The following is a 140,519-nucleotide window of genomic DNA, read 5'->3' as shown; positions in this document are numbered from 1 at the left end:
AATTCCCAAAAGACATGAGGCCTTTTCATTGCCACCATCCAAACCCTTCAGGCAGACCCCATCTCTCTATGCAGACCCTCGGTGCTCACCTGCATCTTGAATTGTTCTGGAGACTGGCTAGGACTTCCCAGAGGATGGGAGTGACCTCCCAGCGGTGACAGGTGAAGAAAAAGCAACAGTAGAATCATCTGTGACAGCATCTTCTGGAGATCCATGCTGCAGAAGCGATGGGCCAGGCTGCTGCAATGGTGCCCTGTTCCCTCTTGTCTCTCTTCCTCAAGCAGCTTGTGCACTGGCGTCTTCAGCAACGGTGCCTCTGCCTTTTATCCCAATCTGGGTGTCCGGCCAGCCCTTCTCATGAAGTAGGGGTGGGATTATCTCTGATTTATCAGTTGCATTCCTGCCTGCTGAGCTCAGGACCTGAGAATTCACCCCTCTGTGCCTGTGTGGAGTATTCATTGTGGGTGGAGGCTGTGGAAAGCAGGCCTTGTATAGAAATGGGCTGGGCTAGGGTGGGAGTGTGTGTGTGTGTGTGTGAGTGTGTGTGACACTAACATCTCCTTGTTTCCTGCTCCCTTCTTTCATGCAAACCTGCCCCACCCCTATTGGAAATGGCAGGGAGAACCCCAGCTTTTCCAGCCTGCAGCAAGTGTGGGGCTTATGGGGTGACTCATCAAAAACACTCCCAGACAACGCCCACCATCAGCAGCCTCCCTGGGAGACCGTCCTCCGGACCTGTAATCCAGGCACTGCCTGGATTCCAAGCACCTAGCTGGAGGCCTGAACTGCACCACTTCCGGGCATTCTGGTAGCTGTCCGTGGTTCTGATTGCCACGAGTGAACTTCACACAAACTTTCACATTCTCTCCTCAACTAGTCTCCAGGCCAGAAGGAGCTACGTGGCTCACACAACCACTCTGATACCCTGCCCCACCTTCCAACAACCCCTTGTGAAGATTTCGGCTCGAGGATGCTCACTCTCCAATGTCAACTGGATTAAAAGCGGGGATATGACAACGAACTTCTGGAATTCCAGCCCTCCTTTCTGCCCTTTAACAAGACGATTAGGATGGCATTCTGAGCCTGGCCCAAAGATGAGGTCACACAGCAATGCCTTCTGGGGCATCTCCAGGTGCCAAAATCTCCTCCCCCACCATGAATGGAAGAAAAGGGGTGCCTAGACACTAGACATGTGGGGAGGGTCTCTCCCAGCTCCCTTAGCTGATCAGTCATGAGTGACCTCTCCCTCACACACCCAGCCTCCCACTCAGATGAGAAACGAGACTCCGAGAGAGTAAACCTGTGGTATACACACCCAGGTGTGTGGTCAATGTCACTGTCCCTTCTGCAGAATCTGTACTAACAAGTGTCACGTTGGTCAAGGACAATGACCAGGAGTGGCAGTGGGCTAAGGCAGAGATGGAGAAAGAGGATAGTTAGAAGATCTTGAGTCCAAAACCAGTCACATTTGGAGAAAACTGTCAGATTCTTCTGCAAGTTTCTGGGCCTCTTGGACCCATGTTTGCACGAGTTTCTGTGTCCTGACCGAAGGGAAACACACTCTCTCCTAAGCAACTGTTTTCAGGGGGCAGAGAACCTCTCCAGCTCAATTCTTAGCTCAAGCCTCCTCCTTGAATTTGGAGCCTTTAACCTCAAGGCATCCCTCCTACTCTCCCGGTTGGAAGCACACAGCCCTTAATCCTTCTCACACACAATTTCCCTCTAAGAAACAAATTAGCCTACCACCCCCACATCAAGTTTTAGTAAACTCTCAAGGACACAGGCATAGTAGAGCCAGATTCTTGGCCAACACGTCATACAAAATGGCTCCCAGCCAAATTCTTGATAGAGCCTATCTCTCCTCTGAGATAGGTCCCCACTGTCCACATTTCCAGCAGCGTCCCTGTTACCCAGCTTGCATGTGGCAGGAGTTTGAAGTCATTGGTCACGCAACACCCACACCCAGGAAGCAGAGAACAATGAATTCATCTTCCTCTCCCTCTCTCTCTCTCTCTCTTCCTCCATGTATGTGGTCCAGGACCCCATCCATAGAACGGGGCCACCCACAATGAGTCTTCTCACCTCGACTAATATAATAAAAATTATCCCCAGTGCTGGAGAGGTAGCTGAGGTGCTTTAGAGCACTGGCTGCTTTTCTACAGGCCCCAGGCTTGAATCTTGGGCCCACACGGTAGCTCACAACTACTTATAACTCCAGTTCCAGGGGGTCCGACACCCTCTCTCAGCATCTACTTATTCTGTTGTTGCTTGTTAGAGACGGGGGTTTTATTGTGTAGTCCTTAGCTGACCTGGAACTCACAGAGATCTGCCTGTCCCTGCCTCCTGAATGCTGTGTTTAGCAGACATATTTTGAAACACGATCTCCTAGCCCAGGCTAGCCAGAACAGACACAGGCTGTTAGGTCCGTTGTCTGTGGTGGTTAAGTGAGTATGGACGTTCAGTTTCTAACACCGACATGACAGCTCACAGCTGCAGGTAATTCCCTGTATGGTCTGAGCCTAGCACCAATGTGAGGTCTGCTCCACCCACCCTTCTCCATTGTTTCAAACTGGAAGTACATCCCAGCTCTGTGCAGCAATGGTGGCTGACCAGAAAGGAGTCTTCAGTGTCTTTGTCTAGACATTAGATCTTCAGACAAAGCCATTTATGGACACAGCTTCTGACCTCCTCACTTTTAACCTTCAAGCCTATCCTACAGCTGGTGTTGTGGAATCACAGACTGTGTTTAAAAACCCAGTCTGACAGGGACACACTAGTTAGGTCATCTTTTTAAGCAAAAAGCCGTTAGAGCATGCAGTGGAGGTGGGGGGAGGGTGTCTGAAAGCAGAGCATTTCATTCTTCCTAGACCAAGAAAGGCGTCCAGACTTAAAGGATGGGCCAGTCCGAGACCTCTAGAAGCAAGCTAGGTTAACACATGGCCTGCTTTGTAGCAGTCAGAGGAAGGGGACTTTGGACTACATGAGGCAGGAGAGTGAGTGGGGCTTGGTTGACCAGCGGATGTGGACCCTGGGCAGCAGCGGCTGGTTATGTTCCCAACCTGCTCACAACAGAGTCTGGAGAGTCTGGGTTCCCACTTTGTCTCTGCCTTGTCTATGAACTCTGTCCCCTTTGTTCTCTTTGCCTGTAAAGATGTATCTAGTGTTTTTTTTTTTTAAGTCCATGGGTGTTTTACCAACATACATGTATATGGACTGTGTGTATGCCATATGGTGAAATTTCTTTCTTTCTTTTTAAAGATTTATTTATTTATTTATTACAAATAATATATTTATTATATATTGCAGCTGTCTTTAGACACACCAGAAGAGGGCATCAGATCTCATTACAGGTGGTTGTGAGCCACCATGTGGTTGCTGGGATTTGAACTCAGGACCTCTGGAAGAGTAGTCGGTGCTCTTAACTGCTGAGCCATCTCTCCAGCCTCAAGTCTTTTTTTTTTTAATGTGTGTGACTGTTTTGCCTTTGTGTGTGTCTGTGCACCACATGTGTGCTGTATACCCTCAGAAGTCAGAGAGGGTACCATCTCTCCTGGAACTGGAGTTACAGGAAGTTGTAAGCCATGATATGATGCTGGGAATTGAACCTGGGTCCTTAAGAAGAACAACCAGTATTCTTAACTGCTGAGCCACCTCTTCTGCCTTCCACTGAGTCTTACACCTGCCCTCCTTGGCTGTCTCTTATTCATATACCTACAGTGGAAGCAGAGAGTCTCCAGACAGTGCTCTCTGTTGTGTCTTCTGCCTCCTAGCATGGTATCCTGTTTTCTGTGCTTTGCTATAACAAAAGGTCAGAGGCAGGATACTTCTCACAAAAAAAAAAAAAAAAAAAAAAAAAAAGAATTTTTTAGCTCACAGTTATGGAGGCTGGGAATTGAAGACCATGGTGTTTGTATCTGAGGAGGGGCTTCTCTCTGTACTGTGGAGTGTAGAGGATAAAGAACATTGCTTTCTTCTTTCTTTTCTGTTTTAATATTTTAAATGTATTTTTATGTGCATTGGTGTTTTACCTGCGTGTATGTCAGTGAGATTCCAGAACAGGAGTTACAGGCAGCTCTCAGCTGCCTTGTGGGTGCTGGGAATTGAACCAGGGTCCTTTGGAAGAGCAGCCAGCGTTCCTAACTGCTGAACCATCTTTCTAGCCCTACCTCCTACAATGTTTGTTCTGTTTTTTGTTCTTTTTTCCAAGACAGGATTTCTCTGTTCTTTGTGTAGCCCTGGCTGTTCTGGAACTAGCTCTTCAAACCAGGCTGGACTCACAGAGAGATTCATTTGTCTCTGCCTCCCAAGTGCTGAGATTAAGAATATGCACCAAAAATAAATAAATAAACTAATTAATTAATTAATTAATTAATTAAAAAGAATATGCACCACATGTTCTACTGAAAGCTTAGTTCTACGACCAAACTTCTGCAGAAATAAGGCACTCACCAATGAATCCATGAATGGATTAACCTCCCTAGGTCCTCCCTGTATTCACGTGCATTTAGGAGTAAGCCTCTAATATATGGGAACACATTCAAACAGGATTCCTTTGTCCTATAAGTTAGTAAAAGCTTCATTTAACACCCCCCCCACATACTTCCTTCTTTCCCATAGGGAAGTCCCCAGGCTGGCCTTGAATTCCCTATGTAGTCAAAGATGACCTTGACTGTACCTTCCCAGTGCTGGGATCACAAACATATACCAGGTACTCCTGGTTTATTCAGTGCTGAGGATCTGATGCAACTGTCTGCCTTTCAAGTTCTAGGGGATCTGATACTGGTGTGAGGCACTGACTGCTCTTCCAAAAGTCTTGAGTTCAAATTCCAGGAACCACATGGTGGCTCACAACCATCCGTAGTTGGATCTTGCACCTTCTTCTGGTGTGTTGAAAACAGACCACTCATATATATTAAATAAATAAATTTAAAAAAAAAGAAAAAAAGAAATTCAATGTTTCTCTTGTTACAGCTGCCATGCCTGCCCCCTAAGACAGTTCTCTCACTGACCCCAGGATGGAGTGGCTGAGATGGCCCTCTACTTGCGGACTATGAGTATTTTAGGGCACAGAAATGGGGCATGAGGGAGCCAAGGGAATCACATAATCCAGCTAGGGATTTATGTTAGGGCATCACACACTCTTGGCTACACTTTCTGTGCAGGGTGACCTTACTCTGTGATGAACTATTTCTTTGTGTCTGCGAGAACCTTTCTTTCTAATACAGTACCATGTTCAAGTCCCATCAGTTAAAACACGGCTGTGTCTCCTTGGAGACTACCACTTAATGCAAGTGTGAGCCCCATGATTGCAAGCCAACCGTGGGTGTTGGAGGAAAGGAGAAAAACAGAGAGAGAGTATGGCAGACAAGGAGAGTGTGAACCACACCGGGAGAGCCACATTCATGAATCGCTAGAGGCACACATGAGAATAGAGATGCTGAGTGGGTTACACATGAGGTTTTTTGATAGAGTCCTTGGAGGGAGAACATACTGTTCTAGAGACAGACGACATTGGAATAGGACTGGTGTACCAAAAGGAACCCCGTGACAGATCCATCACAGGAAGGGGGGGTGATGGCAGGGCTCCAAACACCTTTTAGCTGGCTCTTTCCCACAACCTATTTCCCTGCGAAGGCAGGACTCATGGCTCACACCCAGAGCACCGAGCTGGCTGCATCTGCCTAGGCAGTTGATAACTGGGGGTGGCCCTGCCCACTTGTCATTTAAAGGGCCATGTGGGACAATGTAAGGGGCTGGGAAAGCAAGATGGGACATAAGAGCAGAAAGGGGTAGAGCTGGTGAGATGGATAAGTGGGTAAAAGAGCTGGCTGCCAAGCCTAATAATGAGGGTTTGACCCCCAAGGCTCACGAGGAGAATGAAGAGAACTGATTGACACAAGTTGTCCTCTGTGTCCCACATGGACACCTGCACACAGTCAAGATAAATGAAGGAATGCCATTAGAAGAACAATGGGTATCATACTGAGAAAACTAGTGTCTCTCACCAGTTCATGTCCACCCAGAATCTCAGAAATCAGATCCCTACCATTAGTAAAGACGTGAGTGGCACTCAGCCCTGTCTGTCACATGACCTTGAGTGACCCTCAGTCCTATCAGATGAATGTGAGTGATCCCTAAGGCCAGTCAGACCGGTATCTTTGTAAGAAGACAGATTGAAAAGAAAAGGTGGATGGGGAATGGGATGTCATAAACATCATGGTGACAATGCTTAGAGGTACTGAGGACCTACAGTTGATATTGCTGGCTTCCTACAAAAGAGCTTGTACCAGAACCCGCTTTGTCCCAAACTCCTGAGTTATTTACCAAGAAGGTAGAGGAAGGATCAAAATCTACATGAGGAGTGTGCACAGGCAGACTTCATGGGATACCTAATGTCCTCTTGAGATCAGCTAAACTAAACAAAAACAAAAAAACACAGCAACAGTACCTCCAGGGTTCTAAGGGGGTTAAACGAGTCTTTGTGTTAGGATCCGGAATGCTCTCCTTACCGAAGAGCAAAAATCACTGTGAACAACCATCTGTAATGGGATCTGATGCCCTCTTCTGATGTGTCTGAAAACAGCTACAGTATACTTATATCCAATAAATAAGTAAATCTTTAAAAAAGAAATAAATAAATAAAAGAAGGCTTCCAGCACCATCCCTTTCGCATTGTGAGTGCCAAAGTATCTTAGTTAAATCTCTACTGCTGCAATTAAACACCGAGACCCAAATAAACTTGGGGAGAGAAAGTATTTTACTTACACTTTTCTTGTCACAGTATCTCATGTAAGGAAACCAGGACTGGGCCTTGGAGGCAGGTACTAAAGAAGAGGTTATGGAGGGGTGCTGCTTACTGGCTTGCTCTCCACCAATTACCCAGCCTGCTTTCTTGTAGTATCCAGGACGACCCACAGTGGCACCACCCACAGTGAGCTGTGCCCTCCCTCGTCAATTACTAATTGGGGAAATGCCCCACAGGCTTGCCTTTCTCTAGCCTAATGTCCTGGAGTTTCTCGGCTGCCTCCTCTCAGATTTTGTATCAAGCTGAGATAAGAGTTAGTGCACACAGGGGTCTGTTCCTTTCTGAGTCTCCCCGAAGAGATGTCTATTCTATTAAAGCAGGATGTATACAACCTTCAATGAAGGCTTAAGCCACCATCATGGCTAGTGTTAAAAGATGTTATTCTAAGTGCTGGAAAGATGGCTCAGGACCCAAGTTCAGTTCCCAGCACCTACAGCTCACAACCACTTACAACTCTAGCTCCAAGAGACTGGATGTTCTCATATAGCCTCCTCGGATACCTGCACAGTATTCGCGCGTGCACACACACACACACACACACACACACACACCTGAGTAGTAAATCTTTAAAATATTAGGATTAGTTCCTTGAGAACTTTGTGCAGTATGTTTTGAGCATATTTGTTCCTACCCCACTCTCTCCAGACCCACCTTTTTACCCATCTCACCTTGTGTTTTGTTTGTTTGTTTGTTTGTTTCTTTCTTTCTTTCTTTCTTTTCCTTTTCTTTTTTTAAATGCCCGTCAAGTCCAGTTTATGCTTTGCCTATATATTCTCGGATATACAATTTCCCGATAGGGAACGGCCAACCAATCGAAGAAAGCTGACTTCCCCTTTCCCAGCAGCCATCAGTTGGCAGCACTTCCTCAGCGGGGGTGGGACTTTATGCCTGCTTGTCCCCACCAGCCTGGGATGTCATCTGGCTCAAGCTTGTACAGGCCTTTTTACATGCGCCATAGCCACTGTGAGTCTGTCTGTGCAGCTGTCCTGTTGTGTCTGGAAAACACTTGCCTTGAACTTTACCCTCTGGCTCGTCCACTCTTTCCAGTCTCCCTTTGTGCAATCATCCGAGCCTTGGAAGGAGGAAATATAAAGCAGATGTCCGTTTAGGACTGAGTGTTTAGCAGTGTCCTATTTGTGTTGCCTTGACTGGCTGTGGGTCTGTGTATCAGTCATCCTCTGCCTCAGTGGAGAAGCATCTTTGGTGAGGATTGAAAGACTTATTGATATGTGGCTGTGATAATCAACCATCACACAGATTATGGAAGCCATTCAAATCCTTATGCAATACAACACACACACACACACACACACACACACACACACACACACACACACCATAACAGGAGTTGAAATTAGAAAAACAATTGGCTCTATATCTGTTTTTATGACTCATGTCCTTTTGCCCATGCTCCACTCTCTCCCATCACCTGAAGATATTCTTACTTGGTCTCCCTTCTGACCATGTACAGTACCCACACAACTCCTTTATGTTAATGTCTGCATGTATAGATGTGGACCATGTGGGTGTCTGGTGCCCATAGAGGCTGGAGAGAGCACCTGACCCCTGGGATGGGAGTTACACAGTTGTGAGATACGGCTAGGAGGATGCTGGGAATTGAATTCTGGTTCTCTGGAAGAGCAGCCAGTGCTCTTGGCTGCTAAGCCATTTCTTTATTCCCCCACTTACACATTTTTATATGAAATGAAAAATAAAAGATAAAAAGCAAACAAACAAAAAAGTGAAGGAAAATTTTAAACTCATTCGGGAAAAGAGGCTTTTAAAGTCCAGGGAGGTGAACATCTCTCCCACACTGTGCAGCCTCTCTCTCTGCACTTCCTTCTCACCTTTCCCTGGTGCAGATCCACTGCAAGCATCATTGGAAAGCTCCAGAACCTAGCTATCTCCATGACAGCTGTTGAGAACTCAATTTCTATAAGGACTGAAAGATCAGTACCCAGAAATCATTCTTAATTTTTATTATATTGAGACAGAGTAAAGCGGTTCCTTTCCCCAAGGCCTCTAGCAGGTGGCTTGGCACTCTGGCCCAATCTCTATCCTCAGGGTTGCTGGGACATGTCAGGTAGATGGCCCTGAGCCTGTAGGCTCTGCTGGCAGGAGCATTTGGTGATGTCTCCTATTCAGGCATTCACTGAAGCCTAGACAGATAGTTTGAATGATAATTGTCCCCATAAGCTGTTATATTTGAATGCTTCAGCCAAAGTTTGCAGAGCTATTTGGGAAGAATTAGGAGGTATGGCCCTCTTGGAGGAGGTTTCAAAAGTCACAGCGTCTCTTCACAGCAATATAAAGATAGCTAAGAAATTGGTACCAGAAGTGGGGTTTTGTTGTGACAAAATCTGACCGTGCTGGGTTTTTTTTTTTTTTTTTTTTTTTTTTTTTTTTTTTTTTTTTTTTTTTTAAAGAAATGTGAAAGGGGCTGGAGAGACAGCTCAGTGGTTAAGAGCACTGACTGCTCTTCCAAAGGTTATGAGTTCAATTCCCAGCAACCACATGGTGGCTCACAACTATCTGTAATGGGATCTGATGCCCTCTTCTGGTGTATATGAAGACAGCTACAGTGTACTCACATACATAAAATAAATAAATGAATCTTAAAAAAAAAAATAAAAGAAATGTGAAAGACATTGAGAAGGACTAGGAAAGCTGTTGAATGGTTGAATGGTGTGAGGATTAATGAGATATCTTAGTTTAATCTTGGAAGACAACAGTTCTGAAAGCAATGTGGACTATAGAGGCCCAACTTAAGATGTTTCAGAGGAAAAAAAAAACATTAGCAACTGCACTAGAGACCATTCTTGTGACATTTTGGGGGGGAAAATGTGGCTGGGTTTTGTTCTTGTCCTAAGAGTCTGCCTGAAGCTATTGAAGAGTTTTGCACTAAATTTGTGGAAAGAGATGATTTCAAAATCAGCCCAGTGTTGACTCTGTCTCATGACTATTGGTCATCTGCCTTATGCTGGTCTACAATGAAACTGAGCACATGGAGCAAAAAGAAATAGAAAATGTACAGGTTGAGGAGAAAAGAAAAGCACCATGAAATGAATGTTGGAGCAAAGTCTCATGCTTAAAGAGATTAGAAATTTAATGAAAGGCCTTGTGAAATGGAATAAGGGAGTGGAGCCCTCAGTGCAAGTTCCTAGGCTTCTAACTTTTAAAGAGGAATCTTTTGCTCCTAAAGCAAAAGAAAACTTAGTCAAAAAAAAAAAAAGTGTCAGTAAGGCAAAGCTTATGTAGAATCAAAAAGCAAGTTACATACTTCTAACATACAGTGGCACAGTATACACATTACCATCCTAAAGCAGGGGAGAAGGGGCGTGTGAGGAAGTCAAGGGCAGGACCAGTTTCCATCTCAACAGGCGGAGACCTTGGCAGCATCATCCGTGTGGTTCTGATTGAGACTCATGAAGGATACGAGAGGGAAGGGGCTGTGCTTAAAGATGCTGCCACCAGGTGTGTGGTGTGTGGCAGGGAAGGCCTTGCATCAAGGCCCCAAAAGGCTATTGCGTGAAGGTGAAGCCTGGATTGCACAGACCAGCCCAGGGTGTTGGAGGTGTCGACACCAGCCAAGGAGAGCTGCAGCGGGGCCATCCCAAGAGAGAGAAGTGTATTGCCGTCAGCAAAGCTGGAAGGGGAGAGCCATCAGGCTACAGGATTTGGAGTTTGTCCTGCTGTACTTCTGTCTTGCTTTTGGTCCACTGTTTCCTCACACGCCCCTTCTCCCAGAATTTAGGATGGTAATGTATATTCTGTGTCACTGTATAAGTATGCCATTTACTTTTTCTTTTCACAGGGGTCGCAATTAAAAGATTGCCTTGAGCCGAATGCAATGGCTCACGCCTTTAATTCCCCTACTCAGGAGGCAAAGGCAGGCAAATCTATGTACATAGCTCCTGAAAAGCCAGAGCTATGTAGAAAGACCCTGTCTCAAAAACAAACAAACAAACAAAACAAAACAAAAAGCTCAGAAGAGACTTTGGAAACTTATAAACAATTTCGAAAGAGCATGAGGACATTTTGCATTATGATATAGCTACAAACCTATGGGATCTGGGAGTGGGTGTGCTTAAATGCTTGGTTTAAAACTGGTGAGACTGTTTCAAGGGAAGAATTAGGAAGCGTGGACCTGTTAAGAGAAGGTATGTCAGCGCGAGTGGGCTGTGGGCTTTGAGTTTTCAAAAGTCCAAAGTATTCCCAAATAGTCAGTCCCCACCCCACCCCACCCCCACCTCAATGCTGTTTTAATTTCCCCACAAGAAGGTCATAAACAAACACTCTGAAACTCTGAATCTAACTCTGTATCTCTGGAAGAGCAGTCAGGGTTCTCAACCTCTGAGGTATCCTCCAGCCCAATTGTTACATTATTTTAAAGGCAGTTTAAACAAACAGACTAAGTACACCACAGGTGATCGGTCTTGAATCTTTTTTTTTTTTTTATGTATATTAGTACACTATAGCTGTCCTCAGACACAGCAGAAGAGGGCATCAGATCTCATTACAGATAGTTGTGAGCCACCATGTGGTTGCTGGGGATTGAACTCATGACCTCTGGAAGAGCAGCCAGTGCTCTTAACCTCTGAGCCATCTCTCCAGCCCGGTCTTGAATCTTAAGGGGCCTCCAGTTGTGTTATTGACTTGGCTGTGAGGTCCTTCTACCAAGTAAAAGATATTTTCTTAGTAACGGTAGTCATGTTGAGACAGAATGAAAAGAAAGAAGATTAAAAGACATGGCAAGGAAAAGAAGTCCTTCTCTCTGGGTGACTGCGGCCAAAAAGTATCCTATGATCTCAGCACTCTGGATGCTGAAATAAGAGGATCACTGTACGTTCGAGGCCAGCCAGGATATACATTGAAACACTGTCTCTAAAAAAATAGATGAGCACTTAAAAAAATATTTGTGCTATTTCAAGCCACCACATTTTGGTCAATTTACCATAGCAGCTACAAGAAACTAATCCAGAGGGTGGAGGAGACAGTGAAGGAAAGGGGTATGGAGAAGTTAGTAAGGGGTGTGTGTGTGTGTGCATATGCAACACTTGGGGTTAGAGGAAGAAAGAGTTTTATGTCTTTACCTGTCTAGCCACACCTCCTTTCTCTGCTCCCCAGCTGCTGGCAAGCATTCCTCACCCCTCTGTGGCTTGTTTGTTAGTTTCTTTGCTTGTATGAAAGGGTCTCATGTAGCCCAGGTTGGCCTAGAACTCGCTAGGTAATCCAAGATAACCCCCTACTTCCGGCTCGTGAGTGCTGGGATGCCAGGAAGGTGCTACCATGTCTGGTTTTAAATGTTGTAGCTTTGTGAGACTGTGAACATATTATAAGATCTTTGAAAAGGAAGAGAGAGAGAGAGAGGGAGAGAGAGAGAGAGGGAAACCAGCCCCTCAGTTCATGATCACAGCGTCTGTCCCCAACCCCCAGTTAGTGAACATTAGCTCTCCTCCAGGGTCCCTGGGGGTATACACCTCCTGCCTGGGCCTGGCTCGCCTTGCCTCTCTGGTGGCCTGGGAACTGGTGGTGTGGAGAAGCTGCCTTCCCGGAGCTACCGGCTGTCAGCACCTGCAGAAGCCACAGCATTGCTGTGAACTCTGTCACTTTAGCAGCTGATAAAGCCCCACAGCCTGCAGGTCTGGAGCCTGGGCCTCCCACCCTGATAAGTCTGAGTTGTCAGCGAGTGTCAGCAAATGCCCATACTGCTGTGTTCTTGCAGCCTCCCTTGGCATCCATTCTGGGCTCCAGGCGACCTGTTTATGGTTACTGCTGGACACCTTGAGGTGACCCAGGGGAGCCAGCCACAAGAGCAGGAAGAAGGAGGGGGACTTGGCACTTCTTGCAAGGGGCCCACAATGGTGGAGACCCCACGATTGAGAGGCTCCCCCCACCCATTCCCTCTGTTGTCAACAGGTACTTTTTTTTGACTGTTGGGGAAGGCTCAGCAGCCTCAGGGAAGAATGCCCAGGCACGATTTCTCTCGCTATGAAAGAGGGGGTGCCACCTACAACTAGGTAGAGGCCAAAGAAATTACTAAATAACCTACTGTGTACAGGGTAACCCTCTATTACACAATGACTAATCAGCCCAAATCTCCAGTCTGCTCAGATAGAAAATGCCCACGCTGAGTTACAGAGGCTAGAGATACCAGTCCACACAAGGGAGCCTGGCGTAGACCAGGGCCAGTCCCTTTCCCCATCTTTAGTGGCAAGTGCCGAGCTTTCTACCTTGCTGCCTCTAGACCATGACCACTGTAGGAAGGATTCTAATCCCTTCCTGAGTGCAAGTCCTTGAGATACTCCTACTTAGTGTTCTGGGAAGACATGTGGGGTCTTCACCAATTCCATCCTACAGGAAAGAAAAGTGAGCCTCGGGGCTGTTGCCTGGCTCCTGTCACCCCTGCTCCAGGCTGAACCATGTCCCTTAGAAACTAAGCTTGTTGAAGTCCCAAGCTCCAGGACCATAGGAGATGACCTCATCCGGAGACAGGGTCTCTAGAGAAACATCAAAGTGAAATTATTAGAGGTCACCCTAATCCAATGTGGCTGGCATTCTATGAGAGGGGCATTTGGGTTCTGCGTGTGCTGACACACACCTGTACTCCAAAGCTGTCCCCCAGCCTTCCAGGGATCACAAAAGGCTGACCAGCCCCTGGGAGACTTCAAGGTAGCAAGAATTGTGCCAAGCAATTTGCAGTTTTTGGCTCATTTAACTTTCATTTAGAAAACAAAACACCAACCAACCAAACAAACAAACAAAAATGACTTCAGGGCTAGGGAAATATCTCACCATGTAACACGCTCACTGAGTGAGGACCCGAGTTTGGGTGCCCAGAATGAATAGAAAAGGTCAGGCATAGCAGTGTGCCCTTGTAACCCTGGAGCTGAAGAAGCTGCGGCAGGAGGATCCCCAAGGTTGCTGGCCTGACAGTTCTGAGCTCCTGCTTCAGTGAAAAATCCTGTAGGTGGAGAATGACAGAGAAAGTCACCCTGTGTCAAGTTACCGTGTCCATGTGCACACTCATGGGCTCAGGCAGGCCGGCAGGCACACAGACATTTGCACACATACATGTGCATGCACGGTAACTTGCCACTCTGAATAGTTCTGCATACCTGACATATCAACACTCGGGAGGGAGAGTGGAAGGATTAGGAGTTCAAGGCCAGCCTCTACTACCATAGGCGGTTTGGGGCAAGCTTAGACTACATGAGATACTGACCAACAAGGGGCTGGAGAGGTGGCTCACTGGGTAGAAGCACTGGCTGCCCTTCCAGAAGTCCCAGGTACAATTCCTAGCACCCACATGGCAGCTCACAGCTGTCTGTACCTCCAGTCTCCGGGGAATCTGGTGTTCTCGTCTGGACTCTATTCACACGTGTACAGAACTGCCTCCCCATATACATCTAATAAAATTGAGATAAATATTTAAAACAACAAGGATATAAAAGACAAACATAAAGCAATTTAAAAGAGACAAGAGCCATTTGGACACAAAGACATGCAAGTAAACAGGGGACCAGCCTGTGACAGTGACAATAGAGGTCAGGGGGAGATATCAGAGCATTTGACACTCCCTCAGTGGGGCAAATAAACTTCAGCGAGGCCCTGGGACTTCTTCATAGTACTCCGGCTCCCCAGCAAGGTTATGGCTTCCTGCTAAGGTTGCGGTGCATTGCTGGAACCTCCCTCCTGCATACACGCAAATCTGCTCAGCTATAAGCCAAGCCAGTGAAGCCAGCACCTGTCAGGGACGGGGAAAGGAGACTTGTGTGACCCTGCAGCCCATGGATGCTGACAGGGGTGTTGGAGCCAGGATTCAGACTGAATAAGCCTGGATTCAGATCCTGCCTCTCGTGCGCTTTGGGGTAGATCCCTTGGGGGCTTCTTGTTTCAAGCATCCCAGTCAGTAAGATGTAAATAAAAGCTACGGATTTCGGGGGGGGGGAGAGTTCTGTTTCTGAGATGAGAGTTCATGTAGCCCAGGCTAGTCTCAAACTCATATGTAGCTGAGGATGACCTTGAACTTAGGATCCCACTGCTTCCACCTTCCAAGTACCAGGGTGACAGGCTTGTATTGTCATCGTGTCCAGTCTTACACTGAAATGCTGAGGCAAGAACACAGAGCTTTGTGCGTGCTAGGTGAGTACTCTACCCACTGAGCCACACTCCCAGCTCCCAGTCGTCGTTAAACAAGATGAAACGTGAACTTTTTGGAACACAAGCCGGTCCCAGGGGACATTGCTATGTGGATGTCTTTGCTACTGGCCACTGGAAGCCTAAGGGGCTTGGTTACTAATAGCCAGCTGTGACCACTGGCTTTCATCTGTGGGGTCACCCCAGCCCCTTATCGAGTTGCTTCTCAGGAGCATAGCTGGAGGCTTTAGATATTTCGTCAGGGTGCTGCTGTCCATCCTCAGCGCTCCTCTTCACATAGCTCTGGAGGAAGTCACACGGACAGGGCACAGGCAGAGACTGAAGTGTTGTCAGCAGCTGAAACACGTTCCTGGAATTCTTCAGCCCACCCACCACCCATGTGGAACCCGGAAGAGCCTGCAAGTGCTTGGGGTCAAAAACCAGAGCTGCAGCCACAGCCAGGCAGGAAGGAAAGAGCAAACTGATCCATGCAGGTGACAGGTACGTGCACACATCAGTATTACCATGCGGTCCCATGTCCTGCTTAAGCAGACATTATTCATCGATCCTGGAGTGGTCCTCTATCTGGAGTCACTGCGTTTGCCAGCCCTGTGTGGAAAAAGGGTCCCAGCGTGGGGGGAAATGATGAGGGTCCCTGGGAGACGCTAGGGAAGGGCTTGTCCCTGCTCCAAAGGCTGAGCTCAGCAAAAACTACTGACACCCGCAGGAGTTCTGTACCCTACTGGAAGAAGGGGACCCAAAAGGCCCCTGTTCTCCAAGAGTCTCTAAGTGTTGATCCCTGCACACCCAAGAGTGTAAAGAGAAGTGGCTTGTCAGCTTGGGCTACAGAGTGAGTTCAAGCATGAATTATTACACACACAGCCCCACGCACACACACACAAGACCAACAATTTTTGTTTGTGGTGTTTTGTTACTATGATGATGAAGGTTGGCTCTCACACCTGACCACCCCACCCAGAAACCAGTGGTAGAGAATATAACAAAAATAAAAACAAAACAACAATAAACCAGTAAAGTAAAAAGCCCCAAGACATGTAACAAAAAATATTGGGCCGTTATCTCTAGAAGAAGTAGGCCATTAGCCGGCTGCAGAAAGCTGGCCTCTATAAATTGTAAAAATGGGGGGGAAAAGGAAGTTAAGCTTTAAAAATATACATTTACTTATTTTATGTGTATGAGTGTTTTGCCTGCATGTATGTATGGGTACCACATACATTCAATGCCCATAGAGGCCAAGAGAGTATACCAGATCCCTGGAACTGCACAAAATTTAAGTTAAAGACAACTGTGAGCTGCGGCGTGGGTTCTAGGAATCAAATCCAGATCCTCTACAAGAACAGCTTTAACCACCGGAACCACCCCACCAGGCACCAAGGATACGGTATATTTTAGTTGAGTGAGACAGCGTAAAAGAGGAGGGGGAGAGCAACAGGCATTCCCTGGTCAAAGGTGGACTGGTAATCAGAACTGTCTATGGTTCTGGGCCTGGGTAAGCCGAGTCAAGAGCTGTTTGTGTCTCATCCTGGAAGGCAGCTTCATAAGGACTTCTGCACCGCCCTCTGCAGTCAGATATCTGGGACGTGTCTGTGCCATGAACCTGAACGGAGAAGACTCTTAAGTGACAGAGGTGAAGTCCTAGGCCAGGCAGGCTAGGGATCCTAGACCCTTCCTGGTTTATCGCCCAGGCCACAACACCAGGCCCCAAGATGGCTGCCTCTTCCAAGCATCTGCCTCGCCTACTCTTAAGCCGGGAATGGAACAGAAAGCACAAAGGACGGTCAAAAAAGGAAAGGCACTGCCCAGAAGGTCAGTCCTACACCGACAACAGCTCTGCCCTCTCGCCTTTCCTGGCTTTGTGCACAAGGGAAGTGGTTGGAAACAGCCCTGGAGCTGGCCAGGGAAGAGGTCCCGTGACCACCACATGACCATAAGGGAGGTGGAAGGTCCCATTGGTCTTGCGGGCTGACCTCATTGTCCAGGATTGCCGGAGCGCTTCCTGGGGTCACATTCCGCGTTGAAGAGCCCCTCTCTCAGACCTTGGTTGGCGCCAATGTCTTTTTAGGAACCAAGGCTCTAATTTTAGTGTTCCGGCCTTTGACACCTTCTCGAAATAGCTCCCTGGTTTTGCTCCTGTCCCTGCGTCCTCCTTGGAGGAGGCGAACCCCCTGCGTCCCCGTGATCCGAGTCGGTGTGCAGTCTCCAGGCCTTGTATGGGTTTCAGGGTAGCAGGTTCTGTCCCTGCCCTGTTTATGAGGCTGGATGAAGAGGACCTGTCTTTGGCCAAGGGCAGCAACTGGCACCTCAGAAGACCTGCTCCAGCCATCTTGACCGGGCCTCAATGAGTGGTGCCTCCCCCACTTCCTCCTTGCCAATCAATCTCTGTGGTCAGACAAGACACAAATTCAAGTCCCCAGACTCTAGACGTCAGGGCTGCCTAAACAAAGTCATGTCAGCCTGTAGGAGTTGGGGGTGAGTGGACCACCTGAAGTAGGGGAAAGGTACCTCCATCTTTTCTGTGCTTTTTTTTCTATCTCCCACACAGTGGCTCACCTTTCCCGAGTCTTTGCTTAGGTGCCAACTGCTTCCTGTACATGATTTAGTTCAACTCTCTCAAGCACTTAAAATTGCCCCCAAGGTCACACAGCAGCCAAGGGATGAATCTAAATTCAGGAAAAATATGGCTCCCAGCCATTTGCGGGCCACGCGGGACTGATTTTTTTTTTTTTTAATTCTTTCAATTTTCTCACAGCCGTCCTTCCCCAAAACACTCTATAGCACAAAGCAGCCCAGAAGGGTGGCCTGAGGTCATAGCCCGGACGCTCAGCTGTACAGCATAAGCTAGATTGGCATTCTCAGAAGAAGGCTGTGGCTTGGCCAGGAAGTGACAGATCTGATAGTCACAGGCAAAGGCCAGCCACATCCAGGAAAAGGATGTGCTTGGAAGCAGCTCTGATCCCTAGGTAATCAACATCAAGAACCCCCACCTCCCCGTCCCCGCTTTTGCAATCCCGGGAATAGAAACAGACATCTTGAGTAGGCTGGGCAAGTGCTCCACCACCGAGCCACATGCCCAGGAGAAGCTCCCTAACTGGAGCGATTGGTTGCTGGAAACGCGATTCTGCAGCTCCCTGAGACCACAGCTCACTGGGATTCGAGTTCTGCTGGGCAATGGATACATCACAAAGGAGAAAAGCTAGACTAGTTCAGGTTCTTCTTCTCTTCTGCAAGCCCCACTTGGAAGAGCTTCCCAGTGGACAGTGGGTAGGGGAGCACACTCCTGGGACCCCCTCCAGGAGGGCTCCTGCCTTGCTTCCCAAGAGTCTGACCACAGAGTCATGATAGACAGAGCAGGGAGAGACGGAGTGTAAGGGGAGAGCGGAGAGGGCTAGGAAAGCCGGTAGGCCGTCCCTGCTAGCCAACTTTACTTCCCTGGACAAAAGCATGACTCTGGGCTCGAGGAAGCTCCTTCATTTCAAACCACTGGCTTTTAGCTCCCAGAGAGGATAATGGCTCCTCTGCCAGAAGTGGGGCCCAGCAGATCCGCCCTGAGCTGGCTCTCAGCACCAGGAGGGTCGGAGAAAGCAGGCAAACACCAGAGCACCGAGGGAACAGAGGGGAATGTCCTGGGAACCTCGGAAAGGCAAGAGCCTAGTTCTGTGGGGTCTGCAGCTGGAACATACCTGTAGGGATCCTTCAGTGAGTGATGTCAGCCAGTGACAAACAGCACCTGTCAGGCAGCTGAGGCCATTTCAGGCCTAACAGGACACTGGAGCTCAGAGGGCTCGGAGGGCAGGAGTGTCTCTCAGGGGAATGGGGCCGTTTTGCCAGATACAGAAGTAGAACAAAGACATTATGGAACACTTACAGTGGTTTTCTGGGAAAATCTGATTTTAAGATGATACTAAAAGGTTCAGGTCTGGGTGCGGCTCCACGGGAGAGCACTTAACCTAGCATACAAGGCCCGAGGTTCTCTCTCCATTGCCAGAAAGATGAAAACAACAGAAATGGAAACGTCACATTTTCCAAATAAACACGTCTGCGACTGTGCCCAGCTGTGGCGAGAGATGGGAGGTAGCCCAAATGAAAGTCATGCTTTTCTTGATTAAAAAGTATATTGTCCGGCTGGAGAGATGGCTCAGTGGTTAGAGCACTGGCTGCTCTTCCAGAGGTCCTGAGTTCAAATCCCAGCCACCATATGGTGGCTCACAACCATCTGTAATGGGATCTGATGCCCTCTTCTGGTGGGTCTGAAGAAAGACAGCGACTCTGTGTGTGTGTGTGTGTGTGTGTGTAATCTTCCTTTTTCTTTCTTTCTTTTTTTTTTTTTTTTTAAGTACATTATCTTGGGCTTGGGATAGAGTTCTCACCTACCATACATGACTACACAGGTTTAGTTCTCAACTCTATATAAACCAAACATGGTGGTGCAAACTTGTAACCCACGACTTAATAGGTGGGAACAGGAGGACCAGAAGCTCAAGGTTATTCTCAACTACACAGGAAGTTTGAGAGCAGCCTAGTTACCAGGAGACGGCTCCCTTATCCCTCCAAGAAATCGTATTGCCTTATCTGTCACTCTGACCGTGTGGGCCAGCCTCAGCCATCTGACTAGACGGAATCCGTCTAAGCAGACTAGAAAACCCGAGGCCCCGCTAACTGAAGCACTTGTAAAGTGTCATGCAGTATCAGTGGAGTTGAGACTCAAGCTAGGATGCCTTTTATTCCCAAGTGGGTGTTCTTTCCTGTCTACCATGCCAAAGCTCTGCGGTGGGGAGAGGAGCAGGTCCACCAAGAGCACCAAGACCAACTTTTCCCAGGAGTGCTGACCTACGCCCATCATCCCTGTTCCCGCTCGCAGCATCCTCACAAAAGCTCAGAGTGGAGATTAAGTTTCTGAGATGTTGATGGGGATCCTGACAAACATCTCTGTAGCTCTGCAGATGGTCCCCACCCTTCAGGGTCACTGTGGAATGCAGAAAGGAATGGCCAGCAGGTGACAATGACGGGCGGATTCCAATGTCCAAGCTGAGACTGCCTGCCTCTGAGATCATTCCTCATTCACAAGCTTCCCGTGGCCCCTCACCCCATCCATGAGCATCCTAACCCTCTAAACCACAGTCTCACCACTACGCCTAGGGTCCTGATACATGGGACTTCCCACAGAGGAAGGACAGCCCAGAGGCATCCAATCAGATCCCTCCATTCCTGGACAGCAAGCTGGCTTTGCTGCAGACTCTAGGAGACAAATGGACCCCTTAATGTAACTCCCAAAAGAAGCTCAGTGGAACCAAACACACAGCCTTTGCCCACTTGGCCATGGGCTGGGGCAGGATCTCACTTCCACATACCCAGGAAGCTGCGGGCCATCTGTTCAGTGTCATCCCCCAGGGAACTGGTCATGTCATCAAGGTAAGAAAAGGCCTTTGGCGCCACCTGCTGGAGATAGGGTAGCAACATTCTATAGGGGACATCCCAAGGATGTCTTGTGAGACTGGAGATTTGAGTAAGGATAAGGCAGGGATTAGGGGCATCTCTAGAGGTCTATATTGGACTATAAGTAGGCATAAGCATCCTTCTTTTAGTAACCTTGGGAATGTGAAGCTGGAAAGCTCAAAGCCTGAGCCTGACCTTACAAGGATGGGTGGGTGGATGAAGGCATGGTTGGAGACCTGAGTGAGTGGGTGGGTGGGTGGATGGACGGAAGGATGAACAGATGGATGGATGGATGGGTGGGTGGATGGATGGATGGATGGATGGATGGATGGATGGATGGGTGGGTGGATCAATGGATGGATAGGTGGATGGATGGATGGATGGATGGATGGATGGATGGATGGGTGGGTGGGTGGGTGGGTGGATGGATGGGTGGATGGGTGGGTGGGTGGATGGATGGGTGCATGGATGGGTGGGTGGATGGATGGATGGATGGATGGATGGGTGGGTGAGTGGATCAATGGATGGATAGGTGGATGGATGGATAGATGGATGGATGGATGGATGGATGGATGGATGGGTGGATGGATGGATGGATGGATGGGTGGGTGGGTGGGTGGATGGATGGGTGCATGGATAGATGGGTGGATGGAGTTCCTAGAACCGGAGCTATGGACAGTTGTAAACCGCCATGTGGTAGTTAAGAGCACTGGCTGTTCTTCCAGAGGTCCTGAGTTCAATTCCCAGCACCCACATGGTGGCTCATCACTGTCTCTAACTCCAGCCCCAAGGGATTTGACATGTTCTTCTGGCCTCTGAGGACACCAGGTACAGACATACATGAAGGCAAGACATACATACATATAAAATAAATAAATGCAAAAAATTAAATCATTGGTGGAAGTCTATACAACTTAGATCACATGACTTGTTTTAAGTATGTCAGTAAATTTACTGGGCTAAGTCTGTACAGGGATCATGACAGGCCATGTGCTACAATCATCTGCATCCGTAGACTTTTTAAAAATGTGTGTGTATATATGTACACTTCAGACACACCAGAAGAGGGCATCAGATCCCATTACACATGGCTGTGAGCCACCATGTGGTTGCTGGGAATTGAACTCAGGACCTCTGAAAGAGGAGTCAGTGTTTTTAACTTCTGAGCCATCTCTCCAGCCCCACATACATTTTATTATAAAAAAATATCAGAGGCCGAGGATACAGTTCAGTTGGTAGAGAGTTTAGCTGGCACGTGGGAAGCCTGTGTCCTAGCTTCATTTTTGTTACAGTGAAAAACAACAACAAACTGACAAAAAGCACGTTGGTAGAAAAAGGGCTAGTCTTAGCTGATGACAGTTCCAGCTTGCAGCCCAATGTTAGAAATGTCAAGAAAGGTGAACCAGCTTGTCCCATCACACCCATAGACAAGAGCAGAGAGAAATGAAGGCCTGTATCCTCAGCTCCCTTCAGGTCCTTTCCTCTCTACATACAACCCAGGGCCTCAACCCATGGAATCTGCCACCATTTCCAAGCTCTGTGTTCCTGCACCGGTTCAGGCAGTGAAGACTGTCCCCTGCAGACACACCCACAGGTCAACCTGATCTAGACAGTCACTCACCGAGAATCTTTCCCCAAGCGACTCTAGGTTGTGGCAAGTTAGTTCAGTGAGCAACTAACAAACATACCCTGGAACTGGAGACCACCAAGTACAACTTCCTTGTTTCACGTGACATGAGGACTTCTGCTTCCTACAGAAGATCCGGGTTCAATTCCCTGCACCCCCATTATGGCTTACAACCATCCATAACCCCAGTTCTGAGATCTGACACCCTCTTCTGGACTCTGCAGATATCAGGCCTCAGATATCAGTGTACTGGCTGGTTTTGTGTCAACTTGACACAAGCTGGAGTTATCACAGAGAAAGGAGCCTCCCTTGAGGAAATGCCTCCATGAGATCCAGCTGTAAGGAGTTTTCTTAACTAGTGATCAAGGGGGGAGGGCCCAGCCCATTGTGGGTGGTGCCATTCCTGATCCAGCCCATTGTGGGTGGTGCCATCCCTGAGCTGGTAGATCTGGGTTCTATAAGAAAGCAGGCTGAGCAAGCCAGAAGAAGCAAGTCAGTAAGTAACATCCCTCCATGGCCTCTGCATCAGCTCCTGCTTCCTGACCTGCTTGGGTTCCAGTCCTGACTTCCTTTGGTGATGAACAGCAATGTGGAAGTGTGAGCTGAATAAACCCTTTCCTCCCCAACTTGCTTCTTGGTCATGATGTTTGTGCAGGAATAGAAACCTTGACTAAGACAATCAGACATGTATGTGATGCATAGATATATATGCCGGCAAGACATACATGCCTGGTGGCAGCGGCACATACCTTTACTACCATCATGGGGAGGCAGAGACAGGTGGATCTCTGAAGTGGAAATTTCTGCTTTCTTTGGAAACTCAGTTGTATCATGTGACTTTTTTAAAAACTGTCTTAAGAGTGAATGTTTTGCTGAGAACAGGCACATGGCGCTTTGTAGGTTGATGTCAAGGCGATACATGATTGGACAGTAGCGAGTGGGTGGGAACAAAGTTTTGGTAAAGCGGAAGAGGAGGAGAAACGGAGATTCTGGAAGAGGCAACATGGAAGCCGACTTCGATGTTTCTCTCGGTGCATCTCTATATGAATAAGGTTGTTATGAATATTTTATAAGGAATGGGATTGTATAGGATCGTTTGATTTATTTAGGTAGGCAAATTATATTGTACCAATTGTATCAGAGTATTTTGGTGTGTTCTAATGTGGCAACTTAATTGAGTTCAAAGTGGTGGGACGCACAAAGCCTGCCACAAAGTTGTGATGTGTGTGTGCAAGGTTTGGCAACAACACACCAAGGGAATGTGTGTGAAGACAACACGCTGTACGACCCAGGACAGAAGCAGCCGGGGCAGGTAGTGTGGATTGCGCCTGGGTCAAAAGAAGCTGGTGACTGAGTTCTTAGAGGTGGTGTGGAGCCGCCAAGATAAAGATGCCCTGCAGTGCCATGTGGCTCTACAGGAGCCGGCACTAGCGTGAGGTAAAAGCTTATCTCTACTTAATATTTACCACTATAGTGATTTTTCTAGAAGCTTCCTGAGAAAAGAGGGCCTGCGATGTTTTGCTAGAGCAGATGCTCGAGAGAAGACTTGATATTGGAAAAGGTAGAAATATAACCCAGCAGAGGGTGGATGGCACTGTGTGTCGGTTCACCTTGAAATCTTTACTGATCATCATTTGAAAAATATTAGCCTAGAGATCTCTGTGAGTTCAAGGCCAGCCTGGTCTATTAAGTGAGTTACAGGACAACCAGGGCTACACAGAAAAGCCCCATCTCAAAACACACACATTCATGCACACATCACTAATATCGATAAAATAAAAATAAATCATTAAAAAAGAAAACTATACTTTTCCTCCAAGGAAACCACCCCTCCATTCCAGCTCCTGTCTCTGTGGTTTAAATACGTGGCTCCTATCTATACCATAGCAATATATGTTTCCTTACTTCTGTATATGTGGGATCAAAGGCTCTCTCGAAGCCATTTTCTTCTGTTGTGGAGGAACCTGTAAAATGGAAGCGTATCTCTAAGGTGGAGATAAATGGACTCCCAACGGTAGCATGTGAAACCTTGGATCCAGCTATGTCTGGAATTGCATAGCATTTTTCAGGAGCAGGGGCTGAAATAGCCTCTTTGTGCTTAAGCCACACTTAACTGTGATTCTTACTAGAAATGGTACCACCCCTTCCTGACCACAACCCAGGATTGGGATGTGTCTTACAGTAATGTGACTATGCTTACTTCTCTTCCTCAATGTCAAAGGCAGCTTCTATACCTCTTCACCTTTAGTTTGTTTCATAGTGGCAGCTCCTAGCCCTCCCTCCTGGGCTTCCCTGGCCACCTATCCCGACTTGCTGACCAATCACTGGGTGCCCTGGAAGGGACAGAGTGTAGACTTGGACTGGTCACCTGCAGCACACCAGGCTGTCCTTTAGACACTGGAGTGCTTGCTCTCAAGGATCCAGAATGTTTTTCTAGTTTCATTTCCACTGGAAAAGAGGAAGTCCATAAAAGTGGAGATTCTGTGGTGCTCCAGGAGTCACAGTGGAGTCAATGTTAGGGATTTACTTCTGGAATCAGTAAGTGACCCTTATTGGGTACCTAGTAATCCCCATCCTGAATAGAAACAGAAGTCAGACTGACCCAGGGTTACTGAGAACCCATGAGCCTTTGAGACGCTCCTCTCTGGGAGCTGCATCATTGCATGTGCAGCCACGGACTCGCCTTGGCAGTTCCCCAGTGTGGCTTATGAGCCTGGTGTAGCTCATGTATAGTGGCTGAGGCTTAGTGTGACTTGCATGCTCCAGATGAGGACAATTTGGGGGATGCTCTGGATGGGAGACCAGCCCTGTCCATGGTTCTGAAAATCACAATGATGCTCAGCTCCCAGCTCTGGGAGAACCACACCCTACCCTCTTGGAAGGATTTGTTTCAGTGGCTCAGTGGGCACAGCATCTCTGCCCTTGGCTTCTGTACTTGCATATTTACATACTGCCTTCTACCCCATAAAACTGTCTCTAATGCATTCTGGACATGTCTTTGAGGTCACATCAAAGGCTGTTTTGTTTGGGTTTTGTCTTTTGTTTTACTGGGCTGACGTCTAATTCACAGATCTCCCTGCTACTACCTCCCAAGCACTAGATTCAAGGTAGATGCCACTCCTCTGGTCCTACAGGATGGCCCATTTGATCACTGTGCACCCCCAGGTCTTATGCTCAGACTCTGAATTCCACTGTATTATTTTTAAAGAGATTGATCTATTCCCACCCTCACAACATTTCAGAATTCCTGACTTTTATTCCCAACTGCTTCTGGAAAATTGTCCCTTTTCTCTCCCACCCCTTGCCTCTCCCGTTGAGGTTAACAAGTGTCAGTCACTGCAGTGGCCCACATCTGGCAGGATCTCATGAGGGAACAGAGTAAAGTAACGCCTATGGAAGAGAAGAGAACTGTGAGGTATGGTGTTAGGTATCTCCTTCCTCCCCAATAATTACAACAACATAGTATCTGAGGACCTGGGAGTGTCACACTCTCTAGTTGGTCCTCTTCTCCTCTAAGCTCTCAGCTCTTTCAACTCTGACGTGGGCTCTCTGGTCTCCATATCTTCCTATCTCCCCGTTTCTTTCCACTGTCAGTATAATTGTTCTCCTATAAAATAACTGTTCAGAGCCTGGAGAGATGGCTCAGTGGTTAAGAACACTGGCTGCTCTTCCAGAGGTCCTGAGCAACCACATGGTGGCTCACAACCATCTATACAGGGATCTGATGCCCTCTTCTGGTATGTCTGAAAACAGCTACAGTGTACTTATAATAAATAAATAAATAAATAAATAAATAAATAAATCTTTTTTAAAAGTTTTGCTCAGTTATTGTGATTAACGCTTATTGAAAACATCAATGAGTCTCTGTGTCAATTACTTGGGAGCTAGTTAGGTTAGAAAAATTGACACTTTTAAATTTAATCCTATAAAAAGTTTTTGGTTTTGCAACTCACAGTGACACTGTGGTATGTGGTATGTGGTACTTTCATTGCACAGCCCAAGCAGCCAGTTCTTGGAACCTCAGTGAGTGCAATGTTCATTCATACTGCAGGTGTGGGGGTTGTCATGGTAAAGTGAGAGAGATGTTACCATACATCTAATAATGGTGCAATTAAGTTTTCAGACATGTCTTTTTAGTAGCTATTAGTTTGCATTTTGTGACCTGAGGAATTACTGTGACCAAAAATCTGAATTAATATAAGTTTATTTTCTTGCCTTCACTCTGAGTAAGGAAGGGCCTAGAGTATTACAGGACACCATTATACTTCTGCCCAAATCTCTAAAGTGCTGGGTCCTTTTTTTTTTTTTTTTTTTTTGCCTACACAGAGGTTGTTTTGTTTTTTCTTCCTCCTACTGTGGGATGCTATCCATTCCTTTTTGACAGGCTTTTAGGGTACAAAGCTGGACACTGGACAATGGCTTATCCCCATATGTTGGACATGCTTCCTATGAGACAATGTTGGAATAGTTTGTCTTTAAATCTCTTTACAGCCTTTTAAAGTTTCCAGTTTCATTTCTAACAAGAGAAATTGGTTATACACTGGAATAATAATAAGTCCTTAAAACTCTAAGGGCCTTTATCATTTGTAGTAAACTTACATTTAAAACTTTTCAGTTTTTTGTGTTTTAGGGATTGATGGGAGGAGACACTACAGGATGAAATATGGCCTTGCAGGGAGCAGGGAGGTTCAGGCTCCTTCGACTGAACATGGAACAGGCACACAAGAGCAAATTGACTGATTGCTGTTACAAAAGTTCTTTTGTCTTTGGTGAAACAAGTTCCTCATACCAAAGCCCATAATCTATGTTTCCTGAAGGAAAACCCCACATCCCTGAAACTGGTGGGCTGTTCCAGGTGTGCCAGGAGTGTCCTGTTACCCAAGTCATGCAAAGGCTGTAAAGGTCCCCCAGAAAGACAACTTGACAGGTAACAGAAAATGACCACTGTTTTCTACAATGATTTCTGTAAGGTCAAAGTACTCTGGAAAACAACTCTTCATTCTGATGCCTATTCTAGATAGAGTGAAAAGCATCCACTTCATTCTAATGATTGCTTTAGATATAAGAATTCCTAGTATAAATAAAATAAAATTTAAATCTATGAGTTTGGAGGCAGCCTGGTCTATAAAGCCAGGATAGGATAGTTAGGGTTACACAGAGAACCCTGTCTCAGAACAAGCACTCCCCCGCCCCCCAAAAAATTCTGTCATGTCAGGGAATCATGACAGCAAGCAGTGGACTTGGCTGCTGGAGCAATAGCTGGGGGCTCGCATCTCAAACTACATGCAGAAAGTGAGGACTGGGGTGAGGCCTTAAGTTCTCAAAGACTGCCTCCCTATCACACCCTTATTCCTAAACCTAACCAAATAACATCACCAACCAGACAGTTTCCAAACATCTGAGCCCCTGGGGGCATTCTCATTCAAAACACCACAGAAGGGAGGAGAGAAAAAGAACAAGAAAAAAGTATTTCCATTTATGGCTGGGGTTACATAGCTCAGTCGGCAGAGTGCTTGCCTGACATTCAAGAAACCTGTTGGACTTCTCGGGTTCCTTTGGACAGAGCCCTGGGCTGGCTATAACTGCTGGCTATAACTCTGGGGTATCTAATGTCCTCTTCTGGCCTTAGCATACATGTGTTGCTCAACTATATATTCAGCTCCATGTACATATGCATTAAATAAAAAATGTAAGATAATTGTTTACATCAAGCTCACCTTTTGCTCGTGTGTTCAAAGCTAGTATACACAGGATCCTGTAATATCAAAAAATTAAAGCGATAATAAAATATAAAGAATAGGGCTGGAGAGATGGCTCGGCGGTTAAGAGCACTGACTGCTCTTCCAGAGGTCCTGAGTTCAAATCCCAGCAACCACATGGTGGTTCACAACCATCTGTAATGGGATCCGATGCCCTCTTCTGGTGTGTCTGAAGACAGCTACAATATACTTATATATAATAAATAAGTATATATAATTTATATATATGAAATTTATTATATTTATAATATAAGTATATATTATAAATGTATTCATTATAATATATATATTAGGAGGAAATGTTAGTTTCAGTTTGAAATTAATTAATACAAAAAAGATGGGTTTCAGACCGAGTTCACAGAACTCCTGAGTTTGTGCTTGGACTTGGAGTAAGGAAGTGCTGATCTACCCCCATGGTATGTAACCACGATCACCCCAGTGGGTGCACATTCATCAGAGCACACCCATTCTTCCAGTCACTTATTCAGCAACACTTTCTTGCCAATCTTATATGTGGGAAGATGCTATTAGGCCCATTTTATGGGGGCTGGGGCAGGGATAGACTGTAAAAGCTAAACTCACACTTGGTCACGTATATGAGGTCATCTAATGACAGGGCTGGAAGGGGGATCCATGCCCGACTCCACCAGCACACTGCCCTCCCACACACAGCTCCCTGGGAATGCAGCCTAGTGACCTCAGGCTTTATTCCAAAAGCCTCCTTTCCCAGCCACTTGCCCGCCCCGTTTGCTATCCCCTCTCCCCAGTGGTCAAGTTGATCCCCATGGCTCCTAAGGCACCCAGGAGTCAGGGTTTATAGAGCTCCTCATGAAGAGCAAGACAGTCATTAATGTGAGCCTGCAGGGGAGAGGGCCAGTCTTCCAGCCCAGGCCATGCTTTCTTGCTGACCTCTCTGCGACCTTTGGCAAGTCACTCTCTTTTTCCTTTGGTCTCAGTATTTCCCAGGTGGCTTTGGGGCATGGGGGGAGGGGGCAGCGTTGTCCTCCTTTGGTTTTGCAGGGAACTGTGACGATTGGCTAAAACTGTGACAGTGATTGAGATGGGGGTGGGGTGATTTCCATCTCTCCTGTCCTATCCTGGGATCAGAAACAACCAGCAAGAGTAGGAGGCAAGCCTGTGCTACACAGAAACATCATCTCAAAAAAAAGTCTCATTGGCTGGGAAGATGGCTCAGCAGTTGAAAGCATATGCTTCGAAAGACCCAGGTTTCATTCTCAGCACCTATGTGAATCGGGTTATAATTGTAGAAACTTCAGTTCCAAGGTCTCAGGAGCCTTTGGTCTCCAAATATTGGGATTCTGTAAACCCTACCCCTCAATTACCTGGCAGTAGCCAGGTATGCTCCACCCCAGTGACCTGACACTATAAAAGGGGCTGCTTGCCCCCTCCTATCTCTCTTGGCCTCTCTTGCCTCCTGGCTCTCTTGCTCCCACCCCTACCCCTCCTCTTCCCTTCCCTCCTCTCCCTCTACGTGCTCATGGCCAGCCTCTACTCTATTCCTCTCTCTCTCTCTCTCTCTCTCTCTCTCTCTCTCTCTCTCTCTGCCTCTACCACCCTCTTAACTCTCCCATGACCTGAATAAATTCTATTCTGTACTATACCGTCGTGTGGCTGGTCCCTCAGGTGGAAGGGATTCCCAACATGGGCTCCACAGAGGCATCTCCCTTGCCTCCCACTCTCTTCATCCTTCCCCCAACATTGGTGCTGAAACCCGGGACATCATCTTTTCCTTACACCAAGAACACTTGCTCTTACATGCATACATCCACACACTGGTATGTATATACAGGTATAACTTAAAAGAATAAAAATATTTAAAATCACATGCAGTCTAGAATCCCAGCACTCCTTCGGCAAGATGGGGAGGCATATGGGCTGGAGAGAAGGCTCGGTGGTTAAACACTTGCTTTGTAGCCAGTGAGGATTGGATTTCAGATCCCAGCAAACTGCATGTCCATGGAAGCAGCAGATTACCCCAGCTCTGAGGGTGGTGGAGACAGGGGCTCACTGGCTTCTAGCTTTAATGTGATGCAAGTTCCAAGGTTGGGAAGAGACACTGCCTGAGACAACAGGTAAAGAGTGACGGAGGGGACAGCCAATGCCTCTTCTGGTTTCTGCATGTACCTACACATATAAACACCCACCCACCCCACCTACCCCCAATACACTAATAAACCCAATCCCAGAGACCCCTCAGAGGGGTGGCTCCCTTGGTGGCAGTTTAAGGGTACACTGCAGATACTATGTCAGTCATCCCACCAAAGCCATTGAGGGTGCTCTGGGGAGGAGGGATAGAGAGTGAGCCCAACCAGTTTGTTTTCAGCCAGACACTAGAAAGATGAATTTTTATTGTCTGAGACTCAATTCCTTATCTAGACAATTGTGGGTTCGGTTCCCCCAGCCCACAAGGTTTCTCTGTATAGTCCCGACTGTCCTACAACTCAGTCTGTAGACCAGGTTGGCTTCTAACTGAAAGGTCGGCTCACCTCTGCCTCCCAAGTGCCGGGATCAAAGGCGTTCTCCACTCCCTGCCCTGCCATCCACAGCTAATTGAGACTTTTCTGTTGTCTGAAAACAGGTCTTTCTGTGTAGCCCTGGCTGTCCTGGAACTCAATATGTAGACCAGGTTGCAACTGAGTTTCAAGACTATCTTGCTATGTAACCCAAGCTGGTCTTGAACACTGTCCACACTCCTCACCACTGAGTACCAGGATTGTAGCTGTGCATTGCCGAACCTGGCTTGCACTTGAGATCTTAACCTCCCAGCAACCTCTTCCCACCTTGATATAAAATACCTAATACAGTTAGTAAAGGACTTTGCGTGTGGGGCCATTGATACAGTGTCTTTGCTCTGTAGCCCTGACTGGCCTGATGCTTCCTGGCTCTTGTTATGTAGCAGAGAATGGCTTCAACTTTGCTTCAATCTCCTGCATCTGCATCCTCAGAGTGCTGCAGTTCCAGGCATATGTCTCCTTACCTGTAATTTAGAGGCACTAGTTTAATCTGAGGCCAATATAAGATTTGTAGTGGGCTGGAGAGATGGTTCAGTGGTTAAGAGCACTGACTGCTCTTCCTGAGGCCCTGAGTTCAATTCCCAGCAACCTCATGGTGGCTCACAACCATCTGTAATGAGATCCGATGCCCTCTTCTGGTGTGTCTGAAGACAGCTACAGTGAATTTATATATAAAATAAATAAATACATCTTTTAAAAAAAATTGTAGTGTGTATTACATGTGTATGATGGTTTGAATGGGCCACAGTATATACTTGGGGGTTAGAAGGTAACTTTTGGGAGTTGATTCTCTCCTTCCATTGTGGGGCTGAATGCAGGTCACAAAGTTTACAGGCCTCAGACTCACTGTATCATCAGGAATACTTGGAGCTCCTGCGTTTTCTGCCACTGATTCCCGAAGGCTGGGATTACAGGCCTCCATGCTGTTCCTAGCTACTAGAAACTTCCAGTTCAACAGAACAGCAGGGCTTGTCACAGTATGACACCATTACTGAGCATCCCCTATCTTCTGAAGAAGCAAGCTGGCCTCTCTCTTCTCTCTCTCTCTCTCTCTCTCTCTCTCTCTCTCTCTCTCTCACACACACACACACACACACACACACACACACTGACCTGGAAATGGGTTGAAACATGACACGGTGTCAGACACAGGCCCAAAGACTGATGATCTCTGGCTTTTTAATTACTATTCTGTGATAAAAACTCAACTCTTTATTGCTGTTTTGTGCTTCCTTAAGTGCTAGAAAACTTAAATTCTTATTTACTTTAGAAACTAACTATATAATTCTCAGGCAATTAACACTGCTGTATATCTGTGGGGGATTCAGTAGAGGGTTTATTGCCAGGGTTCCTTCCTCTACCCTCTAGAGAGAGGCTCTGCACAAGGAACTTTTATCGAACTAGGAAGAGTCAGGCTGCAGAATGAAGCATTCTCACACAAGCAGATGTGCACAGAACCACTCCTACACTCATTCACTTTCGGCTTTTTGTTGTGCCCAACAACCTGTCTCATCAACTTACACACTGACACAGACACCTATCTCTATGACGCGTGCATAGGTATTTGGTGGATGGGGCAAAGGCCCACTGACAGCACAGAAAGAACTCAGTCCTGGATGAAAAACAGGCTCCAGCCTTTACAGCACAGAAAGAAAAGGCTTCTTCCTTTCTATCGCTGAGTGGAGAAACCCAAGACTGCAGGGAGTAGGCCTCGTCCTTCCTCAGTAAGCCGGCCTGCTGTGTTCTGCTCTGCGGCTTCTCTGCTGTGCTCTCTCCTGGCTTGCCTTTCTCCTCAGCTGTTCTATTTTGTCTCTTTTCTTTCTCCTCAGCTCCACCATATTCTGCCGTCTCTTCTGCTGCGATTTCGCTTCTACTGTTTCTCTTCTATTCTCCTGCTTGTTTAATGTCATCATTACATTTCTCTACTTTAAGAGAGGTCACATGGCATTCCAAGTCTCTTTTTACACAAGTTCAAACATAAACTCAAATCGTAAATTGAAATGAGAAGCAGCAACAGAGATGTTTATCTGTGTTTCCATTAAGACAAGTTATGTAACTAAACCTTCATTAAGAAGTAACAAAAGGGGGGCTGGAGAGATGGCCTATCTGTAATGGGATCTGATGCTATCTGAAGACAGCTACAGTATATTCATATACATAAAATAAATAAATAAATCTTTAAAAAAAAAAAACAAAGAAGTAACAAAAGAGGGCTGGAGAGGTGGTTCAGTGGTTAGAGCACTGACTGCTCTTTGAGAGGTCCTGAGTTCAATTCCCAGCAACCACATGGTGGCTCACAACCATCTGCAATGGGATCTGGTGTCCTCTTCTGGCCGATAGGCATACATGCAGACAGAATGGTGTATACATATTAAATAAGGCTTAAAAAAAAAAGGTAGCAACAGAGATGTTTCCATGTGTTTCCACTAAGACTAGTTATCTAACTAAACATTATCTGCCACTAGATTCAGTAGTACTGAAGTTTTATATGGGTAAGTCCCAGTCGATATTTTATCTTCTGACCTTGCACCTACAATAATTTATTCCCCTTTACTACCTTTAGTTATCAAATAATGGTTTTACAACTAGCCCAGAAAGGAATTTTGATTGTAAATCCATAACATGACTGCTTTTTATCTTAATGCTACTAGCCTGTGACTTGAAAAGGCTTGCAGAACCTTACTTGCAGCCCTTTCTTTTCTTTTTTTCTTATATTTACTTATTAATTATATATAAACACACTGCAGCTATCTTCAGACACACCAGAAGAGGGCATCGGATCCCATTACAGATGGTTGTGAGTCACCATGTGGTTGCTGGGGTTTGAACTCAGGACCTCTGGAAGAGCAGTCGGTGCTCTTATCCACTGAACCATCTCTCCATCCCCTTTTCTTTTTCTTTTAAAGATTTATTCTATGTATATAAGTAGCTGTCTTCAGACACACCAGAAGAGGCCATCGGATCCCATTATAGATGGTTGAGAGACTCCATGTGGTTGCTGGGAAGAGCAGTTGGTGCTCTAACCACTGAGCAACCCCTCCAGCAATTGCAGCCCTTTCTATAAAAAGTTCAATGATTACCAGTGTAAACTTAGGGATTCTATAAAACCCATATTAGGAATTAAGATATTGTTTATCTATATAGCATTACTACAAGACAGTACATCTCTGCTGATCTGCAGGAAATCTGTCTATTAGGGTGGGCTAATGCCCAGGAATTGTTATATTAATTTAATGACAGGAAAGGCATAAGAAGCAATCCTGGGCTGTAGGCTCTTGAGGCCTTGCCTCCCAGAGCTCACCCATCTTAGTCCATGAAAAAGATGGGTCACCTTCAGGAAGACCACCTGCTAGCCTAAGCCTTCCCTAGATGGCTCCTGACATCACACACAGCCAGTGCTGTGGACTAAAGCAGTAAGAACCAGGGCTGCCCATAACACAGCCCTATCCCCTTGTTTACTCTTGAACACACAAATCCTTGGAAATCAGGCCAGGCTTCCTGGTGAGTCACCAAACTCCAAAGGTGACAGACCCCAGCAGGGGGCTGCTATTCCCCTTTCAGTTCCTTTTGATCCCTGGAGTAGACAGTTCCCAACTGCCCGGTTGCCTCTACCCTCTAGCTAGAAAAATCCAGGACCGGAGGGTCCAGAACCCTTAGGACAGACAGGTAAGGGAGATGCCTGCAGCAGAGCAGAAGAGATAGATGTTCCAGGCCCTGAAGCAGCACAGCCGACAGTCACAAGAGAAAGCAGCATGCTGAGGTAGAGTGTACCGCTGGAGACCACCCCAAAAATCCTGTGATGGAGGAATGTGATAAATGTGCCCAAGGGTTTAAACCACAAACAAACCAGTCATGGAAGTTTGAAAGATATTTATTTTAAAAAGAACAAAAAAGCTTTGGTATTTCAAAACCCAACAACCAGCATCACTAAAAAGTTAAACACCTCTCCCAGAGACCCAAAGTTCAAAAGCACAGACCCCCCTGGCTCAAAGTAAGAAAGAGGCAATGTGCAAACCAGCCTAGGGCAGGGAACTATGCCTTCCCCAGGCAGGGTGGCCACCTGGGGCTCAGGCCCAGCCTTCAGACTGTGTGGGACCTCTGGGTGCCAAGGAGGTGGCAGGGATTGGTTGCTGTCACCAACAGTTCTGATTAAGGTGGAAGAAAAGCCACCCAGCAAAACTTCAACAAAAATAAATTAGAAATCCATTCAAGAAAGAACACATTAAATTAGGAAAAGAACGCAATTTCTCCTAAACAAGTCTTTAAAGAGGATATTTACTTCTATTTCCTGGGATAGAAGAAATGGGGGAAGTGGAGGGGGTGCGCTCAACTTCAAGTATTCTCCCTATGGGTTTGTTTTATTGACTGGAAAACTTACAAGTCCTCGGCCCTCCTTCCCCTCCAGTGCAAACTCTTGTACCCACAAGCGCTCCTGAGTCACTGTCCCCCACAAGGCACAAAGGGTTGGTGCTTCCAAAGGCTCCCTGTTCATGCGGCAGCAGGATGCTCAGTGCTGGGTGTCTTGTGCAAACGGTGGCCGAGAGCAGGACTCGAGGTTCACTCAGACACTGGGATCTTCCTGATCAATGAAACAAGAGAGCACTGTTTACCACCAACCCACAGGCAAGCTGCAGAAACTGCTAGGGGGAGGGAGGGGAAGCCACGCATAGTGGTGAACATCCCCCATGATCCCAGCACTTGGGAAGTAGAGGCAAGAGGACAGAGTCATAGCAGCCTCTACTACATAGCAAATTCATGGCCAGCCTAGGCTACTACGTGAGGCCACCTCAAAATGGACAAATATACACACTGGCAGGGAACCAGACCGCAGGGATAATGTCTTAGATCTGGCCAGACAGCTCCTGGCCCCGGGCCTTGGGTTGATAAAGCATGTTGGCTGGGGCTCTCTGGCACTGCAGTGAGGGGCATGGGCAGTTCCTCAGGGAGGCAGTTTGAGCTGTCCTCTCAAATGTATGTTGGACATGTAAGAGCATACATGCCAAGCAAGAGCAAGGGAAGGAGGTCAGTGGCCAGTAGGGGAAGAGCCTCCTGGCTCCAGAGGCTGCAGGACCCACCTTTTCTATATAGCTGGCCAAAAGCTGGCTACTTGGAAGGCCTTCTCCACACTGCTTTCCGACCCAAGTCTCCACTGGTTCCCCCATCGTAAGGAACTCAGACCTGCCTCCATCTGCTGCCTGTTCCTGAGGATCAAGGACTGCTTTCCCTGAAAGCCTGGCCTTGAACCAGAAACCAAATGCCACAGAGCTTCTTGGTGGAAAAGACGGGCCTATCTCCTGCATGGGATCAGGGCTCCTGAAGTGCTGTCTACCTCTCTGCAGCACCATAGCATGGAAAGAGGGGAGGGCCAGGGAGGACTTGGCTGTCCTGCTGCTACAGGCTGACAAGATTAACTGTATTACCCAAACACACTGATGGCCTGCCTCTAAGAGCAATGGGTTTTGATTTTTTAGTATGTTTTTGATATGTGGCCCATAGCCTTCCTGCTTTAGCATCTTCAATGCTGGGATAACAAGAGTATACTACCACAACCAGCTTGCTGTCAAATGGCCATTCGACACTGGTATAAAGGAAATTATATTGAGAGCTATAGGCACTGGCTTGAAAGGGTTTCTCATTACTGTCTTGGCTGTCCCCTGGCCAGGCTACCCTTTCAGGACAAATGGCTTGGGGCTTTAGTTGAGGTAACCTACCTTGCTCCTGAAGAGAGGCTTGGCTCCAGGCCCACAATACTCATTATAGATGAGTTTAAAGAGGAAGAGGTGGAAGAGGGTGATGAGGGAGGCCACACTGAACCAGAAGAGGAAGGGCAGGCCAGGATCCTGCTGGGCCATGTGCTCATCGTGGGCCAGGATGGCCTTAAGGTGCAGCGTGTGCCGCAGGTCCTGTAGGTGTGTGAGGTCGGTGGAGATATACAACAGTGGTGTGATGGGCTGTGTCACCATGACAGAGAAGGTGTGGCCCCCAGGCTCTGACGTCAGCTCCACGGGGTCATGGAGGCAGCCTGCCTCACAGGCATAGATCTTGACAGGTTGGCCTCGGGACTCCAAAGACACGTGCAGGTAGGGCTTGCCCTCGGCGTCCAGCAGCACGGCCAGGTTGATGTGGTCGTTCTTGTAGCGGATGCCATGGAGCGCATAGCTGTTATGGAGCACCTCAGGGTCGGCCTGGAACTGCAGGTGGTTTTCTGTGAACTGTAGCCCACCAAAACTGAGCACCATGCCTTGCAGGATGCCGGGAGCTCCAACCTTCACCAGCCCTTTGCAGCCCCGCTTCTGGAGGGTCAACTTCCAGAGGTCAGCCAGCTGCAGGATCTGCTGCACTGAGGAGAGCTGGTCCGGCCACAGGTTCTCAGCGTGCATGGTGGCATGACCACTGAAGCAGTGGTCTTCATAGTTGAGTGTGGCCTCCATCTGGTCTCGTTCCCTGTGGCTCAGAGAGGGGCTAAGCAGTGGGGCTGGTGAGCAGGAGAGCATGTAGTACAGGGTCAGGTTCACAGTCAGGCCAGACGGCGTGTGAGCGTCCGTGATCCTCTTCATCTCCACACCTGGAACACCACAAAGGCTGCATTAGGGAGGCCTGGCTGGAGGCAGGAGGACAGAGGTGAGGGCTACAGAAGGTGGAGCTTTAGGTCAGTAATAAAGACAGTGGTTTATTGGTGGTTCGGTGCCCTGGGTATGGTAGAGCAATCTGTACTTCCTGAGAAGGCCAATCTTGATTCAATGTGGTAGGACTTAAATCACCAGAGAAACACACTCTGGGCATAAGATTTCCTACATTAGACTGAGGTGGGAAGATCCACCTGATGTTGGGGGTCCTATACCATGGACTGGGTTCCAAGACTGTAGCTGGGTCCCAGCATCCATCTCTCCCTACTTCCTGACTTGCAGATGACCTCCTACTTCTGCTACCATGTCATTCCCACCATGATGAGTTGCACCTTTGAGCCAAAATAAATTTTCTTCAGCAAATTGCTTTTGTCACAGGAATGAAGAGTTAATAGGACATCTAATAGGGATGTATGTGACCTCCTGCCAGAGCCAAGAGCACCATACACTTATCAGGACTTGGTGTGAATCCTATGGTCTGGAACTCCCAATCAGATGTCGTTTGTGTCGTAGCCAATACTGGCTGGTTCTTCTATTGCTCTAACACTGTAAAATTATCTTATGCATGTATATACACATGTGTGTCTATGCATCATTTACATGCAAGTCTTTGGACTTTGACCTCTTGTAACTGGAGTCAGAGTACATTGTGAGGCACCACGTGGGTGTTGGGAATCCTATGGAAGAGCAGCAAGTGCTCTTGTCCAATGGGCTGTTTCTCCTGTTCCTTCTACAGCTATCTTAATATTTGGTTGTATTCACTTCTTTTCTTCTTCTTGGAGGCAGGCTCTCTATGTAGCAGAGGCTGGCCTTGAACTCAGTCATCCTTCTGCCTCACTCTCCTGGAATGCTAGATTATAGCCCAAAAGCAGTACTGTACCTAACCTGGTCCAGCACTGTGCTTTAAACGACACAGCCTCCTATTAAAATGATTCTAGACACAAGCGTCTCCACCTGGTTATCTGGCAGGGACAAATGACCTAGTGCAAACTGTTTACAACCCCAAATCAGGGAGCTGCCCTCCAGGTCTCACTTCCCACAGCCAAACCATGGCCCAACAGTTCTCCCTCCAAAAATACCAAGACCCACCACTTCTATGTCTGTATCAGGACTGGAATGTCTCCTCCTTCCCTGGGCTCCCCAGGAACCCCTTACCCTGTCTATTACCATTTGCCCCTTAGTCTATGCTCTGCTCGCTCCCAGTTTCCCGGCTCAGAATAAACTCCTTGTCCTTCCTCAGGGCTTCAAGTTCACACCACCCAGTTCCTGCACATTCATCACCAGGCTTAACCAGCTTAGGGCAGTCTCCAGGCCTGATTGCCCTCTTCCTGGTCACATGACTGGCTGCTTCTTGCCACTCAGGACTAAGTGGCTCTACATCCAGGGAGCAGAGGAGTGCCTTCCCCTGGTTCGCCCACACACACCTCACCAGTGCTCCACAATTCAGTGTTCACAGCACTTTCCAGTTGTCTCACTTTAACTGTTCATGTCCCTGTCTCCCCCAAACCAGGCTAAAGCAAGCACTGCCTGGACAAGAACTCGTTTGCCTAAACCAGACAATAAAACTGAACCTTTACACTCAAATCTTCATTAAAACCCTATAAAGCTTACTCTAAGACCACAGAGCCAAGACCATATAGCTTCAAAGTGGTTAAGAAGAGTCAACCCTCGAACATCAAGGCCACGTTGCAACCCTCTGTGTGACCACAGCTGAGTATGGGGGACAACTGTAAAGTGGACCGTATGCACACTGGTGCCAAGTGGTGACTATGTACCAAGCCCACACCAAGGCCTCACCCGGACTGAAAAGCTGGGCCCAGAGGTACTGGTGATCCTGAAGCAGCTCCGAGGCCGGCATCTCCAACAGCTCCAGCATTTCCTTCTTTGCTAAGTCCTGCAGCGCCTTGAGCTCCTTGGTTCCTTTGCTTTTGAGCACCTGGGGGTGGATGGGACCAGAGACATGCACCACCCACAGCACCGTCTCGTCCAGTTGTGTCTTGGGAGCCACCTGGAGCCTGTTCACTAACTTCTTAGAGGCCACCACTACCAAGTGCACCAGCCCCGACTGAAGGGGTGTGGACCGGCCCGAGTAGAGGAGAAACTGGTGATCTCCGACCTTCTCCAGAGTGCTGGTGAAGGACTTGGGGGCTGGGCCCGCGGTGGGCCCCACAGTCTGGAACGCGGCCACGCGCTCCGTGGGATTGTTGAGCTGGATGCGCTGCAGATAGACGTGGGGTCGGCCTCGGTGTGCCAGGAAGTCCTCCTGCAGTAGCACGCAGTCTCGGCCTGACCCAGCGGAAAGCCCCGAGGCTGAGGCGGGCCCCGGAACACCAGCGGCAGGGCCGGGGCCCGGGGTCCCCAGTTGCAGGCAGCGCACTCGGCGCAGCAGGCCCTCCCGCAGCAGCAGCACCGCCTCTCCAGCCTCAGCCACCACATTCAGCGGGCGTAGCTGCACGAAGGGCACCAAGTCCGGCGTCACGGCAGGCTCCCGTTCTCCGGGCGTCACCCACAGCCGGTTGTGGGCGGCGTCCAGAGCCAGAAAGCCGTTGGCCACCAGAGCTGGCACCCCAGGGCCCAGCGGCACCGCCTCGCCGCGATCCCGCAGGCCGCGCCACGAGCGGGTGGCCGCCTCCAGGCAGGCGGACGGCTCGGCGGCGCCCGGCTCGCTGCGGGCCCAGGACGGCAGGTGCAGGCCGCCCGCCGCCCGCCGCGCCCCGGAGCTCGCGAACCACAGGAGCAGCAGCAGGAGGCCGAGCAGGCAGAGGAGGCGGCGGGCCCAGCTGCTCGACAGCAGCCCCGGCAGCCCCTTCAGGCGCTGCTGCAGCCACATCGGGCCCGCCGCCCAGCCCTCCTGCCCGGCCGCCGCCGCTCACTCCCGGGGCCGCGTCGCCGCGCCCACCTCGACGCCCGCTGCAGCAGCCCCAGCAGCCACCTTCAGTGCTTCCTCCTTCTTCTCGGTTGCCTCCTAGACGTCAAACGCCTCCGGTCGTAAAGCTTCGCTGAGTCTTTTACGACGTGGTGGAAAAGCGTCCAGGGGCGGGATTTGAGGGAAGGAGGCGGAGTCTCTTCGGGGGCGTGGCTGGGACGCGCTAGGAGGGGCGAGGCGAAGAAAAGTGTGGGCAAGAGTCCAAATGGCTTGTTAGAAAAAAAGAGAAGAGAAAAAAAAAAAAAAATCAGAGAGCAAGCCAAACCCAACATGTGTTGCGCCTCGTTTGCTGCTGATGGTTTCAACAGCCCTGAAGTTAAAAAATAAAAACGTACTGTTTCTGTAAACTATTTTGAACGGAATGAAGAAAAGATATAGGGGTAAATGAAAAGAAGGAAAGAAGAAAAAGAGACAGGGAGGAATGGAGTGGAGGGAGGAGGAAAGGGAGAGGAGGAGGAAGGGTAGCTACTGAAAGACGATTTCCTAGAAAATATTTTGTTGACAACGTTTTAAACCTGCTTGGCTGCAAGTACACCAGAGGGAGACGTAAATCCAGCACGGGACTGCTTGTATCTTGGGACCCACCAAGTAGTTTTCTTAATGTCAACCTTGAGTTTTAACTCATTGAATAACACGAAATATTAAGATCTCATACTTTGACAAGACCTGCCGCATCCATAAGGGGGGCGGGGCAAGCCGCGAGGGAATTAGCTGGAGTCCTGGAACAGACAGTAGGGGATTGTTTCCACTCTGGATTCTGAGCAATCCAGAGCCAGACCAGCCAGTTGCAAATTCATAGTTGACAATTATTAAACGGTCACTTGAGGTGGCATCTAGTGGTCTGTAAGCAGACAGAAAACTGTTTGCAAAGGTTGTGAGCCAGCGTCGCATTGGAAGAATGTTCATCCTGTGTTTTTATTTTATTTTAGTTTTGTTTATTTATCTGTGAGACAGGATCTCTCTCGTGTTGTCCAGACTGGACTTCAAACAACTCTTAGGCCCAAAAGATTCTTTCTCAGCATTCCCAGTCTCTAGAATTAAAGGCACGAGTCCAGCTTTTACCCATTTTTATTTTCACACAGAAATCCGTGCGAAGAGTCCAGCACATGCCTCTGGTCCCAGCACTTAAGAGGCAGGGGCAGGTGGATCTCAGAGTTGGAGGCCAGCTTGGTCTACAGAGTTCCAGCACTGCCAGGGATGTACAGAGAAACCCTGTCCTGAAAAACTAAACTAAACAAACAAAACACCCCAAAGCTCAACAGCACATTTTTAGCCAGGTATTGTTACATGTCTTTAATCTGACTCTTTTAAGAGGCAGAGGCAGGTGGGTTTTAGTGAGTTCAAGGTTGGCCTGTCTACACAGTGAGACCTTATCTCAAAACGAATGAAAATACTGACTCCCTTTTTTGGGGGGCAGAGTTTTAACTCTGAACAGAGAACTTCTTTAGCATTAGCGATTTCCTAGAACTTCAAAATTAAAATAAAAATCGAATGGGAAGACAGCTCAGGAGGTAAAGGAATTCGCCAGCAACTGATGACTTGAGTTCTGCACCTAGGACCCACATGATGGAAGGAGAGCCCTGACTCCTCTGTGCGCACATGGTATGTCCAAGTCAGAAGATGGTGTGGGATCCCTGCAGGTGGAGTTACAGGAGTATGTGAGCTGTCAGTCTCTTAACTGCAGAACCATCTCTCTAACATCCTTTTAATGAATAACAAGAGGAAACCGCGAGTGCGCATACACACACACACACACACACACACACACTCCACCTTTCCCCATCCTGCAGTTGTCCAGCGGTTTTCTATTAAAGTGGAGTCCTGTGCCTTTAACAGTCCATAGCACGTGGAGCACGTACTAGAAATACTAGAAGCAACATCTGGGCAGCAGCCACCACCCCTGCTTAAAGGAACAGGCCACCCTACACGAAGCTTGGACTGGGTTCAAGGTCTAGCAATTTGATGAAACAAACAGGAAACAGATACCAAAAGAGTGTAAGGTCAGGCTTTACAAGAGTGAATTCTTCCTCTTTAAGGGTCAGGCAGTTTCTAAAACCGAAATTCTCCCTTAATTTAGACTCTGATGATTGCCTAGGAATGTTTTCTATCTGGGGTATATCACTGGTGAGTGATGTTTTTATAGAAAAGAGGATGTTAGGAAAAAGCTGATGTCCCCGGTTTCAGCACCAATGTTAGGAAAAAGATGAAGAGAGTTGGGGGAACATGCTCCATGGAGGTGCGGGGAGGCATGGGGGAAAGGGGAATGCCTCTGGCGGACCTGTGCTGGGAATCCCTTCACCCCGAAGGACAGAGTTTATTCAGGGCATGGGGAGAACAGAGAGAGAAGGGAAGAAGAGGAATAGAGACACAGAGGCCAGCCATGAGCACATGGGGGTGGGGGGTGAGAAAGCAGAGGGAGAACACTAGAGGCCAAGACAGAGAGGAGGGGGCAAGCAGCCTTCTTTTATAGTGCCAGGTAACTGTGGGGCGGAGCGTACTTGGAGGTTGCCAGGTAACTGTGGAGTTGGGTTTACAGAATCCCAACAGTGAGAGCCTCGTTGGACTCTGGCAAACAGGCAGTTCTAGCTGGGAGCTGTCTGGTGCTTCCGTACTGTGGCCCACATCAAGTGTATGATGCCAAGCAGATAATGCTTCTCCCAGCCTTAGGCTCTCGACTTGCAAACAGAAGTGAAATGCCCGACTAGAAGGGCAGTTCTGAGCATGGAAGACGAGCTTTGAAAACCTAGCCAGCCAACATGGGCTGGCTGGTTCTTTCCCCTTTACATTCACATTTCCTCCTCCAAGGGTTTGGAAAGCTCGGTCCTCAGCCTGAGTCTAAAACACTCAGCAGATGCTGGTGGCTGCTTGGCTCCAAGTCCTGTCTCCAGCTGCAGCCGCTCCTGGCCCTAAGTCCCCAGCTAGGAAGCGAATGTTCTAGATTCTGCTGAGGTCTCCTCCTCTGGTTCGTCTTGTGACTTTGAGATTGCTGCTGGATGGCCCTGGGCCTCTCTTCTACAATCTGTGAGAGAGTGAGTGAACCTCTGCACAATGAGGTGGACTCCCGTTTTCTAGCCTGTTCTTATTTTCCAGAATGGACACGTAGTTCTTCAATTGTACAGGTATTGATGTCCAATGTCCAACTGTAGTAAGTATTCTTAAGAAAGAGAGAAACAAGAAAAGAAGAACTGTGCAGAAATAATGTGACCTAGAAATGCTGCAGAAATTAGGTTCACGTCTATACCACAACCTGGAAATAATCATTACAAACATTTGTCTGTAATTTGCTTCCTTTTGTTGGGGGTTGGGTGGGTGGTGTTAGGGTCTCGTGCAGTCCACTCTGGCCGCAAGCTATATGGTCACTAGCTCTAGGACTGCGCGTGTCTCGAACTCCTGGTCCTCCTATACCTCCTGCAGCTTGGCTTTGACAACTGCCCCTCCCCCTCCTTCTCTCTCTTCTGGCTGGGTCTGGGAACTCAGGCTGGTTTTGGACAATGGAGCTCTTCCATCTCCAGAGTGCTAGGATTTAGACACACCCCACCCTACTCCACCCGGCATTGTTTTTACCTATCTTCGAGGCTGAGACTCTGTCTTTAACCTTAAGTAGTACAGAAGAGACAGCCTTTCCCACTCAGCATCCTGTAGATCTGTTTCCCTCTTGAAAGACCACTTCTCCTCAGCATCCAGATTCCTTCAAGCTCCTTTTCCCCCATCCCTGACCTAGAGTGGGAAAGAGGTTCCAGGGTCTCTGAGCTCTTTCCCTTGGCTTGGCAGATTTTGTCCAGATGTGGATGTGCTTGGCTGACATCTGGACCAGGAGCCCTTGCTCCAGAAACCTTTGATCCGCTTTTACTTTAAATGTCTTCGTGCGGTATTGAAATTTTTCACTCCATCCATTTAATCCTGATTCATCTACCCCCACCCATCCTCCCATCCATCCATTTACCAATCCAGCCATCTACACCCCCATCCATCCACCTATCCACTCACCTACCCACTTACATCCCCCCGCCCAACACCCCCCCATCCATCTCAACCGCTGCAGCAAGAATTTACTTGATGACTCTCAGAATTCCTTGGGGGGGGGGGGTTGAATTACGTGATTCCCTTTTGGGAGCCGGGGCTAGACTTTGTTTTTTATAGTTCCAGAGTCCTCAGAGGTGTCAACAACTGTATCCACCCTAGGCTTAACCGCTCACCTCTGGAATTTGGGGAAGGCATAAAGAAAATGAAATCTCTAAGAGACACTGAGATGCCCTACAGATCCCCGTCATCGCTGTGCACATGATATCAAGCCCCCTTGGAGGGAAAGGGGGAGGAAGAGCATGGACAGTCCCGGCAACAGGACCCAGGAGCCACAGTGTCCTGCCCCAAGTCTGGAGGACCCGCAAGCCTGAGCAGGAAAACCCTTCCCCGAGGCGGGCGGAGGAGTGCGCGGCACCGCCCCCGGGGCGGGCCCAGTGCGTGGCAGCGCCCGCCCGCCCCGTAGCGAAGTTTCCAGTTCAGCTTGTGTTTCATGCCGGCGGATTGTCCCCGAGACTCGGCTATGCGGTCCCTGCTGTTCCTGGCCCCGCTGGCCTGGCTTCTTCTGGCCCAGGCGAAGGACGACGCCAAGCTGGAGGGTGAGGGTGCGGCGGCAGAGCTGTGCCAGGCCGTCTCGCCGAGGACCGAGTGTCCAGGCGACCTGGGCTGGAAGGGCGGGGGAACTGGGTTGCGGTCATCTGTCCACTTGCCCGCGGGTGACTCCGATAGATCACTTCCTCTCGTGGGGTCGGGATTCCTAAGTTTGTGCTGCCGTCAGAGGAGCGGACAGCCGAAGCACACCCCGCCCCCGGTACGCGCCCCCTACCCTCTTTCTGCGCTCAGAGGAGCCCATGATCACAATTCCCGTAATAAATAGCAAGGCCCCTGCTGCAGTCTGGCCTCACCAGTTAGAGCACGTTTGCTGGAAGTGTTTCTTTATGTTAACCCTATTTTCCAGCTTCACAAACTGAGGCACCAGTGTGGATTGGTTTCCCGAAGGACCCACAGATAGCAATGAGTTCTTGTTAGGGTAAGGGGATGTGGCATGTTGGAACTGAATGCCTCAGGCAGCTGGGAGTGGCTGGTCCCATGTCGCTTGGCCTCCCAGCCAATTCTCATTCTACTTCCAACTGTGTCCCACTATTCCGCGTGCCCCACTATCCTGTCCTCCTAGCCCTTGCTGGACTAGACCACCCCCAGTACTGCTGTCTGAGACCCCCCCCCCCCCCCCGCCCCAGGAGGACAGACTGTGGACCACCCAGACAGGCAAAACTAAACCAGCCACATTCTCTAGGGCATCCTGTTTCCCTCCACCCATCCTGCTCGAGACCTGGGAGCTGGCCTGGCCACGGTGGGTGGTAGGACAGTGGAGGACTTTGGTGGGTGAGCCCTGTTGGTAAGAGAACTTGCCTAGCTTGAATGCAGAGCAGCCCAGGGTTTGGTCCTCCTCGGCACTGCATAAACTCAGGGAGGTTGAAGCAGGATTATCAGAAGTTCAAGGTTATCCTCAACTACCAAAAGGGTTGAGGTCAGTCTAAGCGACATGAGACCCCGACAAAGAAAAAAAGAAAAGAGAGGAAAGTGACTTTGAGATCCGTGTGCTGGGAACCACGGGTTTTTGCATGCCTCCTGCATCCGTGCACAGGGTCACACACCTTCCACTGGTAATGTCAGCGATGCTCCGTCTTTGAGAAGCTTGGTATTCTAGACTGGAACACAGGGTGGCAATGCCTCATTCCTAGAGATCACAAGATGAGGCCAGTCCCTGAGTCCCTTTAAAGTCAAGAGTCTGGACGTTTTTCTCTCCCGGCTCGGAGCAGCTAGTTTTTCTATAGGGTTTAATCTAGCATCGAAGGAGGACAGATAAGTCTGACCTATCTGATAAGTCCGACCACAGGGTTGGTAATGTGTGCAAAGGCCTGGTCCACCCAGTGACAGGAGCCTGGAGCTCTGTGGTCTCCATCTACCTCTTCTCCATCTTCTGCTGATGCATGCTGGGATACTCCAGACCATCCCAGTCACAGGAGCCTCAGCTGCCCTCTAGGAAGCCCAGAGTGGTGGGGTCAGAGACGTTCCCCACTACTGAGGACATGGTCCTTCATCCTGAAGGCCGTGCCTGAGGACACTTAGCTCCCCCTCATGGAAGGGCACCCCTCTGTGCCCAGAATGGAGGCATCGCCTGACAGACACTGAGTTCGGTACCTGAGATATTCTTTGGGTCTTCACATTAGTCTCTGAGAGAGGGCTCCTTTACCCATGATTCCTATGGGCAGTTGAGGACACTGAGGCACAGGGAGGATACATCCCTTGCTGAGCCGCCTGTTCTTACCGCTTTGCTCTACCATCTCTCGTTCACCTCTGCTGACTGGGGTCACAGTTTGTCCATCTGGGGAAATCTTTTCTGGACTTTGGGCAGCAGGTGGCGGGGAGGAAGAGCTGAGCTTTCTGGGTGTCTGGCCCATTTGGCCTTAGACAAAACAGGCTGCAGGTGGGTGGGGCCGGAGTGGGGTGGGGTGGGGATGGTGGTATCCTGGTGCAACCCATACCTCCTGTTGCCACTCTGTGGGTGGCCCAGAGCTCTGATGGGCTTGATGGTGGACTAGAGAGGGTACATGTACTGGTGGAGCCTGGAGAAGCCCCGGTTCTGGATTCTGTCTTCAGTCAGCTGTTTTTCCATGCTAGGTGCTGTAGTAGGTCAGGGTGCTGTGAACGTGGCTGGGTGTGGTGGTGTGCGCCTTTGACAGGCGGATCTCTGAGTTTGATGCCAGCATGGTCTACAGAGTGAGTTCCCGGACAGCCGAGGCACATGCTGGCCTATCTTCCTGCCCCCAGGGCCTCAGAGCTGGTGACCGCATTGGTTCTCCTCACCTTCAGGGAGACTTAACTTTTCAGGCAAGCTTTGGCACCCCTTTCTCTCATGTGAGCCACAGCTTGACCCCAGGATCAAGCGGGACAGCTTCCTGCCTAAGGGCTTAGGAGACCTGGTCTCCTTTGTTCTCTCAGCTCAAGCTCCTGATGTCCAGAGGTAGGGGAAGGGGAAGGCCTTACCTGCCTGCTGTTGGCCTGACTGGTTTGTTGTTGTTGCTGTTGTTTGTTTTGCTTTGTTTTTGAGTGTGTGTGTGTTGGGGGTGGGTGTTCTATTCATTTAAATAAATAAGAATCCAGGATTCAGAGGAGTCTTACCAGCCACTGAATTGTGGGCCTCTCCCCTAGCCTCCAAGGGCAAACATCTGAGTGGGAATCACGGTTGATAGCGAGGAAGGAAAGGGGGGCGCTATTATGCCTGGCCCTGGGATTTTTTTTTGGCAAGAAGAACAGAAGCCATCAGCAATATTCAGGCTGAAGAAAAATCATAAACAAACCATAAACTGAGTCTACCCTCTGGTCACATAGAGCCATGAATCCTGGGCAAGGCATCCCCTCACCAGTCAGCCCCACTGATTTCTCTTACTGAGTGCCTCGTGCCAAGCCTCTAGCAGCCCTGAAAGGCGGGCACTTTATTGTCCTTACTGAATAAGGGAAAAACTGAGTTCCAGGGGCTTGCCCTGGGTCACACAGCTTGTCAGAGGCAGTGCTAGGAGCTAAGCTGGCAGACCAGCCCTCACGCTCCCTTCTTGGGCGAGCTTCACAGCCTCACAGTCTTCAGGAGATGCTGGGGACTCCCACAGACACTGTCTTGGCAGTTTCCTCTAGCACATTCTGTTGCAGAGGTGAAATCACCCTGCAGCCTGGGAGAGGTCCCCTGTTAAGAAGGTGGTGACAAAGCCAGACATGTTGGGTGCAGTAGTTCATACCTAAAAATCTCAACATTTAGGAGTGGAGGTAGGAAGGCCAAGAAACTGATTCAAGGGCAGCTTTGTTACCTGTTGAGCTGGATACGGGCCTGGGTCACCTGAGAACCCTATTCAAAACGAGAGGGAGGGAGACGGAAGAAAGATGGTATCAGCTGCTCTGGCCACAGACCTTGACGGATGAGGGGGCTTTCGAGTTGGTTTCCACCCCAGGCAGCCTGAACTAGAAACATGGCATTGGGAGGAGAGTCAGCCATGCAGGTTTGGGGAGGACTGGAGTATGTCCAGCCTCGATGCCCGCATAGAGAGCAGGCAGCCTCTGAATCCTGTCTGCGGCATCTCCAGACTATCGCCCCGCACTGGCCAGAGAGATCTTCCCATAGTACAGCGCTCAGTGCGTCCTCCCTTCAACCCCCCACGTGATGCCTGTACCCTCTAAAGGCAGAGACTTCGTTCTACAAGGCAGGGTGCATCCCTTCCTGCCCCCTCTATTACTGCCTAACATGTTTGCCAGTTTCTACATTCAAGGACCCCAAGGGCAGGGAATCGGAAGACGAGGATTCCGCCCTGTTTTATCCTTAATCCACTCGATGGTCTGCGGCACAGCCTGAGCCCTTGGCTGTGGTGGCATGATGAAGGCCACCGTTTAAGGTTCATGTCCCCTCACTGTGCCCTTCTGTGTCCACAGATAACCTTTTGGTCCTCACTGTGGCCACAAAAGAGACTGAGGGCTTCCGCCGTTTCAAGCGTTCAGCCCAGTTCTTCAACTACAAGATCCAGGTGAGGACTTCTTGGGAAAGGCAGGGACAGTGTGTGGGGTGTGTGTGGGGAGTCCAGGGGCTGTGGAGTTAACGCGTTTGGGATAGATGTAGGTGCCACAAGGAGGCTTCTCAGAGGCTGAAGAGTGAGCTTGAGTTGGGATGAAGGGTGGAGTGTGAGCAGATTGCAGGAGGCGAAGGAGACGGAGAGCGGAGGCTAGAGAGATGCGGAGTGGTACCTGGATAGTGGCGTGCACCGGCCTCACTGGAAAGGCTAGTGTAGATGGCAGAACCTAGGGACCAGCACTCCCACAACCCCACATCTTACAATGGATGTGGTCTAAATACGTTCTCTGGAGTGTATACACTGCTGGTCTGCTGGGCATGGATTTCATGTCATCACTGGGCAGTTCATGGGGCCTGCCTGCAGGAGGTCAGCCCTCACCCCAGTGGACTGTTGTGAGTGTGGGCCACTGGGGACAGACAGTACCCAGCCTAGTCATGGCCTATGAGGAGCTGGGTATAAACCCAGGAAGAGAGTGTATTAGCTGCCATGGTTTGTGACAAAACAGGGTGCTATTTCAGGGATAGCTAGACCCAGGGTCCCAAGCATCAAAGGGCTTTATTTCCCATCTCCAGAAACAGGTTCTTTCCATTGAGGTAAGGTGACTCTAGCCCCAGACCCCTACACTACAGCCTTTCAACCTCAGCCAATCATGGCCTTAATTCCTAGGAAAGATTGTTAGGCCACGTTTGGGTTATATGGCCAAAGCTCTAGCTGTGGGAGGGGCTGAAGGAGTATGGGATGTAGCGATTGGTTGTGCGTGGTCACATGACCCAACCACTGCCATCTCTTGGTATGGTTTCCCTGCATTGAGCTGAAAGGAAGCGAAGATGTCCACTGCCTAAACTGGGTGGAAGAATATTTCTCTACCAAAGGCTGGGGGTCTCTCTCTCTGCAGTCACTGGGCCTGGGGGAGGACTGGAACGTGGACGGGGGACCATCAGCAGGTGGAGGACAGAAGGTTCGGCTGCTGAAGAAAGCGTTGGAAAAGCATGCAGACAAGAAAGACCTGGTTATTCTCTTCGTTGACAGGTGGGTATGCAGGGAATCTCATCCCGGGAGTGTGGAGTGGTGTTGGGGGTGGCGCCCGAAATAAAACATCTCCTGGACGTGTAAGGAAGCTCCCTCGCTAAGCTTATCTAAGGTCAGGAGACCCCAGGGTATGTCTCTGTGATGTAGGCCAATACTCCTGCTGGTGAAAAGATGGGCCGTGTGATGAAGATGATGGCCGAGCCAGTTTTAGTAGGACATGGTAACGGGGCAGGATGCGGTGTGCAGATCTGTCTCTCAGATGGTGGCTGGTGTAGGATGTGTGTGTGGGAGGGGGTCCTGATCCCCGCATCCTCCTGTGGGTGCTCTCTCTGAAGCGGCTTCATCTTCTTGCTTTGGCCACAGTTATGACGTGGTGTTTGCCTCGGGACCCCGGGAACTCTTAAAGAAGTTCCAGCAGGCCAAGAGCCAGGTGATCTTCTCAGCAGAGGGGCTTATCTACCCGGACCGGAGGCTGGAGGCCAAGTATCCCACAGTTTCTGATGGCAAGCGGTTCCTGGGCTCTGGAGGTAAGTGGTCATGTGTGGGGTATGGGTCCGGTGCCTGACTTTGCTTTGGGTCATGGGTTTCAAATGGATACTGTGTCAAAGAGAGCCTCTGAGGGGGTCCTCCTCGCTTTGTTGAAGGGCCATCTACCTGTGCTGGAGAAACTGAGTCACTCCTGACATCTTCACCTTCCACATCACTTCTATTTCCCAAAGATCTTTAGAGCCCAGTGACTCAGTGGGCTATGTGAGACCTTGTTTCAAAAGACTGGACTAGTGAAACTGCTCAGTGGGCATAGCCTCTTGCCATTCAGCCTTACAATTTGGGTTTGATCCTCAGAACCCACATGGTGGGGGGAGAGAAGCAATTCCCTGCAAGTTGTCCTCTGACCTACACATCACCATACACACACACACATACACTCATAAACACACACTCACCCCCATTTACCTATACATACAGATGTACACTCATTCTCCTACACACACTCACATACACAAACATACCCCCAACTCATACACACACTCATTCCCACTCCCACTCACACACATACCCCACACTTACCCACACACACTCACAACACATTCATACACGAATGTGTGAAAAAAAATTAAAAGCAAAAAAACAGAGTGGGGCAGGTGACTGAGTTGGTAGAATGCTTGTCCACATGTGCCAAGCCCTGGGTTCCATGGCCAGTACTACATAGGTGGTGTGGGGCCACACCTGCCATCCCAGAATTGGAGACACAGTGGCAGGAGTTCATAAGGTCATTCTTGGCTAACTGGAAAGGGTGAAGCTAGCCAGAGCTATGTGAGACACTTTCTCACAGAGGCAATGAAAAACCTCTGTATCTTCCTTTTCACACCTACAACACACTAGCTCCTGTCCTTCATTCTCTCCTGTGCTGAGCCTGGCCTACAGCCCTTTTCAGTCCTTTTAGAGAGTAGAACCCACAGGCCTCACCCTGCCTCAGCAGGGAGAGCTGTTCTCACTGGCCCAGAGAGCTAATACAGTTGCCATGGCCTAGTGGGGGCTATGGGAGAGGGAGTGAGGTGGAGCTAGCTAGCCCTGGGCCCAAGTGCCCTGCCCCCCCCTGCCCGTCTCCCCATCCCCATGCATCCCTCACTTCTTCCAGGAGCACCTTGGGGCTTTCTCAACCTGCCAGGGCTCAGACCCTGGAGTGCTGTGTTTTTCAGCCTCTCTCCTTCTCTGATACAAGTTGCTCAGATGATTATATAAAGGGGGATCCAAGGATCCTTCCAGATCCACTTTCTAGGGACCTAGCACTAAGTGGGTGTGGCTTAGTGGGTTCTGTTGGTCTTGGGAGTGCTCATCCGGTGGCCTCAGCTTTCATTCCACTTCCCCTCAGTCAGAAGAGGAGAGGCTAGGCTTATGAGGGTAGGGAGAATGGAGGAAGCCAGCCCAGAGGCTGGAAGCTAAGCATCTGTCTCTGTCCCCACTACCTCTTCAGGCTTCATTGGTTATGCCTCCAGCCTCAGCAAACTGGTGGCCGAATGGGACGGCCAGGACAATGACAGCGACCAGCTCTTTTATACCAAGATCTTCTTGAATCCGGAGAAGAGGGTGAGAGGTGGTGTGTGGGCTTTGGAGAGGGGTATGGGGAATCCTGACCCTGGATCCCACTGGCCAGACTGCACTGGGGACAGCCCTTTGGGATCTCAGTCCATTTGGGCTTCTGTAACAAACTGCCATAGGCTTGGGCCTTTTAAATAGCCTGGCCATAATGAGTGTGCCGTGTTTGGTTAAAGCAGAGCCTGTGGCATGGCTTGGTGGGTAAAGGTGCTTGCTGCTAAGCATAGTGACTCAGTCCCATCTCCACGACCCACACAGTCTGGAAGTTGTTCCCTGACCTCCATACATGCACCGTGGCACATACACACACAAACATAAGCACATACAAAAGAAAAAAAATGTGCCAGACTAAAGAATTAGCGTTGTGACTAAGAGCATCTGCTGCTGTGGCACAGGACCTAGGTTCTATTCCTTGCATCCATGTGATGGCTCACACTTGTCTGTGATTCTAGTTCCAGGGGATCCGATGCCTTCTTCCGATATCTCGGGGTACGTGCACATAACATACTTACATATGTGCAGGCAAAACACTCATACATATAAAAATAAGTAAAAATTAAAAAGCCAGGCCTAATGATGTATCTGTAATCCTAGCATATAGGAGACTGAGGCTGGAGGATCATAAACTTGAGGCCTGCCCAAACCGTTCTTCGGATTCTAAGAGCCTGTCTCCGAAATCAAAAGTTAATGTATAAGGAATGAAAAGCAATACTGTTAGCACTTCTCACAGGCATGTTGTGAAGATCAGATTCGGATATGTACATAGGAACCCGGGACTGGAGACTGCCTCGGCACGAGCTGTCATGTGGCTAGCATCTTTATGGTTGAGCCAGCTGCTTCCTTAGGTTCCTGCCTGTCTAGAGACTTCCCGGTTCTCTATGAATAGAGCCCAGGATGTGGCAGGCTGAGCTAGAGGGCAGGCTCCCCATGCTAGGTGTGCTGGGGACCTAGTGTTGGCTGGGGCTTGTCCCTGCTGCAGTCCGTCCTGCCTGCAGCCCATGACATCCTTCCTGCAGGAGCAAATCAATATCAGCCTGGACCATCGTTGCCGAATCTTCCAGAACCTGGATGGAGCCTTGGGTGAGCAGTAGCACTGTGAATGGGTGGGGCCGGAGAGGAAAAGAGGAGGTGGAGTCCTAAAGGGGAGGAGTGGGGCTAGAGAGGAGAAGAGGAGGTGGGGCCAGAGAGGAGAAGGTGGGGTGTCAGAGGGGAGAGGGGGTGGGGCCAAAGAGGAGGCGGGGTCTCAGAGGGGAGGAGGGGTGGAGCCTAAAGACGAAAGGGCGCTGAGGTGGGAGGCTTGAGCAGAAGCTGGAAAGAGTTGAGGATTCCTGTCAGAAGGAAAACCAAGTGGCTCCCTTGGTCATTGTTCTGGGCTATTGTCAGCCTCTTGCCCGGGTCCTCAGAGACGCTCCAGATGGTGGGAGGACACCTGTTCACTTAGGAGGACGCAATGATATCCATGACAGGCACCTGGCCCTCGGCCCCATCTTGCATGTTATATCAATACAAGTGACAACTTCTCTTTGGGCCCGAAATTGGTGATGACGTTTTGCTACAGGTCTTCCTGATTGGCCATGTCACACACACCTCGCTCAGTGCTGCCCCTTGTGTCTGCAGCTGGGATGTTCTAGTCTTTGCTGCCCCTCCCCCTTCCGGCTCTAATAAGTCATCACACTAAGGAATGGGGTCACTGTGGCCTTTGTGCTCCTTCTGTTCTGTTGTGTCAAGTACTTGTTGGCCACACGTTTACCCCCTAAAGAAGGGATTTCAGGGCTGGGAAGCTGACTCCGTGGGTAAAGACGCTTGTTACCAAGCCTTGAAGACCCGAGTTCGAGCCCCAGGAGACTCATGGCTAGGTGTTCTCTTACCTCCAAATATACACCCACAGACACTAAATAAATAAATGTACTTTCAGTTTTAATTTTTGCGAGGGGGGTTCTCTATGTAGCCCTTGTGTTGGAATTCATTCTGTAGTCCAAACAGGCCTTGAACTCTTAACTGTCTGCCTCATGCCTGGCTAAATATCATTTTTCGAGAGGCATGGCTGGAGGGACAGCTCAGGTGGTTAGGAACTCTTCCAGAAGAAGGGAGTTTGGTTCCTAGCACCCATGTCAGGCAGCTCATGGCCACCTGTGACTCCACGGGAGATGATGCCTCTGGGCTCCTTGGGCACCTGCATTTATGTGCACATGGGGAGACACACAGAAACACACTCTAAAAAAAAAGAGCAAAACTAAACCTTTCAAAACAAAAAGAAGTGGGGCTGGAGAGATGGCTCAGTGGTTAGAGCACTGACTGCTCTTCCAGAGGTTCTGAGTTCAATTCCCAGCAACCACATGGTGGCTCACAACCATCTGTAATGGGATCTGATGCTCTCTGCTGGTGTGTCTGAAGGCAGCTACAGTGTACTTATATATAATAAACAAATCTTTAAAAAATAAGTAAATAAAGGTAGAGCTGTAGCTAAGTGGTAGAGAACTTGCCAGAACAACAACAAGAACAACAAAAAAAAAGTTTGTATTTCTTAAAAAAAAAAAAAAAAAAAAAAGGCATGGACTGCTCTTCCAGAAGTTCTGAGTTCAAATCCCGGCAACCACACACATGGTGGCTCACAACCATCTCTAATGGGATCAGATGGCCTCTTCTGGTGTGTCTGAAGACAGCCACAGTGTCCTTATATATAATGAATAGTTCATTAAAAAAAAAAGAAGAAGGAATTTACAGATGGGGAAACTGAGGCTTAGAGGGTGAAGCAACTTTTGTAGAGCCAAAGTCCGTGAGCTCCCAGCCTTGGCCTGTCTGCCACTGTGCATTCTGATCCCCAGATGAAGTGGTACTCAAGTTTGAAATGGGCCACGTGAGAGCACGGAATCTGGCCTATGACACCCTCCCAGTGATTATCCACGGCAACGGGCCCACCAAGGTATGGAGGGTCCCAGCCTTGTGGGGCGTGTGGGAGGAAGCCCAGTTCTACTGTGACTGCATCCTGGGGGGAGTGACACCGGGGTCCTCTGATACAAGTTTGACCTGGGGTCCTGTTTCTCTATTGTGGTGGGCAGGTTCATCCCTCATGGACCACAGAACCTACAGAGCAGTTCACTGTCCCACCTAGGCTTTGAGGAGGACTCCGGTCATGTATTTATCGAGTAAACATGTATCGGAGGCCTGCACCAGGGACCAATCTGTCACACATAGGAGAGTTCCTTGTTCATGGTGTCGTGGAGGGGCTGGAGGCTGGTCACCAGCTTTAGAATCCTGTGGGTAGGAGAGGAAGAGAGCTGGGGGCAGGAACGCAGACCTGGGGCTGGGGGTGTGACTCAGTGGTAGACTGCACACCCAGCATGCCGAAGACTCTGGGTTTGATCCCCAGGGACCTCATACACCAGGCATGGTAGTGAACTCAGGATTAGGAATTTAAAGTCATCCTTGGCTACATGGTGAGTTCAAGGCCAGCCTGGACTAACTGAGATTCTATCCCCTCTCCCTCCCCCAAATAAAACAGAAATAAAAATGCAGATCTTGGTTTTACCTGGCTCTGCCATCTCCTGTGAGGGCGGGTATCTAGGAATCTGGGTTTTTATAAGCTCCCAGCTCCCTCTTTACAGCCAGGATGCTCTTCTGCATGGTGCAGCATTCCTCCAGAGACAGGGAAAGATAGCAAGCAGGGAGATGAAACCTGCTGTTTTGGCAGCGGGGTACATGGCCCTCTTGGCTCCTCTGAAACCTTGCCTCTGACTCCCAACAGCTGCAGCTGAACTACCTGGGCAACTACATTCCTCGGTTCTGGACCTTCGAGACGGGCTGCACCGTGTGTGACGAGGGCCTACGAAGCCTCAAGGGCGTTGGGGTGAGGCCTGGCAAGAGCTGAGGGGGGACAGTTGAGGGCAGTCCTGTGAGATGGGGGAGAGGAGAACGGTGTTTCCGTGAGAGCTGACGAGGTTATTGTCTGTCTGTGGGGTCACCCAAGTTCAGCTTTCCTCCTGATGCCCAGGTTCACTTTCTTTTCCCTAGCCCTTCATGTCCCTATAGCCTCTTCCTATGATGCGAATCCTTGCCATTATTTACGGCCCAGCTTAAACACCACATCAGCCAGGATCTGGCTATCCACTGGCCTTGGTAGGAGCCTGGGAGCCTCACCGTGTGTCCTACCAGCCCCATGCCTGCATGGCCTGCTTCAGTGTGACGGGGACATCTAGACTCCCAAGGCCATGTGCCTCCACCTCAGGTGTCCTGGGGCTGAGGTAGGGGCTCGGTGGCAGGCAGTGACTAGGTCCTGCTTGACTGTTGCTTTGTCCTTCCTTCTGCAGGATGAAGCTCTCCCCACTGTCCTGGTTGGTGTGTTTATTGAGCAGCCCACACCATTTCTATCCTTGTTTTTCCTGCGGCTGCTGCGCCTAAGATACCCTCGGAAACAAATGCGTCTCTTCATTCACAACCAAGTGAGTGGAAGCTGCCCTGTGGGGCTCTGCTCAAGGGCCCAGCCTTGTGAGCTGGCCTAAGACCTCTGGGCCGAGTGGAAGCGGGCTGTGCTCCTGAGTCTCTAGGCTGACTAGGCCAGGCAGGCTGGGCTTGGAACCCAGCAGTATGGCTTTTCTTAGTTGTGTGACCTGGGGCATCAACTTAAACTCTCTGCTTTTGTCTTCTCACTAGTTAAATTGAGGCCAGAATTGTGGTAATGTGCGAGCATTAAAAACAAGTTAACTGGGTTGGAGAGATGGCTCTGTGCTTAAGAGCACTGACTGCTCTTCACAAGGTCCTGAGTTCAATTCCCAGCAACCACATGGTGGCTCATAGACATCTGTAATGGGATCTGGTGCCCTCTTCTGGTGTGTCTGAAGACAGCTACAGTGTACTCATAAATAAAATAAGTAAATCTTTATAACAACAACAACAAACAAACAAACAAACAAAAGCCCCAAGTTAACCCATGAAGTGCACAGAAGAGTAAGGGCATCAGGAGTCCTGGTTAACTACTGAGAAGGCGGGTATGTGAGGTTTGTAAGTTCAAAACCAGCCCTGGGCTTCGTAGTGAAATTAGCCCTCTCACATTAAAAAAAAAAAAAGTTTTATAAAGGGGTAGGTAGTTTAGCTGTAGTATTCTTGCCTAGTATGTGTGGGCTTTGGGTTCTCTAAGTATTTTGATTTTTTAAAATTATGTGTTTGTGCGTGTGCATGTACACGTGAGAGCAGGTGCCCGTGGAGGCCGGATGTGGGTGTTGGACTCCCTGAAGCTGGAGTTGCATGGTTGGGAACCATCTGACATAGGTGCTGGGAACCAAGCGCAGGTCTTCTGGGAGAGCAGCCAGTGTTTATTTGTTTATTTATAGTTTTTGTTCGTTTTTTGAGACAGGGTTGTTCAGTACAGCCCTGGCTGTTCAGGAACTTGCTCTGTAGACCAGGCTGACTCAGAGATCCACCTGCCTCTGCTGCCTCCTGCTGGGGCTAAAGTTGTGCACCACCATTCCCAACTCAGCAAGTGCTCTTAACGGATAGTCAAGTCTCTCCAGGCCCAAGTCCTTAGGTTTTACCCATAATAGTAACGGGGGAGGAAAGGCTGCCATTCACAGGGAGTGTGTAGTGGGTAGCCTTGGCTCTTTTTTTTTTTTTTTAAGATTTATTTATTTCATGTATGAGTACACTGTAACTGTCTTCAGACACACCAGAAGAAGACATCAGATCTCATTACAGATGGTTGTGAGCCACCATGTGGTTGCTGGGAATTGAACTCAGGACCTCTGGAAGAGCAGTCAGAGCTCTTAACCACTGAGCCATCTCTCCAGCCCAACCTTGGGTCTTAGTTACCTATTTGTTGCTGTGACAAAACACCATGACCAAGGCAACTAATGAAATAAATCACAAATTGATTGTGCTTATGAGTCCAGAAGGTTGGAGTCCATGATAGTGGAACAAGGGCACGGAAGAGCCGTGAGCAGCAGGCAGAGTGAGAGAATAGTAGCGATGGCAGAAAGCTTTTGAACTCAAAGCCTGCTCCCGCCCCTGTGACACACCTTCTCCAACAGGGCCATGCCTCCTAATCCTTCCCAAACAGTCCCACCACCTAGGGACCAGCTGTTCAAACATATGAGCCTATAGGGGCTGTTCTCATTCATGTCACCACACCTTGACTGTTGTCATTTTTGTTTCCTGTCTCCTTAGTGCTTCTTGGTTTGATTTGATGACAGTCAAGTTGGGTTACCATTGCTTTAGCAGCTTCAGGGGACATGGGTGCAAGCCCTGAGCTCTGTGGGGAGAAGGTCTGGTGGCTTAGCGCTCTTCTGGCTAGGTAAAGCCTGGCCTCTCCTCTGCTTTGATGTGTCTTTGACTGGCCAAGTATTATTTAGTCTACGGGGCTCTTTGTCCTTTCTGAGCTCTGCTCAGATGCCTTGTCTGTGTCTCCCCTGTATATCTTTATATCAGCTATAACAAGAGACCCCATAGCAGGGACCCACAGTCTTCTACTCAGCTTGGCTCCATGCCTGAGTTACCCACATTCATTTCCAATGTACATAATGCCCCTATGGACAGAGAGGCGATGGGACATGCGTCCCAGGATATCATGTGTAGATGATGATGTAATACCACAGTGTCTTAGATTGGACATCCCTGCTTAGGTTTGGGACTAAAAATCCTGTTCTCTCCATTTCCCCGGGATAGGGGCCCCAGGTACAGATGGCCATATATGCATCCAGATCCCCTGGTGGTTAACACAACACCCCAAAGATCATCAGGGTTTCTGGATGTGTGGTCTTGGTGAGGAGGGGTTGTCCTGATGACAGACCTGTGCAGAGGCTAACGGGGCAGAGCCTGGCCGGGGATGTTGAGCAAGAGAGGATGGCCAGAGAAGAATACCCTGACAGAAATGCTGATGTGTCAGAGATAGCATTCTCTGGCAAGTGACAGGGGTGCTGCGTCTCCATGTGTCCCTTGCCTCCTCACCACCCCAGGAACAGCACCACAAGCTTCAGGTGGAGCAGTTCCTGGCAGAACACGGAAGTGAGTACCAGTCTGTGAAGCTAGTGGGTCCTGAGGTGCGCATGGCCAACGCGGACGCCAGGAACATGGGCGCGTGAGTCAGCCGTGGGTTCTCTGCATTTGCGGTGGTGGGCAGATGGGCCATGGCACTGGGAATTCAGAAGGCTCTGTGGTCTCTCACCTAGGCCTGACCCTGTCTGCGTTTCAGGGCTCTCCTCTCTGAAAGGAGGCAGTAGTCTCTGTCAGGACAACTTGGGGGCTTCCAGACAGTGTCATGCGGGTTTAGGAAGCAAACTGGAGAAAGAGGAAAGGCTGGAGGGCTAGAAGTAGATTGAGGCTGACGGAGAAACAGTCTCGCACTGTTTGTCTTATTATTAGGCAGATGGTTACTCGGTGAATGGGTTTACCTCCCAAGCCCGACCTCCTGGTTGTGGGAGGGTAGGTCTGACTTCACAAAGTTGTCCTCTGGCCTTGGCTCGCCTGAAATCTCAGGCAGGAGGGTCCGCTCAAGGTCATCCTCAATTCTGTAGCTGGCTTAAGGCCAGCTGGGGCTCCAAACAATGAAACTCCCCTGTCGCAGTCTGGGGCCGGCAGACTTCCTTCAGACTTCCTGTAAAGTATTGGATAGTCATCAGCTCTTGGCGGGCTCCAGCACCCTTGCTGAGATGTCTGCCGTGCAGCGTTCAAGATGGCCACCGATGTATAATGAATGAGTGAGATCGTGTTCCAGAAAGATTTTATTTAGGGACACTGGCACTCAACTTCCTCAAAGGAAGGTGTAATTTTCTTTTGACATTTTTTTCCCCCTCTCCTAGTCATTTAGAAACAGAAAATCATTCTCGGTGGAACAAACGTGGCTGTGGGAACCCTCAGACCAGGGACCATTGCTTTCTGAGCTTTGGACTAGTTAAACAGAAGGGATTTTTTTAAAAAAGGAAGGTTTTTGGTATTTTGAGGCAGGATCTAATGATGCTCAGTCTGGCCTTGAACTCACTGTGTAGCCAAAGCCGCCCTCAAACTTCACATTCTTTTCCCCCAAGTGCTGCTACTTACGGGTGTGTACCATCGTACCCAGCAGCTTTTTTAAAAATGTAGGGTACTAGAAATAAGCCAAATCTCATACCAAGCAAGTGCTCTGCCTCTGCTGTGTACCCCAGTTTCCATCGCTGCTAGTAGCTCAGTTGCTCTCAAGACAGGCATTGTTGAACCCCATCTGGTGGCTTCCCCAGATCAAGCCTTTGCCATCACTAAGTCCTTAATCTGAGAGCTCAGACGCCTGTTAGAATTGGGAGGGGGACCTTTGAGATCCTGGCCTGCTCCTGAGTTCCTGTGAGTCCTAAGTCTCCTTTCCCGGTACGTCATAACGCCAAGCTACGGAGACAGATGTGGTATCTTCTGAGGAAGCTCGGGGACCAACCTCTCCCTTCCTCCCCCCTTCACCCTCTTTCCTCTCACAGAGACCTGTGCCGCCAGGACCAAACTTGCACCTACTACTTCAGTGTGGATGCCGACGTGGCTCTGACTGAGCCGAACAGCCTAAGGCTCCTGATTGAGCAAAACAAGTAAGATTGTGGGTGACCTCTGGAGCAAAGCCTGGTCAGGCTGGGAGGCCCCTTGACTTTCTACTCTTTGGGGTTCCCAACCTAACAACTTCAAAGGTCGATAGAATGGCACCTTCCTGGGTCCGTCCCCAGCGTAGGAGGGATGAGTTTTCTGATGAGCCAGGCCTGCCCTACCTCAGAGATACGAAACCAGTATGCAGATCACAGGTTTCCAGGCTCCTCCCCTTCCCCATCCTCATCAGGTCTCCCTGTCTCCCCACCCCCACTCAGGAATGTCATCGCACCACTCCTCACCCGCCATGGAAGGCTCTGGTCCAACTTCTGGGGGGCACTGAGTGCGGATGGGTACTACGCCCGCTCGGAGGACTACGTAGACATTGTGCAGGGCCGTCGTGTGTGAGTACCCACGCCTTCGTCTCTCTGGGTCTGTGGTACCTCTACCCAGCATTCCCGGTTGCGCTGAATCTCAAGCAGAGAGGACTAGAGTCAGACACACAGAAGAAGTCCTGAAAGTTGTCTTGGGCCCCCATGCCTGGGGTGGGAAGGGGAGACCGGCACTGTTTAGGATTTAACTCAGTAGTGGGATGCTTGCGAGGCCCCATGTTCGGTTCCCAGCATCAAAACGAAAGAAAAAAAGTCCGATTAGATCAGGCAGAGTGGCTCAGTGAGTAAGGGCTCCTTTTGCCCAACTGACAACATGAGTTTGGTCTCCGAGACCCACATGGTAAGGGGAGGAAACCAGTTCCCGAAAGTTGTCCTCTGATCTCCACCCATGTCCTCTGGCTCACACATGCACACACACATGTGTGTACACAAAATAAAAACATATAAAAAACAGATTAGCACCCTCAAATGAATACCTCCCCCAGACATCGACTATGACCTCAGGTTCAATAGACTCAACTCTTGATTCTCCTGCCTCGGTCTCTCAAATTCTTGGATGGCCGATGGGTGCCTGCACACCCAGTTTATGTAGAATTTTGATACAGCCCTTCCTTCCCGGCTCCAGGCTTCCAGGCTTCGAGTCTTCAGCAAGCCTGTGACCCTGTCACATCTCTCTCTCCCTCAGCGGCGTCTGGAACGTGCCTTACATCTCGAACGTCTACTTGATCAAGGGCAGTGCCCTGAGGGCCGAGCTGCGGCACGTAGATCTGTTCCACTACAGCAAGCTGGATTCCGACATGAGTTTCTGCGCCAATGTCCGACAGCAGGTCAGTGGGCTTGGGTGGGGGAAGGTGTGGTCCCCTGGCCTTGACCAGCACATTTCTGAGGGCACTGGGGTGAGGCTGGTCCTTCTGCCTCGGTCTCCCAGGTTCTGGGATTACAGACCTGTGCCACCACATCCAGCTCATTTGTCACTTTGATAGAACCTGAAGAAAATCGAACTTCCTGCCTCTGTGTGGTCTGGCAATTATGCCCAAGAGACATATTTGTGTCTTCATATCTTGCCTCATATCTCTTTTTTTAGTTTTGGTTTGGTGTTTTGGTTTGTGTGTGTGTGTTAATCAAACCCAGTGTCCTGAGTGTCTCAGTAATGTGAGATTTCTTCTTGTGTGTGTCTGCATATGTGTGCTTGTGTGTGTCTGCATATGTGTGTGTGTTTCTGTGTGTGTCTGCATATGTGTGTATATATGTCTGTGTGTCTGTGTCTGTGTGTGTCTGCATATGTGTGTTTGTGTGTGTCTGCATATGTGTGTGTATGTATGTCTGTGTGTTTCTGCATATGTGTATGTTTGTGTTTCTGTGTGTGTCTGCATATGTGTGTATATATGTCTGTGTGTCTGTGTCTGTGTGTGTCTGCATATGTGTGTATATATGTCTGTGTGTCTGTGTCTGTGTGTGTCTGCATATGTGTGTTTGTGTGTGTCTGCGTATGTGTGTATGTATGTCTGTGTGTGCATATGTGTATGTTTGTGTTTCTGTGTGTGTCTGCATATGTGTGTATATATGTCTGTGTGTCTGTGTCTGTGTGTGTCTGCATATGTGTGTTTGTGTGTGTCTGCATATGTGTGTGTATGTATGTCTGTGTGTTTCTGCATATGTGTATGTTTGTGTTTCTGTGTGTGTAACAGCATGGTTAGGTTTTCCCCTGTGACCAGCATGTCAGCATCACAGCCCTTGCCCTACAGGCTTGAAGCTCTGGGTGCAAATCCCCAGTGTGGCAAACAAGAAAGGGGGGAAGGGAGAGAGAGTCCTTCTCTTTTATCTCTAGTCCTCCATGAAGCCTTCTCTGATTGCATCCCCAGGCTGGGGCTGTGATTGGTGCTGGGGACATGCACTGTACTTGGAGGTCTTTAGGGTCACTGCATGGCCCTGCTCTCCACCCTCTGGGGTGAGCAGGGTGAGGAAGCTTTTCTATCTACCCTTCAACTCCTCATAGGGGGTGTTCATGTTCCTGACCAACCGGCATAGCTTTGGCCACCTGCTGTCCCTGGATAACTACCAGACCACCCACCTACATAACGATCTTTGGGAGGTGTTCAGCAACCCTGAGGTAAGACCTAGGTGGTTGGACCTGGGCTGGAAGTCAGAGAGACTCCAGTTGACTGATCTTGTTAACTGGGGACTGCATGACCTGTTCTCCACACGTCCCCACTTACCTCTATATTCCAGTATAGAGGGACACATTGCCACCTAGTGGAGCAGGAAGCTATGACTTAACTGAGCCTTTTTAACCTTTGAGCCACCCTTACTTTGGTTCTAAATGGGTCTTCCTGGCTTGGCTTACCCCTGAGGGTGTTGTTGCTTTGATCAGAGGAAGCAGCAGTTGTGACCATGTGTGACAGTATGCATAAACCATGGGGCGTTAGCTGACACGGGCATTTGTACATGCCTGTACACAGACACACTCATGTACTTGAGTGCAGATTCGAGATCCTGTGTATCTCTACAACACTTCCACACCCAGCAGGCATGTGTAATTTGCCTCTCACGAGGTCAGGCCTAGTCACGTTTTGAGGAGCCTGAACGCTGGAGATTCTTTGGGAGCCACCAGTGTTTTTCCTCTTGAGGTGACCCCATTCCGTGAACCGTGTCACATTCTCTCCAGGACTGGAAAGAGAAGTACATCCACGAGAATTACACCAAGGCCCTGGAGGGGAAGCTGGTGGAGACGGTAGGCGTGGGAGTGCATGGGGGCAGAGCTTCAATATGTGTGTGTGTGTGTGTGTGTGTGTGTGTGTGTGTGTGTGTTGAGCGTCTGTCTGTCTGAATGCCCTGGCAGTGCTTGGGGTCCAGCTGAGGGCTGTAGATACTTTGACAAGAGGGACAGAATGGCTGGGCGTGGTGGGGTGAGCCTGTAATCCCAGAACTCAGATGGAGCTGGAGGTGAAAAGGATTGTCCTCAAACAGCTCAGAGTGAGGGATGGGGCTGTCCTTCCGCACACCAATCGCATCTGCCCAAGGTGCACACTCTTCCCAGGATGATACTGGTAGCAGCGGTTATATCCTTGGCTGGAATGTCTGTCTGATCTGTCTTTCTTCAGCCCCTCAGTCAATCTCACCAGCATCCACTGAGCCCTTACTCCTCGGGGGAAGGGGGCACTCAGAGGATCAAGGAGCGGGCTGGGGAAAGACTCAAGAGGAGCCCCGAAGGGGTTCTTACATTTTGAGGAGGACGTGGTGCTGTCAATCTGGACCCCCATGATGGAACCTTCATTCTTCCCAGCCTTGTCCGGATGTCTACTGGTTTCCCATCTTCACGGAGGCGGCCTGTGATGAGCTGGTGGAGGAGATGGAGCACTATGGCCAGTGGTCTCTGGGTGATAATAAGGTGATGCCTGGGAGGCTGTGGGAGACTGCCCTTCTCGGTTCTTCTCCTGGTTACCTAGCGGGTCTACCCAGGACTCTTCACTTTCAGGGTGCGGGCAGGCAAGAGCACAAGGTTTAGAAACTGGGGGTGTAGGTTCCCAAGTAGACATTGCCAGTTGTGTGGCTTTGAGCTGCCTTCAAGTGAGGCTCAGAGTTTTTATCTCCTGGCTTGCCTGTTGAGTGTTTCAGCTTCCTGCCCCGGGCGAGCATTTGAGAATGGGGAGAAATGAGCCAACTCGGTACAAAGGGCATTGGGTACCAGGTCTACATTCATCAGACATCTGATGCAAGTGGCATGGTGAAGGTTGTTGTCCAGAGTCCATGCCTACACTTGACTTGGAACTTTCAGCGTTGTCCTTAAAAAGATGCACACATTCCTAGATCTCTGTGCCTCTGGTTAGCTGAATTCTGACCCTACAACTGGACTAACTAAGCAGGTTATCTGCCCAACCCATTTATTTCAGTGTCTGGGAAGATCTCTACTTTAGTGACAGGGACAGTCATGGAGCCCAGAACCTCAGTGAATGGTAGCTTCTGCTTCTATGCCATTTCTCAGGGACTTCAAATACCATGCAACTCAGTGGCAGAACACCTGCTTAGTGTCACCAGACTCTTAAGTTCAGTTCTCAGCATCGAAGACAAAACCCCCAAAGCACCCATGCATTGTCTCCTAGTTTCTGAGGGTCAGGATCCATGCATGCCTTACCTGGGTCCTCTGCTCTGGATCTCATAAAGCTGCAGTTTGGGGGTCTGCTGGAGCTGTTCTTTGTCTATGGATTGAGGACTCATCAGCTCACCATGTTGTTGCTGGAGCAAGTCAGTCCCCTGAAATGGAGAACAGAGCCATAACCTGCCTGTTCAAGATTCTCTGTTAAAAGGCTCACCTGATAGATCTACCCAGGATAACCTTTCTGTTGATTAACCCAAAGTCGATGGATTAGGACTTTAACGACTTCTCCAACGTTCCTCCTCTTGGTCATAAAATGTCCTATCCTGTACCAAGGTCAAGGGGAAGGAATGGGTCAGAGGGAGTCTGGGTGCCATCTTAGGTTCTCCCTCTGTGGTCACTTCCAGGACAACCGTATCCAGGGTGGCTATGAAAACGTGCCCACTATTGACATCCACATGAACCAGATCACCTTCGAGCGGGAGTGGCACAAGTTCCTGGTGGAGTATATCGCCCCCATGACAGAGAAGCTGTACCCCGGCTACTACACCAGGGTGGGTCTGCCTGGAGGGGCAGGATGGGGGATGGGAGTACAGTTCCAGCTTTAGGGAGAGGCTAGATGTCTTGGTCTCCAAGGAAGAAAAGTATCTTCACCCCGTGTAGACACAGAACTGCTGATGGGTGGGGCCTTGAGAAGTACCACTGCATGTTGTCCTAGGCTCTGACCATGCCTCCTGTGAATCTTTCATCCATCTATCTGTCTATCCATCCATCCATCATTCATTCATTCATCCATCTATCATCTATCTATTCATCTATCCATCTATCATCCATCCATCCATCCATTTACCCATCTATCCATCTATCATCTATCTCCATCATTCATCCATCCATCCACCTATCCATTTCTTGTCTATCTATCTATCTACCTACCTACCTACCTACCCATCTATCTAGGGCCTTGCATGTCTAGACAGTCATTTTACCTACAGAGTTACATCCCCAGCTCTCTTAATTTGTTGCCTTTTTTTTTTTTTTTTTTTTTTTTTTAAGCCAGCAATAGGTCTTTTGAGACAGGGTCTCTATACAGAGTAGTCTGGCCTGGCCTTGGACTTGGGATGATCCTCCTTGTTTGGCCTCCCAAGAGCTGGGATTACAAGTCTGAATCACCAACACTAAGTCTTGGTTCCCTGTTTTCTTTTTTATTTTGAGACGTTGGTCTCACTAACTTGCTTAAAATGACCTTGAACTCACTTTGTAGCCCAGGCAGGCCAAGGACTTTATTCATTTGTTTGTAAGTTTACTCAGTTTGTTTTGCTTTTTAAATTTTATTTTGAATTCTATGTAGCTGTGTGTACTTGCATATGAGTCGGGGGGGGTTAGAAGAAGGTGTTGGATGCTCTGGAACTGGAGTTATAGGCAGCTGTGAGCTACTGTGTGGATGGTAACTGATCCTGGAGCACCATGTACTCTTCACCACTGAGCTATCTCTCCAGCCCTGCTCTCTGGATCTTTAAACCTTGTCTTTATCATCCCACTAGTTCATCAAAGAAGCCACTCAGCTGGCTGCAAGCCCATTCCATCCCCTACTGTCCTACTGGTATCACTTACAGGTCTTCCTTCATGTCTACCAAGCGAGCACGTCATCAAATGAACTACAGTCCCCCATTTCCTCCACCCCCCTCTTGGCCTCTTGAGACAGGGTCTTTCTGAATAACCCAAGCTTGACTAGAACTTGCTATGTAGGCCAAGCTGGCCTCGAACTTAAAGCAATTCTTCTCCCTCACAGGCATGAATGCCTGTCTTAGGGTCTTACTGCTATGAGCAGACACTATGACCAAGGCAACTCTTATAAGGACAACATTTAATTGGGGCTGGCTTACAGGTTCAGAGGTTCAGTCCATTATCATCAAGGTGGGAGTTTGACTGCATCCAGGCAGGCATGGTACAGGAGGAGCTAAGAGTTCTATATGTTCAGGGGCTGGAGAGATGACTCGGTGGTTTAGAGCACTGAATGCCCTTCTAGAGGTTCTGAGTTCAGTTCCCAGCAACCACACGGTGGCTTACAACCTTCTGTAATGGGATCTGATGCCCTTTTCTGGTGTGTCTGAAGATAGCAACAGTGTAATCGTATACATAGAACAAATAAAAATTCCTTAAGAGTTCTACATCTTCATCGGGAAGCCACTAGGAGAAGACTGGCTTGCAGGAGGCTAGGACTGAGGGTCTTAAACCCTGAAACCACAGTGACACACTTCCTCCAACAAGGCCACACCTACTCTAAAAGACCACACCCCCAAACAGTACCAGTCCCTGGGCCAAACGTATTCAAACCACCATACTGCCCTTTTCTTTTTCTTTCAACTTTATGTGGATGAGTGTTTTGCCTGTCTGTTCCCCATGGGTGTACAGTGTCTGCGGAGGACACAGGTGGTCGGGTTCTCTGGGACTGGAGGTGCTGGAAATGGAGCCCTGGTCCTCTGGAAGAGCATCCCTTCTCCAGTGCACCTTTCTCAGGAATCGGCAGTGTCTATAGTGGCCAGAGAGAGAAAACAGAGTTGGACTCCTTCCTGTTCCCATTCTGCCTTCCTTCCCTTCCTCTCTCTTCCCAGCCTGCACTCTTCTTACACCTTCCCTCTTTCCTTACGTTCTTCCTGAGACCCTTCTGTGTCAGAACGTAAGCAGCCCCCATCCTCTGGGGGTGAACGTCACAGCAGATCATATGGAACCTCACAATGCACTCTGTCCCTCCTTGGCTCTTTACAGCCTCTCTTGACTGATGTAGGCTTTCTCTCCCCCTGCCCTGCCCTGCCCACAGGCCCAGTTTGATCTAGCCTTTGTTGTCCGCTATAAGCCTGATGAGCAGCCTTCCTTGATGCCCCACCATGACGCCTCTACCTTCACTGTCAACATAGCCCTGAATAGGGTTGGAGAAGATTATGAGGTGAGCCAGGGTCTCAGACCTCGGGGCAGGCTGAGGGAAGAGCCAGGCTCCGATGAACAAAACCCAGTGACTATAACCGAGAGTCCCATGGCTCAGGAAGATGGTGCTAGGTACGTGGGGAGGGCTTCCTGGGAGAGTAAATTGAGACTCTTGCTTGGCAAGAGGGAGTGTCTTCACAGGAACCACGGCACAAACTCCAGAAGGTCTGGGCAGTTTTTCTGCATCCGGCCTTCCTCAGGATTCCTGTGTTCTGTAAGCTTTCTTCGCCTCTTTCCTTCTGTCTTTGTGTGAGTTGTGAGAACAAGCAAGGGGGGGGTCCCAGGTCATGAGTTATCAGAAACCCCAATAAATACTGAGTGACAGCCACTGGTGAAGGAACTTGGGGACTCTCCTCATGAGAAGGAAGAGGGTTTCTTTGGGAGTATGGAGACTGTTATCGTTGATCTGGGGCACAAAACCATGGCTGGTCGAAAGCACTAGGGAAACCAAGAAAGCATTGAGATCAAGGAAAACCATTCTGAGGGGCCTCAGCTAGGGACAGTGGGTGACCTAGCCTGGGCCTCCATCCATGATCATATGCGATTTATAAAAATATGTATTGAGAGATGGTCTCATCGTGTAGGGGCTGGCCTCAAATTCACAGAGATCTGACTGACTCTGCCTGCTGAGTCCCGGGCTTAAAGCTGTGTGCCATCAAGCCTGGCCACACCTATTTTTAAGTTCCTCTGGACTTGGCCCTGGAGTAGACATCCATAAAAACAACTGTGGGGGACTGCAGAGGTGGCTCTGTGGATGGTGTGATTGCCTATTGTGTCCCAATCTCTGCGTTCACTGTGGCACTATATAAAACCAGGCATGGTGGCGCACACCTGTCATCTCAGCACTTAGGAGATAGAGAAGAAAAATCACAAGTTCAAGGTCATGCTCAGCTACATAGCATAGCAAGGGCCAGGCAAGCCTGAGCTACATTCGACCATCTTCAAAACCAAAACCAAAACAGCTGTTGTTACAGGAGTTTATCAGTGGGGACCACTCAGACAGTTTATAGCTAATTGAAAGCTGCCTAGGACCACACCTAAGCTTCCAGGATGCAGTTAATTTTTTTTCTTTTTCTTTTTTTGAGACAGGGTTTCCCTATGCAGTAGCCCTGGCTATCCTGGAACTAGCTCTCTAGACTAGGCTGGCCTTTAACTCAGAGATCTACCTGCCTCTGCCTCCTAAGTGCTGGGATTAAAGGTGTGCGCTATCACTGCTCAGTATGAGAACTTGAATTTTTTTTTTTAAAGGGGAGAAACCAAACAGTGCCATCTCACTTGGCAGCTACAGGGAGCTTCATAGATGTAAACAGCGTGAGAGTTGGGTAATTTTCCACGGATGTCTCCCTCAAGGAGATCACAGCCTAGCTAAGCCTGGAGTGGCCTCAGCAAGAATACAAGCTGGAAGAACCTGTGCACTGTTTGGCCCCATCACACTATATTTTTTGAGAATTTAACAGCAGGAAGTTATGTGTGGTGTAGCAGCACCGGGGAGGCAGTGATAGAAGGTTCTCTTGAGTTCAAAACCAGCTTGATCTTCTATAGTGACTTCCAGGATAGCCTGTGTAGAAAGACCCTTTCTTTTAAAAAGCCAAACGAAACAAATTAATAGGGAAGCAATATATCCCTGAGCCATGAGTTCTCCACCAGGAGCCGTTTTGACCCCTGGGGAGCATCAGGGATTCCTGAAGCTATTTTGAAGTGTCTGACTCTGAGGTTGTTACCGACATTTAGTAAGACTGGAGGCCAGGATTACCCAGGACAGCCCTGGCAACAAAGTATCTGTAGTCCTAGGAATGAGTAATTTGTCCATGAGTTGCAGAAACCCGGGGGTTCTCTTGCTTCCTCGGCAACTGTACCCCTGCTGAGCCACACCCCCAAGCAGTACTGAGTTAAATGTGTGAGTGAATGTATGTATAGTATATGATGTGATTGTTTTTCAGACAAGGTCTGGTGTAGCTCTGGTTGGCCACAAACTTGCTATGAAGCTGAGGTGGCTTTACACTCACAATTCTTTTTTAATATTAATTTTTCTCTTGTATCCAAATGTCACATGTGGAGCTTAACTTTTTTTTTTTTTTAAGATTTATTTTATTATGAGTATGTCGTAGCTGTCTTCAGACACACCAGAAGAGGGCATCAGCTTCCATTACAGATGGTTGTGAGCCACCGTGTGGTGGCTGGGAATTGACCTCAGGAAGAGCAGTCAGTGCTCTAACCACTGAGCAACCTCCACAATTATTCTGTTATAACCTTTTGAGTGTTAGGATAACAGGTCCACACGTAGCTAAATTCTCTACAGAAGCAGAGCCTGAGGGTTGGGGGAATTACAAACTTAGAAAAGGGTTGAAAGATGGAGGTGAACTTTGCCCAGGGATGCCTGACTTCAAGGTCAGCCTGTGCATCTCCTAGTGTCTTCTCAGACATCCCCAGATCCTCAGTGCTGATAGGCCCCTTGGCCATGATAGAGCTGGAAGCTGTAGGGACAGGGGATTCTAACTAGGGAAGAACTCACGATACTTCCTCTCTCCCAGGGCGGAGGCTGCCGATTTCTGCGCTACAACTGCTCCGTGAGAGCCCCAAGGAAGGGCTGGGCCCTCATGCACCCCGGGCGCCTCACACACTACCACGAGGGGCTTCCCACTACCAAGGGTACTCGCTACATTGCTGTGTCCTTCGTTGATCCCTAACTGCCCAGCGCCTGCCTCTGTTGGACCTATCCGTTGACAACCACTGCCTAGCAGCCCCTGGGGCCTGATTCCTGAATTCCTGTTGCTCTTGAAGCCGCCAGTTGGAAGGATTGGGCGCAGGCCGGAGATGAGGCACCCCTTCAAGACTGGGGCTGCCCATGGTGCTCCCACTAATCTCAGGAGATGGTGGTAATGTTCATCTTCCTGGAGTTCCCAGCCCCCCCCCCTTCCTTCTGACTTTCTCTGGGGCCAGACTTCAGCTGCCTTTGATACTGGAGAGTCAGAAGCTTTGCCTAGAGTACCTCAGGAAGAGCTAGAGCTGGTCCCCAGGATTCTGTTTCAAGTTTCAGTGCCACCAAGATCTGCGTCACCCCTGAACTTACCCCAACTTCACCCCTGAACCTAGAACTGTTGATGCCCTTTCGTCCAGGTTTTTTTTAGTTATCACCAGAGCAAATAGTCTCTATTGAGACTGGTCACTTGAAATCCTCCCGGAGGGGCAGGAAAGACATCTGTGACAATGCTTGGTTCTCTACTGACCTTGCTTGGGGGAGGGGCATATGTCCACACTGTACTGGGTCACCCTGTCCCGACGCCTCTGGAGACAGGGACAGAGATGAGAGTTCTATTAAACGTTGTTCAGACCAGTGTATGAGAGATGTCTGGGGTGGGGCAGAATACTTGTGGCTGGCAGATATCAGCAGAGACCTTTCTGATACTGGGAGAGCCTGTGGCTGGAAGGACAGGCTGTCGGTAGACTGGAGGACTCCTGTTTCTCAAACTCAGTGCCTTGCGGCCTCTAGAGTTTTATAACAGTCTCTACCATGAACTGGGAACTGGCTGGGACATACTGCTTCAGTTGCCGAGACCTGCATTACCTGTTACTGCCTCTTCCAGCCTTTTTCAGCCCTTCCTGCAGCCTTGAACATGAATGGATGAAAGAACAGAACTTTGGGTGGCCCCCACCGCACCCTGGGCACCCTGGTCTGGTTATACTTCAGGAGGTTTGCTCTTAAGATCTAACATCTCTGTAGCCCAGGCAGGACTCCGACTCAGGATCCTCTTGTTTGAACCCCCAAGAACTAGATTACAGGCATGCCACTCTCTGCCAAGAGCTACTATGTATCCATGTCTTCTGTTAGCTGGCTGTGGTGCAAATGGGGCTCTGAGCACATAGCCCTCCCGGGAAAGGGCTGTTTTTTCTTCACAGGTAGAGAAACAACTGTTGTCTTAGGGACATGGCAAGTCAGTGATGGGGACAGGGGTTCGAAGACAGTTTCTGTAATTGAAGCTATCAAATCCCCGTCCTAGGGGATTGTCATCAGTGGTTATAAGGCAGAAGAAAAAAAAAAAAAAAAAAACCAAATGCACTTCAGTGTAGACCCTGTGGTCAATGTAAAACGTCAGCAATGGCCGTAAGAGCAAACCAGTGTTGGAGCGGTAGGGAATGACCAGCTAAGTATAAGCTTAGCTCTAATTTATATACTTTTCGCCTCCCAGAAGACTTTCCACCATGCCCGAGGCTTAAACAGAGACTAGAGAGGAACCGGGTAATCCCTAACCGCTACAGACCAAAAAGGATTTATCCTAAAATGCTGGAGAAGGCTTGTCAGCAGATGCCACTTGAAAGTACCACTGAAGCTGTGTGACCTCATGTGACCGTGTAGCCTTGGTGTGAAGGGGAGGGAGGGGCACAGTGCCTAGTCCTGGTAGACAGAGACCCCTGAGGTCTGGAGGATGTTGACGGCTGGGCAGGTCAGACTGTCAAGGACAGTTCCCTAGGCAGCTGTCCTATAGTCTAGTTTCTTATGGGGAATGGGGAGGTTATTGTGGTTTTTGAGTTGGTGTCTATGTAGCCTAAGAGTGATGAGGAACTCATGTCACCTAGACTGGCCTCAAATCCAGGCGCTCCTCCTACCTTAGCTCCCTAGTGCTCAATGTCACAGGCTTGCTTCTTAGTCTGTTTTCTGTTGCTATGTTGTTACAGATATTATAGGTCTCAGAAATGCGCCAAGACTCGGGTATCCAACCTTTGGTCGATGCCACCAGATGCTGTCATCTTCAAATGTGTTAAGCTGATTTCACAGCCATCTTGGGACACATGACACTCAGGCCACAGGTTGGATATACCTGGATTAGAAGTTTACTTTGTTGAGTCTGGTGGTGCACATCTGTAATCCCAGCACTGGGAGGCAGAGGAGGGAAAATGGGAAGTTTCAAGCTACCTTGGGCTACATAGAGACCCTGTCTCAAAAAAAAAAAAAAAAAAAAAAAAAAACAAACCAGTAACAGATTAAACCAAAGCGTAGAAGTTGATGAGTTGTGTATCCTGGGAAGCTGCACCACGGTGGAAAACATCACATGGCCAGGCCGAGGGTGCACAGTACCTCAGATTTCTCTTCCACTGAGGCCGTTATGGAGGCCCAGTCTTCTGATCTCATCTAATCATGATTACTTCCTTTAATGGGGGGACTTTCCACAAGTGAACATGGATGGTATCTAGGTTTCCCAGGGTTTGAAAACAAAACAAGACCAAAAAAAAAAAAAAAACCTCACTAAAAGCAACTTGGAGAGGAATGGGTTTATTTCAAGTTACAATTTTTTTAAAGAATTATTTTATTTGGATATAGGTACACTGTAGCTGTTTTAAGACACACCAGAAGAGGGCATCAGGTCCCATTACAGATGTCTGGTTTATCATCCTGCTTTCTTATACAACTTAGGGCCACTTGCCTCACCACAGCAATGCCTACATCAAGCTGGGTCCTTCCACATCAGTCACCAATCAAGAAAACACTCCACAAGCTTGCCTACAGACCAGTCTTTTTTTTTTTTTTTTTTAAGATTTATTGATTTACTTATTTAATGTATATGAGCACACTATAGCTGTCTTCAGACTCACCCCAAAAGGGCATCAGATTCCATTATAGATGGTTGTGAGCCACCATGTGGTTGCTGGGATTTGAACTCAGGACCTCTGGAAGAGCAGTCAGTGCTCTTAACCACTGAGCCATCTCTCCAGCCCTCTACAGACCAGTCTTATGGAGGTATTTTCCTCTGTTCAGATGAGTCTAGCTGTGTCAAGTAGACAAAAACCAACAAAGCAAAATAAAACCCCCAAACCGACCAGCACAGATACTAAGCAAATACATTCAAACCACAGAAGTAGGCGAAAAGGAGTCAGAACCCCACTTGGAAACAACCAGTCACTGAGGAACTGTGTACACTGGAGCTGGTGAATCGGCTCTTCCAGTGGTCACCTGGACAAACCTGATGACCTGGGTTTGATTCGCGGAACCTACTATGTAAAGAAGAGAAGGAAAGAACTAACGCCACATGTGTATCCCCTACACACATCATTCATGAGGGTACACACACACACACACACACACTAAAAATTAAAAACTGTATGCCTTTTAGAGGACTCGAGTTTTGCTCATTTGTGGCAAAGTTTGCCCATGTAATCCAGGCTGACCTCTCACCTGTGATCCTCCTGCCTCAGCCCCAGAGTACTGGGATGACCGTTGTGAACCTTCATGTTCTAATAGTGACCATTTTCTGGAGTATGTAATTCATATACACTGTGGAAAAGTCAGTCAAAATAGAAATAACCGACATAAGAAAAGCCCCCTGCAGTTGAACCCCAGAACTCCCCATTTCCAGTGGCAGTCAGCAGTCCTGGAGGAGCCTTGCCACTGAGGGGTTAAAAGAGGGGCCTCACAGTTTGGAGTTCTGGTTTAGAGAAGTCCACATGGAGCGTAAGATTAGAAGCCTGCGGAATGGGCTCAGAAGTTCCTTCTGCTGTCTAGATGGGATGAGAGCCTCAGCCAAAGCTTTTAAGGAGGCTATAGCAGAGGAAGAATGGCCAGAAGAGATTTTAGGAAAGCTCCTCCAAGCCTCGGCATGGGTAAGATTCTGCCAAGGGGAAAGGAAACAGTTCACAGTTTTGTACTCAAAGAATTGCCTGGGGAGGCTAGAGATGAGAGAGGAGATAGTCAGTGCACGTGATTCCCCAAGGCACAGGCTGGGTGTGACCCTCCAGTTCAGAGTCAGATGTGACAGACCGGAGGCTGCCCTGTGGGCAGCTCCTGTGACTCACCTCCCCGGAGACTCCTAACTGTGGCGCAGATTTACCTCTGAGGCTGTTTGTGACGTGAGTCTCTAGGGCAGTGCCAGTCGGTAGAAAACGACAGCTAGGTGTGTCGGTGAGCTGAGTACTGGTTTAGGCCTTAGGAGGCAGAGTAAAGAGCTTATCAGTTCAGGGCTAGTCTGGGCTACCTGGTGGGCAGTCTGCAAAAGCAAGCAAAAGCAATGGCGGATGTGCCACAGACGCAGGCCACTTGAGTAATTTGAAATACTCAGCTAGCCACATCATCTGCTTTTAAGTACTTTGTTTATTGTTTTTTGTTTGATGTGTATGAGTTCTTGCCTGCAGGTATGAAAGTGTAGCAGGTGTGTGCCTGGTTCCCCTGGAGGACAGAGGACACTGGGATGTCATGGGCTAACGTGGGTGTTGGTTCCTCTGTATAAGCCATCTTTCTTGGCCACAACCATACTTACTCATCGTGTGTTGCTCATGCATACATGCCATGGCTCTTGTGTGGAGGTCAGAGGGCAACTTTTTACGGGTCGGTTCTTTCCTTCCACCATGTGGGTTGTTGGAGATGGAACTCAAGTTGGCAGGCTTGGTAGCAGCCAGCTGTACCTCCTGAGCCATTTTGTGACCTCCACTATTATTAGAAGTAAAAAGAAATGGGGACTTTGATTAAGATAATGTATTTCATTTAGTCCAGTTTATCCAAAGCTACAATAACATATCAGCATAAAAATTTTAATAAAGTAGTTTGCATTTCTTTTTATATTAAACATCGGGGCATCTCTCAGCTTGCAGCTGCTGTTATTTCAGGGCCTCAGTAGCTACACGTGGCTGGTGGGTGATACGAGCCCAGCCTTGGGGCCCTCCCAGCTTGGAGATGTATGCGGTATCCCAGTTCTTGGAACAAAATGAGAGGCCAGTGAATTACACGTGCGGTTGGATAATCATGCCTCGAGTGTCCTGGGACTGCTGTGAAAATTAAAAATTGCATGTTAGATACCCAGCTCAGTGGCTGTCACCTAGTAGATGCCTGATGCGCCGTGGCTGCTGTTTTGTTACCTCAAAGGCAACTGAAGGACGATTACTTCACCCTTACGGTCTGTTTGTTCCCTTTGAAGACACACTTTCAGATTATGAAATGCAAGTCTGGATTTCAAAGCTGACAGGTGTTACAGGGTTAAGTTCAGAAGCAACAACAACAAAAAAGCGCACACAATCCTCTAATCCACACCCTTGTCATGTCATGCTCGCCCCCCCCCCCCCCCGCTGTCCACCCTCTCCCCTCCACCCAACCCCACCTTCTCCCCCCCCCCCGCCCTCCGCTTGACAGCTCGAGGCTCCGCCCTACCCCACCCTGTCGGGCGCTGAGCCAAACTACAACTCCCATGATGCGCTGGGAGCCCCACCCTACAGCTTACATCATCTGCATGGGACACAGGACGGTTATCAGGCACGCGGAGGCTCCTTTTGGAGCGCCGAGTTCTTAGACACTGCCTTATAAGAGTGGTAGGGTTGTAGTGACGGTGTTCAGAGGCCATCGGTTCATCCGGGCTGCAGCAGGACAAGTGGCGAGCGCAGCTCCCTCCCCTCCCTCTTCTCTCGGTGTGGCGTCGGCTAGTGACGTGTTGGGTGTGATGGCCGCCGCGAGGCCGGGAAGGTGAAGGTGAGAGGGCGAGCGCGCCGGGGTGGTGGAACCGGCAGCCCCCCGGCTGGGAGAGTCCTGAGTCACCACCCGGCTTAGGACGCTGGGACGCTGGGGCCCCTGGGCCTTGGGCTCAGGCTCCGGCTACACGGGCGTTTCCCTGCTCCGGCCTCGCCGCCGGGCCCTCCTAGACTCTGAGGAGGGGGCGGGCCGCCGGACTCAGGGCTGGGACGTGGGCTCCTCCTGGAAGCTCCCCACATCCTAGTCTTCTCAGCCCTGTGGTCTCATTCATGACCCTTGCCCCATTCTAGTACTTTTCTTTGCCAGCATTTTTTTTCAGGACCCAGTTCACTGTACCCCACTTAAGGTAGAGGTCTTTTTACTTATATGGCTTCTCATTGCACCGTTAAGACCCCGAGGGTTGGAGCTATTCTTATCCGTCCCTGCCCCTAGCACTTAACACATTGAAAGACCACAGGAAATACTGAAGATAGCTGGTGCAGAAAGGCAAAGCTGCTGGCCTCCATTTCTTGTAATACTTTCTATCCTGTTTTTATTGTTGTTGCTGTTGTTGTTGTTTTACTTTCCGGAGCATCACTCCCTCTGTCAGAAAAGGACTCTGGATTGTCCCTGTCTTGTCTTATGTAGGAAACACAAGTGAGCTTCGGAGTCATAGTGTATTTTGGTGTCTAGCTTGGCTACTCGACTCCTACATCTTCCTAGTACTCTAGGGGCCAAGTTTACTCCGTAGACTTTAGAATAGAAGGAGGTACTTTACAGCAGCAGGGACACTCTGGTTTTGATCTGGTCTACTTCCCCTCCTTTCGACACCCTTTCCACTTCTATTTGGCAGTTTCCCAGCCCTCAAGGCCAGGCCTTGCCCTGATTCAGATCCCTCCCCTCTCTCTCTGGCTGTGCCTTTGCAAAGACCTCATTGGTGCATTAGCACATGGCTAATGTGTTTGTGCACACCTGTGCTTTTTGTCCTTGCCGTTGTTACTGTCTTCCCCTCCCCCTCCACGCTTCCTCACCTGCTCCTGAAGCACCTCCATGAGTAAGCTTCCCTCAGGGATGAGTTGGTTTGGCTTTAACACCTCATTAGACATATTTTCCTGGTTGCCCAGTGACCTCCTCCTTTTCCTTTCCAAAAGTTCGGACAGGTGGAGTCAACACCAGCAGTAGCCAACCTGGACCTGAGTCGGCACAGAGGAGACCTCAAGTTCTTTTCATCTATTTGACTCCAGTCATGTCCACGATGCCCAACCTGTGAAGGTCTCTTACCAGCTGGAAAGTAAGTGGAATCTGTGGTTTGGCCACCGTGGATCTGGATTAAGAGTAAAAGGGCGTGCTCTGCTGGCTCTCAGGTGCAAGTCTCTTGGAGTGGATCCTGGAGCACAGAGCTTGTGGCTTCCAACTTCTGTTGGAAGAAGCTACTGTCTCTCCTTCCACGGGGATTTCACTAGCTGACAGTTCAAAACCTGGCCAGGATCTATCTCTTGGGCATCTCTGAAGAATTAGTCTCTCCTTGTTTGTCCCTGTGCCGGCTCCTTTCTGTCTCTGCTTCGCAGAGGTTGGGTCCTTATCATGGCCCCAAGAGTCTGCTGTGCCTTTTACCCTCTTTACTGTTTCATTTCAATTTCTCAGCTTCTCTTCTGTTCCAGTTGTGCAGCAGATCATCCCTGGACCCGTTTTGTTTTCTCTGCTAGGAGTTGCTGCATATAAACTGGGTAAGGAGGTGATGTGGATTCAGGGAGCCACACCTGGGATCCAAGCACCTTGCACTGAGTTTCGCTACTGCTGCACAAACACCTAATACCCCACCACTAATAGCCTGGGCCGATGCAGAGCTTCTGATGACCTTCAAGTGCTGTCCTGGTGTCTGTTCAGAATTGTTTCTGTTTCTGATCTCAAGTTAATGATGCTATTAGTGTGCTCCCGTAGCTTGTGGGGGTGGGAGAAGACTGTCAGGTGAATGAGCCTTTCCTCACAGTGTGATCCTTAGAATTTTGTTTGTTTGTTTGTTTTTCCAGATAGGGTTTCTGTGTATCCCTGGCTGTCTTGGGCCTTACTGTGTAGAACTCAGAGTTTCGATTGCTTCTTCCTCTTAAGCATTAGGATTAAAGGTGTGTGCCACCACTGCTGGCCTGTCCTTATAATCTTAAAGTCTGTTAGAAGTTTCATCTCGCTCCCCATTCTCGTTCTTTTGAGACAGGCCGGGTCACATGAAACCCTGGCCAGCCTTGAACTCCCTGATTAACTGAGGATGACTTTAAACTCTTAAGCTCTTTTTTTCTTTTCTTTTTTTAATAGATTTATTTTGTGTGCATGTGTGTCACAGTGCACATGTGGAGGTCAGACAACTTGTGGGAATTTGTTCTCTCCACCATGTGGTTTCGGAGGATTGGATTGGTGATTCTCCTGCCTCCATCTCCCAAGTGCTAGGAACACAGTTGTGCCCCATTGAGCTCAGCTAAAAAAATGTCTTCACTGAATAAATAGCTAGATGCAGATCAGTTGCAGTGACTCTGTGTTTACATCTGCCTGTCTCTTTTCCATTTGTGTACACAGAAGTGGTTTGGCTGAATAGTGTTTTACATATCGATGTTAACAGGAACTTTTTTTTGCATGGACCATTGGGTACAACTAGAGTTCTGGAGATTACTCTTTGGGAAATGCTGCTGTTAAATGCTTCAACACTGGGAGCAATCTGAGGGTGTCAACAAAACCAAACAACCCTCAGAATGTGCCATCTAGTGTAACTAACTGATATTGGAGCTGTTCCCTGTGGTTCAGCTGTACTGAAGGGACCGGTACCATGTGCCTGCAGCAAGCCATGTGATAGTAAAGTGAGTCCTATCAGGGCTGTCCAGAAGAGCAGGAAGTCAACCTCCTCTCCCCTGGCCCGGGGCGGGAGGAGGGGGAAGGAGAACTGGCAGGCAAAGCCCCAGATAATAAGGGCTCTCTTGGGGCTTTTATGCATGTATTTTGCAAATTTAGTACTTTTGTGCACATACTTATGTGCAGTTTGCTGTTTGGAAAGATTAAATTTTAGAATCTGAAACATTAGTTCATCTCTGTTGACTGGCGAACTCCAAATACTTAGCTGGAAACTGCTTTTCAGGAAAAAGGGGACTTGGTATTTAAGGATGGAAGGTTTTAGATTGTTTCCCTGGAGGTGAGGGTGTTCACTAAGCAGCCTGTACCTGTCACAGCTGAGGCTGGGGAAGGTGGAATTGAGGGTGCTATCCTCTCAAAAACTGGCTTTCTAGAAGCTTAGCACATAAGAGAGACACGGTGTGATTTTAACAATTCAGACTAAAAATCTTGTGAGGTTGTGTGGCTGTCCTCTGTGGGTGGGTTCTGAATTATGTCTAGGACAAGAGTAAGAGTAAGTAAGGAAAGGGTATGGAAAGGAGCCGGCTTCTAGGCAGAAAGCAGGGCCAAATGCAGTCTGCCTGGGAACTAACAGAGGAAGGAGCTCGGAGCTCTGCTAGGTGTCTGCAGGACTAGGATTTGGAGCTGCAGGCTGGAGATCAGGGCAGTTCCCAACCAACTGAACACCTAGCAGGCTCGTAACCTCCAGTCACTTGGCTTTTACTAGTGTGCATGCCCTAAGTCTTGTATTTTCTGAACACTAATACCTCTTGGTTTGTATCCTTGTGCTTACAGACAATGGCCAGCACCTTGGGATACCCTTTTCTACATGCCCAGCAGCTATCAATGAACTTTCCCTTCAACCTAGTCACTTGTGGGCTGGGTGCTACTTATGTCCTCCAGCTGACCTGTTTGCTCTGTTTCCATGGTAGCAGGTGTGGAGCGTGCAGGATGTTAATAGGGTTGCTAACCAACATTGCTTCGCAGTATCTTAGGCTTGGTTGCTGAATGGTCCCGAGGAGAGTCTTGTGATCTGGTTGTAGTTTATTACAGTTTGGGACTGTGACCTGCTACTACCTTTGAGCCCTGACTGCTGAGCATGATGCTTGTGCTGTCATTTCTAGTCACCTTACAACTTACACCATGTCTTACTTGTTGAATATAAGGATTCCAGAGTGAAATGACTGGCTCGGATTTCTGCAGGAAGAACACAGGGATTCTCACTTTGTGCTGTTGATTTCAAAGTCTTTGTCCTATGCAACTTCACCACATCCTACACTCTCTCCTTCCTTCCCTGTTCTCTGCCTGCCCCACCCTCCGACTTCAGGGCACTCTTCCTTTGCTGTATTGAGCTATTTTATTTTCAGAGCCCATTCTCAGAGCTGATAAAATGCATCTAGTTGAGAAAGTGCATCTCAGAAGCTGAGTGTGGTGGCCAAGCCCATGATTGTGGCCCTTGAGAGGTAGAGCAGGGGGATCAGAAGTTTAGGGCCTCCATTAAACTGTTTTATTACTACCAGCTCCCCCACCCCTATTACCCCATTTTTTTTTCTCTCTCTCTCTGAAGAAAGAAGGAGAAGGTGGAAACAGCAGTGTGCTCATTTCCTTCCCTTGGCTCCTGAAGAGTCTGTAACACTACAAAATGGTTTGTTGATCTGAGCAACACGGGTTCATCTCCATGTCTGGACCTGCTTTTCTACCTACCTTGAAGGTGGCCTTTCTCAAAGGCCCAGTTTTAGCACTCAGGCTTGAGCTTTTTCTCAGGAAAAAGCTGTCACTCAGAAGGAACCTTGTGCTGCAACTTTTGGCGCCATTATTGGGTTGTCTTGTGTGCTTACTCATGAACAGTGGGGAGAGGCTTGATAGTACATGGTTAGGGTGGCTCTGTAGAGAGTGACAGGACCAGACCCACACAGCTGTGCTATTCCCTCATCCTGGGAGGGCTTTTTTCTTTTCGTGTTTCAGGCTCTGCAGGCTCTGCTGGGGGAATAGACTCTCCACGGTTGGAACTCTGAGTAGGGCCACCCAAGGCTCCACTTTCGGGGCAGCCACACCTGGGAGACACTTGGCATATGTTTTGACTTTTGACCAAAGATCTCTGGGACTTTGGAGTTAGTATCATGGCTTCTGTGAAGATGTGAGAGATTGAGAGGACACACTGGCAGAAAGTAAAATGTCAGGTGTCATCACAAAACAGTACAGGGCTTTTCCTTTCCTTTCCAAGTGGGCTTCTGCCATAACTGTCACAGGAGGAACCGATAGTCTTCTGCTACTGTGCTTTATTTGTTCATTTGAAGTTGGGTCTCATGTAGCCCAGGCTTACCTTAAAGTCACTCTGTAGTCTCAGCCAGACTTGAACTCCTAATTTATGTCTTCAGCTCCCAAGTGCTGGAGTCTCAGGCCTGTGTTTCCATGCTTTTTTTTTTTTTTTTTAAGTTTTAGAAGTAGACCTCTCTTGCTTGAGGATCATTTTTCTGTGTCTCTATTCCTTAAGCAAAGAAAGTAAGTAAGGCCATTAGGAATGAGACCACGGTGTTCTTGGACTGCGGTGGTTATAGGAGGGTGTGGGCAGCCCTGACCTTGAATATACTTTGCTGTTGTTGTCTGGTGCTCTCCCTGATTGGTGGTGTCGGGGGACAGGTCTACCTGTCTTTTCTACGACTTTGCCACCCGAGGAGCTGTGTGTGTGATTTTTTGAGATCCAAGATTTGCCCCTTCTCTCTGAGGTACTGGACAGTGTTGAACAGGCAAGACAGGGATTGCTAGCATAGACTAAGTCTGATCTCAGGACTCTACAACCAGATGTTTGTGAATCTACGCAGTGTGATGTGGAGATGGGCCCAAGTGTGCTGAGAACTCCCTTCCTATTTAAGATGCTGGGACCTTGTCTCTGTTGAGTGAGTTGGGAAGAGAACACTGTTATTCTTGGTGGTCCCAGTTCTCTTTCCCTATCTGTGCCTGGCAGCATGGCTGAACACTACTAAGTGTGCCTGTGCTCAAACACTGTTGGTTCCCTTGCAGCGAGATGTCCCTGCTCTTTTCTCGATGCAACTCCATTGTCTCCGTCAAGAAGGATAAGCGACACATGGCTGAGGTGAATGCTTCCCCTCTCAAGCACTTTGTCACTGCCAAGAAAAAGATCAATGGCATCTTTGAGCAGCTGGGGGCCTACATCCAAGAGAGTGCCAGCTTCCTTGAAGGTGAGCTGGGCCCCTGCTAAGGCAAGCCCTGTGAGAAATTTGAGTAGAAGGATTTGGGGGTCCCAATAGCTCTGCTCTAGGGACATTCAGGCATAAATGTGTCATTGCCTTCAACTGTGCTCGGCCTGGATCCCCGTGGGTTCTGAGTACCAGGAAGCTGAGGCTCAAACTATTAAGTAAGGAATTTCTCTGTTTTATTTGAAGAGTTTGTTTGTTTGTCTTGTTTTTTGAGACAGGGTTTCTCTATGTAGTCTTGGCTGTTCTGGAAGATTGCCTTAAATTCACAAGAGATTCACCTACGTCTGCCTCCCAAGTGCTGGACCTTGGCATTACCTTGGCATGCACCACCACACTTAGCCTGAGACAGGTTTCTGTGTAACCCTGGCTGAACTAGAACTCACTCTGTAGACTAGGCTGGCCTCAGAAATTGGCCTGCCCCTGCCTCCCAAGTGCTGGAACTAAGGGTGTGTGCCACCAAGGGTAAGTGAATCTTATCCCCGTCAAAATTTTAGGCAGTCAGGCAGGGATGTGTGGTGTGATGGTTGTCTCAGTGGGTAAAGCCTGGCTGGCACAAATCCTGTCTGTGTTCCATCTCCAGCATATGTGGTGGATGCCTAAAATCCCAGCACTTGGGAGACTGGTGGGAGGAGCAAGAGTTGAAGGTCTTGGCTTCTAGCCAGTTTGAGTCAGCTTGGGCTTAGTGAAACCTTGTCTCCAAAAATCAATCAAAACCAAAAACCTAAAGGCAGGTAGATTAAGGTTTGAGAGTAACCTGACGCCTGAGTATCAGAGTAACCGAGGCAGCTTTGCCTTGGTGTCTCTAATGCCACAACCCATGAGTTGTATTTGGCCTGGTTCTGGCTGCCATAGCATCAGGCACTGTTGGGTGTTGATTATCCTGGACAGGGTGCCCTGGTTGGTATTTTTAGATTGGCAGTAGAAGTGTTAGTAGGAAACTCATGGTGCTGCGTTTTCTCCAGTTACTAATTTGAGCACAGCCCCTGTCAGTGAGGACTGCTTCTCAGAGTCCCTCTCTGTCTGAGGGCAGCTCCAACCTCCAGCTGTCTCAGGCTCCCTCCAGACAGTGCCCTGGTGACATATGGATCTGGAGCTTGTCTGTGGACACTCATGTGCTTAGTGTTCTCTGTCCTTCGTTTTCTTGTGTGTGGGAGGGTTCGTATGAGACTAAGACTTTTCAGGGTTTTCTGCAGAACTTGACAGAGTCAGGTAGAACATCTCTTCAGCCTGCTCATTTTCTTACACGGGCAAACGAGTATGTGAGACCCCCTGTCCAGTTTTGTTAACCTACCTATGCCCTGCTTTGTGCAGGGGGCTTAAGGAGAAAATAATGTCTCCTCAAGTAGACAGGTTTGAACCTGAATCTTTTTTTCCCAGGAGCTGAGGACTGAACCCAGGGCCTTGCACTTGCCGGGCAAGCACTCCACCACTGAGCTAAGTCCCTGGCTCCTTGACCTGAGTCTTTCAGTCCGGTTGAGGCTGAACTGATTGCAGATCACCGCCTGTTTATTGGGTAGTAGCTCTACTCATCCTTCCCTGAGCTGGGGCGAGGGATTCACAGACTGACCAGGCTGCTGCCTTCCTCAGCCCCGAGTCATTCACTCACATAACATTGTGGACAGGCAGGTGTTTCAGGAAGGTGTTCTGTCATGGTTCTTTGATGTGTCTCTTTGTGAAAATGTGAGGCCCTTGTTTATTGGCCACATGCAAGGAAAGAGGCTGAGTGTTTTGAGCTATTTTGGGGATTGTTCTGGTCCTGGTAAGGATGTTTTCTTCCTACCCAGGCTAATGATGAGAGCTAGTCAGCCTGTAGGCACTTGTTCAGTGGAGCCATGTGTCTGAGAACCAGCTTCCTTCTATGGGGCATTGCAAAGGTCATGCCCATGCGCCCGTATAAGGGAGGAATGTTGATGCATCTGGGCTGGGGTGATGGGGTGGGGGTGGGGCACATGTTAGCTGGGTCACTTCCTTTCATGGTACTAACTAGAGGGAAAACTCACTAGGAAGTCTGTGGCATGCCACTTGTCATACTCCACATGCTTTGGGGGAGTGCTCTTGGGACTGGACCTGCCAGTCTGGTAATTTGCAGAGTTTGTTTGCTGCAGGTCCAAGCAGACATCTGTTTGCCAGATAGCTTTCCACTCAGCTGGTGGAAGGGGGAGGCAGGATCTTGCTCAGTCCCATCTTGTATAGTGATTTCTTTTTTACCCATCTGCCTGTCAAGGGCACTGGGGAAAGGCAAGAGTCATCTGAGCATCCGTTCACTCAGCCAGTGATGCTGCACCTGCTGGTCCAGCAATCACACAGTGGATAAAGCGGACAGGTGAGGTGGCTAGTTACGTCAGAGAAGTACAGCTTGCTGTGAGTGCACAGACAGGGACCTGCTCAGGACGCAGAGTAGCCAGGGGAAGGCTTCCTGGGCTGGGCTGTCTGAGCTAGACCTGAGACCCAGTGGAAAATAGCCACACTGCTCCACAGCAGCATGGCTGCTCCTCAGAAGAAAGGCGAGTTGGGGTGGGTAGCAGCAAGTAGAGCCTAGAGGGACAGGAGGCTTCTGAGTTTGGGGAGAAGGTGTGGTGGACTTAAATGGGGCTGACAAGAGGCTGTATGTCAGAGAGGGCCCCTGGGACTGGGCCAGGTCCGGAAGGACCTCTGAGTGTGACATGGAGTGGGGAAGCCTATACTCTAGTGCCATGATTCAAATTCTGTATAGTGATCGTGAAAAAGAGCAAAGGAGACCATGTTGGAAAACTGACTAGAGGGCAGGCAAGACGGCTCTGTGAGTAAAGACACTTGTCTCCTCCCTGCTTGACAGCCCAGTCCTGGGCCTGACGTTGTCTTCTTCTGAGCTGCACATGCACATGTGACACATGCTTGCCATACACTTAGTAATAAGTAAACAAACCAAAAGTGACCATAACTGTGCCTGGTATGTGAGTGCTTTGTAAACACTGAGAAGTGTTGTTGCTGATGGCAGGAGGGATGGCTCAGGGGTTAGCAACACTGGCTGCTTTGTAGTCTAGTTTGGGTCTCAGCACCTAGATGGTGCCTCATAACCATCTGAAACCCTAGTTCCCGGGGATCTGATGCCTTTGTCTCACCTTGAGAGGCACCAGGCACAGATGTGGTGCCCAACACGTGAAAATAAAATACTGATAAACATAAAAATAAATAAATAAAATCTAAAAAGAAAAAACAGGGCTGTTGAGATGGCTTGGCAGGCAAAGGCACTTACTGAGCAAATCTCATTACCTGAATTAGATTCATGGAACCCAGGTGAAGGCAGGAGGGCAGAGTTGACTCCAAAATTTGTCCTTTGACCTCACATGAAACTCCTCATTGTACACGTGTGCACACCGAGTTTTTTTATTTTCTAAGAAAAAGTATTGGGGTCGGTGAGATGGCTCAGTGGTTAAGAGGACTGGTTGCTCTTCCAGAGTCCATGAGTTCAATTCTGAGGTCATAACCATCTGTAATTGGATCTGATGCCCTCTCCCAGTGTGTCATAAATAAATCTTTTCACAAAGCACTGAAATGTCATGTTCAGGTACTCACCCAGCACGTGGCATTTGAGCTTTTAAAAATTTTAAACTCATGGAAGTTGCTGTTTTTCTGAGAGAAGATGCATTGTTGAGGATCCCTCCCTATAAGTCTTACTTTTCAGTCTGTTCATAGCTGCCACACAGTAGGACCACAGTATGAAGTCTGGGTGTTCCACCTTAAAATGGAACAGGGAGTCAGCAGAGGTGGTCTTGTGCTGGAGATGAAGACCTGGGAACAAGGGAGACTGTCAGTCTGGAGCTCCTCCAGCCACACCCTCACCCACTGTTGTCTGCTCTCTAGACACCCACAGGAATGCAGAACTGGACCCAGTTACCACGGAAGAGCAGGTCCTGGATGTCAAAGGGTACCTGTCCAAGGTCAGGGGCATCAGCGAGGTGCTGGCCAGGCGGCACATGAAGGTGGCTTTTTTTGGCCGGTGAGTAATTGAAGCCCTCTCTGCTTCTTCTTTTCCTGGTGTGGGGGCTGCAGTGCATACAGGTGAGGAGCAGACCAGGCTGGCCTTGAACTCACAGACATCTATCTGCCTGTCTCTGCTTTCCAGAGTGCTGGGATCACCATTATCACCTAGAGCTTTATTTTCTTTTTAAATTAATTTTTATTTATTTGTTGGAGATGTGTGAAGGTCAAGACAGCTTATGAGATGGGCTGGAGAGATGGCTCAGTGGTTAGGAGCACTGATTGCTCTTCCGGAGGTTCTGAGTTCAATTTCCAGCAACCACATGGTGGCTCACAACCATCTGTATTGGGATCTGATGCCCTCTTTTGGTGTGTCTGAAGACAGTGACAGTGTACTTATAATAAATAAATAAATAAATAAATAAATAAATAAATAAATAAAAGATCCAACTTTATCTTAAAAAAAGAACATAAAATAAAGATTCTTTGGAGAAAAAAAAAGCTTATGAGAGTCAGTTTTCGCCTGTCTTATGAGTCTGCAGATCAAATTCAATTGTCTGGATTGGCAGTAAATGTTTTTTACCCACTGGATTATCTCTCCAGGTCTTCTTATTTTTTATTTTTTAATTGTGATAACTTAATGGAGGTTGGAGCCCAGGGCCTCACACATGCTGGACTAGCTCTCTGTCTGTCACTGAGCTGTGCATGGCTGCTGGCTGAGCCATTAGGAGCTGTGTGTCCCTGTTGAGAAGCCAGTGATGCTTGCTTGCTGTGCAGCTGCTCCCAGAGCCTTTCATCACGGGGATCAGAAATGGTTCCTAGTAAATACCGGCTTTCCGATCTCCACTCACCTCAGCCCTTGCAGCCTTTATTGTGGTCATCTCAGCTCAGACTCCTGAGTGTTGGCATTTGCTTATACTTAATTCTAACTAGGAAGCCTAAAGTTGATGAAGAATTTGCTGCTCTAGATACCACATACATGGAATCAATCATATAGTATTTTCTGGAGGTTGGTTGTTTTGAGACAGGGTGATCTGTGTAGCCGGGCTCTGTAAACTAGGTTGGTCTCAAACTCACAGAGATCCTCCTACCTCTGTCTCCTGAGAGCTAGGATTAAAGACATTTGTCATTGTATCCAGCAGTGTTTCTCATTCAGTTACGGACTTGTGTCCTCACGGCTGGTGGTCCAGGTTGTAGCATGTGTCAGAATTTGCTCTGTGTATGTATGTGTGTGGTGTTGTGTATGTGGGCTGGTGATTGTTGATGTTGTGTGTCTTCCTCAGTTGCTCTCTACTTTATTGAGGCAGGTTCTCACTAAAACCAGAGATGGCTAAGTCCATCTTGTCTAGGGAGCCAGGTTGCCCCAGGGGTTGGAGAGCTGGGAGTGCAGTGGTTGCCACACCTCCCTGCCTCTTACATGAGTTCTGGGGATCTCCCCAGCCCAGCTCCTTTTTTTCTAAGGCTGACGATTTCTTTGTATTTGACTTGTTCCTCTCCATGAGCATCCGGGTTGCTTTGGCTTTTTGATGGTAACAGATAATGTCACTGTGTATGTTGTGTAGATGTTCTTTCTGGTCCCTGCTTCTGGTTCCTTTGGGTGTGTACCTGGAAGTGGGATTGATGGAGAATACTGTCGTTCTGTCCTGCTTTTCCTCAGCAGCTGCACTGCTGTTCCGTGTCCCAGCAGTGCACCTAGTACATCTCTGCACATCCTTGTCGGCACAGTTCTCTGTTGGGATAGCAGCCATGCCTCTGTGGGAAGTCACAGCCTAATGTGGGATTCTTTGTTTTTGGAGATGAGGGCCTTACTCTGCTGCCCAGACAGGTCTTCAGCTCCTGGGCTCCCGTCCTGCCACTACCTAAGCGCTGGAAACTCCGTTGGTCTCCCAGCATGCTTAATAGTGTTTAGACGCTTTTCATGTGTTGACTGGAGAAATGTCTGTTCCTTAGTTAGGTTGTTCTTTAGGTTATTGTGGCATTGTAGGAGCTTTTAAATATACTGTGGGTTTTCTCCAGAGGGTTATTTTTCACTGTGTTTATGATTATATGCGGAAGTATGGGTCTCAGTACAGGCAGGTGACATTAGATCCCACTGTCTGGAGTTACAGACAGCTGTGAGCTGTCCAACATGGACAGAGCCTGGGTTCTCTAAGAGCAGTGTAAGGTCTTAGCCACTGAGCCAGTGGGTGGTGACTCCTTTGGGGGTTGAGTGACCCTTTTTCAGGGGTCACGTAGGACCATCAGAAAACACAGATATTTACATTGTGATTCATACCAGTAGTAAAATTACAGTTATAAAGTAGCAACAGAAATGGTTTTATGGTTGGGGTCACCACAACATGAAGTGTATTGGACTGCAACATTAGGAAGGTTGAGAGCACTGCACTGAGCCATCTTTGTCTCCAGCCCTTTAAGTATATCCTGTGTATTTGTAAATCTTAGCCATTCTTTGGGTTACCTTTCCACTTTGTCAGTTATATCCTTTGGTGTCCAATCCTTTATTTGATGTGTCCTGGACTCTTTCCCTATCTGGTATCATATCTAAACAGTAACTGCTGAAGTTTCCCTTTGTTTTAAGATTTTAAATATTATAAGGAGAATCAGGCACTAAAAGCAACACCCAAAGCTGAGGTGTGTTTCAGTTCTGTAAGCGCTTGTGTGGTATGCATGAAGCCCTGGGGCCCAGCATGACGGCATACACACCTACAGTCCCAGCACTCCGAAGGTGGCAGCAGGGGGTTGGAAGCGTAAGTTCATCCTCCATGTGGAGTTTGAAGCCAACCCACGTCAAAAACAAATTAAAATGTCTTTAGGTAGGACAGACAGATGCTTGGCACGCAGTGGTACTGTAGAGTAGGCACTGTCTCTCAAGTCCTACTCCTGCTGACTTGTGATCTCACGTATGCCTTCAGCTTCTCTGGCCTGTTGTTTCTTCATCCTCTCCTGGAAGGTGTGGCCTGGCCCTCACCTGGGTGCTAGTGCCTACCCCAGTCACTGTGCACATGGAAACTGTGGCTCTGAAGCTGTGTGCTGCTGAGGATTGCCATGCAGAGTGAGAGAGTGTTTTTAGCACAGAGGCTTGGAGAGGAAAAGTCTGGAAGTAGAGCTGTTTGCAAGAAGGTTACGTTAACTAAAACACCAAAGGAAGCTTCCCTTTTGCCTGGCACTGGTGGGCCTGAGAAGTGGGGCTTCATGTGTGAGGAGGAGCATAACAGGAAAATAGCCACAAAGCAGGCTCAGTGTGGGGAAGCAAGGACATGGGGTCATTTGGACAGGACAACCCTGGGGCAGGGACCATGGTTTAGGGAGAGCACTGTTTACTTTGGAAGTAGGCAGTCTCCATCAGTGTGCTCCCGGCCCGTGAGCTGCCTGCAGGTTGTTCTGCAGTGATGAGAACATAACAGGTTCAGGCTGAGGGGTATTTTCCTGACCAGCTTAATAAACACATAGCCTTCCTTTCAGTGCCGCCTGGGCACCATTGGCATAGCAGAGAACAAGACTCTGGTACCTTAGGCTAGACACAATAGTGTGACAGCCTAGGCTTTGTTGCTTATGACCTCTGTTGTTTCTTCCTAGGACGAGCAATGGGAAGAGCACCGTGATCAATGCCATGCTCTGGGACAAGGTTCTGCCATCTGGGATTGGCCATACCACCAATTGCTTCCTACGGGTCGGGGGCACAGATGGCCACGAGGCCTTCCTCCTCACTGAGGGCTCGGAAGAAAAGAAGAGTGTCAAGGTGGGTGCTGCCAGGCCAGCTCTCTACCGTGGGTGGCAGTGAGTATAGTTGTGACTTGTAACATCAGTGTCACAAGACTCACCCAACCCCCATGCTTATGACCTTTGTGGAGGATTTGAGACTATCCGGGAGGGTCAGAGTGGGGCACCAAGAACAAGGGCCCAGAGGGTGAGAGGCAGAGTGAGCTGGCAGGGAGGGAGCACATACGCTCTTCTGGGCGTGCCGGAGGGTTCCTGAGTGCTCTGGAGTCCCCCGCAGCAGCCAGCCACTGGTGCCCTCTCATTTCCTGAGACACAGCTGTGCTCTCCTTGGAGCCAGGTGCGCATCTTTACTCATAGGAAATTAACCATTGCAGAATAAGCGAAGCTTCAGGGTGATGTTTGAGAAAGAGGCTTAAAGGGGAGTGCAAAAGGCTGGTTCTTAGTGACACATGCAGTGAGAGAAAGGGCACTGGAGAGATGGTTTCTCTTTCAGAGTTCAGTCTCCAGCACTGTCAGGTCTCACAGCCTCCTGTGACTCTGGCTCCAGGATCCAACACCCTTTCTCTGGCCTCTGTGGATGCCTATACACACACACACACACACACACACACACACACACACACACATAAAAAATTAATGAGTCTTTAGAAAAAGTATTATTTTATCTGTGTAAGTGCCTGCCTTATATGTCTGTGCTACATAGATGCCTGGTGTACACAGAGTCCATCCAGGAGGGTATTAGGTCTCCCGGAACTGGAATTACAGTTGTGAGCTGCCATACTGGTGCTGGGAATCTAATTCAGGTCCTCTGGAAGAGCAGTCAGTGCTTTTAACCACTGAGCCATCTCTCCAGCCCTTGAATTAATTAATTGTTGGTCAGCCCTTGTTGGTCAGTCGTCCCGGACTGTTGTGTTGTAGAGGTGACACAGGAGATCTCCCAGCTGATGACACTTCTAGCCTGATATTTATTTCTTTCTTCCACCATCAGACCGTGAACCAGCTTGCCCATGCCCTCCATCAGGATGAGCAGCTGCATGCAGGCAGCCTGGTGAGTGTGATGTGGCCCAACTCCAAATGTCCGCTTCTGAAGGATGACCTCGTGCTGATGGACAGGTGAGAGGGGAGACATGCTCCTAGAAGTCTGGTCAGAGGGTACCAAGTCTCCATTTCTCAGTGATTCAGGTTTAGGGTTCCTGTGTTCTCTCTTTGCTCTGTTTAAGTACTGGTGCCTTTCAGATAGCTTAACCAAATCCTTGTGCCTCTTGGATTTCTTCCAGGGGCTGGTTGCTTATTGTCCCCATTGGCATCAGTGTCCTGCAGATGTCCCAGGAGTGGGTTGTTCGAGAGCTAGGAGGGGCACTTAGAAGTGGGGATGGGGGAGCAGGGAGGCTGCCCTACATGCCAGGCAGTATGTTTGGGTTCTGCCAGTCCAAGCACCCACTTGTTCTATAAAACAAGGCTTTGGGAGATTTGTGCAAGCAGATTTAGGCTTACTTCCTTTCTTTCTGGAACACCAAAATATAATACTGTAAAGACCATAGCCTGAGACAGTTTAGGACCTGTTTAATCATTCTGTTTGCCTTTGCCTGAAACGCTTTTGGCTGACTGGACCTTAGCAATCCTCTGACATTGGTTCTGGGAAGGCTGATGGCGTGTGTGTGTGTGTGTGTGTGTGTGTGTGTGTGTGTGTATTTTGAGTAGCATATGTGGGCATTTTGTTCCTCTTGGAGGAGTGCTTTGCCCTGCCTTTTGGACATATTACCCCTATACCAAAAACAAACAAACAAACAAACCCAGTACTGTGGCCTTGTGCGGTACCTGACCTCAGATACAAACTTGAGAGTGGGGCACGGCAGTAGATGCCTGTAATCACATCTCTAGAGAGGTGGAGGGCTACAGGTCATTATATTCTCATAAAAGTGATAGGTGCCAGGTGGTCCACACCTTTGTTCCCATCATTTGGAAGGCAGAGGCAGGTGGATGCCTGAGTTCCAGGTCACCCTTGTTTACAGAGTGAGTTCCAGCACAGCCAGGGCTGTGTAGAAAAACCCTGATCTGAAAGACCAAGGAAAAAAAGTGATAGGTGCTAAAAACAAACTCAGCATCCCTCAGTGGACATCCCTGGGAGGACAGGGACTGGAAGTAGAGATCTCCTTCCCCTCCCACACCTGGCCACTTTGCAAGTCCCAGAGCTATACACACTGGGGTCTTATGCCCTATGCTTGACCATACTGATTTGCATCTGTCACCACCAGTCCTGGGATCGATGTCACCACGGAGCTGGACAGCTGGATTGATAAGTTTTGCCTGGATGCTGATGTGTTTGTGCTGGTGGCCAACTCAGAGTCCACGCTGATGCAGACGGTAACTCTTCTTTCGCTTTGTCCCTGGGCCTGCTGAACAGGTGGCTAGTGGGGCCTGCGTTGGCAGGCCCCCTCCTCCATCAGGGTCCTGCCCTTGTTTAGGAGAAGCAGTTCTTCCACAAAGTGAGTGAGCGTCTCTCCCGGCCCAACATCTTCATCCTCAACAACCGCTGGGATGCGTCTGCCTCGGAGCCTGAGTACATGGAGGAGGTGGGTGTCTCTCTGGGCGTTTGGAGACCACCATGAGCAATGAACACTGACCACTCAGATCTAGTGGCTTTCCTCAGTTAAAGTCAGTGCTAAAGAGTGCCCATGTATTTATTTGCTGGTGGCTTTACTCATTCCCGTCCCCTTCCATTCACTTTCCTTTCCTTTCCCTGATTTCTAGGTCAAAAGAGCATCCCTACCATGCTTGTTTTTGTCTTTTGTTTTTGCTTATGCCAGTAACTGATTGACAAAAGTTCAGTACACATAGAAACAGGCTTCAGAAAGACATTGGGGGCGGGGGGGGGTGCTGGAGGGATGGCTCAGTGATTAAGAGCACTGACTACTCTTCCAGAGGTCCTGAGTAATAACAGCAACCACATGGTGGCTCACAACCATCTGTAATGAGATCTGATGCCCTCTTCTGGTGTGTGTGAAGACAGATACAGTGTACCCACATACATTACGTAAATTAAGTAAAGGGTAAATAAATAAGTGAAGACATTTGGGAAAGAAGCTTAAAGAGAATGAAGGCTAGGAGGTTTTTAGTACAGCTCCTCGCTCTAATTTTGTGTGAACTAAAAGGAAAGGGGTTTGTGGGTCCAAATGCACTGGAGCTCAGCAGTAGAGCTTTGGTCTCCACGTCTGAGGAGTAATGGGATCCTCTCACAGTGCCTGACAGATGGTGGGTATCCATGAAGGCTTCTTTTGTTGTTTTTCTGTGTAGTCCTGGCTGTACAGGACTTGTAGACCAGGCCAGCCTTGAACTTATAGAGATCCACTTATGCCTGCCTCTTGAGTGTCTGCAGAGTCTCTTAATCCTTTTAAATTCTACCAGTCCAGCCTAGTATATGGAGCTGGGACTGCCCACTGGTGCCTACTTGTTTATAAATCAAGGTTCTGGGAGGCTTGGCTTGTCAGCATGGAGGAATTTTAGGTTCCTCTCCTTCTGGGACACCAAAGAACAATACTAGGCTGACTTTCAAAACTTGAGGCAGTCTGGGGGTCTGTTCTGTACCTCAGGAACCCCCAGAGAGGAGCTGGGGAGATGGTGAATCCTGAGCAGAGATGGCGGTGTATGACCTTCCATTGTTTCAGCATTTGTCCCTGGTGCTCGTAGAGCCTGTGGATTGGGTTTCCCCACCACTGCCTTGCTCATGCACATCCGTCTGTCTGTTCCAGGTGCGGCGGCAGCACATGGAACGCTGTACCAGCTTTCTGGTGGATGAGCTGGGAGTGGTGGATCGAGCTCAGGCTGGAGACCGGATCTTCTTTGTGTCTGCCAAGGAGGTGCTCAGTGCTAGGGTCCAGAAAGCCCAGGGCATGCCAGAAGGAGGTAACTATGAGAGCTGATGGCTTCCTTTTACTTGGTATTTAAAAAGTTGAGTGTCTTAATGGGTCTGTTGGTGGAAACTGGTCTGTCGGTAAGGTAGAGAGCAGAGCTTGGAGGGAGGTTCTTGTTCCTTAGAGGCACTTAGGAGACTTGCCCTGGGCATATCTTTGAGGGATTACCAGAAAGGATTGCCTGAGAAGGAATGACTCTTCTTGAACATGAGCTGCACCATGTCATGGGCTGAGTCCCAGCCTGATTAAAAAGGGGAAAGCAGCTGAGCCCCCGTTTCTGTGTCTGTGCCCAGTGAGGTATGGGCAAGCAACTTCAAGTTCCTGCTGCTGTTCCTTTCCTGCCCTGACCTACTGTATCCCCTCAGACTGAGAGCCAGAAAAGGTCTCCCTTCCTCCCTTAAGTTGCTCTTTGGCAGGTGTTTTGGGTCACAGGGCTAGAAAAGTAAGGGCTCTCCCCAGTTTTCTCATCCACACTGCCATTCTTCTAGGCGGCGCTCTTGCAGAAGGTTTTCAAGTGAGGATGTTTGAGTTTCAGAATTTCGAGAGGCGGTTTGAGGTAAGTCTTTGATTCTGGTATGTGGTACTTCTGTCCTTCCAAGCTCTCTGTAGCCTGGCTGTGAAAGGACACCCTAGCCCTTGGAGGTGATGGCCTCCTCCCTCAGTCCCTCTGTCTGTTACAGGAGTGCATTTCCCAGTCTGCAGTAAAGACCAAATTTGAGCAGCACACAGTCCGGGCCAAACAGATTGCAGAGGCCGTTCGTCTCATCATGGATTCCCTGCACATTGCAGCTCAGGAGCAGCGGTGAGAGTCCACACGTATGATCAGACCCCTACTGCTGAGCTGAGTCCATGGGCTCATGCCTAGGCCGCAGGAGGGCCACTGGTATCTCATCATCCCACCCAGCCTGTACAGTAAGGCAGGCTCTTTGATGGAGGTCTTGGCTTTTGTGTTTGTTTTTAATTTTCAATAGTACAGGGTTCAGAACTGAGGCCTTATACCAGCTAGAAAAGCACTTGACTACCGGGTTACAGCCTGTGCCCAGGATTTTGTTTTGTTTTATTTCCAATAGATTCTTACCATGTAGTCCAGGTTAGTCTTGAACTTAAGATTTTATTGCCTCAGGACCCCACCCCAATATACCACATCTCACCTGAACCTGTCTGTCTATCTGTTTATTTTTGAGACAGGATTTACTGTGCATCTCTGGCAGGCCCAACCTCTCTGTGTAGACCAGGTATCCTTGAATTCAGATCTATTTCTGTCTCATGAATGCTGGGACCAAAGGGACATTAAAATATGCTGGGGTACAGATATGTTCAGTTTGTATAATCTTATCTAGTCTGTAGGAACCCTTGAACTCATCTCCAATACAGACATACTGGCTGTGGTAGTGACAACCTATAATCTCAGCATCTTAGAGATGGATGGAGTCAAGATATTGGAGGATCAGAAGTTCAGTGTCATTCTTGGTTATACAGAAAGTTTGAGGCCAGCATAGTGTGCATGGAATCTTGCTTCAAAAAAACAAAAAAAAGAAAAAGAATTGATAAAATTAAAGTACAGAAAAGCCCAGAGAATCACACTATTCACTTCTACTGGTGAGACTCAACAGTGTTGGCCTAAGTTAGAACAGAGAAGGAGTTAAATAACCTTGGTTCTGTGGTCCTACCCAGTCCTCGGGTGACAGTGGGTTTGTGTGCCCCATTACCCAAAATTCAAGGTACTTCCGGAGGAGATCACAAAAAGACTGTAGGCTGCTGGGCACACGCCACACGTGTTGAGGCATGAACTACCTGTGTTGACAGGGTAGCTGCTGCTTTTGCCACCCATCCTGGTTTCCTTCCCCTGAGTTCTTGTTGGGACATTTGACAGGGGTGCTGGGAACTGATCGTGTCCTTTTACCCAGTGACTCAGTTTGTCATGAGTTCTCTCCAGAGCATCTGCTGCTCCTGCCTGGACGACCTCTCATTTCCGTAGCTCTCACTATAGTTGAAACAGAGCCATCCCCTGAGGTGTCTGATAGTATCTTTATTTTAATTTCATTTCCCAATTCCTGGACAAGTGGAACATTCTTTTGCTTTGACATGGCACATGCACGGAGGTCAGAGGGCAGCTTTGTAAAATGAGACCTCCTTCCACCTTCACCTGGGCTCCAGGGACTGAACAAGGCTTGACAACAGGTGTTTGATCTGCTGAGCCATCGAGCTGGGTTGTCAAGTAGTCTTTCCCCATATTACAGAGCTGTCTCTTCTCTGTCTCCATCCCTCCTCCTAATGGGAGCCTGAGGAATGAGCGGCAGGACAGAGCGGTGCTTCTCAGCTTCCTTTGGCTCCTCTGCTTGGTCTTGTTGGGACATGGGTTTCTAAGCAGTACTTTTGTTTATTATCAGGGTTTATTGTCTTGAAATGCGGGAAGAGCGGCAAGACCGGCTGAGATTTATTGACAAGCAGCTGGAGCTCCTGGCTCAAGACTATAAGCTACGAATTAAGCAGATTACAGAGGAAGTGGAAAGGCAGGTGAGAATGAAGATCAAGCTCTGTGTGGACACTTGTACTCAAAGTCAAATTCAGTGGCAGCAAATACCAAGAGCAAGACACCTGGGGATTCCCCGGCTTTCTAGGAAGCTTTCTGTGGCCCTAATTCAAGAATAACAGTTTTCCCTGGGCCGCCTTCCAGGGCCACTTTGATTGCCCATTTTCTTTTACCTCTATGGCTTCAAATCAAGAGGAGCTGGGGAGACTGTAGGGTGTGGGGACAGGTGTGTAGTTAGCTGCAGCCTCCTCTGCAGAAGCAAAGCTCAGTCCTGATACTAACTGTGCCCTCCCTTGGCTGCAGGTGTCCACAGCCATGGCTGAAGAGATCAGACGCCTCTCTGTGCTGGTTGACGAGTACCAGATGGACTTCCACCCATCCCCAGTTGTCCTCAAGGTTTATAAGAATGTGAGTGAAGCAGCCTGCACTCTAGACAGACCACTGGGCAGAGTCACCATGGAGACTGCAGCTCAGCCTAAGTTGCTCAGTCTCAGGGTCCTTGAGTGGAAGTGACAGCCAGGGACATGAGGTCCAAGCTTCCTCTGCTGCTTTGGTCAGCTGGCAGGGGAGGTCTGGTTGAACATGCCCACAGACTCCTGCTGGTGGTGCCTCTTCTCATAACCCTTCTTTTCTGGAGGCAGGAACTGCACCACCATATAGAGGAAGGCCTGGGCCGGAACATGACTGACCGCTGCTCCACAGCCATCGCCAATTCACTGCAGACTATGCAGCAGGACATGATAGGTTAGTGCCACAAGGGACCTGGAGTCTGTGGGGCTGCCATATCCAAGCTGAGGGGATGTCTAGAGAAATAGTTCAGTGTGTTGAGAGTGTGTACTGCCTTCACAGAGGACCTGAGTTTGGTTCCCAGAACCCATGTCACAAAGGTTTATAACTGCCGGACCTTCGGATTCATCCAGGAGATCCTATGCCCTGACTTCATAGGCCCCTGACTTCATCTACCCGGACTTCTTATGCTCCATACGTCATATGCCTTGATTTCCATATACTCCTGACTCCATATGTCCCTGACTCCATATGCCCCTGACTCCATATGCCCCTGACTTCATCTACCCGGACTTCTTATGCTCCATACGTCATATACTCCTGACTTCATATGCTCCTGACTCCATATGCCTTGATTTCCATATGCCCCTGACTCCATATGTCCCTGACTTCATATGCCTTGATTTCCATATACTCCTGACTTTATATACTCCTGACTCCATATGCCCCTGACTCCATGTGCCCCTGACTCCATATGCCCCTGACTCCATATGCCCCTGACTCCATATGCTTCGGCACCATGTGCACACACAGCCCTAGATATACATACATCTAATTAAAAATAATAAATCAACTAGGATGACCTTTCCTTATCTGTTACCCCGATAGTGATTTAATTCACTGTTTTCAGCTTCTGGGTGTGCATCCTGAATTCATTCTGTATGGAGTTGGGCAACCCATACTTGGGTTGCCACAGGGGACAGTATATAAGCTGAGACTTTGACATGACTCTTGGCAGGTTTGGGAAGGCGACCTGTCATCCAGTCCCACCAGCTGACCAGCCAAGTATAGTTTCTGCACAGAGCTGTAGTGTCCTTGGCAGCCGGTGTGGATCGTGTGCCTGAGGTTGGGCGGCCCTGGTGTGACACAGGCCTGAGTTGGTGCCCTCTCTCCCTGCTTTGCCCCTGACAGACGGCTTGAAGCCCCTTCTTCCTGTGTCTGTGCGGAATCAGATAGACATGCTGGTCCCTCGGCAGTGTTTCTCCCTCAGCTATGACCTGAACTGTGACAAGCTGTGTGCTGACTTTCAGGAGGACATCGAGTTCCACTTCTCCCTTGGATGGACTATGCTAGTGAACAGGTTTCTGGGCCCTAAGAATAGCCGCCGGGCCTTGCTGGGCTACAATGATCAGGCAAGTAGCTCCTTTCCCCTGGCACGGCATGGGAGATCACCCTGCCACCAGATACGGCAGTCAGTCTACTGCTGGGGTCCTTAGGGCAGAGGCATCAGGGCACTGGTCGGAACTGTTGCCGTTGCCAACTTGGTCTTGTCCTAATTATAAGTGCCGAGGGCTGGCCGAGCGGTGGTGACGCACACCTTTAATCCCAGGGCTTTGAAGGCAGGGTCAGGCAGATCTCTGTAAGTGTGAGGCCAGCCTGCTTGACAAAGTGAGTTGTAGCCAGTCAGGACTATTGCACAGAGAAAACCTGTCCTGGAAAACCAAAGTTCTGAGTGTTTTTCTAGTGCTTGTTTAAATATATGCTCTTCAGAACAGATCACTTGGAGTTTAGGTTTGGATATAATCCTCGACACTGTATTGGGGCAGTGGGGAGAGAATTTAAAACACTACAAACCACTGCTTTAACATTTAGAAAAAAACTTTAAAAAGATCTTTAGAATAAAATACATGATTAGATTTTTAGACTAAAACTACATTAGGAGCTGGTGAGATGGCTGGCTCAGCAGTTTGGGGGCTGCTTGTTCTCGCAGTGTGTCGGCCCTGCTGACACAGCTCCAGTTCATTGAGACTCTTGTGTTAACACAGAAGGCTGTAGGGAAGGACACCCATCCCCATACACACACACACACACACACACACACACACACACACATTCACATGTGTGCTTAAATTACTGCTTTTAGTACCGGACCTGCTGGCACAAGCCCAGTAGTCAGGCTTACCCTGTGGCATGCCCAGTGCTCACCTAGGAGGCAGACGTCCCACTGTGGTGCACACAGGCTCATTCTCTCTTGTGCCTTTTGCTTGGTCCGTGTCCTACTTGTGCAGTGCTGCCTGGATGACAGACTTGCAACATTCTTCTCATACTTTTGTCATCTCTCATCAGGTTCAGCGTCCTCTCCCTCTGACACCTGCCAACCCCAGCATGCCACCCTTGCCACAGGGCTCCCTCACGCAGGAGGAGCTCATGGTCTCCATGGTTACTGGCCTGGCCTCTCTGACATCTAGGACCTCCATGGGCATTCTCGTGGTCGGAGGAGTGGTCAGTGACACTTGCTTGGGGAAGGGGCAGTGGGAGAGGCCTGGGGGGCTCGGTGAGTGTTTCTGCTCTGGGGAGCTGGACGGGCAGGGCCCTTTCACATACTAATAGGATATTCTTCCATTTCCTGCCTATGGCTTTCAGAAACCTATAGCTAGTTTGAACTCTCCCCATCTGGCACTGAGGCCTCTTCTTCCACAGTCAGTAGGAAACAGGTTAAGAAGGAAGAGGTCCACCTGGCCCTTGAACTTCCCTCTCCTGCCTCTGGATGGCTCTGACCTTGGCTCTGAGGAGCAGCTGGCCATCTCTGATTTCTGTGGGGCTTACCTTGTTGTGACTCAAGACACTCTTTAGCCACAGTCCCTCACATGGTGTTGGCCAGCTCTCATGCCCTTTTGTAGACTGTGGAGAAGCAGAGCCTTGGCAGAGGGTGAGTGTCACATACACTGTCTGGAGTTGCTTTTCCAGCATATAGTACAAGATGGATAGGCCGAGGCCCCTCCTCCAGGCCGAGAGTTGCCCTCTGTGGCTTTTCCACAGATTGTGGTCTAGAAGAGAGCCATGTTCTATAGCACTGACCATCCATAGACCCCTTTATAGCATCTTGTTTACCTAGCTATACAGCCTGTGGATTAAACTTACCCCGTGTCCCAAGCGTATACACTAGGACCGTGGATGAAAGGAGCCCTGAAGCTGAGCTCCAGTCTGTGAGGTGGGATGCCAAATTCTGACTCTTGTTGCCATCACAATAAGCCATTACTTTGGATTATCTGTGTTTCTCCTTAAAAAGCCTGTTTCTCAGCTTGGGGTTGAAAGCTCAGCAGGAGAGAACTTGCCCAACATGTGCCAGCCCTGTATTCCATTCCTAGCACTTAAAAATACAGAACAAATCTCACCTATCTCGGGGCATTGTGTTATGTCCTGTGACTGACACCCAGCTTTTCTCACTTCCCACTGCAGTCCTGGACAGTCCCTGTCCTCGTACCTCACTGGGGTCACAGACTCCGCTCCAGACTGACCATGCATCTTTACAGGTATGGAAGGCAGTGGGCTGGAGACTCATCGCCCTCTCCTTTGGATTGTATGGCCTCCTGTATGTCTACGAGCGGCTGACCTGGACCACCAAAGCCAAGGAGAGGGCCTTCAAACGCCAGTTTGTAGAATACGCCAGTGAGAAGCTGCAGCTCATCATCAGTTATACCGGCTCTAACTGCAGCCACCAAGTCCAGCAGTGAGTGACCCAGGGGCCTGAGGGAAGACACTAGCCTGACTTGAGAGCCCCTAGGTCTTAGCATCATGGGCTCTAGGACTTTGGCTGGGCAGTGCCAGCTTTTCATCTAAGGGTGACAGAGGGGTCCAAGGCTGAGGTTGGCTAGGCCTCCAGTGCCCCAAGATGGGAAGACATTGGAAGAGGAGGGAACCAGGGACATGCTTCATAGATTTTAAAGGTTGCTTTGGGGCTGGAAATGCAGCTAAGTTGGCAGAGTGCTTGCCTAGCATACATGAAGCCCTGGGCCTGATCTCCAGTATCATGTAGATGAGGTATGGTGTCTTAACACTATAGTCTAGCACTCAGGAAATGGAGGCAGGAGGATCAGCCTTGGCTATATAGGGAGTTTGGAGCCAGACTGGGCTACGTGAGACCCTGTCTGTACATAAAGAAAGGAAAAAGGAAAGAAAGAGAAAAGAAAATGGCTGGAGAGATGGCTCAGCAGTTAAGAGCACTGAGTGCTGAGTTCAATTCCCAGCAACCACATGATGGCTCACAACCATCTGTAATGGGATCTGATGCCCTCTTCTGGTGTGTCTCAAGACAGCTACAGTACTTGTATACATAAAATAAATAATTAAGTCATGAATTTGTCTTTAAAAAAAAAGGAAATAAAAAGCAAGCAAGGAAGAAAGATGCCTTGAAGGGCATAAGCTGTTGGATCCTAAACCAAAGCCTGGTGCCTTTGTGGGTCAGGGGCACCTGTGAGTGCTCCATTTGGAGCATGGAGAAGGCACATAGTTGTGCTACCCTGCATTGCCTCTGTCTCTGTTTCCCAGGTGTCTTTCTCCCCCCCCCCCCCCCCACCGGAGGATATTGCAACTTGGACTCAGATGTGAGGGAGAGGAGTCCCTTGTCACTTAGCTGATGAGCGTCAGAGTTAGAATCCTGGCTCTTGTGTCCAGGTTAGGCTCACCACTGGGATGCTGTGCCTCCTGCGGTGATGCCCGTGTCTTTGATGTGAGCATTGGGAGCTATTTGTGGTTTCAGCAGAGGTGGAAAGGATCCCAAAAAGCAGGGCTGTAGGCCAGAGCAGATATGAGTAAGCTCAGCTGCTTCTGGGTTCTGGGTAGATTTAAATTTAACTATGAATAGAAGAATCCTGCCTAAACCACCATGTGCCCAGTTGATCAACCTCTGTCCCCTCAGGGAATTGTCTGGGACATTTGCTCATCTGTGCCAGCAAGTTGACATCACCCGAGATAATCTGGAGCAGGAAATTGCTGCCATGAACAAGAAAGTCGAGGCTCTGGATTCACTTCAGAGCAAAGCCAAATTGCTCAGGTGAGTGGCCCAGGACCGAATGGTGGGAGTTTGAGCTTGTCTGCCACCTGGTGTCTCCAGTGTGGACACCAGGCGCTCTCTGGGGACTCAGGTCTTGAGAGATGTTTGCTCAGCGCTGTTTCGTGTGGGATAGATAGTGCTAGTGCTGGAGGTAATAGAGTTCTGCTGTCCTCAAGGCTAGTGGATGGGGCATAATGACACCCAGGAAATGAGTAAGGTGCTGCTGTGATGTCACAGCTCATAGGTTGCCCTCTGAACTATAGGGCTTCAGCACTTGGCATACCTGTTTCACTCAGTTTTTGTCACCCCTAGAGGAGTGGCTCATCAGTGCTGCCGTTTTTGCTGTTTAAGAGGCTCCTTTGTAGCCTTGGCTGGGCTGGAACTTGCCATGTGAATGAGGCTAGTCTTAAATGCACTGAGATCCACCTAGAGCTGGGATTAAAGGTGTGTGCCACCATGCCCACCTCAGCTCTGCTTTCTAGTAGGAAATCGGTAGCCATGGAAGCAGAGTTCCTTGTCTGCAGCTGTACAAGAACTGGCCAAAGGGAACTTGGGGTGCAGGTGGGCTGCACTTTGGTTTCCTTGCTCTCATGGGAGAGCCGCCACCATGTCAGTCATTCCCGGTTCCATGGAGCCCAGGCTTCTCCACAGGAACAGGGTTGGTGGTCTCTGTAGAACTATGAAGTTTGCTGGGAGGGGGATCAGTTGAAGGAGCCTGGTTCTGGGTTCTGGCCCTGCACTCTCTCAGATTTTCTGTGTCCTGTGGCTTTTATCTGTGAGATGAGCCACTGCTGAAGATAGAAGTATTTTAAGTCCTTGGCCTCCTCAGGCCATGATAACATCAGTATATGGGGACCTACACTTCTTGCCCCCACCTCTTGATGTCAGAGGCCCACAGGGAACAGAGCTAGTAAAGAGGTACTCAGAGGGTTTGAGCTCTATCCCTGACAGATCAGTGGACTTTCCCTCCTTTGCCTGACCTATGCAGATATGCCTCTTCTGCCCATCACCAGGGAGAACCTGCTCTTCCACTGGGACTCTTCAGACAGAGTGCCTGTTGCTGCTTGTAGCCACAAAAATAGCCTGAGCTAACACCCAAACCTTCATGTGTCAATCAAGAAAGCTGGCTTCCAGAGATTGAGACTTGCTCTGGGCTGTAGCCAAACTAAAAAAACCTAAAACTCACTGTGGTGGTTCACTCCTGTAATCAGAGGACATAGGAAGATGAGGCATGTGGATGGCTGTAAGTTCCAGGCCAGCCTGCGCTACTTAGTGATATCCTGTCTTAGTTCACCTCTTTAAAATTTCCTTGCTCTGTCCCATCAGCTTGTGACCTCCTTTTTTCCCTCATTTTCAAAGTAGGAAAATACATTATGGAAGGATTGCATGAAGGTTCAGATAGGTTTGTGTGTTCTGCCTTGGCAGCCATCTGTATGGTAATCTTGTATTTGCAGGAATAAAGCTGGCTGGTTGGACAGCGAACTCAACATGTTCACACACCAGTACCTGCAGCCCAGCAGATAGTGGGCGGCCAGGGCGGACCTGCACTGAGAAGAGGCAGGGCCGCACCTCCCATCAGCTTTAGTCCTTGGCCGCTGCAGAGAGAAGGAAAGCACCCACTGTCTTGTACCAGTTACTCCCCACCCCCTGCAGGAAGACCCCCGGCTCATACCCTAATGGACACCAACACGGACTGGACAGCTCAGCCCCAAGGAGTCATGCATGTGTCTGTGTCTGCTCACCACGCTCAGTCAGTTGAAAGTCACTGCATTTGATAAGGTCTTCCTCAGGATGGCACCCTGCAGAATGACTGGCAGGAGCCTTCACAGGCATCAGGCAGCACTCCTACAGAGAGACAGTGTTGGGGGTGACTGGACTCTCCAGAAACATTCAGGATACTTCCGGAGTTGCCAAGTTTGTCTCAGAAGAACTAGTATCTTACATCTGGCCCTCAGCTTTAGCACTTTTTCCCATTTGCAGAGTCTCTCAGTTGTGCGTGGTGGCCAGGCTCAACATACCCTGGGCTCTAGACTCAACCAGCTTATGTGGGAAGCCGGAGACCCTTGCCAGCCAGAGCAAAGTAAGAGCTCAGGAGAAGGTATGTGAACTAGGGTGTCCGATGTGGTGGTGCTGTCGGCGTCTGGCACTGTGATGACAAGGGACTTGCCTCCCTCCTTGCTCTTACTTCAGCTCTTGGCCTGTTAGTCCTGGTTTAGTAAGTAGTAAGAGCTAGTTGCTCCAGATGGCGAATGAATGTAGCAGGAGGAATGGTGGAAGATGGGAGCTGCCGGGTTAGTACAGAAGAGGTCTCTATCTGACCTAGCACTGAGGGGCTCACAAACCTGAGGCTCAGCTTGCTAATTTTAGCTCATCCCTGCCTTGCTACAAGCTCCCTGTGGCCACCATTCTCTGGCCTGGCCTGTGCCGATACTGCAGCTGGTTAAGAGCAGCACGAGAAGCCCAGCAGCTGTTCTCCTGCCCTGCCCCGACCCCTCAAGCCTCCCCTCTCCTGCTCCTGAAGCCTCCCGCTGCTTGCTTGGCCTCATGTCAACATTGAACTTACTGTTGAGTGTTGAAATTGGTAATGGTCAAAGCAGGGAGGATTCCAGTTACCAAGGTTGATTGTCTTAGAAAAGCAGTTTTAGAGTGATGAATCCTTTGTAGGACAGGGAAAGAATGTCTTTAGATAAACCATTGGGCTCCAACCCCTCCCAGAAGCCCACAACCAAGAGATCTCTGTGGGACACTGTCCTGCTGGTTGGGTGCCCCATGGGCCATGTCCTCTCCTGCCATGTCTGCGTGTTCACTCGCCCCTCAGTCTGCCCGTTTCACTGGGACAGTGATGGTCTTGGCCAAGGTCAGCATGTAGTGGAAAGGCCTAGTGAGTGTATTGCCAGGCTGGATAAATGGGGTCATCTCAGTGGGTCAGGACAAGTCAGTGTCATGTAATCCCAATGAGTGTTATGTTCTTTTCTGGGGGTGGGGGAGGGTAGAATAAACTCAGATTCTTTTCAGTATAGCCCCTGAGTAATGAATGAAAATTTGAGCTTATATAAGTAAAGATTCATTTATACCACCAGGGAGAGCCTATATCTGAGAGACATTTAGCAGAGAGCACTTTAGTTTCTTGCTGCTAATTATTGTGTGATCCTTTGCTGGGGTGCAAAAGGCACCAGACACTGTGTTTGCTTCTGGTCTGTGTAGGTGATGCACTGCCTGGGTTACCTGTATCTCTGCTGATCATATTGGAAACAAAAATAAAGCCCCAGTTGTGACCCGTGTGAGCTCTCTGCCTTGCAGTGGTCTGGTGTGAGAAGAAAGAACATGGCCAGTCTCCGCACACAGGAGATGTGGAGCAGTCCTGAACAGAGTTCTCTGTGACTCCACCTTTCTATGCTCATGTACAATATCAGTGACTCAGGGGCCACCTCACTTGGTCTCCTGAGAACTTGCCTGTGACCTTTCTTGTTTGAAGGGCCCTTGGGAGTGGAAAAGGCCATTGGTAGGTTCTCCCTGCTGCATGTGTCCTCTTGACTGAGGCTCCACCCCTACCCACCCACTTGTGTGTTTCAGAAACCCTGAACTCAGGTGATACTGTTGTCCCTAATCAGGAAGCATTCTTGAACCCCAAAAGACAACCAAGGAGTGGATTCCGATGCAGTCACACTAGGGTCTTCTTTGTTCAGGCTGGAGCTTGGGTTCCTGTCGCTGATGCTGCAGGTTGGGAGGGTGAAGCCCTGAGCCCTCAGCAGGACAAGGTTTTATAGGAAGTGATGGGCAAGTGAGGGGGTTTCTACCCTGGCAAGCATCTAATTGAATGACTGTTGTAAACTGGTGGGTGCACTGAAGCAAAGCCATGAACACTCACAAACCATCTGAAAATACATCCGGAACTACCAGACTAAACCTTATTGGCTGTTGCTAGGGAATAACTCTTGGCTGTGGGCCAGAGACAAGCTATGTGGTTCTTCCTGAACTTGGGTGCATCTCAGGCCCTTTTTCTTTTAGAATGGAGGTTGGTCCCAAGATGGCGTTGGTCTGGCCTCTCGATGGTAACTACACCCTCCCAGATTCCCAGGCTACAACCTTGATGGATCATCAAGCCCACCATCACACACGCTGTCCCTAGTCTGCTACTTTCTGAATCTGAGACCCTGACCTCTTCCTCTTCCTCCTCCATTACTGCTACTCTGCACTACTTCTTCCCCCACCCTTGCCTCTTATGACCTGACCTCTGCACTTGGTGTTCAGCACGTGTCACACTCCAGAGCCCCATCCAGGGTAGAAGCCCTAGTTCTTGGTCCTTCAGATTCAGGTTCCTTCTCTTCCTGACACTTCTGCTTATCTACAAGTATCTGTCTTTCCTCGTCCTGAACTGATACCCTTACTTTGTGTACAGCATGACCTGTAACAGTCATGGTGCACATGTCTCCCCTGTAGAAGGGTTCTGTAAAGGCTGGGGCTGTTCTGGTCTGTTTCAGGAGAGCAATTCTGTTTACACATTATCCATCCAGGACTTTGGGAGAGCTCAAAAGCTCCTGGAAACTTGTGGGTGGACCCAGTTATAGGACATTCAAGTGTTCTTGGAGAATTCAGCTTGCTCAGCAACTTTGTGGGAATTGAAGTTCAGAGAAATAAGACTAGCTGATGTCCTAGCATCTTAGGCTGATTGGGGAAAGGAAGGTGAAGGGTAGAGGGTGGAGTCTGCCTTTGTATCCAAATCTTAATTTCCCTAAGCCCATCAGCTTTTAAATGTGCCCCTCACACTCCCCTGAACTAGAAACACAGTCTGGTTGGTACACAAGTGCAGGGGTTGGTCTGCCATTAGCAAGCTGCCACTGATGGCTGCTGGGTGGTGGCTAACAAGGAAGGGCGCAGAGTTAATTATTCTCAGGTAAGGCCAGATTCATCTCCGTTCCATCTGCTCACTAGAAGGAGAGGGGAACAGAGGGCTGTGGGGGTTTTAACCATCCAGTGCTGGGGTGTCAAGGAGACCCAACCCGTCACTCATACATAGCAAGTTTCAGGCTGGCAATGTGCATAGTGAATCCTGTAACTCAATCCCCACCTCAACCCCCCCCCCACACACACACACATCGACTATCACTGGTTTTATTTAACCAGTAGTTTTAAACTGGGGAGCAAGGTTTATATAAGAGGATGCGTTCACCCTGGAGCAAACCGGATCTTGGGAAATAGAATTTAGCATTTGACTACAGAGCAGCAGCAGACCAACCCCCTATCGCTTGCCTGTAATGCTGATGACATTGAGAGTCCATAGCTGAGTGGAAACCTGGACAACAGTAACCTGCATAGCACTTTCCATGAATGCCAGCCAGCAGGGAGTCAGCTTTAGGTTCAAAGTCGTCTTCAGCTTTAGGGTCTTATAACTAGTTCATGTATGCAACCAACCAGTGGCAAGAATCTTTATGGGTTTGTGGCACTTCAGGGACCTCTTGGGAAGGTAACCCATCTCTGGCTCCAGAATCCATGTTGAAAGAAGAAAAAAGGAAAGCAAAAGTTGACTCTCTTCTAGTTCTCCACTTAAGGGCAACCCCCTGAATTTAAACTTTTTAACTGATGCTTATATTCACAGGTAGAGAGAGAGAGAGACAATTGTCACAGGATCTGTAGGAGTCAAACCATCGTCTGTACCCAGCCGCTGTTGGCTTTTAAGTTAATTCTGCCAAGTCATTCAGCTGAGTAGCCACAGACCCCACTGTTAGGTCCTCCATACAGAGAAGGCTAAATACAAAGCTCTTCCATCCCTCTTGGGTACCCCTGACGAAAGTCATCCTCATTGCCCTAGTAGTGTGGGTGCATCTTCCGGGCCCCTCCACTGCAGACAAGTAGCCTTTACACAAAGCCACCCTATCATTCTGAGTTCCCTAAGCATTTTCATCCCATCACCAATAAAATACCACTCCAGGGTGTTGGGCATCTGCAGCTTTTTTGTAGTAGGCTGTACTGGCTGGTTTTGTGTCAACTTGACACAGCTGGAGTTATCACAGAGAAAGGAGCCTCAGTTGGGGAAATGCCTCCATGAAATTCAGCTGTAAGGCATTTTCTCAACTAGTGATCAAGGGGGGAGGGCCCAGCCCATTGTGGGTGGTGCCATCCCTGGGCTGGTAGACCTGGGTTCTATAAGAAAGCAGGCTGAGCAAGCCATGGGAAGCAAGCCAGTAAGTGACATCCCTCCATGGCCTCTGCATCAGCTCCTGCTTCCTGACCTGCTTGGGTTCCAGTCCTGACTTCCTTTGGTGATGAACAGCAGTGTGGAAGTGTAAGCTGAATAAACCCTTTCCTCCCCAACTTGCTTCTTGGTCATGATGTTTGTGCAGGAATAGAAATCCAGTCTAAGACACCCTTCCTCTCTTCCCCTTTCTCCCTTTCCCTCTCTCCTTCCTATGTAATTCAGACATCTTGGTTTTTCTTTCTCCCTCCATCTCCTTTCTCCCAATCCTCTCTCTCCTCTCAGTATCTTGTCCAACCTCCCACCCCATGATCACTTCCCTGGCCTCCTTTCCTGGGGACAGTGAATTTAATAAACCTACCTTTAATATGTTCTAATCCGGTTTTAACTGGCTATTTAACCAGTGGAGAAATAACCTAGCAGTTTGTATTGAGACAGTATCTCACCATGGTTTTCCTGGAGCTCACTACAAGCTGGCCTTGAGTTCACAAAGATGCCTGACCCTTACCTACTGTGTGGTAGGATTAAGTGTGCACAACCACACCCATCGAGTTGTATTGATTTAAATGCTCAGTCCTCACCAGGGCATTTTATTTCGGCTGCATGAGCCCCCAACCAGGCATAGAATAGGTACTTGCAACCTAAAATGTAGCAGTAAACTTCACTTCTTGGATGAAAACCTAACTGTAAATAGGCCCCTGCAGATGCTTATTTCAAGTGTACTCCAAGACCCCTCCCGGTGCAGGCTGGCTTTGCCTCTGTGACATGGAGAAGGGAGAGCAGCTAAGGTAAAACCCTTCTATGCCTAGAGTCCCTGGCTCAATTCCCAGCACCATAGAAACTGGGCGTGCTGGTACACACCTGTAATTCCAGCACTAGGGGAGAGGCTGCAGGCTTAGAAAGGAGTTCAAAATGATCCTCACGATAGCGAGTTTGAGGCCAGCCTGGACTACCTTAAATTTTGGCTTATATCTTACAGGAGCAGATTTTTGGTATCTGTATTGTAAATTTCCCACTGAGTTGTTTTTCTCTGTCCCCACCCTTTTGAATCTTTGCCTCCCAGTGTCTCTGGCACAAAATAGACACTTCACGAAGACTTAAAGTGCTATAGAAAGCTGGGCTAACATGGCACGTATTCACACAACCGCCCAACCCGGTTTGAAGTAAACCTAGTTTGAAGTACACCCGGAGAACCTAGTTTGAAGTAAACCTTAAAAAAAAAAAGAAAATTTGCTGGAATCTCTAATCCCACCCATCCACCGCCCGTAGCGGCTTCACATCCGGAAATTGCGTAGCCGGGCCACACTGACCAATCGAAACCTGTCCTCCTGGTAACACGTCATTCGGTAAAATTTGAAATGGTAGAATTAGCCTTATCGGTTAACCAATTAGCAGTGAGGTCCCCCTCCCTCCCAGATTGAAACTGCTGCTTCCGGATGCGAAGACTCAAGTGTAAGGCGTGCTGACCCCGCCAATTGGCCGATCAGGACAGCCCGCCCCAGCATTAGCCAATTAGGACAACCAATGGAGGTTCCGCCCCCGCTAGAGGCGGATCCCCGGGGCTGCTGGGAATTTGGGCTTCCGGGCGTGGAGCGTTGGCGTCCTTTCATCCAAGGTAGCCACTGTTCTTGGGACCAGAGAGGTGTGCCTTCCTCCCGCTAGGCCTGTAGAGAAGCGCCTAGGCCCGGTGTGCACCCTGCCGGAGTGCGCGTGAGTGAGATGCTAGGGTCGTCTCTACTCGCCCCCTGCAGCCATTACTGAAACCCAAGTCCCCGAGAGCGCTTAGGGTGGCAGGGCTGGGACAGGACGAGGGGCGGGGTCTGATACTGCTGAAGGAATCTGGCCTGGGGTTGTTAAGAGAAATGGGAAGTGCTTCTTTATTACAGTGCAGATATCTCCTCCAGAAGCAAAAGAAGTTTAATTGATGCGGGACCAAAGCTGCCTGGAGAAGGACAGGGGTGTCCCAGGATCCTACCCACATTGTCAGGTCCTTGCCTTCCTGAGTGCAGACCCTTTATCCAGAGTCATTTGTCAACAAAGGTTTACTTGCCCCAGAGCACAGCCAACAGAGCAATGATTACACCCAAGTGTGGCTGTACATATTGGGGTCACTGTGGGAACTTGCATGACCCAAAGGCAGCTGCATCGCTGACAAGCCCACCCAGCACGGGCCCTGATACACCCCTGCACTGCTTTCAGGCAGCCCCATCGGAGAATCCTCTCTCCCTGGACTTTGTGGAGGGGGCCTTAGGAATTTGCAACTCTGAGGAGACTCTCCTCCCACCATGAGGTAGAAGTTTGAATGTCAGGGGAAGTAGCCACTGCACAGGTTGGAACCTATTACATTTTGGTTCAAACCCTGCTTTTGACATTTAGTGGCTGTGTGACCTTGGGATATACATGCAAATAGAGAGAGAGAGAGAGAGAGAGAGAGAAGTAAAAAGGAATTGGCTGGGAGATTTGTGGCAGAGAAAAGGCTTGATGCTTCAGGTCCTGGGTTCAGTGCCAGACAGTTTTGAATTAGCACGCTGTACTAGTCTTTTCTATATGACAAAGGAATCAGATTAATATTAAAAACAAGTTTTTATATGTGTGTGTGGGTATAGGCAAGCACATGCCATGACCCATGTATGAAGGTAAGAAGAAGAAGGTATGAAGATTCATGGGAGTCAGTTCTCTCTGCTGTGTAGGCCTTAGGAATTGAACTCAGATCCTCAAGCTTAATAGCAAGCACCTTTACCAACTGACACATCTCCCGGGAATCAGATTGCATAGGGAAGGCCCAGTGGGAGTCTTAGTCTCTTGGTGGGCAAGGAAGCTCACCCCAGCTGGGTTAGTAATGGACATTAATCAAGTGCCATACTATGGAACTGTGTTGCCCCAGTGACAGAATGGTGGGGTAATCACTGGGGTACCCTATTTATCAGGTGAGGGTGAGAGAGGTTAGGTAAGCAGGGTGAGGCTGCAGCGTGAAGGAGCATCTCAGTGATGTTGTAAATCTAGGCCTGTGTGGCAGGGTCGCTTCCTCATTTCTTGTCATTGCTGTGTTTTGGCTTCAGATGGACCCTAAGCTGAGTACCTCCTGTGGGTATACCGAAGCCCAGAGACAGTGACATTGTTGTGAGAAGCCCACATGTCCAAGATGGCGGAGACAAAAGACCCCGTTCAGCTTCGGCTGCTCAGCCTGGAGCTCCTGAAGCAGCTTTGGGCTGGGCAAGAGGCCATGTGTCGGTCCGTGGCCAGAGCAGCATCAGAGGTGGGTGGGTGGCACCTTGGTAATGCCAGGTGGTGAGGAAAAGACAACTATCCCCAGTGACTATGTCCAGGCCTCCAGGGTCAACCTTTCCCAATGCACCCATTTCATTGATGGTACAAAACTAAGGCCTTGGGACTGGGCTTTGAAAGCCACAGCAGGGTAAAGACCTGCAGATCCACAGCAGGTCAGAGTGGCTGGCACTGGCCATGTTACCTGGGTAACGTGATCTGTTTCTTACAGTCACACCTGAACTGTAGCAGCAGCAACAACTTAGAGGTGCCACTGTCCCAAGAGACTTCTTCCACTTCCTCAGTGGCTCCCAGCTCATATGACAAAAGACACCTGTGGGGCCCACTGGACAGTCATCGAGGTGACGCGTTTGATACGGTCTGGTATGACAAGGCCAACTCCAGGATGGACCCACACCCACCTGCCACATGCCAACATCAGGTGGCCCAGGAAGGACTACAGCCCCCCTCAGTACCCTTGATAGCCACTCAAGGTCAGAAGGGGTCAGTGTCTTTGGGAGGACCAAAAGGTCTGGGGCCTGACAAGACCCAGGTCCCAAGGTCCATCCTGTCACGACTAAGCAAGCCATCTAAGGTAACTAAATAGTCTCTGGAAATCATGGGGATCCTTATGGAACCCCAGTTTCCCTGTCTGACAGATTGTCCCTAGAAAAGTGTCCCTTGGGTATGTGGGGGGGTGAGGCTTCTAGAAGGTTCAGTGTGATGTTACCATTGCTATCAGTTCTTAGCACTTTGTGAAGAAGGAGACAAGGCAAGCCTTATTGTACAGATAGAAAGACAGGCCTGAAGCCCAGGCTTGTTCAAAGCCACATCCAAAGTGGGTCCAAACTGAGTTCCCCAGTTGAGACTGGCACCAAGCTAGAGTCTTAAGTCATGGCAAGGCCTAGTGTCCCCTTGTAAAGGGACCTCTGGGCCAGACCTGCTGATCTAGTCTTTGTCTACTTCCTCAGCCCAAAGTGACCTTTTCCCAGGAGTCTGCAATGCCTGAGAGCAGCTGGCACTCTAGGCCATACCTAGGCTATGATTGGATTGCAGGTGAGGGGTGGGGTTACAGGTGAGGGGTGGAGTTACAGGTGAGGGTGGGGTTAAAGGTGGGGGGTGGGGTTGCAGGTGAGGGGTGGGGTTACAGGTGGGGGTGGGGTTAAAGGTGAGGGGTGGGGTTACAGGTGAGGGGTGGGGTTAAAGGTGAGGGGTGGGGTTATAGGTGAGGGAAAGTGGGGGCTGGACTGCTCTTAGCCTGGACACAAATGAACCTGAATGAATGAGCTAGTGATTCAACTGCCGGCCTATATTTGAGTATTTGTAGAACCAGGCCCCCGCTTAACACTAATGGAAGCATCTCAGCTCTTTTGCTCCTCTGGCGCCTCAGGGGCTCCCGTAGTCCTTCTAGCCTCTTCTGCCTCATTTCTGAAAACTGAGTGTGAAAATACATGCACCAGAAATTATGCCATTTTAGCTTTTGGCTTTTAATTTAACGATTCATTTATGTATGAGTTTGCCTGTATGTACATCTGTCCTTCAAGCACAGACCTGGTGGCTGTGGAGGCCACAGGGGCTGGGAGAGGCTGGAATTGGAGTTGTGGAGGGTTGTGAGCCATTGGGTGGGTGCTGGGAGCTGACTCTGCGGAAGCAGCCAGTGGTCTTTTCTCGCTTGTTTCTATACACTGGGTCTCTCTGTGTATTCCTGACTGTCCTGGATCTCCGACATCCGCCTCCTGCCCCTGCCTCCCCAGTGCTGGGATCAAAGGTGTGCACTTTCACTCACTCCAGCCCTACCTTAGTATCTTCTTAGTAACTTTTTCTGAGTGTCCTGGAACTCCCTATGTAGAATAGATTTCCTTGAAAATACAAAGATCCCCAAGACTCTGCCTCCCAACTGCTAAGATTATAAGTGTTTCACCCCATGTAAAAAATTTAGTCACCAAAATATATAAAATAAAATGGAATTTTCAAAGAGTATCTTAATTTCACCTCAGTAACCAAGGTTCTGGTTTCTACCCCCATCCTCAGTGTAGCCTCTCTTCCTATCTCTGTAAATGGCGGCCTTGTGAACCTAATATGTCAAGCTATGCCTTGGGCTCAGCACTGACTTTGACTCCTGTTTATATATCTCATGTCCAGATTGCTAGTACATTCTCTAGAAGTCCCTTAGTACCTTTATAGAATCTATAACATCTCTGTCACTGTCCCTGCTTTCCCTCACCTCTCAGCCTCAAAGAGGAATCATGTAAATACATGTTAGATGCTGTCCCTGAATCCTCTCAGACTCTGGGCTCCATTCCTCCACCCTTGCCCCTCACTGTGCTCTGGCTCTGAGGTCATCCTGACTGTCCTGGGGCTTTGACACCTTCACCTACTGGGGTATCCTTTCGATTTGTTCCTGTGGCTTCCTAGGTCACCTTCACAGACCTCTCTTGTAATGTCTACCTTGTGACAGGCAGCCACCTGGCTCTGGCTTTGAGCTTCTCAGGTGTCCCTATTCAGTATTATATCACGGAGATCCTTGGTGACTAACTGGTCTTTTCAACTCTTTAGAATGTGGCTTCCTCAGAGAGGGGACCTTGTCTAGCCTCCCACTCTTTCCTCAGCTAAGAAGTAAGCCAGGTTCCTGCTCATTATCTCTGCGCTGGGAGGTGGAGACAAAAGTGTTGAGTTGGAGGCTAGCCTGGGCTACGTGGGACCTTGTCCCTCAAACAGAAGCATGGAGACATGGGACTTTAATGTCAGCACTCAAGAGGCAGACCCAGTTCAGTTGGATAGTGACTGAAATAAAAGGAGTGTATGGTCCCTCTTAGGGAAGTAACAGCTGTGGGGATGCTGTCTGGGAACAGCTGACTACAGCAGGCCAGGCTCTGACAGAGCTGGCACAAATAGATGGTGTAGACTCCAAAGGGTAAGGTGCTTCGGCTCAGCCACTGCTGCTTTCCCCACCCCAGGGTCCCTGGACAGTAGCTCTCCGGTCACTAGTGAACCCGAGGCCTTCTTCTCTGTGCTGCAGAGGTTTCGAGAAAACAACAAAGAGGATTGTGTTTGCAACTCCCCGGAGTAAGCAGGGGCTCATGGGGCCTGTCCAGGGCTTGGGGGACTCCGTCAGTCACCCTGCTCATGTTCTTTCTTTACCCCCAGAGCTGTGTTCCCAGGCCTGGAGAGCAGTGGTGTGGACGAGGACCATGAGTGTGAGTGTACACTTACGCCAGGTCACTCTGAGCGGTGGACTCAGGGAGGGCAGCCTGGGGTCTATGCATTGTGGGATGCATCTTGGCCTAGGGTTCTGACTGGCTTTGGTTCTGCCCTTTATAACCACCTCTCCCCAGAAGCTGCCCCCGGGGGGACATTTCTCCCTGAACTTAGGTATAGAACCAAGACTTTGGGAGGAAAGGTGCTGGGAAAAAAGTTGTTCCTCAGTAGATGGCATGGCTTACGTACTGAGGACAGCCCTCAGCTCTGGAAACAAATCCCCTAGCTTAGAGGGACTGTGGCATCTCATGGGCTTCACAGGTGTGTACTGTTACCGTATCAACCGCCGCCTGTTTCCTGAGCCTGTGGATCCGGGTGCCCCTTGCCGTCTGTGTGGGAAACCCCGGGATGAGCAGGGCCCTGAAACTCTGGAAGAGCCAGTGCAAGTCAGGTGAGTGTCAATAACGTTGGGATTTCTGTGTGTATGTGTGGGGGTGGGGGTGGGGGAGGTGTCTCAGTGAACAGTTGTAACTAGGGTGAGGTGCAGCATATGATTTTTGTGCTGTTCCCTCTTACATAGGGTGAGCATCCCCTTATCTATCATGGATCCTCCTCACCGGTATCGAATTCATAGAAGGAAGAGCTTTGATGCATCTGACACTCTGGCCCTGCCTCGGGTAAGCTCCCTGTCCTAAGAGGCTAGAGGCAGCTTGCTCTAAGGATATTGAATGCTAGCAGGCTTTGGTGAAGTCCTCAGTCCCTAGGCAGATGTGATGCATGCCTTCTACATGGTGTCTAAAGTGGCCTTATTCACTGAGCTCTTAAGTGCCACATCTATGGAAGGGCAGTTCCCCAGAGCCACAGCAGTCACTGTCTTACCTCACCCACACTCAGAGTGTGGAGGCAGAGGAGGGCTGGTAGGAATTGATGGGTTTGAACCCAGACTTTTATGTTTCCATTATGCACCTCATATCCTAGCAAGGATGGGAGTCAAAGGATGTCCTGCTTAAGACTGGTAGAGGACAAAGTAGCTGCAGTTGGGAGAAGAGGAGGAAGACACTTGACTCCCCTATAAAGTGGGGATAAAGGGTCGGACCATCCTCAGTATTGGAGTTTAGTAAAGTCATTCGACTGAGTTATTCAAGGCCAAGTACAGTGTAGAAAGGATTCCAGTAATATCCCCATCTCTCTTCCATCTGGAGGAGGGTTACGGTGGCCAGGTCAACCTGGACTGAGTTTGGGATGGCCTAGGGTAAACCATTTGGTTGACAGAGCTTCTGCCCAAGGGAAGGGATCGTGGTTGCCCAGAGGGCTTTTCTAAAGTTGCCTATGGCAGATGCCTTTAACACTGGCTTTCCACAGCACTGTCTGCTGGGCTGGGACATCCTGCCTCCAAAGTCAGAGAAAACCTCTGTCCCCAAGAGCCTGGACCTCTGGTCCTCTGTGTCCTACGGAGCAGCGCCGCGCCAGAATCTGCTAGCTACAAGACCGTCTTGTCAGGTAGGGTCTAGAGTGTGTCCCAACCCGGGGAGGTAAAGTGTCCAGGTGAGACAGATCCTATCAAGATGGGGAATTCAGGCTCTGACAATGTGTCCCGTACAACATTGACACTCCTTGACACCTGCTCCAGTCTATCGAGGAAGGAGGCACTCACTCCAAGGTGCAGGAGGAGCTGACGCTGTTACAGTGCCCCACTTATCCCTGAGGGACCCCACAATATTTTACTATGCATCTGTCCCCTAGTAGCTCCCCAAGACCTCACTTTTCTCCTTTCAGGCCTTGACAGCACAGGACCCACCTATCTGGTCAGAGCCTCAAGTTGCCCAGCTCTGTCCTTCCCACTAGAAGCCCTGTGGACTGACTACCTAGAAGGTGACCTTATCCTACCAGTGCCATCAGCCTCCCGAGAGCCGGAGGTGGACAAGATGGAGGTGGCTGAGCTGTCGCTCTTTGTTTGGTCCCTTTGTCTTCTGAGTTATTCAAAGTGGGAATTCCAGGGCAGAGGGGAGGGAGTGTTGAGTAATGTGCTAATAAAGCTCAGGGCCCTACACTTCCTGTTTCTATGTAAGCCTCTTTTCTGCTGGTCCTCTTGATGTCTAGGTGTCCTGGTCTCATCTGGGCTTTTTTGCCTAAGGGAGACACTAGCTACCTGGGGGTCACGCTGGGAATGTGGCTTTTGTGTGTATTTTCTACCATCTGGTCTCATAGACCCAAGTTGGCCTGGAACTCACAATGTAGCCAAGGATGGCCTTGAACTTCTGATCTTTTTGCCCCTACCTCTGTGGAATATGGGTATGCACCGCTGGACCCTGGTCAGGACACTATCTTTGTAGCTCTCAGATCTAGATAGATGGCTGTCTACCAGACAGATTTGGGTTTGGGTCCCCAAAGCAGGCTTGAACCAAGGTCAGATGTTACAGTATCTCAGGCCTGGGGAAATGGGCCAGCGGATAATCATCCTTGCTATGTAAGTTTGAGGACCTGAATTCAAGTCCCCAGGACCAATGCAAAAGCCAGGTGCAGAGCAGGTGTTCGTAATCCTAGGGGGAGGTGAGAGGTGGAGATAGAGGAATCCCAAAGGCTGATGGGCAAGGTAACCTGGCATACACATTGGAAGAACAAGAAGGAAACCCCCTACGTCAAGGTGGAAGGTATGGTCACAACCCAGTGTGGTCTTTAGGATTTCAGATGCATGCCATGGCGTGTGTGTGCCTGTATCCACACACATACAGGGGTCTTTGAAAAACGTGGCTTGTGTTGAGTGAGATCCTTCCTTGATCTCAGGGGAAGGGTTCTCTTGAGGTCCCTGGTATCTTTGTGTTCATTTCTGGGCCCACTATTAGAAACTGGGTGACCCACAGCCCTAGGAAGGAACTCTAGGAATCTGACCCCTAAGAACTTCATCAGAAACAGACTTGAGAAGTTTTAGGAATGGGATCCTGTTTCTCCCATGCCTTCTATGCACCACCTCTAAGTTAGTTTCTGATAGTATAAATCCTATGCTCTTCTGGGTCTTTTATGATGAGGTAAAGACAAACTAAGGATCAATCAATCATTCAGACCTTGTTGCTCTTAATGAGTATTCATGAGGCTGAATAGATGACTTAGCCTTTAAGAGCACTGGCTGCTCATCCCTGGGGCCTCGCTTTCATTCCTGCCAGCTGCCCATAACTCCAATCATGGGGAACCAGACATTCTCTTCTGAATCCACTAATACCCGGCTTACACTTGTTCTCCACAGTGGAAAAACTTGTGTACCCAAATTCAATCAGTTTTAATCAGAGAAATGTACATGAAGAGCAAGTGTTCTTTTTAGAGAACTGCACATGAAGAAAAAGTGTTCTTTTTAGAATACTCGGGAAACACACACACACACACACACACACACACACACACTCGCGCGCGTCTGTCTGCCCGTCGTTTGCGCTTGACTTGTCCTTGCCCTGGGCCATCTGATGTGGGTGCTAGGAAGCAGATTGAGAACACAAGAGGAGCAATACTGGTGAGTGTGCAGCCCCCAGATATGTCATTGTAGAGCAGAGCATTGTAATACGTCATTAAGTTCCTGCTGGACTGTTACTGAAGTTTTTAACACATTTCCATCCCTCTGTGAATGGTCCCTCAACCCTGTTCCTTATTTACACTCCAAATGATTCTCGTCATGTGAGTAGAGACTACAAAAGGTTTGTTAAAACCAATCAGATTCTGTTAGGAAAATTTCCATAATTTGAAATATCCTAGTTTTGCGATCTTTTTTGAGACAGGATATTCCTACATAGCCATGGCTCTCTTAGAACCCACTGTGTTCATCAAGCTGGCCACAAACTCTTGAGAGACTGACCTGCCACTATCTCTCAGCTGCCAGGATTACAAGGCTGCAACTCTAAGCCCAGCTGAGATAACATTTACAAAATGACCCGTCAGGCTCAGTGGTAAGAGCACTGACTGCTCTTCCAGAGGTCCTGAGTTCAAATCCCAGCAACCACATGGTGGCTCACAACCATCTGTAATGGATTTCAACACCCTCTTCTAGTGTGTCTGAAGACAGCAACAGTGTACTCATAAACATAAATTTTTTTTTTTTTAAAGAATTTAAACTGTCCAATTATTCCATATGTCCTCAATAATTGGGTTATTTGGTTTGTCAATTTCACCCATTTAAAAAAAATTTGAACTGTTTGTGTATATACCTGTGCCATGATGTGTATGTGGGAGTGAGAGGACCATTTATTGCCTGCTTCAGGTGAATTCCAGAGATGAGACCCAGGAATTGTTTGGCTCAAATAACCTCATTGGCCCTTATTTGGGTTTAAAAATTATGTATGTGCTGGTGTGTGAGTGTGCACATGCCACAGCCCATGTGTAGAAACAAGAAAAACTTATACAAGTAATATGGGTCTCGCAGACATTTAGGAGGTCATGGCTGCCTTCTGAGAGGCTCCACACACGATGTGACACAGACAGATGCTTCCCACAGCCAAACAATGAATGTAGCTTGAAGACTCTTATAGAAGAATAAGGAAGAATCACAGCCTTTAAGGGGATAGGAATGCCACAGAAATACCAACAGCACCAACTAACATGGACTCTTGGGGGCTCTCAGAGAATGAACCACCAACCAAAAAACATACATGGGCTGGAACTAAGCCTCTATGCTCATATGTAGGAGATACGCAGCTTGACTATCTTGTGGGCTGTGAACAACTGAACGGGGCGGGGTTGGGGGAGGGGCTATCCCAAAAGCTGTTGCCCGGGCTACCTTGTCTGGACTCAGTGGAAGCAAAAGTGCAGAGCTTTGAAGTGCCAGGGTCGGGGGTGAGGGTGGGGTGGGGGGTGGGGCATACCCAGGGTGACCCCATATGCTCAGAGAAGGGGAAGAGGGGAATGATTATGGGAGGGGGCTACTGGGTGTGGGGAAGTGAGTAAAATGTACAGTGAATAAATTAAAAAAAAAACTTAAAATATCTTGGAATCTCAAGCAGTTCAGACCAGGGGCAATGGGCCTGAAGTAGTTTCCATTCGCCTGCCTTGGACATAGGGAACAACACCAGAGACTGCAGTTATTACATCAGAAATCCCAACTGCTTGTAATTCTGGAGGCTGAAGCCCAGTGTCAGGCTCTGGTGGTCTGGGTTCTGAAGGTCTCTCTCCTTTACTTCCAGACAGCCACTCTCAGAGTTTCCACACAAATCTCTCTGTGCTTGCGCCTTGCTGAATCCCCTGTTTAAAAGGACAGCATGTTACTGAAGTCGGCCCAGACTGTCGCGCACCCCACGTCCTGCCGGCAGGAATAGGCGTGCAACAACAGGATTCTTCTGCGAACAACCTTTATTGTATGGCACTCTGAGCAGGGGACCTCCTGAGCAGGGGACTTCTCCACGTGGGACTCTTTCTGGGCAGGGAACTCTCTTTAGCAGGGGTCTTCTCTGTGCAGGGGACTCTCCTGGCGCTTGCCTGGTGGGATCTCCCTGAACAGGCGATCACTCACGTGCTTGCCTGTGTAGGGGTCTTCTCCCGAACAGGCGATCTCTCTGGTCAGGGCATCTCCCCTACCGGGTCTTCTCCACGTGGGAGAGAAATGCACTGCTTATATATGCCTAAGAGACTTGTGTTGCTACCTGATTGGTGCATCTTCCAGTAGCTCATTAGTGTGCCCTGAGAGTGGGCTATGACTTATGTGGTGCATGTGCTCTAAGTCTCTTGGCTGGGCAACAGCTGTTTGCTGAGTCCTCGGTGGGAAGCTGGCGCCATCTATTGGCACCAACGGCTTCCTACACCAGACCTTTACCTGTTTACCTCCCTAAAGGCTTCGGCCTTGAGATACAGCCACATGCTGTGGAATTTAGACTATGGACACACAGGTTGGAGGTGGGGGGTACAGTTCAAGCCATGCGCATCTCTCTTCCAGAGCATAGAGGTGGACATTGTAAACGGCATTTTGTAGATAAGATGTTGAGGTGAGGAGCCTGAAGAGATGGCTCAGCAGTTAAAAGCTCTTCTTACTCCTCCAGAGGGCCTGAATCTACCTGGTTCTCGGCACACCCGTTAGGCAGTTCACGATTGCCTGTTATGTCCAGGTAGTCTCAGACGCCACGCATGCATTCACACATGATATATACTTACATGGAGATACGTATATAAATAAAATAAATATTTCTTAAAAGATATGGAGCTGGGCAGGAAGGACCCTAACACCCCTCTCCTTCTCCATCTTCTGGGTCCTGACATGAAGTTTAATATTAAAGTAGAAGACAAGTGTTGTGTGGTTAAACAATCCTGTCCAGGTATGGACCTGTTCACCAATGGCCCACTTTATTTTCTTTTTTTCCTCTTCCTTCCTTTTTTCCTTCCTTCCTTCTTCCTTCCTTCCTTCCTTCCTTCCTTCCTTCCTTCCTTCCTTCCTTTCTTTCTTTCTGTCTCTGTCTCTTCCTTCCCTCCCTCCCTCCCTCCCTCCTCCTCCTCCTTCCCTCCCTCCCTCCCTCCCTCCTTCCTTCCTTCCTTCCTTCCTTTCCTTCTTTCTTTCTCTTTCTTTTGTGAGACAGGGTTTCCCTTTGTATCCCTGGAATTTGTTCCAGGTTGTTGTGGAATTAGTTCTGTGGACCAGAATGTCCTCAAACTCTGATCTGCCGACTCTACTTCATAGTGCTGGAATTGAAAGCATGTACCATCAAATGCTACTAAACTAGCCCATTATTTCAAACTCAGTTTCTCCTGCAAGAATATCTGGCCAGTCAGAACTGTGTGATACTGATTTCTGCTCCGAGGAATGACAGCCTTTTTCCTTCTCCCAGCTTGAGATTCCTGGAACAATTCCAGTTTCAGCCATGAAACTAAGATGGCTTCAGCCATCCTAGGCAGCCATCCTCAGCCACAGGGAAATCCCTGGTCACCCACAGCCCTTCTTCCTCTCTATGGACAGAACTCTGTGTGCAAAAGAGGTAAGAGATCCCCTATCTTTTCACAGAGAGGCAAAGGTAAAAATCCTGGGGAATATTGAACATGGGTAAATTCAGTGGCTTATCCTTTATGGGATATATCTTGAGGTTAGAACAGGCTAGAGGACAGGAAGAGCTGAGGTGAGGAGGGTCTCTGCATCTCCCCCGTTGCAGACATTCCCTACTTATGATGTCCAACTTACAACCTTCTATGTGACTACCATACCTTTCCAGGAAGCCAGTAAGGACATCCATCAAGCCTTGCCTCTTACACAGGCTGGCGCTTTTTTTTTTTTTTTTTTTTTTTTTTTAATGAGACAAGGTTTCTTTCTGCAGCCCCGGCTGCTGTTCTGCCATTCTCTCTGTAGACCAGGTTGGCCTCAAACTCAGTAGATCCTTCCACCTGTGCTGTACCATGTCTGGCTTCATTCCTCGTTTCTAGATGCTGGACAGAAACCCCACCACTCCTCCATCTTTATTGTTGCTGAGGCCATTTGAAGTTTACCTAGAATTTGATTTCCTTAATCAAGAATTCTAGGAGAATTACCCAACTCCATTTCTAGGAGGCCAAGGACAGGATATCCTTGCTAACTTATCTCAGCCTGTTTCTGCTGGAAGCCCCTCTGGCTAACTGCTTATCTTAGCTTCTACTAGAGATTGCTTGCTTCTGTGAGGATCCCACTTTGGCTGCCAGAAGTTAAAATCTGCCGTAGGAGACTCAGTGCCCTTGGAAGCTCAGCTCACTCTCCAGTATACGTATCGAAGAACGATTGTGGAGTAGAGCTATCTTCCTATGAACCTCTGTATGTTAACCTTGATTTTTGGCGGAAAAAAATCCAACTCAACCATTTTGAACCAAATTTAAAGCAGGCGTTTATTAAATATTAAATACTGACCGAGAGACGGACCTTGGCCAGTAAAATCTCCCCGGAATTTGCCAGGTCGAACGGCCTCAGTGACGTATCACAGCGGTTTATGCGGAGAAATTCAATTAGGCCACCATACTTTCCCATGAGCCTTTGTTATTTCCAAGGAACTACAAGTCCCATCATTCCAGAAAGTTACGTTGTTCCTGGGCCGAGGAGGCTTCCGGGTTAATTTTGAGAATTTCAGTTGCAAGCTCTCCACCTTGATTTCGGGACGAAGGGGAAGTTCGTATTGGGTGCTCGGAGACACGCTCAGGCAAGGTCCGAAGCTACGACATGGTGAGCATAGGGTCACTGCTCTATCGAGGAGGAGCAGGCGGCAGAGCCTCGGGAGCTGGTGTGGTGGGTCCTCTCTGGGACTGGGTGGTAAGCGGTGGCCCGATGTAGCTACCTGTGGGGTCTCTTTTAGTTCTAGTCATTCCGTGGATCCGGTGGTGAGCTCTGAATAATCAGGGCTACTTCTACGCCAAACATTTACAATAGGGGCTTGTGTGCAGAAACATCCTTGGCAAGAAGCCAAACTCGAAGAGCTCTTGCTTCTCTTAGTATAACTTCTACAACTTTTACCTTTAGCATTTAACGTTCAGTTGTAAGATCCATTTGGAGTTAATTTTGTGGAGGTTGTAAAAGGCATCTCATGTGTTGGATAGCGCTACAGTATTAATCTCTGATGTAGAACAGTATGATTTATGATGGAGAGTAAGTCACACAGAGTAGAATTTGGCGAGTGAGGGTGCCCTCTAAAACACCCCACAGTTGAGTACTATGCTAACCGTGCCTGTTAGCCACGGGATGCTAGGATACACGTGTGTGTTCACCAGGATTGTTCAGAAATATGGCTCCAGACCATAAGAAAGGAGACAAACCAGTTTTACAACCAGCCACTTGGCCGATTCCCATTGATAAGTGTTATTTGTTCTCTGCTGGTGAAAAGAGCCAGTTTAAGGCAGATTAGATTATACTAAATGCCCGTTTATTGGGAAGCTGCTCTCTCTTGGGTGAGTTCACTAACCCCAAGGAAGTCATCATGGTCAAGGAGGTCACCATGGTGAGAGAAGGAGGCAGGAATGGAGAAGAGAAAGAGCAGGTGGGAACAGAGAGAGAAGTGAAGAGAAGAGAAGAGGAGGGGGGGGGGGGCGAATTAAGGCGACCAAAATATCTGGATTGTATAGGGAGGAGCCTCTGGGGGAAGGGCAGCTCAGGGTTGAGGGCCGTGTATGCTAGGTGGGAACTGAGGGATGCTGGGAGAACTTGGAGTCCAGGTCTGCTTTCGTATATAAAAGATGGACCACAGTTGCTTGTCTCTGATGTGAAACCAAATGCCCTTATCAAAGAACAGGCCTCTAACAAGCTGGCAAAGGTGGCATTATAGGCTTACAGCCAGCCCTAAGGCCTGAGGTGCCATAGAAGCCCCATTTTCTTTTTGAGAGAAGCATAGTTCTGCAACATGGGCAAGACTCCACTCCTGTTAACCCTTTGCAAAGGAACACCACTGGTGTGCTGAGGGTTGGCTTAATCAAGCAAGGCTTTCCATGTGACACGTGGAGAATGACATAGCTCTTCCTCAAACCCAGGCACATGCTGTAGAGCCAGTAACAGTACCATTACTATTTCATTTTCTTTATGCATCACTGCTCGGACCTCATACTTGTTTTTATTATTCAATGTTTCCCATTCACTAAGAATTTCATTCCTTTTTCTCAAGGCCTTTCATATTTTTTTTATAGCAAGGCTTCATGTAGCTCAGCCTTCCTCATGGTGTGTTGCTAAGACTTTCTTTGAACCTGTAACCCTGGCTCTACTGCCCAGTGCTTGGAAGACAGTCCTGCAACTCCTTTCGGGCTGGGTCCTGACTGGTGTATAGGAAGGAAAAGACAACACAGAGTGAGTGTTGCCCCTCCCCCCCCCCCCCCAACCTGCAGGTGATTGCAAACAAAGAGTTGAGTTTAGTAAGGAACTTTGAAGCTTGGATATTCACAGCACAGAAATGGATTGAGAGGAAGGAAGGTGAGAGAGAGACAGAGCTTGCCTGCTTTGATAGTGGTTGGCATTAGTATCACGTAGTCAGGAATTCAATGTTAGATGATCAGTAAAAGTCCAAACTGGCCATTTTCACTGGCGAAAGCAAATAAGGTCTGGATGAGGAAATGAACTTATTTCTAGAAACCAAATTTGTGTTTAAGCAATAAAGTCTGGAGAAACTGGTGTGGCTGTGCCTAATTGGGATGTAAGATTTCCTGTCTGAAAATGCACAACCTGAGAAGAAAGTGTGAATAGTTCTTGGTGAGCTTTAATTCACATGCGGAGTCCCTGAAGAATATGGGACCATAGAGCCTATTCAACATTTTGAGATAGCTTTTGAGATCCTAAGTAAACAATGTCAATCTTCTCATTCCTCCCTACTGTTAATTCTCAAACCCTGGGACCACTGGCTGAGCCGTCTAATGAACATATCAATGCAGACCTTGCTGCCTGGTTCTCCCAGCATCCCTGAGTTCCTGCTTATTACTAGGCGTTGCTGGGCTATCCTGCCCTCCAGCCCAGGGGTTTGGTGTCCCATCTCCCAGCTCTCTTTCTTCATGTAATCCAAGTGTTTTGATTCCCTGGTCATTTTTATTTACCATGTATTCTTCCAGCCTCTTGGTCTGGCTTTCCCCGCTTCTTCTCACTTGGCTCAGGGTCATGCCCATTCTGTGTTCTCCCAGATGTCGCTGTGTCTGCCTATGCTCTCCCTTTTATGTATAAGAAATGTTCTACTCTAGGAGCAGCCTTGTCCTTTCCGTTTTATTTATTTTTCTCATTCATCTCCATTAACCCCGTCCTTGATTTCAAATTCATGGCCACCTTTTTGCTTTAATTGTTGTTACTGCTTGACTTTCACTAAAAGTTTGCCTGCAGGACTTCCCAGTCATGAGGCAGAGATTGCTGCTCTGGGCATTGTGTGTGCAATGGACTGTGTACACAAATGATCCTGTGCTATGGAAGAGGAACAAGATGGGTCTGGGAGACTAGAAAATTGTACTAAAATGTAAGTTTCCCAGACCAGGGCTCTGTCTGACCCTAGGGTCGAAGGGCAGAGTTGCCTCAGCTGTCCTTTGTTCCTTTGATCTCTGAGTCCTCCAGTAGAGGAGCAGCTGCGGTCCTATGGCCCAGCAGGGTTGTCTAAGGCAATGAGGGACTCTGAGCAGGCCTAGCAATCAGGAGCACCAGGGGGAGGGAGTGGATGTTCTCTCTAGGACTCTCCTTTCATGCAGCTATAGAGAGAGCTGTGAGGGAGACCACAAGCCATGTCATGGTGATTGTGGAGCTCACTGTCCCCAAGGCAGGGGGAGGAGCAGTTCTACTGAGCTATCAGAGTCTGATCTGCTGGGACTGAGCCAGCTGTGGGTCAGACTTCGGTTTTGTTGGTCCATGAGGTGACCTGGGCAGAGAGAGGCCTTTGTCCTTGGACCCTCCCTGAGTGTAGAGCCCCTGGGAGGAGGGAAACTGAGACATGTGAAATAATGGTCAACGGCATAGAAAGAGGATGTCAGTATAAGTTTAGCCACACAAGACATTGCCATGGTCACAAAGAACCTACCCTACCAAGTATGACTTAATTGAGAAGGTAAAGAGGGGAAACAAAATAAAACATGGTCCAGAATTGAACAGTGCAGGAAATTGTGTGTTAGCTTACAAAATAAACTCTGATAGCAGTAGGTCAGGGTTTACCACAGATACCAAGTGCAATTAGTTCAAACCTTACTGCATTTTTATAGCTGATGTAAAATTGCACATGTTTAGTGTATGTGTTCTCATTCATTTAGACTCGGTAGCTAAATGCACAGAACCTCATTACCACATACGACACAGCAAACCCTGTTCTCCACACAGTCTCATTCTATCCAAGCTTGTGTGTGCTTGCAGTCTACAGGGTTCTCAGACTTGGCATGTATCTAAGAAGTCCCAGTATATTTTCCATGCACTGGAAATTAGTTTTAAGAAGCATCAGGATTCTCATGCTCTTTGTAGCAGTACTCATGATGGCCGACATTTTAAAATAACCTAAATGCTCACTCACTGAGAACCAGCGGGGTATCTGGGAGGACATTGTGCTAAAGAAATGAAGATAGTAGCAATGGTTAAAAGATTATGCACTTCTAAAGGACTCTCACTTCAAAGAGACCAGAATAGAGGAGTGAAATGTCATAGCCTGCACCTTGATCTCTGTCCATTCAGTGAGCAGTGTGGAAGTTTTCCTCAGCAATGTGGCCTTGCTGCAATTTCAGAGAGCCATCTTCTGTCTGAGCATCATCTGGCATATTGAGGAATCTCCTTGTGGCTCCTCATCCAATAACTCAACCAAATGTTTCTCACCATTGAAGCCCTGCCTGCTTACAAAGGATGGCCAGTTCAGATTCTGTATTTTCCATTACTAGATGTGCTCATTCAGGTCACCTTCATAGATTCTAGGAAGTTACCAGTGCTATAGGTATCTACTTCCATTCCCCAATCTCCTGCTTCCTGCTGTTCCTCCCTGGACTTCACTCTCTCCACCCTTCCAACCAATTCCTCTCACTCTTGTTCTCGTTCACCCCAGTCCACCATCAGAAACTTTTGTATTTCTGCTTTCCAGAGAGATCCACAATTCTCTCTGTAGCCCTCCTCTTTGTCTCTGCTCTGTGTCTGGACTGTATCTGACTTGTCATTCACCTAAGAGATACCATCAATTTATTAGTGAATACTTGCCATATTAATAATATTTCTGGGTTGTGGTCACTTCTCTTAGTGGTGATTTTTTTTATTCTTGTTATCTCTCTCTTTATAAATTTCTTAAGTAATTTTTTTAAACAGCTGAGTAGTATTCTGTTGTGTAAATGTACCACATTCTTCCGGTCAGAGAAGTCTAGCTCATTTCAAGCTTCTGTCCAGTGTGATTAAAACCACTATGAACATATTGAGCAGGTGTCCTTCCACTGGGATGGAGCATTTTTTGGGAATATGCCTAAGTTTAGTCTTGAAGTAGCCCAATTCCCAGTTTTCTGAGGAAACACAATATTCATTTCCATAGTGTCTGCATTAGTTTGTCCTCCCACCAGCAATGGAACAGTGCTCCCCTCCTCCACCTCCTTGCCAGCATGATCTGTCACTTGTAGTATTGACCTTAGCTATTCTGACTTGTTCGAAGAGAAATCTCACAGTAGTTTCCGTTTGCATTTTTGTGACAGCTAAAAATGTTCAGCATTTCTTAAAAGTGTTTCTAGGCTATTTGAATTCTGTCTTTTGAGAATTCTCTGCTTAGACCTGTATCTCATTTTTAAATTGAATTTTTTTTTCTTTGAACAACTTTGTTGCTTGAGTTCTTTATACAATTTGTGTTTGTGAAATATATATCTTGGTTAGCATATTTTCCCATTCCTTAGGCTGTCTTGTCTCTTAGTCCAGTTGACTGTGCTTTTTGCCTTAGAGAAGCTTTTCAGAATCATGAGGTACCATATATTAATTGTTGGTCTTAGAGCCTGAGCCATTGGTATTGCATTCAGAAGGTTGTCTCCTGTGCTGGCTCATTCAGGAGTGTTCTTTTTGATCAATTTCAGTTCCAGTTTCTGGTTAATTTTGGGGTCTTCCATCCACTTGGTTTTGAGTTTTTTTCAGGGTGATGAATTTGAATTTATTTGCATTTTTTTAAATGGAGAGATACAATGTAATCAGCACCATTCTTTTAAAGTACTATCTTTGTTTCATTATGTATTTCCTTATATTATGTGAATTCCTTAATCAAAAACCAGTTGTCCTTTGTGGGTGGAATTATGTCTGGGTTTTTGATTTGATTCCATTGATTAACATGTCTGTCTTTATTCCAGTGCCATGTGGTTCTTTTATTGTTCAGGATTGTTATTCCATATGAAGTGTTGGAGTTGTTTTTTCAAGGTCTGTAAACAATTCTGTTGTAATTTTTACCAGGACTAATTTGAATCTGTAGGTTTTTGTAGGATGGTCATTTTTGCTGTGTTAATCCAACTGTTCCATGAACTTGAGAGATTTTTTTCTATAGTTCCTGATGTATTCTTCAATTTCACAGCTTCACTCCGTGGTGAACTGATAAGATGCATGGGCCATTTTTTTTTCCTTCTTTCTTTTCCTTTTCTTTTCTCTTATTTTCTTTCTTTCCCTTTTTTTCTTTTCCTTCCTTCCTTCCTTCCTTCCTTCCTTCCTTCCTTCCTTCCTTCCTTTCTTTCCTTTTTTCTACCTGTAGAGCCTTGCACTTTGCTTGAGCATGCCATCAATTTTTGGAGACAGTTTGATGAGTTGCTGAGAGGGCATATTTCTTTGTGTTTGGGAGGAATGTTCTGTAAATATCACTTTGTTTCACTTATTTATTTCTTAATTTATTTAATGTATATGAGCACACTGTAGCTGTGTCTTCAGACACACCAGAATAAAGCACCAGATTTGTGAGCCACCATGTGGTTGCTGGGAATTGAACTCAGGACCTCTGGAAGAGCAGTCAGGGCTGTTAACCGCTGAGCCATCTCTCCAGCCCCCCATACTAAACTTTTTAATAATGATCTCAGGGATCTTTTATTTGCTTCTTTCTTTAGGTTTTTGTTGTTAATCTGTTTAGGAATTTTTATTTATTGAATAACAAAAAGTATATATTCTGGGCAAGTCACTCAGAAAATACTCTTATTGGGGTTTGCTTGACTTAAAATAACAACACCCAGGCCCTTAACCATCTGCTAATTAAGATCCAGGGGATCTGACACCTTCTTCTCTGGTGTGGCACTTATACACACATCAAAGACATTCCCGATAACACAGGTAAACATACACAGAAAAACAGAATAGACTTGTTTTCACCTGGGCGTAGGACTTATAAAGCAGTTAGTGCAAACACACTGTTTCTTTAACAGTCTTCTTTCTTGCATTTGGTTTTTAAAAGTTTACATTTCCTTACACTGGTGCAGACTTATATTTACTTTTCCATCCCAGGAAATAATAGAATATCCAAGTGATCCTAAATATACTATTTTTATCATAAGAGAATGAGATTTTTTTTATTACATTTAGTTTCTTACAGTCCAGTCATTACCCCCACCCCCGTCTACCATCCCACAGTTCCTCATCCCATTCCTCCTCCCTTCTGTCTCCAAAGGACGCCCTCCCCCACAAAGGCCTCCCCACTCCTTAGAGCCTTAAGTCTTTCAAGGGTTAGGCCTTCTTCTCACTTGGGCCAGACCTGGCAGTGCTCTGCTTGTGTATGTGTTGGGGGGCCTCAGACCAGCTCATGGATTCTGCCTGGTTGGTGGCTAAGTGTCTAAGAGATTTCAGGGGTCTGGGTTAGTTGAGACTTCTGGTCTTCTTATGGAGTAGCCCTCCTCCTCAGCTTTTTTCACCCTGTTCCTAATTCAAGCACAGTGGTCCCCAATGGTTGGGTGTAAGTATCTGTATGTGTTTTAGTCAGCAGGCTCCTGTCTGCCGCACCATCTCATCAGTAATAGTGTCTGACCTTGGAACCTCCCCTTGAGCTGGATTCCAAGTTGGGCCAGTCTCTGGACCTCCTTTCCCTCAGTCTCTTCTTGTTTTTTGTCCCTGCAGTTCTTTCAGGCAGGAACAATTCCCAGTCAGATTTTTTTGACTGTGGGATGGCTATCCCGTCTCTCCACTTGATGCCCCGTCTTTGTACTGGAGGTGGGCTCTACAAGTTCCCTCTCCCCACTGCTGGGCATTTCCTTTAAGGCCCCTTCCTCTGAGTCCTGAGAGTTTTTCTCATACCAGGTCTCTGGTAGATTCGAGAGGTTTCCTCCCGCTGAGCCCTGAGGTTGCATATTTCCATTCCTTCTGCTGGTCCTCAGGGCTTCTCGCCTGTTCTTCCCCCACAGTCCCTGATCATGTTCCCTCTTTCCCTCCTCCTCCCTTCTCTCATCCAGGTTCCTCCCTCCCTCTATTTCCCTTGATTGTTTCCTTCTCCCTCCCAATTAGGACGGAAGCATCCTCACTTGGGCCCTTCAGCTTGTTAACCTTCTTGAGTTCTGTGGATGTATCCTGGGTATTCTGTACTTTTCTGTCTAATATCCACCTATTAGTACATACCATGATTGTCTCCTTTTGGGTCTGAGTTCCCTCACTCAGGATGATATTTTCTAGTTCCATCTATTTGCTTGCAAAAACTCAGGATGTCCTCATTCTTAATAGCTGAATAGTATTCCATTGTGTAAATGGACCACATTTTCTGTATCCATTCTTCTGTTGTGGGATATCTGGGTTGTTTCCAGCTTCTGGCTATCACCGAGAAGGCCATTATGGAACATGTGCCCCTGTGGTAAGGTGGGACATTTTTAGGGTATATTCCCAAGAGTGGTATAGCTGGTTTTTTATGTAGATCTATTTCCAATTTTCAGAGGAACCTTCACATTGATTTCCCTAGTGGTTTACCAGTTTGAGCTCCCACCAGCAATGGAGGAGTTCTCCAGTACTGAGCCATTTGTATGCTCTGAGCAAACCTCTCCAACTGGAATAGTCCCTCACTTCCAGTGCATTTCCTGTTAATGGAGAGAAGCAGAGAGCACAGTGTGAGAGCTGGCCAGTGATATTCGTGTATCTTGATTTTTATATAATCTTACTGTTCTTGTTGAAAGGACTAGGTCACATTTACAGGTCTGCCTTTGCGTCTCCTTTTATTCGTGGTGCCACCTATGCTGTGTGATTTTTATTCATTAGGGTCTAATTATATTTTTTTCTCTGAAAAATGGTACAATATTGTTTTTCTGAAAATGTACAATATTGTGTTACGGGTTTCTTGAGTTTTTGTTGCTTTGGGGACTTTCTGTGGAGAAAGACTTTTAGTTTTTCTCTGCTTCATCACCTCGCCTTATTTCTTCACAAATCTGTGTTTTCAGTTGTTGCAGCCATCAGTGTTTGGGGTTTTGCCACAGAAAAGGGACTGACATGGCTAAAACACTGGATTTGGGTTTGTCTCTGTGTCCTGCTTAGCTTCAGCCCTGACATCTCAGAGCCTATATCCATCTGAGGGAGCATTAATTGAGGATGTGCCCCCATCAGAATGGTTGGTGCTATGCCTGTGAGATTTCTGTGTTGATTGATGTCATAAGGTTTTTCCCGAGAGTGGCCATATCCCTAAGCCAGTAGACCTGAGCTGAATAAGATATTTAACTGAGCATGAGACAGTAACCAAGCAAGACAGCAAGCCTGGCCAGAGTTTGCCCGTGGCTTTGCCTTCATTTTCAGCATCAGTTCAGTGTTCTTCCACCTGAGTGTGGTTTGCAGAGTCAGAGCCTCAGTGGGGGGGGGGTGTGTGAAGCCCCACTTACTGTTTAAGAGTAGAAGCTGTTGGGATACCTAAGTTATAAGACACCTGCCGGGCTGGAGAGATGGTTCAGTGGTTAAGAGCACTGGCTGCCCTTCCAGAGGTCCTGAGTTCAATTCCCAGCAACCACATGGTGGCTCACAACCATCTGTGATGGGATCTGATGCCCTCTTCTGGTGTGTCTGAAGACAGCTACAGTGTACTCATATACATAAAATAAATAAATAATTATAAAAAGACACCTGCCATGGAGAGCTGCCTGTAGGGAATGGAGACAACGACATGGTAAGATGGATGAGAAACTCCAGGAGTATGGCTATCGAAGCCCTTTGAAACTGAAGCCCCTGTGTCTGAAACAGAGCCATAGCATTTGTTGTTTTTTTTTCTTGCCTTGATCCAATCTGTTTCTCTCCATTAAATACGAAGGGGCATTCTCTGTCACTGTATGCTGGAAAGATGCGACTTGTTTTCTGGTTTTACAAGCTGTGGCAACAAGATATTGTCTGGAGCATCAGAAGAGATGTTAGACATTTGAACAGTGTAGGGGTTGTTGCAGGCGCTGAGGATCACTGAACTTAGGATAAATGCATTGTCATCATGGGATGACCTTCAGCACATGGTGACCGGGGTCAGAAGCTAGTTGGTTAAATCAGAAAACTCCCAGAAAGGATGATGCCTCTGAGCACTGTCTCTCTATGGTGGCTTTCTTTGGGGGAGGTTCATGGAGTTGTAGGAGAAACATTTCTAGGTGAAATTCCTTATCAGGATGGGATTTGAGTGTCTATAGCCTCAACCCATTTCTTCTTTCTTTGTGGCTACTGTGTTGCATCTGAAACTGCTCAGACAGCTTCCTTCTCATGCTGTCATGCATTCTCCATACTAGCCTTGTTTCCTAAATCACGTAAGGTACAGCAGAAGCAAGTGCTATTCAATACTAAGCTATTTTTCTAGCCCGATGTTGGCCTTTTTACTTTAATTATTTTTAATCTGTGTTTGTTTGTGAAGACAAAGTTTCTCACTGTGTAACCCTGTTGTCCTGAAAGTAGGTGTGGACCAGGTAGGCCTCGAACTTGGAGATCCATCTGCCTCCGGTTCCAGAGTACAAGGGAGTAGATGTGGGCCAAAATGCCTGGCCTTTTGTCTTTATGTTATTGGCTGATAACCCTGGATTGTAGACATTTGTACATGTCAAAACATAGGCTATTGTCCTGAGCTTCACCCACACCTTGAGTTTTGTTTGATGTTATGTGTTATTTTAAAAATCATGCTTCCTTCTTTACCCAGTGATGCACTCCTGTTTTAGCTCCAAGACCATGCTCCCACCAGCTTTCCACCGGCCACCTCTTCCTCCCGGCTAACTTTGCCAAGCTGCCATCAACCACCTCTTCTCTTCCACTCATCTTATCTCTGAGGAAGAAAAATACTAGACAGCTTTAGTAATTTAGAACTTGCCAGGTAACACCAATGCTGGGCCAAGAATCCCCTGCCCTAACCTTATCAGGTAGTCTATTTCAGCCATCCTCCAGTGGTGGAGGCCGCTGTTCCCAGCCACCCAAGATCTTACATGGTTGTTGCATGCTTCCTATTCCAAGGCTTGGCTGGAAGGCCCTCCACCTTCCCTGCATGCCTTCTCTTCCTCCTGGGACCTGGAAGTCCCACCTTTCCTTTTGCCCAGCAATTGGCTTCCACTTTCTCTATTGACCAAATCAAGAACCAATTTAGGAACCAGATTTTAATATCAGCTCCTCCCCCCTACATTTTGAAAATGGGCAGAGAGTATATTCTATTTCTCAGAATGGCATATATTCTTGACATTAATGCTGCCTGATCCTTCTGAGTCATGGAATTGCAGGCGTTTGACATCTTTCCTACCTGTTCTGTTTTGAAAATTGAGCTTGGAGTGATGGGTACTTGTGAGCCCCCATGTAAGCAGTTACAATTGAGTAACTTATTTGTAAGACCAGCAAGAGCTCTTAACCGGTGAGCCATCTCTCCCGCCCTATGTTGTTTATTTATGATCTACATTTACTTTGGTAATATTTTCATCTGTCCGGTTGTGAATGTGTAAACACACACTCCCCTTTAGTGAGATGTTATTGTTACAGTGTCAACTGGGGCACTTTGCCTTTCTGTAATAGGAACATGGGACTGGAATGAATGAATAATTCTTTGTAAGAACTTTATGAAAACCTGAGTTTTATTCTTTTTTTTTTTTTTTTGTCTGATTTTTGCAGGGAGTCAAGGTCTTAATATGGACCACTGACTTTCCTAGAACTCATTGCATAGACCTGGCTCGAATCTAACTCAATGAGCTACACCTGTCTTTGCCTCCTGAGTGCTGGAACTAAAGGCATGAGCTAGTACACCCAGCTCGCCTGTCATTATTTCTAGTTAGTAATTGTTCACACAACTTCTCTGTCTGTCTCTCTCTGTCTCTGTCTCCGTGTCTCTCTCTTCTCTCTCTCTGTGTAAATTGGCATTTCTCTTGCAAGGTTATATTCTACTCAAAGGTCACAGAAATGACAGAGGTGAACTTCACTATTAAATTTCCTTCTGGAATCACTTGATGACATTAGAACTTCTGTCATAAGAAATAAGTGAAGGAAGCACCAGAACTATATGACTATATTGTAAGGGATATATACATTTACACTGTTGTTATCATCACGGTTTCTCTTGTACACGTGGATGGGATATTTTAGGATGCAGTGAGCTATGAAGATGTGCATGTGAACTTCACTCAGGAAGAATGGGTTTTGCTGGATTCTTCACAGAAGAGTCTCTACAAAGATGTGATGCTGGAGACCTACAGGAACCTCAGTGCCATAGGTAAGATGGAGAATTTTCTTTCACTTTTTTAAAATAATAGGAGAACTCTTTTCTATTGGTGTTCTTCTGTAGTTCCTGTTGTGAATGAGGGAGGGTGAGAAGAATAAATCAGGTGTGGTTCTAAGATTCCCTGAAGCAGGAACATACATTTTGCCATATTTCCAATAACATATCCTACATTTTCTGGTACTGTATTTTAGGCTACAATTGGGAAGACCAGAATGCTGAAGAACACTGTCAAAGTTCTAGAAGACGCGGAAGGTAATTTTCGTGTGCAAGCTGATACCACTATGCCTATGAAGAAACTGTAAAGTGTCCTGGAGTTTTAAAGAACAGCAACAGTTTCAAAAAGCACTCCTTTAAGTATATGGATGATTAGTAAATTCTTATCAAACCCTGCACCTCATTGTCAGATATCTGATTTGTGATTGCCAGACATTCCTCAAAGAAGGAAGACACAGAAACAGTGCCTTATTAGATATCACTATTTGAATCATAGCACCATAAGAACTATGATGTAGGAGTGCCAATCTGTTTAGTCTCATATCACTTAGAGATTGCAGAAGGTATACACATTGAATAAGTGATATATATGTATTTGTGTGTGTCCAAAGCCTTCTAATATGCATATGGCTCATAGTAAAGCTGATGTTACTCATATACTTGTAGTAGTGTTACTAAATTTAGTGAGAAGTGCAGTTTATGAGAGTCAAGACGGTTGTTGTGGAGATATCTTAATTCCTATACCACAAATTCAAGAAAAACAAGTCAACCTGTGTGAATGTAATGTGGAGACCTTTCATTTTCACAGTTATATCACATGTGGTGTGATAATGTATACAAACCCCATGAGAACAGGGATATTGAAAAAGGGATGCACCTCTCTCTCTCTCCCAGAACAATTAGAAGATATGTGGTAGATGCTACATTGAGTGGACTTTCTGAACGTGATAGACAAAATTACAATTAATTGGTTTCCCAACTTTTTTGAGAATACAGCCACAGACTCACTCGACAGAAAATTCCTATGAATACTAGAAATGTGGGAATGTGTGTCCTAGCTCACTTTACAAATGGAGTATACTTCACACTATGGGAAAAGTTGTGAATGCAATCAGTGTGGAAAAGCTGAGTTCTTCCAGCTCTTTTCAGTTATATGAAAAATCTCATATAGAAACAGGATGCTATAAATGGGAGCCATGTAATAAATGTTCTTAAACACTGATAATCTTCAAAGACTCAAGAGATCGTATAATATGGGGAATAGCATGATTGTAGAAAAAGTGATAAAACCTTAAGATCTGGTTCCTCCTTACATTAGACCTCATTGTAAAAATTAGTCATAGAGATAAGAAAGGTTAGTCATGTAATGAATATGGTAAAGCTTTCTCATGTGCCAATTATCGTTGCAGGCATGAAAGAAGTCATGTTGGAGAGGAACCCTATCGATGTACTAAAGATGGTAAAGCCTTTGAAGGTTACAGTCATCCTCAACAACTTGAAAGAATTCATACTGGAGAAAAACCCTATGAAGTTATTCAATATGGTGAAGACTTTGCATATCACAGTAGTCTTCAAATATATAAAAGAATACATATTGGAGATAAACCTTTTGAATGTAATCAGTGTGGTAAAGCATTTACATATCATAGTCAACTTCGAAGACATAAAAGAACACATACCGGGGAGAAACCCTACAAATGTAATCAATGTGGTAAAGCCTTTTCACAAAACGGTCATCTCATAATACATAAAAGAACACATACTGGCGAGAAACCTTATGAATGTAATCAGTGTGGTAAAGCATTTACAGATCAAAGTCAACTTCGAATACATGAAAGAGCACATACTGGAGAGAAACCCTACAAATGTAATCAATGTGATAAAGCCTTTTTACAAAACATTAATCTCAGAATACATAAACGAGCACATACTGGAGAGAAACCATACAAATGTAATCAATGTGATAAAGCCTTTGCACAAAATGGTCATCTCATAATACATAAAAGAACACATACTGGCGAGAAACCCTATGAATGTAATCAGTGTGGTAAAGCCTTCGCAGATCAAAGTCAACTTCGAATACATAGAAGAATACATACTGGAGAGAAACCCTACAAATGTAATCAGTGTGATAAAGCCTTCGCACAACACAGTAATCTCCGAATACATAAAAGGACACATACTGGAGAGAAACCCTATGAGTGTAATCAATGCGATAAAGCCTTTTTACAAAACATTAATCTCAAAATACATAAAAAAGCACATACTGGTGAGAAAACTTATGAATGTAATCAATGTGGTAAAGCCTTTGCACGTTACTATCATCTTCAGTGTCATGAACGAATTCATACTGAAGAGAAACCTTACAAATGTAATCAATGTGATAAAGTCTTTTCACAATCACATAGTCTCCAAATACACAAAAGGACACATACTGGAGAGAAACCCTATGTCTGTAACCAATGTGGTAAAGCCTTCGCAGATAACAGTCACCTTCGGAGACATAAAAGAACACATACTGGAGAGAAGCCCTATGAATGTAACCAATGTGGTTCAGCCTTTTCACAAAACAGCTATCTCAGAATACATAAAAGAATACACACTGGAGAGAAACACTTTGAATAATCAAGCAGTATGGTAAAGCCTTTGCATATAGCAGTAGTCTTAGAAATCATGAGAAAAGTCAGCCCACAGAGAAACCCCATATATGTAGTGAGTGTGGTGAAGTTTTGTACTTCATTGTATCTTTATACAAGAGTAAAACCTTCAGGGTGTAAGCAATCTGTTAAAAGACTTTGCATATCCCAGTAGTCTTTGAGGTTCTAAAAGAACTCCTGAAGGGAGTCTATATAAGGGATTTGGCACGATCTTTAGCCAACACACATTCAGTTACACAACATGATGCATTCTAGAGAAAAGTATGTAAGGAGTGTCCAGCATTATGATGTGACTGCTTTAGTCACACTTTTTCTTTTTCCCACTCACTTTTGTATGTTGATCTCTGCATTTCTGGGATGAAGTCTACTTGAATGTCACACGTGGTCCTTTGGTCTTTTGAATTTGCAAATATTTTATTATTTTTACATCTGTACTCACATGGGAAATTGGTCTGTAATACTCTCTTCATTGAGTCTTTTTGTGCTTTGGGTATCAGGGTAACTGGTTTCATAAAATGAATTGGGTGATGTTTCTTTTTCCTATCCTTTTAGAATTTTGTAAAGAATATTTACTTCCCGAAGGGGCAAATGTAGATGCCAAAGTTTGGTGGAATTATTGTTACATCTGCTCCCGTGTGCACTAAGCCTTCAGTGCCAGTGCTATTTATTTGTGTTTTCAATGTTTGCCTTTCACCATATCTTAACAGTTGGTGAAAAGACTTGTTTTTTGACCTCCCCTGAATTTGTTCTTTTATCTACAGAAGTGGTTATGTCCTTATCATATGCAGACTAGTGTTTCTAACAGCAGGCATTAAATCCTATAATTGCTATATAGGTGAGTTTCCTTGAGACTAATAAGATATGATTGAACTGAATTTGATTCTGGGGCCCTGTGGTAGGCTCTAAGGTGTTTCCCAAAGCAAAGGTTGACCTTGCCTATCCCTTGATCTGCATTTCTTAGTCCAATGTTGATCTTTGCCATACCTTCTGCATACTCCAGAGGGCTGGGACCTTCCTTTTGAATTATTTCTGGAAAAACCATTCATTATTGCAATGCCTGGCTTACAATCCCTTGTCAAATGTTGGTTTACCACAATGAGAACATTTGGCATTTTTGACATTTCCTAAACTTTGAGAAATTACTTCTATCAGAGTAGCATCATAAATTTGAGATCCAATATCACCCATATTCCTAATCAATTTTGCCTGTAAAGTTCTAGTCTAAGTTTTGCATTCTGATTTAGCATTTTCAAAAGCCAAAATAATACAATTAGCATTTTTCTGACTCCTAAATTTGATACTATTCTATTTACAGCTGAAGCCATTTTTTTGCAAAACATCAGAGAAGGCTTATGTTCGACCGTGTATAATTTTACTGAACAACTCAGACCTTTTTCCTGAACCTTCAGCTTCATCTCAAGCATTTAAAGTTACCAAATGACATACTGCTACATTGTGATTATCAAATTCAAGTTGGCTGTGCAACTCAGCCTATTGTCTTTCTTCTCATAACTGATCTTAGAAAATATCAATCCCCTTCTGGCCTGATTGTATGGCCCTAGCTTCACCTTTAAAGTTTTTTCTTAATATTTAAAAAATTTATGAGTGCACACCAGAAGAGGGCAACAGATCCCATTACAGATAATTGTGAGCCACCGTGTGGTTGCTGGAAATTGAACTCAGGACCTCTGGAAGAGCTATCCATCCAGTCCCCCTTTTCCCCCAACTTCTTCTTTTTACTGTGTTTTCCAAGGCTATCTAGTCTCCTTGAAAAGGTACAAAAGACTAGGAACAATTAGACTGTAGGTCAATATTACATCAGAGGGCATTGTAACTCTAGTGCAGGAGGAGAGAGCAAGGTTAGGAGGAGGTAGGAAAAAGGACAGCAGGGTAGAAGAACTTAGGAACTAAAAGGGGACTTAGAAATGAAAAGAGTAATATGTAGGAGGAAGGAGGGAAAAAGAATCTGCAGAGAGAGTGGAAAGCAAGCAGGCTTCTTACTATGTGTGGGAACAGGATTTTTCTTACCAGCTAGGCAGGCTGAGTCTTACTAAAGAGGGCAACCCAGCTTTCTTTTGTACAGACTTGGGCTTCATTTGTTTAGCAATAAAAGGGTAGAAGCCTTTTCTTTCTCTATGCAATAAAGATTGGAGCTCATTTTTATCCAGAATGAGTAAGTCCTTTCTGCACCGGTGCTTGGTCTTTTGCTCTGTATGCATATGTAAATATGGATCTGTGTGTGTGGGTACTGTAATTATGAAATAAGTATGTAGTTGGGTCCAACTGGTTGCATGGAGGTGTATGAGTGTTTATGTGTGAATTTTGTATATGAAGTTATGTGAGCTTATGGGTATTTGCTTGCGTAAAAGCTTTTTCTTTTGGGAGCTTGACTTTCTGGTTCAACAAAAGTTTATTGCTCCAAACCTCCTCCTAGCCTGACAAGCAAGAGGGGAGGCTTCTGCTCAAGAGAGAAAAGACCTAGCAATGAATCCTTTACTTAATGCCCTGCTGTTAGCTACTGGTGTTAATCCCCCAGGTCAGCAGTTTTTATCCCTTGAAATGAAAGCTTTGGGATGTTTTGGAAGCTATCAGTTGTCATTTAGTATAGTTAGAGAACTGAAAGTTGACAGACAAGTCTTTTTTTATTTCTTAAATTATTATTATTTCTTTTTCTTTTTTACACTACAAATTTTATTCCCACCCCCCAGTCCACCCTCCGACTGTTCCACATTCCACACCTCCTCATCCCCCCCCCCCCCAGTCTCCACCCCACCCACCCTAACAGACCTTTAAACTCCCTGGGCTTCCAGTCTCTTGAGTATTAGGTGCATCTTCTCTGAATGAACCCAGACCCAGCAGTTCTCTGCTGAATGTGTGTTGAGGGCCTCATATCAGCTGGTGTGTGCTGTCTGGTCACATGGCTGAGAGGTCTCCGGGGTCCAGGTTAATTGAGACTGCTGGTCCTCTTCAAGAGTTGCCCTCCTCTTCAGTTTCCTCCACCTTTCCCCCAATTCAACCACAGGGGTCCTCAGCTTCTGTTGATTGGTTGGGTGCAAATATCTGCATCTGACTCTTTCAGCTGCTTGTTGGGTCTTTCGGAGGGCAGTCATGATAGGTCCCTTTTTGTGAGCGCTCCATAGCCTCAGTAATAGTGTCAGGCCTGGGGGCCTCCCCTTCAGCTGGATCCCTCTTTGGGCCTGTCTGTAGACCTTCTTTTCCTCCAGTTCCTTTTCATTTTCATTCCTGCAGCTCTTTTAAACAGGAAGAATTTATGGGTCAGAGGTTTGACTGTGGGATAGCAATCCCATCCCACACTTGATGCCCCGTCTTTCTGCTGGAGGTGGGTTCTACAAGTACCCTTCCCTCAATGTAGGGTCATTT

The 140,519-nt window shown here is 48.1% G+C and overlaps 6 protein-coding genes and 1 pseudogene across 11 annotated transcripts in view; 5 read left to right on the top strand and 2 right to left on the bottom strand.

The window, feature by feature from the left end:
- The window catches only part of NPPB (natriuretic peptide B), a gene marked incomplete at both ends in the record, with an annotated part of 1,176 nt that extends 961 nt beyond the window's left edge, over window positions 1-215 (bottom strand). Inside the window, one exon of the mRNA XM_080921285.1 lies at window positions 90-215. Within this exon, the coding sequence (XP_080777411.1) occupies window positions 90-215 (126 nt within the window). The remainder of the gene's footprint in view (window positions 1-89) is intronic.
- A 33,958-nt stretch (window positions 216-34,173) lies between these two features.
- On the bottom strand, window positions 34,174-39,900 carry KIAA2013. The gene is made up of 3 exons (XM_080921082.1): window positions 38,742-39,900; window positions 36,030-36,883; window positions 34,174-34,897 (listed from the first exon to the last, which is right to left on the bottom strand). Exons 1-3 carry the CDS (start codon window positions 39,772-39,774, stop codon window positions 34,880-34,882), a joined length of 1,905 nt encoding a protein of 634 aa, XP_080777208.1. The 5' UTR covers window positions 39,775-39,900; the 3' UTR covers window positions 34,174-34,879.
- A 4,457-nt stretch (window positions 39,901-44,357) lies between these two features.
- On the top strand, window positions 44,358-70,944 carry PLOD1 (procollagen-lysine,2-oxoglutarate 5-dioxygenase 1). The gene is made up of 19 exons (XM_080920735.1): window positions 44,358-44,489; window positions 48,370-48,461; window positions 49,402-49,535; window positions 49,899-50,062; window positions 51,511-51,623; window positions 52,649-52,712; window positions 54,458-54,555; window positions 55,378-55,479; window positions 55,940-56,071; window positions 58,577-58,698; window positions 60,062-60,166; window positions 60,437-60,562; window positions 61,236-61,377; window positions 62,547-62,660; window positions 63,216-63,281; window positions 63,834-63,938; window positions 65,051-65,197; window positions 67,462-67,587; window positions 70,157-70,944. The coding sequence occupies exons 1-19, from the start codon at window positions 44,384-44,386 to the stop codon at window positions 70,310-70,312; spliced, it is 2,214 nt and encodes a 737-aa protein (XP_080776861.1). The 5' UTR covers window positions 44,358-44,383; the 3' UTR covers window positions 70,313-70,944.
- A 4,899-nt stretch (window positions 70,945-75,843) lies between these two features.
- Window positions 75,844-105,107, top strand: MFN2 (mitofusin 2). 3 transcript variants are annotated; one of them, XM_080922049.1, is made up of 20 exons: window positions 75,844-76,071; window positions 77,202-77,341; window positions 77,712-77,777; window positions 81,946-82,124; window positions 85,986-86,121; window positions 89,679-89,841; window positions 90,811-90,935; window positions 92,078-92,186; window positions 92,288-92,395; window positions 93,572-93,725; window positions 94,222-94,289; window positions 94,414-94,535; window positions 96,124-96,250; window positions 96,570-96,674; window positions 96,908-97,010; window positions 97,965-98,185; window positions 99,120-99,275; window positions 100,307-100,503; window positions 101,692-101,826; window positions 103,281-105,107. In XM_080922049.1, the coding sequence occupies exons 4-20, from the start codon at window positions 81,950-81,952 to the stop codon at window positions 103,348-103,350; spliced, it is 2,274 nt and encodes a 757-aa protein (XP_080778175.1). In that variant the 5' UTR covers window positions 75,844-76,071; window positions 77,202-77,341; window positions 77,712-77,777; window positions 81,946-81,949; the 3' UTR covers window positions 103,351-105,107. The 3 variants fall into 3 exon arrangements, with proteins under 3 accessions (XP_080778175.1, XP_080778176.1, XP_080778177.1); XM_080922050.1 differs by having other exon boundaries at window positions 77,695-77,777; XM_080922051.1 differs by lacking the exon at window positions 77,712-77,777.
- Window positions 105,108-109,586: 4,479 nt separating this feature from the next.
- On the top strand, window positions 109,587-116,498 carry MIIP (migration and invasion inhibitory protein). Of its 3 annotated transcripts, none has more exons than XM_080920621.1 (10): window positions 109,587-109,634; window positions 111,079-111,275; window positions 111,516-111,725; window positions 112,255-112,339; window positions 114,241-114,349; window positions 114,431-114,480; window positions 114,803-114,932; window positions 115,062-115,158; window positions 115,844-115,981; window positions 116,258-116,498. In XM_080920621.1, the coding sequence occupies exons 2-10, from the start codon at window positions 111,153-111,155 to the stop codon at window positions 116,324-116,326; spliced, it is 1,011 nt and encodes a 336-aa protein (XP_080776747.1). In that variant the 5' UTR covers window positions 109,587-109,634; window positions 111,079-111,152; the 3' UTR covers window positions 116,327-116,498. The 3 variants fall into 3 exon arrangements, with proteins under 3 accessions (XP_080776747.1, XP_080776745.1, XP_080776746.1); XM_080920619.1 differs by having other exon boundaries at window positions 111,516-111,878; XM_080920620.1 differs by having other exon boundaries at window positions 109,591-109,729; window positions 111,516-111,878.
- Window positions 116,499-122,496: 5,998 nt separating this feature from the next.
- Window positions 122,497-134,743, top strand: LOC308424595 (zinc finger protein 431-like; the record flags this gene model as incomplete). The annotated part of the gene is made up of 3 exons (XM_080921641.1): window positions 122,497-122,621; window positions 134,352-134,478; window positions 134,679-134,743. Exons 1-3 carry the CDS (start codon window positions 122,619-122,621, stop codon window positions 134,741-134,743), a joined length of 195 nt encoding a protein of 64 aa, XP_080777767.1. The 5' UTR covers window positions 122,497-122,618.
- A 1,110-nt stretch (window positions 134,744-135,853) lies between these two features.
- On the top strand, window positions 135,854-139,172 carry LOC308424379 (annotated as a pseudogene). Its single transcript has one exon. The product of its transcript is annotated as an uncharacterized misc_RNA (transcript).
- The last annotated feature ends 1,347 nt before the right edge of the window (window positions 139,173-140,519 follow it).

This window comes from Micromys minutus (genome assembly GCF_963924665.1).
Source record: "Micromys minutus genome assembly, chromosome: 9".
NCBI classification, from domain to species: Eukaryota; Metazoa; Chordata; class Mammalia; order Rodentia; family Muridae; genus Micromys; species Micromys minutus.
Note: the sequence above shows the minus strand (reverse complement) of the source record. Positions and strands in the feature narration are given on the sequence as shown.

Coding starts and splice junctions, on each gene's coding strand:
- KIAA2013 (XM_080921082.1), bottom strand. CDS start 39,774: ATGTGGCTGCAGCAGCGCCTGAAGGGGCTGCCGGGGCTGCTGTCGAGC. Junction 36,884..38,741: donor GGCCCAGCTTTTCAGTCCGG/GTGAGGCCTTGG, acceptor GTGGTGTTCCAG/GTGTGGAGATGAAGAGGATC.
- PLOD1 (XM_080920735.1), top strand. CDS start 44,384: ATGCCGGCGGATTGTCCCCGAGACTCGGCTATGCGGTCCCTGCTGTTC. Junction 49,536..49,898: donor GTTATTCTCTTCGTTGACAG/GTGGGTATGCAG, acceptor CTTTGGCCACAG/TTATGACGTGGTGTTTGCCT. Junction 60,167..60,436: donor CTCCTGATTGAGCAAAACAA/GTAAGATTGTGG, acceptor ACCCCCACTCAG/GAATGTCATCGCACCACTCC.
- MFN2 (XM_080922051.1), top strand. CDS start 81,950: ATGTCCCTGCTCTTTTCTCGATGCAACTCCATTGTCTCCGTCAAGAAG. Junction 82,125..85,985: donor GAGTGCCAGCTTCCTTGAAG/GTGAGCTGGGCC, acceptor TCTGCTCTCTAG/ACACCCACAGGAATGCAGAA. Junction 92,396..93,571: donor AGCCTGAGTACATGGAGGAG/GTGGGTGTCTCT, acceptor TGTCTGTTCCAG/GTGCGGCGGCAGCACATGGA.
- MIIP (XM_080920619.1), top strand. CDS start 111,153: ATGTCCAAGATGGCGGAGACAAAAGACCCCGTTCAGCTTCGGCTGCTC. Junction 114,481..114,802: donor TGTGGACGAGGACCATGAGT/GTGAGTGTACAC, acceptor TGGGCTTCACAG/GTGTGTACTGTTACCGTATC. Junction 115,982..116,257: donor CTACAAGACCGTCTTGTCAG/GTAGGGTCTAGA, acceptor TTCTCCTTTCAG/GCCTTGACAGCACAGGACCC.